The 144179-nt window shown below is 37.2% G+C and overlaps 3 protein-coding genes and 1 long non-coding RNA gene across 4 annotated transcripts; 2 read left to right on the plus strand and 2 right to left on the minus strand.

Moving 5' to 3' along the window:
* Window positions 1–10255: 10255 nt before the first annotated feature.
* On the plus strand, window positions 10256–24078 carry TRIM13 (tripartite motif containing 13). Its single transcript, XM_080798003.1, has 3 exons — window positions 10256–10476; window positions 11055–11162; window positions 22272–24078. The coding sequence occupies exon 3, from the start codon at window positions 22278–22280 to the stop codon at window positions 23499–23501; it is 1224 nt and encodes a 407-aa protein (XP_080654129.1). The 5' UTR covers window positions 10256–10476; window positions 11055–11162; window positions 22272–22277; the 3' UTR covers window positions 23502–24078.
* On the minus strand, window positions 21290–37674 carry LOC308339401. The gene is made up of 3 exons (XR_013966512.1): window positions 37476–37674; window positions 35005–35064; window positions 21290–22773 (listed from the first exon to the last, which is right to left on the minus strand). It is a non-coding gene; the product is annotated as an uncharacterized lncRNA (long non-coding RNA).
* Window positions 25092–29738, plus strand: KCNRG (potassium channel regulator). Its single transcript, XM_080798004.1, has 2 exons — window positions 25092–26441; window positions 28774–29738. Exons 1-2 carry the CDS (start codon window positions 25861–25863, stop codon window positions 29012–29014), a joined length of 822 nt encoding a protein of 273 aa, XP_080654130.1. The 5' UTR covers window positions 25092–25860; the 3' UTR covers window positions 29015–29738.
* A 15663-nt stretch (window positions 37675–53337) lies between the features above and the next one.
* On the minus strand, window positions 53338–83779 carry LOC308340227 (uncharacterized protein; the record flags this gene model as incomplete). The annotated part of the gene is made up of 8 exons (XM_080799387.1): window positions 53338–53842; window positions 54508–54722; window positions 57307–57390; window positions 69980–70050; window positions 77392–77486; window positions 82524–82610; window positions 83471–83602; window positions 83699–83779. The coding sequence occupies 5 exons, from the start codon at window positions 83777–83779 to the stop codon at window positions 70002–70004; spliced, it is 444 nt and encodes a 147-aa protein (XP_080655513.1). The 3' UTR covers window positions 53338–53842; window positions 54508–54722; window positions 57307–57390; window positions 69980–70001.
* Window positions 83780–144179: the final 60400 nt, after the last annotated feature.

Genomic DNA, 144179 nt, shown 5'->3' on the forward strand with positions numbered 1-144179 from the left:
ATGAAATAGGAACCGTCATTACCTCTGCTTTACACATGAGGAAACTGAGGGTCAGAGAGACTAAGTAATTTGTCTAGTGTTACATTGTTGGTGAATAGAAGATTCTGGATTCCAGTCCAGGCAAGGCCTCTCGAGAACATCCACTCTGACCTCCACTATAACCCCTTCCTGAGAAAGGTGGGCAGAGGGAGTGACAAAGTTCCTTCTCCAACTAGCACTTGACAGTATGTGTTACTATGATAGAATGTTTATATTTTAAAAAACAGATTCTTTTGTGTTTTGTGATACAGTTTGTACATAAGGGTTTTAGATATGCAAAGTAATACTATTTATTTTCACGGATATTCACATAGGTAGTAAAGGTATAAAGACATACATGGAGATAATGTAGGTACATAGCTATATATATATATTTAAAAGATTTTTATTTATTTATTTGACAGACAGAGATCATTAAGATGTCATTAAGATGTCATTATTGAGAGAACTGAGTGACACAATGGATCATTACTGCTATTTTTAAATGAATTAGTAATTTTATTTATTATTTGCAAAAAGTTTGAGAATCTCCGTTTTAATGGAGGTCTCCTCTAACCCCCAGTTGCTTTCCCTCTGTTCCCACCCCTCCACCACTGCACTTACCACTTGGTAGGTTATGTTTATAAAGTAGCATTTACTTAAAATGCTATTTCTCTTTTCCAGAAAACTTTGATAGGCCACCAAATTTTTTCCACACTTAAAAACTGAGATATGATTCATATACCATAATAACGCTCCCTTTTAAAGCATTAAAATTCAGTGGGTTTTAGTATATTCACAAGGTTGTGTGCAAACCGTCACCACTATCTAATTCCAGAATTATTTCATCATCCCCCAAAGGAACCCTGTGCAGTCACTCATCATTTTTTCCTCTCCCAGTCCCTGGCAATCAGTAACCAACCTTCCATTTTTATGATTTTGCTTATTCTGGACAATTCATCTGAATGGACTCCTACAACAGTTGGTCTCTTTGACAAACTCCTTTCACTTTTAGCATAATGTAATCAAGTTTCATCCATGTCGTAGCATGAATCCGTATCCTCCTTTATATGGCTGAATAATATTCCATCGAATAGGCATAGGACATTTTGCTTAGCCATCCATCAGTTCACAGACACATGGGTTATTTCTATTTTTGAGGGGAACTGTTCTGCATAATGTTGCTATAACATTCATGTGTATGTTATTGCTAGTACATATGCCTTCAGTTCTCTTAGGAATATATCTAGGAGTAGATATGTTGGATCATACAGTAACTCTGTTTAATTTCTAGAGAAACTGCCAAATTTTTTCCCAAAGCATAGACCAGCAGCTTTTAAAAGAACTTTTTTTTATGACTGTAAAGATAATACATTATATAACCATTAGAGAAACTTTGAAAAATGCAGGGAAGAATCAGGACAAAAATAAAAGTCATTCCCACTTTATACTACTTACGGACAATGATTGTTAACACTCTGATCACTTTTTTTTTTTAAGGTGATGTTTTCTTTTTTTTTTTTTTAAGATTTTATTTATTTATTTGACAGACAGAGATCACAAGTAGGCAGAGAGGCAAGCAGAGAGAGAGAGAGAGAGAGAGAGGAGGAAGCAGGCTCCCTGCTAAGCAGAGAGCCCGATGCGGGACTTGATCCTAGGACCCTGAGATCATGACCTGAGCTGAAGGCAGAGGCTTAACCCACTGAGCCACCCAGGCACCCCCTGTGATCACTTTTTACTATGTGCACACACACAATCTGCATTATGCTATACATACTTTTGAAATTTGCTTTTTCTCCACTTATAAAAGATATGCATTTTTTGAGTTGTTAAATGGTCTTCTAAAATATGATCTTAAAATGGCTACATATTATTATTTTTATGAATATACCAGGATTCATTTAATTCATATCCTTTTGGTGGATAATAACAATATTTCTAATTTTCCCCTGATCACTGTGTAACAAATATTCTTGGTGTATAAATTGCAGTGTTTATGATTATTTTCCTAGGATAAATTCCTAGAAATTGAATTAAGTATGTATAATTTTTGAATTTTTTTTATACAGATTACCAGGTTGTCATCTAAAAATGTTGTATCTACCTATGTTGGTTTCCAGCAGCAAACAAGATGGACTGTCTCCCTCATGCTGGCCTATTGGTCATTATGTTTTAAATCTCTGTTAATTTAATGAACTGAAAAGGGCTGCATCGATGCTTGCTTGGTATTTCTTTGATTATCATTGAGAATGAAATTTTTTTTCTCATGTCAATCAGTCATTTGTATTTCCTTTTTTAATGTCCTGTGTTTCATGTATTTGGCCTGTTTTTCTATCTCAGTGTTGCCTTGTTATTCAGTTGGAAGAGTTTGTTCTAATCGAGTGTCTTTTTCTTTTACAAATTTTTCTCTTCTTTACAAAAGTAATAGATGCTCAATGTAAAAATATAAGAGAATTGTAATAATATAAAACATAAACACTGAAAATCTCCAAAGTTATACCCTCAAATTGATAATTTGGTGTATGTTCCTCCAAATTTTCTTTCTATCCATATTCTACCAATTACATTTCTTCTCAAAATTGGAATCATACCTATTGTATTTAACTTGATTTTGACTTACTAAATCTTATACATATCCCATTGACAAATATACAGCTTTATTTTCTTTTTAAAAAATCATTTTATTTTTTAAAGATTTTGTTTATTATTTATCTGAGAGAGAGCCCACATGCACTTGTGGCCTGTGCACAAGCAGGGGGAGCAGCAGAGGGAGAAGCAGACTCCCCATTGAGCAGGGAGCCAGATCTGGGCTCAGTCCCAGGACCCTGGGAACATGACCTGAGCTGAAGGCAGCTGCTTAACAAACAGAGCCACTCAGGCTCCCCCAGCTTATCTTTTTTAATAGTTGTGTGCTATCATGACTATATTATGTTTTACACATGAATAGTTGTACATTTTTACTGAATTATATCATTAAGTCTTTTTTATGATGTATTGCTTAACTTTTATGTGTAGAAAGAAGGTTCTCAATTTTTTATGGGAATTCTCTGGACTGTTCAAGAAACTACCCTCTTTTTCAGAGACAAGCTATGCTGTGAAATTGTGAAGACTGTTGACCCATCTTGGAAGCTGTAGGAGGAGTCTGAAAAACTGCTTTGAAAATGAAGGGGGGAAAGACACTGTTTTGAGCAAATAAAATGGGTTAAAGTTCCTATTTTAAGTGAATAAATTTCAGAGTACATTACCTTTTTGGCTGGTCTCAACAGCTCATTTCTAGAAAGTTGAAATGCATCAACAGTCTTTGAAAGAGAGAATTCTTACTTCCCTGAAACATTCATAAAAAAAATTTATGATCACTGGGTTAGATGCTAGGAATGCCATGACGAGGGAGCATCGACACACACACACACACACAACACACACGGTCCCCGCTCTTAGAGTTTCCAGTCACATGGAGACAAACATTATTCAAATAATCATACAAGTTAATATATAAAAATGAACTGCAGTGTGTGCAATGGAAGAAGAGTAGAGGACAGAATTCAGAGGGATCTGCCCCAGGCCTGGAAGATTTTGGAAAGCTAACTTTGGATGTGTCAGCGGTGCAGGAGTTGGGGGACTAGGGTGGGGATGTGGGGTTTGGTGGCAGGGGGAGGGTACATTTCAGGGGGAGAAACCCTGAAGCCAGCTGGAAGGAGCTCAAGCCTTGGGCAACAGAGGGCTAACTCAACTGCCTACAGAGAAGAAAGACTGTGGGAGAGGAAGAAGCATGCTTCTGCTGAAGTATTTAAATTCAAACAGTTTTCGTCATCTACAAATGGTATGATGGGGGTGCCCCTGGCTGGCTCAGTCAGTAGAGCATGCAGCTCTTAATAGTGGGGTTGTAAGTTTGAGCCCCATGCTGGGTGTAGAGATTACTTAAAAATAAAATCTTTAAAAAAGAAAAATAAATGGTATGACTACAGGCTATCGGTTTGTGATCCCTGCTTTACAGGGAATGTGAGATCACTAAACGGTGACTGAATTCCTGAAAGAGTCCTGAAACAGCAGCGTCTTCAAAGAATTCCCGAATTTGAATGCTGGCTAGAAGACAATGACCCAGCACGTGTTCCTGAGTTGGGAAAGGAAAAGCCAGGAATGAACAAGACCTTACTAAAGTCCAGGAAAAGAAGGCCTTTTAAGGAGGACGCAGTTGAGTACTGCTAAGAGATCAAGGAAAATGAGGAACTGAAGTAGTGACTTCTGCAAAATGCCTAAACTGTGCTGATACTGTTTAAGAAGTCCCATGCATCTTCTGAATTCTGTCTTTTGCCTGATTGGGAGGGGGTGTAGCTGGGTTAGATCCAGCACAAGCTCCTAGAGACCCCACCTCATTCTAGCAACAATGAGCATGATGTAATAAACAAGATAAGTATAAGATAAACACATTTTTGACAAGGTATTTATTACCACATGCTTTAATATCAGAGAGACTCAAGTGGGATCACATCAAAAACCATGAAGCATGTATTTCTTGTGCAGTGCTGTAAAGATAGGTATCTAATAAATCCAGGTCTTTAGAAACAAACCTCTATGAAATGTACTATTGCCTTTATTTAACATAGACTGTTGAAGGTACAGGAATCAGCTACTGAAAACTGCAGAACCCCACCCCTGGTGTATCTTTATTTGTGGAAGAAGTATTCTGAAAAATGTCCCATAGAACAGGATGAAAGTCATTTTCTAAGTTGCAATTATAAGACTTTATTATCAAAACTGACATTTTCCAAAATAAAAACAGAGCACATAATGATTAATGAACTCAACAGAAAGATTCCAAAATAAAGTTTCTACAAATTTAATTCTCTTAAGCAACTGTAAATAGATAGTATATGTAGCTTTATCTGAATTAAAAATTCTCAAGGCTCTCACAAAGTTACTCTTCATCAAGAGTAAAATTCTACATGAATGGGAATTAAATTCAGAAAAAATTTAGTTAACATAATTGAATGTAATTAATCATTAAAATATTAAAACAGAGCAGTACATTTGAGTATATATATGTAGTGCTTTTTAAAGCTCTAGTGAGACACACTTTAAAATGTAGCTAAGCAATGTAGTAATAATGTATTAGTCATAAATATAGTAAATATTATAGAAAAATGAGTTATGGATATGATTGATGTATAAATAAATCGATATACATAAACACATATAATTTTCTCTTAAAGGATTTTAGGAAAATATGTGTCATAGTTAATTCTTTCTATATTGTATTTTATTTACAAGTTAAGAACTTAATGAATAATTATTTGGTATTAAATGGTTCAGTAGGACTTACCCATATATGCTGTCCTTTATATACATTATTGCATTTTTGAAAATCTATAATTTTCAATAACAAACTTCAGAAGTATTAAATTTCTTCTCCCTTAAATCTTGGATCCTGTAATCAGATTAATCTTCCTAAAATTCTTTCATCTTATTAGTGCCACATAAATAATTATTCAGTGGCTCCCATTTTCTACAGAATAAAGTTCAACTCTTTATTCTGGCATTCAAAATATTCCATGCTTTGACCTCAAACTTTATTTTCAAACCAGGCCATGCTCTTCACTGACTCAGTATTAGCAAAGCTCATTCCAACCCTGAGCTGTGTTCCTCACTTCAATGTTGCACTTTCTCATCTTCAAATCCTATGGTTGGTTGGTTTGCTTGCTTGTTTATTTATTTATTCAGTAGGCTCCACACTCCACGTGGGGCTTGAACTCACAACCCTGAAATCATGAGTCCCATGTTCTACTGACTGAGCCAGCCAGGTACCCCAAACCCTATGATCTTTAAATGTTCCATTTGACTCCCACTTCCCCTGTGGAAATTTCCCTAATGTTTCTGATGCCTTCCTCTAATCTTATCTTTAACACTCATGTTGGCTTTTAAATAGCCACTCTCATGTACTGTTACCAAACTAGTTCCTGTTTTTAAGACTTGTCTCTTCACCCAAATGGGAAATTCCTTGATTAGGGCCTTTGGTGCCTAGCACAATCCTGAGTATATAATTATAAGTACATGTTGGTATCATCTTAATTACTTCTGACATTTTATTCTTACAATTTTTCTTTCCATCTACAGAAACAGCACAACTAAAGGCCAAGTTTACTGCTGCTATAGTGTGTCATTCTCTTCAGAAGCCAACTGACTTTGCTATTTGCTCCATTTAATGCATGAACTTCACTGTGCAACTAAAATATATGGAATCTGAAATTTTCTTCAAACCAGGGGCTAACACCTTTAATTTCATCAAGTCTTAAGTAAGTTTCTGTCTTTTGTGATAAATATGTATTTACAGATAGATTTTTTCCTTTTATTTTTTTGAAGATTTTTTTAAAAAAATCATTTGCGAGAGATAGAGACAGACAGCACAAGCAAGGGGAGAGGAAGAGGAAGAGGGAGAAGCAGACTCCCTGCTGAGCTGGGAGCCTGACATGGAACTCAATACCAGGACCTGGAGATCATGACCTGAAGTGAACGAAGGCAGATGCTTAACCATCTGAGCCACCCAGGCTTTTTCCTTTTAATGGACTGTTTTGGACGTTCAATCAATTTCTCTGACATTATAGAGTATTTTTTTTTTTTAAAGATTTTATTTATTTATTTGACAGACAGATCACAAGCAGGCAGAGAGGCAGGCAGAGAGTCAGGCAGAGAGAGAAGGGAGGAAGCAGGCTCCCTGCTGAGCAGAGCGCCCGATGCGGGGCTGATCCCAGGACGCCGGGATCATGACCTGAGCTCCAGGACGCCGGGATCATGACCTGAGCCAAAGGCAGCGGCTTTAACCCACTGAGCCACCCAGGCGCCCCAGACATTATAGAGTTTTAAAATAACTGCCAAGTTTTCCTTCCACTGAGTGTGATGTTTTTTCCTTTTTCCTTTCCTTTCTCTAACTGAGCAAAGGGAAGGGGGTATAGAAGTGGTAGGATATATGCTTTTTAAAAGGCCACACTGGGCTGGGTGTAGAAAAGCATAAATTATGGTCCTAGCTTCCTCTACTGCACAGACAGTTTTGCTCTGCTTAAAATTGTTATGCTGGAGCTTCACATCTACAAATCCAAGGCAGCTGTAATCCCAAACCAGCAAGGTTCTCTTCCACTGTATAACTGTAGCGACCATTTATTAATCACCTCCTGTATGTCAGATACAATGTTGATTGCTTCATCTATCACATAATTATCATAATTAAGGGAATCGTGATTCTCATTTTACAGAAGAGAAAACTGAGGCTTAGAGATGTTAAGTAATTGAAACAACCAGTAAGTGGCCCAGGTGAAGTTTGGATGCAGAACGAATTCTAAAGTCTTTGCTGTTTTCACTACACCTTGCAATGTTGGTACCTTGTATTGCCAGGAATTCTACTTGGGGAATGTTGGGGCTTGTACTGATGACCTTGGTGGCTATTGGGAAGGACAGAATAATAATAAAATGTTTCAATGTGTTTGAGGAGGCTCACCAGCACTCCTCTCCTGCACACATTTGCTCCAGTATCATTTAGTTGTTCCCCACTCTGACAATTTACATTACAGTTTACACCAAATTTGGCACTGTCCCTTTTGTAATGGAATATCTGATCCCATGTCTTGGTAGGTGGAAAGAGAGCTGGCAGTTTTTACCTTTGTCAAGGCTCAAGACAAAAACAATAGGATGACATCAACACAGCAATATAAGAATATATATACATGTATTTCTTATGTATCTTAGAAATTCTCCCTGTAATAGACCACAGAAGACAAATAAGACTATGTACTCTTCTTGTTTTGACAGATGAATTCTAATCTTCCCCTGTTAGTTTACTTATTTGAAAAACAGTCAATAGAAGGAAATTCCAGTGTGACAAGAATTTTGACAATCCCTAAGTATTATCTCTAACGAAATTTAGATACATGGTGAACTTTCAGGAAGGATGTAGCCGTGGATGTAGGTTTCAATCGGGCTGTTACTCTTACTTTAGTTATACTGTATGTGGCAATTCCCACTGCTGTTTTATTAGGACCATGGGAGGAGAGAGGCTATTCTTCTATATTTTTCTACACTCGAGAGTTTACCATATAATGTTCTCTTGGTAACCTAAGAGTCTAAAGATTTCTATGCTGATTTAACCAATGTTTTACACTGAGTTGGGCAGAAGTTTATTAATAAGTATTTGCCACCAAACAGATCTAACTATATAAATATGTATTATATAATTACATTAAGGATACTTTGTGTTTTTGAGTCAATAACCTTTCACTCTCGCATCATTTTTACTATTAGGTATTTAAAATGCTTTTATAAATCAGATTTTTTTGGTTTGTTTAAAAAAATAATACTAATTTAGTAGGAGACTGGGATGCAGTTTTCAATGGCCTTGACAGTTATGGTGCTATAGAAAGAACCTATACCTGGAATCTAACTTTATAAAGAGTCTACGCTCTGCCTCTTGATTTTTATCTTGGACAAATCACTTCATTTATTTACTCATCTATAGGAAGGGGATCATAGTTCCCATCCCACAGTGTTTTTTTATGAAGACTATTTGGCATATAGGAACTGTTCTATAGAGGCAAAATTGGGTTTAAGGGACAGGAGCATGGCAAGGAACTTTACTAAGGGGGAACTGGGGAGGGGCTTTTTATGGAGTTTGAACTAAGCATTATTAGTCATAGAGCCCAAATACTATGTATGGTAGGCCTAGAATACCTCTCTCTGAAATTCTACTTTCAAAGACTAGACTTCCCTATTGGGGGTGAACTCAACCCCAGGGGCATGTTTTGTGATTTTTGTGCTTGTTGCCCTTTCCCCAAGACTGGAAATTTTGGAGAAGCCATTCCTTCGTCTTTGTATCCTCCTGGGAACCAAACAGATCATTAGTGTAAGTGCTTAATGTGCTCGATATTAGACAAAGTCCCCGTACAGAACAGTGAGTCAGATTAGCAACTGAATAACCATTAGCAGCATTTAATTTTAAGTTCTTCCTGTAAGGACCTATTTAGCCAGAGCGCTTCCATCCGGTTAAACAATAATTTTGTTGTTTAAAACTTAAACTGTCCCTGCCCCCCTTCCCCCAAGGAACTTACTTAAAAACAAGTCCCGGAAACCAGTCCCAGGTAACAAAGCCCAAATACAAGGGTGGGTCAGGCAAGGTGGAGACATCCGATCAGTGGGGGGGGCGCATACGGTCTCCCTAGTTATCAAGGAGTCTGGGCCCCGCCCTTTGGGCTCCTTTTGGGCGCCAATTCTGACCAAGGTAGGCTGGTTCAAATATCTACTAGGGTAAATTGTAATTCAATTGGTCACTTATGTGTGACCTAACATGACTACAGCTTTCTCTGTGTGTTACAATTTCATTGGCCACTTGTGCGTGGCCAGGCCCAACCACATGGCCTTTACCCTTAAAAGCTAGTCTGTGAAGCCGAGAGAGGTCGCCCTCTCTGTAAGAAGCGTGGCCCGAAATGCTCGGTTTGATTCTTGAAGCTTGGCGCGAAATAAAGCTTTGCTTGACCTTCACTTTGTATCAGTCTCGCTCCTTTAATCACGGACCCATTATTGGGGGACCTAACACTTCCTTCTCTCCAAAGCAAAGAACAGTGGTGTTTTTCCTAAAAGAAAATCTTAAATTGAATTGGGTCACTAGCGTTCAGCTTAAAGCCTCCAAAGAAATTAGGTGCAAGGTTGGGGAGGAGGAGAATTAACCTTATTTTGATTGTGCTCTGGTAGGAGCCCATAACTAGAGCCTGGGCGTTGGGTCCCAACAGGAATACCCATCCCACCCAACCCGAGTTGTGGGGTGTCAGGCAGACAGCTGTCTCCATCCCTCCAAGCCACTGTGGCTGGGTTTCTGGTCTTGAGAGATGCAGATGAAGTGGTGTGAAGGGTTGGGCTTTTTTTTTTGTTCCTAAAAATGCAACGAACAAAAAAAAAAGTACAACAATCCAAACCCAACCATCTTGTTGCGGGCCAGCTTTCTTCCCGGGTGGCGCCGCCTCTGGTCGCCCGCGCTCCGTCTGGCACAGCGCCCGCGTCTTAGCGAACGCCGTCAGCCGCCCAGCGGCCGGGCTCCGCCGGCTCCCGGTACCGCGCTCCGCGCTCCACGCCGCCCCTCTGCAAGGGAGAAAAGCGAGCAGCCCGGGACCCTCCCCTCTTCCAGCCGCACCGCGGATTGGTGACGGTTGTTGACACCGGAAGGACTCCTGCCTCACCTCACCCACTGCCCCTCCCCACCCCCACCCCCACCCGGGGGAAAGGCGAAACTCGGGAGACGGAACAAAGGCGAAGCCCGGCCGAGGAGGCGGGCCGAGGTGCCGGGAGAGGAGGGCGCTGGGGCGGGGCACGGCTTGCGCCGCGAGTCCATTTTGTAGCCGTGCCCAGCCGGTAACGCGTGCTCCCCGCGGGTGGAGGCCAGACGACCGCAGGGCTCCAGGCTGGGCCCCTCCCGCGGCCCCCGAGGTCCGAGATAAGTACCCGCCGGGTCCCTCTCAGGGAAGGGGGTGGGTGATCCTCGGGGCTGCTGCAAGGATGGGGACTTGCCCTGGCAGGACAGCGACCTGCGTGGGTGGGGGGGGGTTGGCGGAGAGCTCAGTTTGAGCTCCACTCCCAGCTGCACAGAGGAAGCCAGCTGGGCACTGGAACAAGGCGTGAATTGGAGCGTGCAGGGGGCGTCCTCTGGGCCGGTGCAGCGTGTCTGTCCTCCAGAAAACCTGCTTCGCTACCGATTATGCCCGGCTTCACGGCCAGAGCCTCGGAATCGCCTACGAAAGAAAAGGCGACCATGAATCCTAAATCGGAGCGTTCAGCCACTTTCTGGCACCGAGTCTGGGGAGGTTCCTGGCGTCGGGGGCGGGCGCCCTAACCGGGAAGCTCCTTAGTACTGCACAAAGATCTCCAGCCATGCTCCTGGCTTTTTCACCAGGTCCTACCTAGCACGCTGACTTTATTTGTGGCGGACGACTGAAAAAAATTGAGGGTCAAGACTAACGGTCCTGTGTAAATAAATGCATACTACTGTCTTTGTTCTTTCTTTGCAGTAGTCTCGTTTGATTGTCGATCAAAACGTGAGAAAAAAACCCAAACCTGATTGCTTTGTCCTGGGAAATAGTAACCCTGAGGAATACACCTGCTCGCAGGGGACAGAGGTAAACTACAATACTTCTCCGTACATTAAGAAACCAAAAAAGCACCAGTTTTTTTTAAGGCCGAGAACCATGCAAAATTCAACTAAGTGTAGAATATACGTGTTCCGTCCTCATGGGTGGTCTCTGTCCTTTTCATATTTTTTCAGAACTCAGAAGAATAGATTCAGTATTTGGAAAATTTTTATGTAGCAGTTATTTGACAAATATTACAGTACACAGATTTATAGTGAAAAGGAAAAGAGATGCCTCGGTAGCATTTTTTTTTTTAAGATTTTTTTTTTCCTTCTCCCATACCATGCTGCTAGGACTTGTACAAATACTGAGTTTTCTAACTCTAGAGACTTTTACACAATAGGTATTTTAAAAGCATAATTTCATTTACATAGCCACTCCTTCTGGTAGAACTTGATGGAGCTGTTGATTAACTGGTTATATTTCTGTCTTAACCAATGAGAAGAGACATTTCTTAAGGCTCTCTTTTTCTTAAAAACACCATCTTTTTTGCACTAGCTGAGATACTAAGCCTCCCTGGTAAGTCCTTACATAACACCAGGTTATTCTTTCCATTTTGTACATTTATGTACCTGGTCTTAACTTGTACCACAGCTATGTTCAGATATGCCCATTTCTGTGAAAGTGCTTTGTATGTGGTATCCTATATAATGCTTTACCTTTTCATGAAATTGTAGTTCAAGAGTCCAGTTCTCTTTCAGGACCTTTCTTGGTTAATATACTCATGCTCTAAAATAATACTTTAAATGTGAATTTACATTTTGTGTATTTGTTCACAACTGTAATCCATCCATCTTATATTTATATAGTTTAGCAATTTACAAAACTGGCACTCATTACTTAATCTTCTATGATGAGGATGAGGTCGATAATGTAAAAATCCTCATTCTATGGAGGCTAAAACTCCTGCTTTAAGTTAGATATTCAGAGAGAGGTTCAGTGCTCTATTTCCTCTACTAGAGAGCCTGTTACAGCCTAATTTGTAAAAATCATAAAATTTTCGAAGGGATTTAGAAAGCCATGATTAAACTTCTCCATTTTATGAATGAGAACACTGAATTTTTGATCCACTTTGTGGATCGTGCTAAAAGCCTAAGAATTGGGAAACTCAGGTCCTCTGCCTAGCTTGCTGTGTATAATTCGGAAAGCTCCATTTTTGGAGGCGGGGGCGGTTCAGTTTTTTCAGTTATAAAGTTAGGTCTTTTCTAGGTAGTCTCTAAGATACTTTTAGACCCAGTACTACTTTTTTTTTTTCTTTTAAGATTTTATTTATTTATTTGACAGATCACAAGTAGGCAGAGAGAGAGAGGAAGGGAAGCAGGCTCCCTGCTGAGCAGAGAGCCCGATGTGGGGCTCCATTCCAGGACCCTGGGACCATGACCTGAGCCGAAGGCAGAGGCTTTAACCCACTGGGCCACCCAGGCGCCCCTAGACCCAGTACTTCTATTTTATTCCTACTCCATAACTTTTATTACCATATATTCCCTATACATATTGGTAATCCTAAATACATATTAACTGCCTTAAACTGTTTTATATTTTAAATTTGGATAGGTATGGTAAAAATGTATGCCTTAGTCTTTTTTTTTTTTTTTTAACTAAACTATAAAAGTAGGTTCTGTTGTAAGATCAGGAACTGCATGGAGAAGCGGCGCACTCATACATCATTGGTTAGAGTTCATGAATTGGTATACCCATTCTTGAGAGAAACCTGGTAATCTTTTCAAGGTCCTTAAAATTCTTCTCATTGACACACCTAACAGTACACTTATAGGAACTGTCTAAGGAAATAATCAGAGCTGTAGACCTTTTCTGCAAGATGTTCATTTAAATGTTATAACCCAAAAAGACATATAGCCAGTAAGAGCATGTCCATAAGATGGACTATCACATTTTAGAAGAATATGTAACAATAGGGGAAATATATGTAATAAAGTGAAAAATGGTGGATACAAAATTGTGTGAAGCTACCAGTTTTGTTAAAATAGGTATGTGCACAAACACAACACACACAAGATTGGAAAAAATTAAAAAATAATAATGGTTATCCCTTGCTGATGTGATTATAGGTGATTTTTCCCCTGTATTTTCTGAATTTTCTATACTCACAAATTACTTTTATAGTTTAAGAAAAATATAAAAGTTGGTTGCTTGGATAACCTCTCTAACTTCAGTATGGTGTGTCAACTTTCTGTGTCCTTTTTATAAGGCATTTATCATACCTTTTACAGGAATAATCTTTGTAAATGTGCTGTACTTCTGAATTTAGGGCAGGAATTGAGTTTTGGCTTATATTTCGTCTTTTTAAATATCATTAGGTCATTGGATTATTCATTCTTGTTACTCAGCAAAGACACTGCCATCTTCATTACCTTGGCCTTGAACTCTGGATACTAAAATGGTACTGAAGAATAGAGTGCTATCCCCACTTCTCATAATAGTTAACCAAATACAGGCGTCCTCTGACATACAGAATCCATTAAGCCTTCTATAAAGCAATTGCCTATAAACTTTTAAAAAATAAATTCATTTCCATTATAGATCAAGACATACTACTAAGGAAGAGTTGAACTGCAAATTTGTTGTTGACAGTTTAAATTACTCTTTCCTGTGTCATTAGTGCCACAAGTATATTCTACTGCAATAGCCAGGTTCCCCATTGTAACTCCATTAGGAGCTTTTTTATCCACCCTGCATATTTGTGGTATTGAATATGAGTGAGGAGTGCCAACATAGCATATATAATATAGCCAACCTAAAAATTGCTAAAGTTTAGCATAATTGGCTTTCTCCTTGATATATTTCTGTAGCCCACATTTACTTTAGAATGAGATGTATACATAATTTTACACTGAGCAAAAGGACCTTTGTTTAAACTAATTACTTCAGGCATCTCAGAATAAGTTATTAGTTGATAAGTAGTGCTTATCAGTTATCTACAAAATGCCTCTTTTCCCTTCTACGGTATTATATATGATGTAAGTAACCTCAGTTATCTAGATAAATCCAGCTAGCTACCTACCAAATGCTAGACTTTGATAGTACTTCTGAAAGCTGGCATTAACCTGAAATACAGATTTAGATGATGAAGACTTTTTATTAGATACCAACAATAGTGATTGCCAAATTTATAGTTGTAAAATAAGAAGTTGTTTTAGGGGGCGCCTGGGTGGCTCAGTGGGTTAAAGCCTTTGCTTTCGGCTCAGGTCATGGTCCCAGGGTTCTGGGATCAAGCCCCGCATCGGGCTCTCTGCTCGGCGGGGAGCCTGCTTCCCTCTCTCTCTCTGCCTGCCTCTCTGCCTACTTGTGATCTCTGTCTGTCAAATAAATAAATAAAATCTTTAAAAAATAAAATAAAAATTAAAGAAGAAGTTGTTTAGGGGTAAAAATTTTCCATCTTAATTAAACTTGCTTGTATTTATTTAGGGGAAAAGGGACCAGACATTTCTGGTTTGACCTTTCCAGAAGTCATTAGTTCCAACTTAACTGGAACTCTTTAACAGGTAAAGATAAAGATCTGAATCTGTTTGGTACCAGAGTAGGAAAATAACTTAGTCTATATGTATGTTTTCCTCAAATTCAGACTTATTCAAATGGATTTCACCTGGTGATTTAATCAAATGGATTTCCAGTGCCCTAAAATGGGTGGGAGAGAATAGCCTTCAACTCTGTGTGGAAATCACACAGACTTCCGTGGGGGTTTTTTTGTTGCTAAATTTAAAAAATTTTAAAATAATCTCTACATCCAACGTGGGGCTCAAATTTATGATCCTGAGATCAAGGATGCATGCTCTACTGACTAAGCCAGCCAGGCATCCTCCTCCACATTTCTTGACAGTTGTACAGAGGTGGGATAGGGATATCTGATGGAGCTATTGTCCTAAAATCCTATTGATATAATGCTGTGGATTACGGAATAATAGCTGGGATAATTATCAAGAGACACAAGGCAAAGATAAAAGGGAAAGAAAGATAAGTAAGGTGAAGAGACAGGGGATAAGGAAAGAATAGGAGGAAATCAAGACTATACACCTTGACATGGGCAGTATGATGAGTTAAGGGAATAAACAAAGGAAAGAGTCAAGGCAAAATAGTGGTTCAGAAAAGAGAATGAAGAAAAGGAAAAAAAAACCTTTTTTTGAGTGGTCTGGACTAAGTAGTAAGGATAATGACCTGGTTTTTATGTTTCCGAGAATGTTATCATAGTCTAAAACGTTTAACTCTGTGAAATTACTGAATAGGTGGGTCTTCCAAGCTGATGGACCTTTTGTTCTAGCTTTATTTTGTCCTACTTAACAGGAATCCTAGAAATACCCTAGAAACTACTAATTCTAGGATAATGCCAGAAAACGGAAGTTTCTTATTGTCTTACATTGACACATAAGTAACTTTTATGTTGTGTTTGCAGGAGCTGCATAAGAATTAGACAGGCTATTTTAGACACTATATCTTCCATAATCCTTTTTTGAGATTCTTAAACTCACTTTATCCTGTTTTGATCATCTAAGTTATGGAACAGTCTCTAAAAGCCAAAATAAAGTATAATAACACATTGATACAGAACACTTAAATATTTTGTAAATAATTTTCATACATTATTGACTTTCAAAGCAGTTGTATAATGAGGAGAGAAACTGCAGTATGTCTATGTGGTTTGTCAAAGGCCACTGTCTATGATCAGATGAGTATGTCAGCCTCACAGGCCTGGATCGAGATTCTTTTAATACATTTTTTTATTTTATAAAAGAAAACAATACTGTAGGAGATCAAGCTCTTTAAAGCTTATCATACTTAGCTAATGCTTCTGAAGTTTTGCTTTTTAAGCTCAGTATGGTTTTCTTATAATTGGTCTCCCTTTTTAGTTTTTTCCTTAATTTTTTTGTGAAAATTTTCAAATATACAGAAAATTTTAAAAATACTACAATAAATATCCTTACATCCTTTATCTAGATTCAGTAACTTGACCCTAAGTTTCAAGAAAGCATTACTAGTGGATCTCATACTAGCAGAATACAGTACACTACTTGAAAATAAATTAATATGCTGAGAGGAAATGCTTAAAAAAAAAAAAGTGATCCTTTTATTCCAAGCATTGTTTCAGGAAAGATCGATGGCTCCCAGTTTAGTAGAGGTTTGCAAAATTTAGTTTTGTCTATGAGGTATGTTTCAATATTTGCTATGTAGTTTTTTTTTTTTTCTTTTTGATTTTTATTTAACACACAGACAGAGATCACAAGTAGGCAGAGAGGCAGGCAGAGAGAGAGGGGTAAGCAGGCTTCCCGCTCAGCAGAGAGCTGGATGTAGGGCTCTATCCCAGGACCCTGAGATCATGACCTGAGCCAAAGGTAGAGGCTTAACCCTCTGAGCCACCCAGGCGCCCCTGCTGTGTAGTTTCTTATTGGGTATCTACTTTGGAATTCCTGAATCCAGAGATGCCTCAAAGCAGGATGGAAATTTGATTTAAATCCTTAAGATACAGAGTATTATTAACTTTTCTTTTCATTCTCTAATGGGATTTGGAAGGAAATCATGGGTAATATTTTGAACAACTTTATATTCCTACTATTTAAATTCAATAGCTTAATAGGGAAGTTTCTTTGACTAGTTTTTTTATTAAAATTAACTTTGAGTGAACAAATGAGCACCTTTTGCATTATAGTCATTTTTTTTTTTAAAGATTTTATTTATTTGACAGACAGAGATCACAAGTAGGCAGAGAGGCAGGCAGAGAGAGAGAGGAGGAAGCAGACTCCCCGCTGAGCAGAGAGCTGATCCCAGGACCCTGGGATCATGACCTCACCTGGGATCATGACCTGAGCCGAAGGCAGAGGCTTAACCCTCTGAGCCACCAGGCACCCCGCATTATAGTCATTTTGAGTTGATCATTTAAAAGGAAGGGACTTCTAGGAGAGAGAAGTCTAATACACATATATAGGTTTTGCTTTTTATTTTAAGACTACTTCCCTTTTTTAAGTATTGACTTTTCCATTTTTAATATTCTGGTTATCATGTTTCAATTTTCATTTGTAGAGACTTGTTGCTATATACCCACTCAAGGTAGAAGAGTTATCATAGTCTACTTTGAGTGCAGATATCATGAATATTTGCCTAAAAATAAATCTGTGGTGGTGTTATACAATCATGCATTTGTCAAAACTCACAGAACTATATACCAAAGAGTGAATTTTATTGTATGTAAATTAAAAGTATATTTAAAAATACACATATGGCAGGAAAATGAGGTTGAAAATGAGAGGTGGTAGATAATTATGTATTTGCTACTTGGTTGGTATAAAACTTGGGAAATTTCTAATTAGTGAGTAAAATAGATTTCTGTGCTTCAAAATTTAGACTTTCTTGGTTTTCAGAAACACATTCAAAGGAAAAAAAGAATCTTGGAAATGTGTTTGCTATTGTACACAACTTGACAGTGCTTAAGTTGAAATTTTATTACTGGAGAGCAATAATTTTGTTTACATAGTTTCTTGACTTCTGTACTGGTAAAGAAAATTAGCTATAGAAAAGAGGGGATATGTACCTTAGTTCCTACAAAGGAGTATGTTTTATTGACTTCTCCAGATTTTTATATGTTAGCCACATTTAAAAAAAAATTTTTTTTAATTTTTGTTAACATATAATGTATTATTTGCCCCAGGGGTACAGGTCTGTGAATTGTCAGGCTTACGTATTTCATAGCACTCACCATAGCACATACCCTCCCCAATGTCCATAACCCAGCCACCGTCTCTATACCCGCAACGTTAGCCACACTTTAAGAAAATGATCTATAGGGGCGCCTGGGTGGCTAAGTGGGTTAAAGCCTCTGCTTTCGGCTCAGGTCATGATCCCAGGGGTCCTGCGATCGAGCCCCACATCGGGCTCTCTGCTCTGCGGAGAGCCTGCTTCCTCCTCTTTCTCCCTGCCTGCCTCTCTTGCCTACTTGTAATCTCTGTCTGTCAAATAAATAAATAAAATCTTAAAAAAAAAAAAGGATCTATAAGTTCCTTTATTGCAAAGTATACTCTTCACTTAGTGAGCCTAAAAACCTTATTAGTTATATATTTTCCTTTAAAACTTTTGAGGCAACAGGGCACCTGGGTGGCTCAGTGGGTTAAGCCTCTGCCTTCAGCTCAGGTCATGATCTCAGGGTCCTGGGATGGAGTCCCGCATCGGCCTCTGCTCAGCGGAGAGCCTGCTTCCTCCTCTCTCTCTCTCTCTGCCTGCCTCTCTGCCTACTTGTGATCTCTGTCAAATAAATAAATAAAATCTTTAGGGAAAAAAAAAAACTTTTGAGGCAACAAACTTTCTATGGTTTTTTGGATTTGGCTGTTTTAGTTTTCTCTAAAAGTTGGCTGTGGGAGTGGTCACATTAATTTCACAGAGAAAGTTTTTGAGTATAAAGAGAAGAAAAGAAAACGTTTAGCTTTAAAGTCAACAGAAATAAGAATCTTTAAATTATAAACCAAAATTTGTAAGCTGCATCACTAAAAATAGAACTGGATCCACCAGAATTTTGATGTAACTTTTATTTTTTAAAAAAGATTTGAGGGGTGCCTGGGCGGCTTAGTCGTTAAGTGCCTGCCTTCGGCTCGGGTCATGATCCTAGCGTCCTGGGATTGGGCTCCCTGCTCCGAGGGAAGCCTGCCTCTCCCTCTCCTGCTTCCCCTGCTTGAATTCCCTCTCACTGTCACTCTCTATCATATAAATAAAATAAAATAAAATAAAATAAAGATTTGAGAGAGAAAGAATGCTAGAGGAGGGGCAGAGGAGCAGAGGAAGAGGGAGACAAAAAGACTTCCTACTGAGCAAGGAGCCTCATAGGGGTCTTGATTGCAGGACTCTGAGATCATGATCTGAGCGGAAATCAAGGGTCAGTTGCTTAACCAACTGAATCCTTGATGCAGATTTTTAGAAAGGGGCTTTCTAAGTAGTTTTTTTTGCTCTTTTCCTCTGATTAATTTTCAGAGCTATAAGGTGATTATGGCTTTGGGATGACTGTTTACTAATAAATTTTCCTGTGTATGACATTTTCCTGTTTATTTTTTCATACTTGATTGCCTTAAAATTCTTTCTGGCCCCTATTACAGTATCTTTTTCAGTTTTCCTCAAAGTTTCTGTTTCCCTTGGGTGCCCGTTTTTTCCCCGCTGCATCCCAACCACTTGGTATTCTTTATTTTTTCCTCTTATTTATTTAATATGATTGTATAAAATTCTCTGGGAATATTAGCCTTGCAAGAATGAGTAAATTAGTTTACTTTATTGAATGCTGCCCCCTGTTACTTTCCTGTTTCTACTACCTTCTCCAAACTCTAGTTTTAGCATGGAATTCTTAGGTGAAAGAAGACAAAGAACAGTGGAGATGATAAAAATATAAAACAGAACTAAGGTAGCAGGATCAGCAAATGTTTTCTTTCTCTGTTCTAGAGTCAGAATTTTAAAAAATATTTTATTTATTTATTTGACAGAGAGAGAGAGTAAGCACAGGCACGGGCAGCAGCAGAGGGAGGAGGAGAAGCAGACTCTCCACTGAGCCGGGAGCCTGATGAGGGGCTTGATACAGGGTTCATTTCCAAGACCCTGGGATCATGACCTGAGCTGTAGGCAGATACTTAACAGACCCACCCAGGCATCCCCAGAGGCAGAATGTTTTATAACTGCTTCATAACTTCTCTTAGAACACTAACTCCATCCAGTCTGTATAGCCATTCTCCTCCCAATGCTTTTAAAAGGTTTTATGATTTCTTATGTCACAAAAGATTGTTCTGAAAAATAAGCTCATCACATATTTTTGCCTTTTGACATTACATTTGACAGAATAATCTTTGTTTTAATTCTGCATATAATTTTATTATTTACTATACATCTGTTTCTCAAAACTTAATGTAAAGCCCTAAACTAATTAATTATCCTCGCAAACTTAGCTAATCTTTTAAATACAATTTATCTTCTAGATTATAGCTCTGATTGTGACTTAAAATTACTGCTAAAATTTACTTACTTATTTTTCATTATAAGATGATCTGTAGATTATTAGACCCTCTTTTATTTATTAGTTTGGTGGTAATGTGACATAATTTGTCCTTTAGTAAGCTGAATGAGGACACAGCACTATATTTGGATTTAAAACGTTAGAGATAGAAGTTTTAAAACGTACATTTAAAAATAATAAATGAACTGAGAAGTGGTATCTAGATCAGGAATCTCAAATTTTTTTTTGTCTCTGGATGACTTTATACTCTTAAAAACTGAGAATCCATATATATAGATAAATAGATAGATATAGATAAACCTGTTACATGTTAACATAATTTGTGAAAAATAACATTTTCAAAAGTTGTGAGAAGAGTGGCATTGCTTTACATATTTGTAGATCTCTTTAATGAATTGTTATTAATAGATTATAACAAGTCTTTTATCTGTCCCTGCATTACACCTGTTAAAATAAGTTATTTTGGTTGAAATATACAAAGATCATATTTCCTTGCACAGATATATAGTTGGTGAAGGGAAGAATATTTTAATGGCCTTTTCTGATAATTGTGGATCTTTGATACTATACCAAAACTAAAAAGTGGTAGTTTCTTAAAAGTTGCAATATGAATCTGAAATCATATTATTGAAGGTGTTGGTCTTTTGATCTTTTGCCTAAGCATGATTTGTAACATGAATTGATGATCTGAACTAATTAGTTAATTGTGTTATGCAGATCTCCAAATGTTAACATTTTATTATACAGTAATGTCCCCCCTAAAAGAGTAAAAGCCCACACTTGTTAAATTTACCACTTAATTTCATTAGAAAATAATTAATGGGAAGTAAGCACTTACATGGCAAAATGTTTTCCAAAATTCTAATTTTCACTCAAAAACTTAACTTTTATCATTGGCCAGAAATATCATGTTTTCCTTGAAGTGAAGGGCTTATTTTGTTCATTTTTGAGAATATGTCTGCTTTACCTAAGTCTAAATAGCCAGTTTGTCATTCATTTTTCAAATAAAATTGTGTTCCATAAAAAAAAAGCAGCTGGTTCAGATTGCGACTCAATCATGAAAGTGCTTTTTCTCCAGACAATATCTGTTGGGTGCAGCAGAAATGCTTTGTTTACTTCCTTTTTTGTCACTGAAAATATTAAAAAAGGCATGTACACACTGATCAAGATTTAATAAAATAAGTAATTTTTGCTGCTTCATAAAGAACATTCTTAAATGAAGCTGGCTACTCCCACCCATACCATGGGTGTGTGGTAATGAAGAGTACAATAACTGGTAGTACAGTTTGGTACTGCCTTTTGCCTTGTTTGATTCCCGCTAAGCCTCCAGCAGTGTCTACTCACATTGCTTTTACAGTACAATTGTCAACATGGTGCCAAAAGCAAATATCATCTCAGTATTACTGTGAAAAAAAGTATTGACCTTCACAAATGACTTGAAAGAGTCTTAGGAACACTAGATTTCTGCTCACATTTTGAGAATTGATGCACATTAGACAGTTGTGGTGGTTTAAAAGAAAACTTCATTTAATTCTTTGAAGAATGAATTGCTACTCTCATGTTTTTAGTTACAATTTGAGTAATTATAATCTTGCCTCTGAAATAGAAAAATTTGCCAATTTTTAATAAAAGCCTGCACGAGATGCATGCTTGAATTTATATTTCTGTGCTTCTTTCTTTTAAATAGCATACCATTTTATAATTGTGGGCCCAGACTAAAGAGCTCATTCTATTCAGACACTGAGTAGCTTTGTTTCTGACAGCTAGTAGTCAGCTTTCTGTTTTAAAACAATCAGTTGGGTCCTGCTGGCTCAACTTGCAGTTGTCCTAGACCTAACCCTATCTCAGCCAAAGACTGTTGTTGGAAAGCCCACACAAAGGCCTTGTGTACAGGGAGTCCTGCTAATAAGGAGTGTGTTCTAGTCCCAGCAGATTAAATCTGCTTTGGTGTGCATTCCCTTCCCAAATTTCTCACTCATTGCCTTTGTTTGCCTGGTTATTTCTGTGAGAGATAATTTTTTAATGCTTCTGAAGATGGTTTCTTCTGAGTATTACATAGTCTGAGTGGAGGGGATTACTGGAGTAAAATGTTTCTTTCTCTGTGGTAGGATGTGATGGAGCTGCTTGAAGAAGATCTCACATGCCCAATTTGTTGCAGTCTGTTTGATGATCCTCGAGTTTTGCCTTGCTCACACAACTTTTGCAAAAAATGCTTAGAAGGGATCTTAGAGGGGACTGTGCGGAATTCCCTGTGGAGATCCTCTCCATTCAAGTGCCCTACATGCCGTAAGGAAACTTCAGCTACTGGAGTTAATAGCCTGCAGGTTAATTACTCCCTGAAGGGTATTGTGGAGAAGTATAACAAGATCAAGATCTCTCCCAAAATGCCAGTGTGCAAAGGACACTTAGGGCAGCCTCTCAACATTTTCTGCCTGACTGATATGCAGCTGATTTGTGGGATCTGTGCTACTCGTGGTGACCACACCAAGCATGTCTTCTGTTCTATTGAAGATGCTTATGCTCAGGAAAGAGATGCCTTTGAGTCCCTCTTCCAGAGCTTTGAGACCTGGCGTCGAGGAGATGCTCTTTCTCGCTTGGATACCCTGGAAACTAGCAAAAGGAAATCTCTACAGTTACTGACTAAAGATTCAGATAAAGTAAAGGAGTTTTTTGAGAAGTTACAACATACATTAGATCAAAAAAAGAATGAAATCCTGTCTGACTTTGAGACCATGAAACTTGCAGTTATGCAAGCCTATGACCCAGAGATCAACAAACTCAACACCATCTTGCAGGAACAACGAATGGCCTTTAACATTGCTGAGGCTTTCAAAGATGTGTCAGAACCCATCATATTTCTGCAACAAATGCAGGAGTTCAGAGAGAAAATAAAAGTGATCAAGGAGACTCCTTTACCTCCTTCTAATTTGCCCACAAGCCCTTTAATGAAGAACTTTGATACCAGTCAGTGGGAAGACATAAAATTAGTAGATGTGGATAAACTTTCTTTGCCTCAAGACACTGGCACATTCATTAGCAAGATTCCCTGGAGCTTTTATCAGTTATTTGTGGTAGTCATTCTGCTTAGCCTTCTTATTTTCTTTGGTCCCACTATATTCCTAGAAGGGTCTTTATTTGATGAATTTACAAGTTGGAAAGACCATCTCTCAAACTTCAGTTCCTATCTGACTAAATCAGCTGATTTTGTAGAAGAATCAATGTTTTACTGGGAACAGGTGATGGATGGGTTTTTCATTTTCAGTGAAAGATTTAAGAATTTTACTTTGGTGGTGCTGAACAATGTGGCAGAATTTGTGTGCAAATATAAACTATTATAAAATCTGTTGCAAGTGTATAGTTCTCTGTCTTTTGTTAGAAATTTGTTAAAGAGCTGAGTGGTAGTTCAGATTTGGTCAAGATTTCAGTCAGATATTTTCCTGCAAAAGTATTCCTTTCAAAAATAATGTCTTCTACTTGTTATTCATGTAGTATAAAGATAAATGTGAGATTTAATAGTAAGTCCTGAACCCTCTTTCCTTTTTAAATAGTGCTTTTGTAATACGCCTCCTACCCCCAGTATTGGTTGTGTTTATGCTATGGAAAAGAGGTGAAAGCAAATGATCTAATATTGTGTAAATGACGTAGTGTAACAGTGATTGTTCATTCAAGCATGTAATAAAGGCTATTCTTGTAAAGTAACTTTTTTGGAGACTGGACATTCTTTTAAAAAAGGAAAGAAGATATGGGTGAATTGGACTTCAAATTTTTCTAGATTTGAATTTCTAAATTTTACTTTTTTGTTAAAATGTAAATTTCAGGTGAACAAAAAGTGGCATTTTTCTTCTATTAAGTTTACATTTTTAGGAGGGTGGAGATTTCAGCTTGCCTTTTTCCTCCTTTGGTTTTGTGAATTTATCACCAAAGGAATTCAAAGGAAATGTTAGGTGCCTGTGCAAGCAAAGGTGTAGGTTAAAAAAAAGAAAAAAGAAAAAGCTTAACACATGGCAAGAACAGGAAATGGGAAAGTCTTTTTATTGGCAGCTAAGTGTTATGCTATTCCAAAGTATCATGGCAACTGTACAACCAAACCAATCCACCATTTAACATCTTTTCAAAGTGTAGTAAGATTAATTTGACAATAGATGAACAGTCTTTCAGCTATTATAAGGTACAAAGTAATCAGCTAAAAACGTATTTGTTAACTAACTAGGATTTAAATAAAAATTAAAAAAAATAGCAATACATACATATATACACTACTGGGGTAGAATTAAAATCCTAATGCTCACATGAGATAAAAATGTCCTACCTCCCACAGTTTTTTTTTTTTTTTTTTTCTTTTAATTTATTTGAGAGCGATAGAGCAAGAGCAAGGAGGAGAGGCAGAGGGAGAAGGAGACTCCGCTGAGTAGGAAGCCTGATGCAGGGCTCAATCCCAGGACCCTGGGATCATGATTTGAACTGAAGGCTGATGCTTAATGGACTGAGCCACCCAGGTGCCTCCTACCTCCCATAGATTAAAAATACTTCATGTACTCATCTTGCTTAGAAACCAGATGAAAACAAGAAGTGATCTTATCTTAGAACTGCTCTCTAGTCCCCTGTTTCTGTCATGGAACAAGATATTCCTTGGAAAGCCCAGAGTGTCTACCCTGTCCTTTAATTTGGTTGAAAGGAAGCAACTAAATTTAAAGTACAAAAGAATCCAGCAATGGGAATAAGAGTCAAATTAAGCTGCTAGTTGAGGTAATGGCTGCCTCACCCATAACTGATAATTCATGATTTAGCCACTAAATTGCTAAAGGGTTTATAAATACAATAATGTTTCTCTGTAAATCTTACTTCTGCCATGACAACTTATTATAGATAAGAGATCTGGGGAAAGGGGAATGCTTTTCTGCTCTCAGCATTTTTTTTTTTTTAAGATTTTTAAAATCTTTAAATATTTTTTAAAAGATTATTTGAGAGAGAGTGAGCAAGAGAGAAAGAGCATGAGCAGGGGAAGGGGCAGATGGAGGAGAGCCAGACTCCCCACTGAGCAGGAAGCCCAATGTGGGGCTCGATCCCAGGACCCTTGGATCATGACCTGAGCTGAAGGTAGACATTTAACCCACTGAGCCACCCAGGCATCCCTCCCAGTACTTTTTTTAAAATAGAGATTTACAATAGGTTTTCATGGATAACTTTTTTTAAAAGATTTTATTTATTTATTTGATAGAGATCACAAGTAGGCCGAGAGGCAGGCAGAGAGAGAGGAGGAAGCAGGCTCCCTGCCGAGCAGAGAGCCCAATGCCGGGCTTGATCCCAGGACCCTGGGATCATGACCTGAGCTGAAGGCAGAGGCTTCAACCCACTGAGCCACCCAGGTGCCCCCATGGATAATTTTTTTTTTAAATGGGATACAGGAAAGGGATCTACTTGACATCTATCCTTAGAAATATTAGCCGTTTTTCTTAATCCAGTTCCTCATCTGTTGCTTTTTCATTTTGTATACTGCAAGTTCCCAAGCAACTCAAATTTGCAAACACAGCTATGGATACACTATTTGCTTTAGAGTAGTTATGTGGGAATCTAGTTCTCTTTTGTTATTTTCCCCACCCATTCATTTCTTAATCATATATAACTAGCAACATTTATGGCTAGAGGTTGATTTGCAAGTTCCTAAGTCTGTAGCCTCTAGTTTGAAGCAAGAAAAGGATGAGTAGTCAGGAACTGGTCACTTTGAATGTGGGAGGGAAGATATTCACAACAAAGTTTTCTACCATAAAGCAGTTTCCTGCTTCTCGGTTGACACGAATGATAGATGGCAGAGACCAAGAATTTAAGATGATTGGTGGCCAGATTTTTGTGGACAGAGATGGTGTTCTATTTAGTTTCATCTTGGATTTTTTGAGAACTCACCAGCTTTTATTACCCACCGACTTTTCAGACCATCTTAGGCTTCAGAGAGAGGCTCTTTTCTATGAACTGGATCCTCTGGTTGATCTCTTAAACAAAGAACACCTGCTACAGCCAAGACCTGCTCTTGTGGAGGTGCATTTCCTAAGCCGAAACACTCAAGCTTTTTTCAGAGTGTTTGGCTCTTGCAGCAAAACAATTGAGATGCTAACTGGGAGGATTACAATGTTTATAGAGCAACCTTCAGCACTGACCTGGAGTAGTAAGTCCTTCCCTCCTCAGATGACCTTACTTCCACTGCCTCCACAAAGACCTTCTTACCATGACCTGGTTTTCCAGTGTGGCTCTGACAGCACTACTAATAACCAAACTGGAGTCAGGTATTTTGTACTTTGAAGTATCTCTCTTCTAATATCAGTTCCTGATGTTTCCCCCCAAAACTGCAAGTTTCTCATGGCTGAAACTTTTCTTGAAAAAAATTATTACTCAAATGTTTTGGAGGTAATAAGTAGAGTTGGGTAGAATGATCAATTATTGTCCAAACTGGGCTATTTTTCAGAGGGAAAGAGGGTATTGTTATTATGTAGGACAATAGGAATAAACCAAGACTGTCCAGGGAAAATTGGAACCACGGTCATTCAAGTTTTAAGAGGAGATAATTTTATAGATTATGTTCCATTGTTAGTGAATTTGGCTTAGGACTGAGACAATGCCTTTTTTCCCCCCAGAAGATTCTTTTAGTGGCTGGCATATAGGAAAGTCTCAGTAGTTTCTCTTGATTTCCTTACACTCTACATATATTTGTTCTTTTAGTCCTTATGATTTGACTACTGATTTCCCTCCATCTCACTTTACTTTTAAACACCATTATGGCAGATATATCCCATAGCAAATTTGGTATCCATTACATCTTTGGCACTCTGAGACAACTCAAAATATTGGGATAGGCTGTCAGTATGTTAAGGATAGTTGCTCCTGAGTCAATTATTCACTTTCTCCCCCTGTTGTTCTTGGCTGAACACTAAGGCTGATTTCTACTCTGCTGTCAGGGACACTTTTTTTTCTTCTTAAAAATGTCTTTATGCTGTCCCACCATTGTTTTAGTAACTGAAAGCTGGCTTTAATTTTCAGGAGGAAAAAAAGTAGTCTGCATATGGTCTTTATCATACTTTAAAAAAAAATTTTTTTTTTTGTGGGGGAGAAAAGGTACACATAGTTTAGGATATTTTCTTGACTTTCGCAGTTATCATCAGGAACTATCAATGTTTGCCTCTCCCACAACACACCCCTTTGTTCTACTTACCAACTGAAGAACACGGGCAATATGACAATTCTTCAGTTTCTACACTTAATAATTTCCTGCCCTCCCAAGAAAGGTTGAAATGTCACTTTGGGAAAAGGGAGCCAGTTAAATTAATAGGTTGATTGTGAAGAGAAATTAAGACTCTATCTTTATCTCAAAGTGGTTTTTTTTTGTTGTTGTTGTTGTTTAAAAGATTTTATTTATTTATTTGACAGAGAGAGAAAGAGATCACAAGAAGGCAGAGAGGTAGGCAGAGAGAGAGGGGGAAGTGGGCTCCCTGCTGAGCAGAAAGCCTGCCGCAGGGCTCAATCCCAGGACCCTGAGATCATGACCTGAGCGGAAAGCAGAGGCTTAACCCACTGATCCACCCAGGTGCCCCTCGAAGTCAAATAAACAAACGCTGAGAGGACTCAAAAGACATAAAAATAAACTGGATGGTATTTAAAAGGGTAATATAGCTATATCAACGTGGACATGTTATGTTGACATTATTATTATTATTTTTTAAAGATTTTTATTTATTTATCTGACAGAGATCACAAGTAGGCAGAGAGGCAGGCAGAGGGAGAGAGGAGGAAGCAGGTTCTCCGCTGAGCAGAGAGCCCAATGCGGGGCTCGATCCCAGGAGCCTGGGATCATGACCCGAGCCAAAGGCAGAGGCTTAACCCACTGAGCCACACAGGCGCCCCTTATGCTGACTTTATTAAAACTAACATACAGCCAATCTGAAAAGTTCAGGTTTTTTTCTTGAACTGTGCATATTGGTTCTATAGAATTTCCTAGGAAATAAAAAATTTTGTCATTTTTGACTCCAGAGGCCTTTTGACCCTGTGCTTTACTCTTTAACAATGGATAGTTACTGAGTAAAAATTGACAATAAAATATTGACATTTTAAATCTGCAGAATTGTACCTGAAAAATGCATTTGATAGAAATAAGTTACAAAAGTAAAAATCTGTAATGTCAGTGCTTATAATGGGTAGAATTAGATCTGGGGGGAAACTAAATGTATTAAAATATTCATTAAAATGATTGAATCAATTCATTTAATTAAGATGATTAAAACAACATTAAGTAAATTGAAATGAAAATTAGAAATAGTTAAATTATATTAAAAAGTTAAGCTAATTTGTTTGGACAAATTGCTCCAGAAAATAATTTCTGAATGAAAATTCATCAGTGTTGGTTATATTCCTAAATATGGATTTAAGTGACTTTGGAGATCACACGAAGGTCTCTATTTTCAGTATCCTGCAATTACTAATTTGGATTTATAAAGGAAGTCTCAAAAAAATCTGATCAAAAATGGTATGATGACTTTATTTGAGGTTTTAAATCAAGTTGGTATGTTTAATTTTGCTAGTTATTAAGGGAATGCTTTATAATCAAACATCTGTTGTGTGTCCTAGGTATGTTTCTATAAAACCAGATAACCGAAAATTGGCCAACGGAACTAATGTCCTCGGCTTACTAATCGACACTTTATTAATGGAAGGCTTCCACCTAGTCAGCACTAGAACATTATCCTCTGAAGACAAAAGTGAATGCTATATTTTCGAAAGGATAAAAAGGCCTGAAGCTCTCACCATGAACAAAACATTGAAATCAGAGACTACCATCATATCAGAGCAATCTCAGAAAAAGAAATGAAGTTCTCTGTTCTCTTTTAGAGTAAAGAGAAATTGCCATTTTCTTGTTTGGAAATTCCATATTTATGGCATGTGTGTTAGTCATATACGTACTCATCCTAACTTCTTGGTCTTATCTCCTAGTATGCCATCTCGGGCAACTATACCTCAATGGTGCTTATGCCATACTAACTGCTTGCTGCTCTCTAAATAACACTGTCCACTTGGTGCTTTGGCACATGTTCCTTCTACCTTTAATGCCCCTTTCCCTTTTTTTTCTTCATGAAAAGAAGCTCTCAAGAGTGGGTTCTGGAATCAGACTGCTTGATTTCAAATCTCAGCTTAATCAGTTACTTCCTATATGACTTGGGTAAATTATTTAAGCTCTCTCTGCTTCAGCTTCTTCATCTATCAAATGGGGATAATGTATCTCCTTATAGGATATATGAAAATAAAAGGAGATAATGCAAAGTACTCAACACACTGTCTGGCACATGGTAGACACTAAGTAACTGTTAGTGACAGCGATGATGATGATGATGATGAAGAAAATGAAGACTGGGGTCCCCTGGGTGGCTCAGCGGGTTAAGCCGCTGCCTTTGGCTCAGGTCATGATCCCAAGGTCCTGGGATCGAGTTCCGCATCGGGCTCCTTGCTCAGCGGGGAGCCTGCTTCTCTCTCTGCCTCTCCCGGCCACTCTGCCTGCTTGTGCGCGCTCTCTCTCTCTGACAAATAAATAAATAAAAATCTTTAAAAAAAAAAAAAGAAAATGAAGACTGGTGGCCTACTTTCAATTGTACCTCTTCTGTGAGGCCTTGTTTTCCTCTTTCCCAGGCATATTAATCAGACCTTTCCTCTGTACAGACTTATATGACATCATAAAAACAAACTTTTTTCACTTGAATGTGAGCTCAATCAACTCAATAGTTTTAACACTACTGTGTGTAAAGCACTATTAAACATTTGGTGAGAGGAATAAACTGTTACTAATTAGCACCTACATTTGGTGAAAAGCTTCTGAATAACCTCTCCTAATATTTAAAATATCCATATACCATGACTTAGTGATTCCTCTTGTAGGAATTCTTCATATATATATGTGTCATTTTGAACCCTAGGATAAACATCTAGAAAAGGAAACATTAACTCAAAGAGCACCAAACACACAGCAAGCTTAAAAACCTGCATGGCAGCAGCTGAGCACCTTTTTAAAAAGTACAATTAATTCGTTCAAAGACGTATGTTAAAAATATGTTAAAAATTTGTTAGATATCATAGTAGGTTTTCAGGATTAAAAAATGAGTAAGACAAAAATTCTTATCCTCAAAGAGCTCATATTCAAGAGAGAAAGTACATCATCATAATAGCAAAAGATAAGAAATAAACTCAGTTCATCAATGGGAATGGGTAAATTATGGTCCACACAATGAAATACTATGTAGCCTTAAAAAGAATAGGGCAACAGTTTACAAACTGAGGAAAGATTGTCAAATATCTGTAAGTGGAAAAAATGCAAGGTGCAGAATGATGTATAAAGGGGAAAATATATTTCCATTATATATGCGTGTGTGTGTGTGTGTGTGTGTGTGTGTGTGTGTGTGTAGTTTCCATTTGTGGAAACATTCTCATTTTCTTATACATGTATAGAGTTTTCAGCAAAGATATGGGTCACCTATGTAGAAGGGAACAGTGTTAGTGGGGTTTAGGTGTGGAAGGAAGACTTACTTTAACCAGATCATGAAGATGTATTATCTATTTAAAAAAAAGAAAGGAAGAAGATACACCTGAAACATGTATGTGTGTGTGGGGAAAGGAATTTTAGGGGGACTATAATGGCATAGTACGGCCCATTATCTTATATTGATACAAATGTTATCTATCTTTCCTGTGAAAACCCTCCACCTAGTAAAGAATTTGCATTCCTGAAATTTCTACCAATTATAGATTTGTGTACTAGATTGTAGAGAAGAAATACTTTTATAATTTCCTAACAGTATCTCAACAGGTTATGTATAATGTAGAAGTGAATACTTCAAGATTAGTAATTTCAAGGTTAGCAGTTGAAAATAATGACCCAAATAAGAGAAAAAGCCCCATGAATAAGTATTTTGTTTTTGGTGGCACCTATCCCCTCTTTTTGGCAAAAAAGTCAATTTAGTTGTTTTACTGTGTCATCTTAATTTTGGGGATGATGTGTTTGGTTTCCTTGCTAGCACCATATTCTAGGGTACAATATTTTTATTCTGGTAAGTTTCTGACATTTTGTGACTTAACTAGTTGGATACAGTTGGCATGTTTATATATACAACACTGTTTAATTCTGTATAGAGCTTTGCTGATAACAGCATTAAAAAACTGATAACTGGTTAAAAAATACTGAAACAAAAAATATTTTAAAAGGCTGGCAAGTAATAAGACAGGAAATGTTTAAACTACTGTTAGGGGATGCCTAGGTGGCTCAGTTGGTTAAGCATCTGCTTGCTTCTCTCTCTGCCTGCCGCTCCCCCTGCTCATGCTCTCTCTCACATTCTCTCTCTCTCAAATAAAGAAAGATCTTTTAAAAAATTACTGTTAATATGTTCTCAGTCATTCACATTTGCAGAAAACTACTCTGAATTGGGAAATAAAATATTCTTTTTAATATGCTAATAGAAACATACTACCTATGGAGACACAATATATATGATATTCATTCATTCATTCAGTAAATATTTATTGACACCTGTGTGCTAGATACTATTTTAGACATCGGAGATCCTACAGGGAACAAAACAACACCTTCCCTTCTAGACTTTTTTCACAAAAACAATTCATAACATTGATAATGGGTTTAATCAGAATAACAAGCATTATTATTAAGAATAATAAGCATTATTAACAACTTCTCAAAATTTATGAATTCACAATGCAGAGGTTTTTAGGAGATAGACTATTTCAATTAAAAAATATATTATTCATTAGGAAAAGTGTAGGAAAAATATATTATTCATTAGGAAAAGAATAGATTGAGTTTCTTATTTTGTTAAATATTTTAGAGATTATTGCATCTGGAGACACATCTGTCAAAATCATCTCAGTAAGCCTTTCGTGTTTATTCTAAAATAGAATGGGACACTGTCACTGGGATATCAAGATATGCAAAAAATAGTCTCATTTTAGAAAGGGAGGCAGGCAAATGCAGTATGAAGAAAACAGGGATATATTAGATGCACCATAGGTAAATTAAAAACTCTTGCCTCCTTTAGAAAAGAAAAAAACTTCAACATTTTCATACTGATACCACTTAACTCTTAACTTCTTGACTGAACTGACTTGTCAGTGTTATTTTAAATTATAAGAAAATAATGGCAGAAGCTTGTCTTGGGCAAATGATGCTGAAAACCTATCGAATCATACATCCTATCAATCCATCTCATATATAAACATGAATTATCACAATGATACAGTAAGGTCTGTCAGTCCTCAACAGGACCATTAGTAGTTGGGTCTACCCTATTCTCCTACTTCTGTTATGTTTATGTTAGCTTCTTTCCATCACCCATGGCTTTATTTTGGATAAGGCACTAAATAGCTTATTCTTGAACCTCAATAATTTTACCTTATAAGTGATTGGAAGATGTCCCTAAAAAGATTTTCTAAAAAGGAGATCTAATGTTGAAATTTACTCTTGAATTTAATATACAAGTCACAATTACAAAGAGTTCTTAGGTTACGGTAAAGTTGGAATTAATTTGGGGTGCTTCCAAAATATATCTGAAATCAGGAGCCTGAAATGACATAAAATGGTCAAAGGAAAGCAGCTAGAGCAATAATACATGCTTTAGGGAATCATACGATATTTCAAATTTATCTTCTATACTGCTTACAACTGACAAACTTCAGTTTTGCTTTGTAAGTTTTTGTATTGGTTCTCTATCACAAATAATAGAAATGGTCAACACCAGAAACCTTGCTGAGATAATGAAAGACTTGCTTAGAGCACTCTAAACCTCCCATATTCTACTTTATTTTTCCTCTGTGCTGGGGGAGTTGACCCCTTACCAGCAAGTTTAGCAATGCAGAAGAGCTACTATGAGAGAATTTTTTAAAAAATAAATTTAGGAAATTTTATCACCTTCCTGGAGCCAAAGAACTCATGAAAGAGAAATGTGATATCAAACTTAGTGTTTCAAACAAAGTTCAAGAAATAGAGTTGACATGAGAATACATTACTAAAAATACTTAAGATTTCTGGACTACCAATGACCTAGTAAAAGCCATAATTACTCACTAGCTTTGCCACAGAACTACACTTCAAGAATTATTAGGCCTTCTATCAGACCTATTAGAGGTGAAAATTTATGTAAAAATTTCACCAAAAAACTCATTATGTCATAAATATTAAGCTTAGGAAATGTCTTAATATTTACCTAAACTATGAGATAGATCCAACCACAAAGATCTTTTAATGGAAAGAAATTTAACACCTTACATGGTAAATGGGAAATAAGTATTAAGCATGGCACAGAGTAAAAGAGCAACAACATGCAGCAAAATAAATAGGATTTCGCTCCCCGAACTAAAATGTGCCTAAGATTTGTCTCATTACACAGAAATTTTAAGTAGGCAGCATTCTGTACCTTCACATTTCATACCAACACCTCAAATCCAGAAATCATTATATTATTTTTTTTTAAGATTTTATTTACTTATTTGAGAGAGAGAGAGTGAATGAGAGAGAGCACAAGCAGGGGGAGCAGCAGAAGGAAAGGGAGAAACAGGCTTCCTGAGCAGGGAGCCTGGTGAGGCTGGATCCCAGGACCCTGAGATCACAACCTGAGCCCAAGGCAGACACTTAACTGACTGAGCCACCCAGGTCCCCCAGAGATCATCATTTTAAAGTGGCTTTTTATTCTTAACATTTGAGTAAAACACACCCAAAACCAAGTGTTTCTATTTCATATTACTCTCCATTATTTCACACTCCAGCAAGAATCTGAATTTCTTTGGGTTCCCAAGTTGGAAGCCAAAGGAGAGGTCTGCTTACTCTCCTTGTAGTAAGACACCCCCAAGAAGTCTGGCTGCAATGTCTGAGCTTCCACGAATTCTTTTAAGATGAGGACTGGGATTGTGCTTTATACTGATCTTTATACTCCCCCACAATGCTGGACATTTAATGGTCTCAACTGAACTGGAAAATTTGGAACACTGTAGTCTCACTGAATAGGCACTTGGAAAAACAAGTATTATAGTAGATTCAAAGACGGATGACACTTTATGTAAAGAGTCTGATTCAAGCTAAAGACTTGATTCAAGCTAAAGACTACAGAAAAAAACCCCATAGTATTTTTCTATTAAAAGTTTATTTGGGTAGGATGTATGGGTGGCTCAGTAGATTAAGTATCTGCCTTCAACTCAGGTCATGATCTCAGGGTCCTGGGATCAAGCCCTATGGCTAGGTCCCCTGCTCAGCGGGGAGTCTGCTTCTCTCTCTTCATCTCCCTCTGCCCAACTTTTGCTTGTGCTCTCTCTCTCTCTCAAATAAATAAAATTTTATTTTTTTAAAAAGATTTTATTTATTTGACAGATACAGATCACAAGTAGGCAGAGAGGCAGGCAGAGAGAGAGAGAGGAGGAAGCAGGCTCCCTGCTGAGCAGAGAGCCCGATGTGGGGCTCGATCCCAGGACCCCGGAATCACGGCCCGAGCCAAAGGCAGAGGTCTTAACCCACTGAGCCACCCAGGCGCCCCTCAAATAAATAAAATCTTAAAAAAAAAAAAAAAGGTTTACTTGGGTAATAGCATACCCAATGAAATGAAAATACAGATGTATATAGAAATACTAACTAGCTGAAAGTTACACAAAATTACACATTTAATCAGAGTAGAACAGTCCAGGCAAAATTGGAACATACATAATTTGCTAATAAAAATGCAATGCTATAAGAATGCTTTGTAATTAAAGAAATGTTAAGGGAATATAAGTTCAGAATGAATGTTATATGACTATAATTGATATTAAATCTTGACTTACCTCCATAATTTAGGAGTCATAAAAAGAAGTCATCAGACCAGGCATATAAGTCAGATGTAACTAGGAAAGAAACAGAGAAAAAAAATGTTCCCAGTACTGTATAACCTGATTTGAAGTCCTAGGTTTATTGAACTTGAATTAATCAAATGATTCAAAGGTTGAGGTGAAATGGTCTAAAAGATGCTGATATATCCAGAAGACATATTACTGATTAACATTTTAGGGTTCCTTACATATCATTAAAATGGTATATATATTAAAAAATCAACTCAAGATGTAGAATAATGTGGAATTTCTGTCTGATGAAGGTGGCTGTTTTTCACAGCAAGTAGTAACTAGGTAAACAGAACAAGATACTTTGATACTCTAAGTAGAAATCCTACAACACATGGTTTAGCTCCTAGAAAAGCAAAATATTTGCTTTCAATTAAATTTTTTTCCCCTTTGGTCACTTTTAAATTTCTGGCTACAATTTACTGAATCCCTGTTGGATTTGTACTGGCTAACACCTTTTTTCAGAAGCAAACCTGATTTAGGGTGAGTAGAAGAAAGTCACAGCCTCTTAGAACCTTCATTTCTGCTTAACTGTGTTTCTTCCATCAAAAACAACTATTCGTATAAGGAATCTCAGTTATCGAAACCTATTTTTGGCCATCTTCTGGAATTTCTTATATCTCCTTTGAAATGCCAAAACTGCACATTTGGAAAACTTGTCTTCCTGGTTTTCAAATTTCTGTTTATTATTATAGCTCTTCAGCCAGAATGCCAGGTCTTTGTGCTTTACTGTTTCTTGAAACTGGAGACCAGCACATTTCCCACAATTCAATTACCTGTCTTTCCATTTGAGAAATTAAAGCCATGTCAATTTTATAAAGTTTTAACTGACTTAATTATTTGAACTTTAAGTTCTCAGTTTCATTCCCTCAATCTAATACTGGGAAAGATCTCTGTTTTATTAATAGACATGAAGGTAAGGTTTAAAAATATTAACACACATTAGTTATTAATTCTCATAACCAATTTAAGTGTAGGGATTTTCTTACAGGCATAAGCTTGGGATATGACAGTTTTAGGAAAAAGGAGAGTTGATTTTTGGAAATGTTTATTTAAGATTATATACCTAATCAAATAATTTCTTTATGTAAATTTATGTGTTACATATTTCTTTTTAAAAGAAAGGGATTGGGGTGCTTGGGTGGCTCAGTCAGTAGAGTGTTAGACTTTTGATTTTAGCTCAGGTCATGATCTCAGGGTTTTGAGATCAAGCTCTGAATGGGGCTCATGCTTGGTGCGGAGTCTTCTTGAGATTCTCTCTCTCTGCTGCTGCCCCCTGCTTGCACACTTGCACGCTCATGTGTGCTACTAAATCTTTTTTTAAAAAAATATTTTATTTATTTTTCATAGAAAGAGAGAGTACAAGCAGGGGGAGGGGCAGGCAGAGGGAGAAACAGGCTTCTTGCTCATCAGAGCGCCGGATATGGTGCTGGATCCCAGGACCCTGGGATCATGACCTAAGCCAAAGGCAGATGCTTAACCAATAGAGCCACCCAGGTGCCCCTAATAAATCTTTAAAAAGAAAAGAAAAGAAACGAAAAAATAAAAGAAAGGGATCTACTGTCCTTAATAGTTTCAGTTAGCTGGTCTACTCTTACCAGCTTTATGCAGATAACTGATAAATTTACCTTTCAAGGTTGACTTTTACATAGAATTCCCCTTCTTTATATTCAGTGATCTTTAATTAAAGGATTTCAAATGGAATGCCTGGGTATCATCTAAAATTCAGTATTACCAAAATGGGACACATGTATCTCACACTAGCTTCTCATAACTGTCCTCTTTCAGTGATACTGCTGTTGTCTTCCAGTATCAAAAACATACTTTTTGATATCATCCTTTTATCCAACTCATGATGATGTTCTACAAATTTTTTAAATATCTTAAATTTATTATTTCATCTTCATTCCCAGTGATATTACTCTGTTCAGGTTTTCTTTACTCCTAGATTACTACAACAGTTACACATGCCCAGTTTCTTTGCCACCGGAGTTTATATCTCAGAATCCTTCTCTATATATTATATAGTACTGCCATATTTAATTTCCAAAAATTCCATTACTTTGTCAACTTCCATTGTTTTGTTGGAAGAGGCCATTCTATGCTATATCAAGTCTGAAGTTCTCTAATTTTTTTTCTAGGCAAAGGCCCAATTATGTAGTTTTAACCCAGTTATCCAAATTCATGTAACCTTCATTTCAGGTATTAAGGCAAAGGTTCCAAGTTCCCATTTCAGGGAATATTGCACTTTCTTTTACCTTAAATTCTTATTCACAAACTAGGAAAGTCCACTATTTAACAGTTCAGTACATCTTAATTTATGGCATACAGGCCACAAATTATAAAATGAAGACAGTTTTTGAGTCAGTAGGGTGACTAATGGTCTAATTCTCCTGTGCTTCCTCAAATTTACTTACAGTTTTGTGATGAGAGATCATCTGGTGTGGCATTTATTGCCCTTTGCTAGAGTCAGCTGTTGTCAGGCACTATGCTGTACACGGACAATGTCTGTTTTCTGTTTTCAGTCTTAGTCCTTTCTCCACATGGTCTAGGTACACATGGAATAGTCAGTTCTCACCTTTGGAGGGGAGGCGGTGGTGGTATCAAAATACATGCCTAGAAAACAGGTCATAAAGCAAATCAATACAGAGGGGAAATTGCTTTGCCATATAAACCATTATTTAATTGCTGGTTGAAATTCTGGCTTTTGGTTAAATGTTAAATATAACAAGTCAACCACCCTCAAAGCTAAATCAAACTCAATAGCAACAACAGATCTTTCAAAAAAATGTAATTTACATACCGGTTTCTGAAAAAGACATAAATGTCATACAGATTTTATATAAAAGCTCTAAGGGTATATAAAATAAATCCTTATCACATTATAAATACGATTTAAATGTCCTAGCAGAAAACAAATGCTAAATATTTGAGCCACAGTTTCATCTTAGATTTTTTAAAAAAATATTTTGTTTATTCATTTGAGAGAAAAAGAGACAGAACACAAGCAGGGGGAGAGGCAGGGAAAGAGGAAAAAGCAGACTCCCCCCTGAGCAGGGAACCCAATGCAGGAATCAGTCCCAGGACCTTGGGATCATGACCCAAGCTCCAGGCAGACACTTAGCCATCTGAGCCAACCAGGCGCCCTAGTCTTAGATTTCTAAAAGCTTTCTCTGGGGTGCGCTTGGCCAACTCAGTTGGTAGAACACGAGACTCTTGATCCCAGGGTCTGAGTTCAAGCCCCATGATGGGTGTAGTAGCGCTTAAAAAAAAAAAAAAAAAAAAAAAGTTTTCATTGGTGTGGTGTGGTTAGTCTTTTACACAACTGTCCAAGAAAATTAGAAAACTTATTTCACTCAATAAGGTGGTTCCAGTAAGCAGAGGGATTCAGAAGGATATAATTTACTTTAAAGACACACTTCAAAGAATTGCAGCAGGTGCTCAATACATTTTTTTTATGATTATGGTAATGATGTTTCTTGAAAAGTATTTTTTAATGTAAGTACTTTTCATTCTGTCATCTCCCATCTCCTCAGAGACATACAAATAAAGGCCAACAGAAAACAGTTATACTATACTTCACTGACAAGCTTTAGATGATCAGTTAGATTACCAATGGCCCTCCAGAGGGATATTGAAATTTCAGGGGCCTTCTAACTGTTCATAAACCTACCCACAGGTTTCGGCTTTGATTAAAAAAAATTTTAAAGACAACATTTTAAGATAAATAAGACTTGAGGCATGAGTGTTAGTAGGTAGCACAGAATCAAAGGAGCTCTGTAAACATAGTAAAAGATGAAGAACTTTTTACATTACCAGGAAGGAGCCTAGGCATTTCTGTATTTATCCAGAATAAATTTGTCATAAAGATATTATTGCTGATTTTCAGCAACCAATTGCTACTCATCAAGCACCCACTATGTTAATTTTGCGGAGTATACAATACAGAGTTAAGATAATTCATGTCCATAAAGCACAATATATTAATTGTTCTAAGTCAGGTATATGAATGAGCACAAAAGAGAGAAAAGGCATTTCCAGCTGAGGAGGAAAAATGAACTGGGAAAATTTAATGCACAGAGTAGGTAGCCTGAGAAGATTTAGACAGGTGAAGATGAAGGAAATGACATTCTTAAGAGTAAACAACCTGAACTAAGGCTTAGTTGCAAATTAGAGAGGAATTTGGAAAAGGAGTATTTCTATTTGGCTTAACAGTACTTTGGTATTAATTCATAGTCATTCATAGCGTAGCTTAATTCGTAGCATTAATATTACTCTTATCTACAGCAAAAAATATCCCTGGTAATAAAATATTGGCTATGAAATCCTTTCCTCTCAAGATTTCTCACTTGATTTGCTGAGTAAAAATCCACAGACTCCGTAATATTTAGGGTACACTTGTCTAATTTAATTCTAGATTTCCTTCCAATTGTGTTTTTAACCCCCTTCAAGTCATCACATTTTCGCTCACAGGGTTGCAGGGAATTCAAATACTCTTTTCTTCTTCTATTAGAACTTAGGGCACCTTAGGCAAAAGAAAAGATTCTCAGGGGCACCTGGGCGGCTCAGTTGGTTAAGCATCTGCCTTTGGCTCGGGTCATGATCCCGGGGTCCTAGAATCGAGCTCCACATCAGGCTCCCTGCTCAGTGGAGAGCCTGCTTCTCCCTCTCCCTCTGTCTGCCGCTCTGCCTACTTGTGCTATCAAACATGGTTGCATTCATTTCCCTATCTATTCCCCAATACCAATCTGTTTTTGATGTAGTATGTGTTATTCTTTCCTACTTGATGATGCACTGACTCATGTTTCTTATACTTGAAGTCTCCGATTTCTTCATTTCACTGAATTACTTCTACCTATTCTTTAAGGCCAGGTCATCTCCCACCTAAGAAGTCTTCTTTGATGAGTCTAAGTCCACATTTTCTTTGAGCTTCTACTGAACTTCAAGTCTGCATGACAGAATTTACACTACACTATTTTCTAGTTGTTTCTTGTATGTTAATATATTATTTCCCTCTAGGCTATAAGTTCTTTATTGACAGTGACAATCTTTTTAGGACTATAGTGGGCATTGAATAGGCCCTTAAAAATTACTCAAAAAATGCAAACAAATTTAAAAAAATTAAAAAAAAATTTTAAAAAAATTTATTTATTTGTTAGAGAGAGAGAGCGAGCGAGCACAGGCAGAGAGAGTGGCAGGCAGAGGCAGATGGAGAAGCAGGCTCTCCGCCGAGCAAGGAGCCCGATGTGGGACTCGATCCCAGGACGCTGGGATCATGACCTGAGCCGAAGGCAGCCGCTTAACCAACTGAGCCACCCAGGCATCCCCAAATTTAAAAAAAATTTAAAATAAACACAGTGCCACATGTGGGGCTTGAACTCATGATTCCAAGATTAAGATTTGCATGCTGTACTGACTCAACCAGCTAGGCACCTCAACTTTTAAAAAATTTTAAAGTTGCATTTAGTAACTATTTTTGATGACTTAAAATTATATTTATTCTCATGCATAGAATTTGAGGCCTCAAATTACAACCAACTCAGATTTTCACACTATCCAAAAATAGATTTGCGTATTAATAAAACTGTCCTACTCTACCACATGTACATAACAATGATCAAAACCAGTGGCCATTCTTGTAATCTAATCCCTTCTGATCCAATTTCTGATAGTAGGAGAGATATACAAGTACATGGCCTTGCTTATAAGCAACAGATTATAACTGAAAGTTTTATAATTCAAATCCTTTAGAACGTACATCTTTATGTGTGTTGTCAAATCATGAATACAATATAGTAATGTTCAGCTTGAAAAAAAAGTGAAATTTTGCCTAGAGGAAATTGAAATTCTTCAAATCAACTCCTTAGTTAATCTGAATTAGTCTTTTGTACTATACCTCACAAAAAAAACTGTAATCAAATACCCTCTGGTATATATGGCTTAAAACACATTGAAGATAATTCTTAAAACTTCTATACCTGTTATTACAGAATATTTTATATGACTTGATGACTCCTTACTCATAAAATTTAACAATATTAAGATGATATACTGAAATAGTGTAACTTTTTATGTTTTAGAAAATATTCAAACAAAAGTTTAGGGTAATTGTAAACTTCAGTTAACTAAAACATCTAGTACTCCATATTGTCCTATTAATCCAATTTAATGCTTTATCTGGTAAACTTTAAAAATTTTATTATTATTTTTCATTTACAGTACAGCAAGTGCTTCTCCTTCTCTAAGTTCTAGGAGGGAATGTTTTTCTTTCTTTTATTTTTTTTTTTACTGTATCTCACAGTCAAGGTGTCAGTTTGACAAAGGATAGGAGAAAGAAATCTAACAACTTTTTCTACAATGGCAAAATTAAACATAATTTCCCTTAATTCCCAAAATTCTAAGGTGATATTAAACTTTCCACACAAATCTACAAGATTTAACTTTTTCCCTTTGCTTTTGTAATATGTCAATATAAAGAATTATTTGCAGAATGGGTATACTGGAGGCTGACTTTGTTTAGATTTTAAAAATATGGGACAAGACAGAACCAAATTCAATCTCTTACAATTTTAAATGGAGGATTGGAGAGAGATAGCAACTTACATAAGGTGACATAACTAACCCGTAGTACCACAGCCAATTTTTAATTTGAGTATGACCACACTTAACATCTCTTGGATAGGAACAGTTTAAACTTCTGTTTGCATTGTCAATCCTCTGCCAAATTGTCCAAGTTACCCAAATATTTCTTTAGCATAATATTCACAAATATGAATTTATTCTACTGCATTACAAACTTTTGCTCTGCTTCATTTCATGGTCTTCTAAACCAGTGGGCAACTTTAGCTTCTTTACATGCTGAACTGTTATATGAATAAAATGGCATCTCGATGACATTGAAGAGACTGGTATCAGAGGCAAGTGCCTTTGAACAAAGTGACTTGTTAAATGAATGAATAGCTATACATACATTACTAAATGAGAATGAACTGATGGAAGTTTTAGTGTCTAAGACCTTAAAGATAAGGACAAAATCATAGAAAATAACCCGCAGATTTGCATGTCTAGAATCCTCAAATTAATGTAACAAAAATTTTAATTTATATTACCTGATTTTCCACATTATTCCTAATTCTTATATGAATTCTTGAATGAATACCAATTCTAAGCTATTCTTTTAGGGATGCTTATATTATTTTCTATAGGAGCAAGTAACAGAACCAAAAGCATAGTCTAAAAAGAATTATTTAATCTAAAAAATTCATTTTACTATTTCCAGGAGACATTTCATCTTTTCAACTGTGAGAAATTAAATACAAAAATACTGACAACTAAAAGTAAAAACTTTGAAAGTACAGAGAAGGTTCTAAAGTTATAAGACGATTTGTTGATAAAAGAATTCTAAAAATTTTGACTTACCTTTAAAAACCCCCATGAGAAATAACTCAGAATTATGCAATATTAATTAAATGCTTACTAGATATCTACTATGTGAGATGAAATTTTCAGCTTAATTTTAATGTTGTTCTTACACGTGTAAGGAAATTTTGTAACTTGAAATAACATTAGATATCACAAATTGTAAAACTATACAGTCCATGTATGAATAAATTAAAATTACAAAAATGCAAACAGAATAATTTCATATAAAAAGATTATCATACTGAGACAGGAAATGAAACAAGATGAAAAGTACACTTAGCCAGAAAAAGTAGTTTCCAACCACTTTAGACCTCTCCATGGCTAATAATTACAGTAGTCTCCCTTGTCCTTGGTTTTGCTTTCCATGGTTTCAGTTATCTACTGTCAATCAGTCCAGAAGATGATCCCTCTTCTAATGAATCATCAGATCTACCATAGCCTAATGCTACATCACAATGCCTACGTCATTTACCTTACTTCATCTCATTACATAGGGATTTTATAATCTCACATCATCACAAAGGTGAGTACAATACAAGGTATTTTGAGACCACATTCACATAACTTTATTATAGCATATTGTTATAATACTTCATTTTATTAGTAGCTATTGTTATTAATCTTACTGTACCTTAGAAATTAAACTCTACCATGGACTGTGTGTGTGTGTGTGTGTGTATGAAAAACAGTATGTATAGGAAAAACATACTATATATAGGGTTCAGTACTATCTGTGGTTTTACACATCCACTGGGAGTCTTGGAACATATCCCCCATGAATAAGGTGGGACTACTATATGCAGGCCTGTATTGAAGACAAGATTATAAGATAATTTCATCATTCTTATGCTTCCTTTGTGCCATGTGTTGTATCTAGAACCTTGATATCAAAACCCTATTCTAACACAATATCTCAGGCTTTTACTTGTCTAAAAATGAGGATATTGTGTATTCTCTGGAAGTGAGCAGTTAATTTTAGAAAAGTTATTAAAAATAAAAATAAATTTTAGAGTAGCATATGTGTCAGGTAAATTATCAGGGAATTCATTCGTTAACTATAAAACACCCAAATATTTGACAAGGTAGGTCTAGTTTGGGAGGACTTAAGTATGAAGAGCAACAGAAACTACCATGTGAAATACATTCAATAGGCTATGTACACAGCAAGCAAGGTATTATGAGCTTTGGTAGTTTGGGAATATACTTGGGTTCCCCCAAACAAAGTAGAGGCCAGAAGCCAGATTTCCAAATACAGAGCGAAGCATCTGAATGTCATAGTTTCAGGTAGACAAGATTCAGAGGCTGGGTACTGTGGGGTTCAGGCAAGCAGGGTTTGGGAGATCAGCAAGAACACAAATCCAGTGCTAGGTAGAGTCACACCCAGATCTCAGGTAAAGATTCAGGTGAAAACATCTGTTTCTTGATGTGGTAGAGTTACAAAGAGCTGTTTTGGTTGGATTCTTACATACAAGCTTGTATCAATTCATTGGCTTAAGCAAGGCTGACTTGGATTTTGAAGCTGTCTTAAGCAACCAGCTATAGGGGCAATCACATATCAATGAAGTAGAAAAACAGTCATTAAATAATTTTAATACTTTTAAAGTACTTAATACTTAAAACTCTAAATCTTGAGATGGTAGAAAAGCTAACCAAAATTCTGACCTCCATAGCGCTTTCTTGTAAAATCTGAGAAAGAACATCTAAGAATCCATTTCAGCCTTCTAGGGACAATTTTTCTTAAGGCTTAACATCAGATATGTTGTCAAAATTTTTCTTGCCTGTTACCTAGGAGACAAAATCTGTTCTGTGAAATTCTTTATTCCTAACGAGTACATCATCGCAATGAGAAATAAAGAGCCCTTACACAGACTTTATTTCACACATAAAACTATATTACCTGACAAATACTATTTCATGTTTCTAACTTATCTTTTCCTTCTGATCCTTTAGTGAAATTGTGATACTCGTGATCTATAAATAGATTTGACCTAATTGAGTTTGGGAGAATTTCACTGAAAAGCAAGATCTAATGTCTAGCTGACTAGTGAGTTGCTTTGAGTAGCCGTATTTTTTTTTTTTTTTAAGATTTTATTCATTCACTTGACAGAGATCACAAGTAGACAGAGAGGCAGGCAGAGAGAGGGAGAAGCAGGCTCCCTGCTGAGCAGACAGCCTGATGTAGGGCTTGATCCCAGGACCCTGAGATCATGACCTGAGTCGAAGGCAGAGGCTTTAACCCACTGAGCGACCCAGGTGCCCCTGAGTAGCCATATTAATATTGGTATCAATGTATTATATAATAAGGAAAGGAACTAACATATTTAGTGCTATGTGAAGTCACCAATTTTATTTACACCAGTCATAAATGAGCAGAGTTAAGATATATAGTCTCTGGACTCAAGCATGTTAGGCTTTTAGCCCAACAACAGAGAAATAAGGAAATAATTACAGTATGGTGTAACATAATAATAAAACTATTATAATGATGATGGTACAGAAAAGGGAGTTACTAATTTTCTGTGCATGTACATGGACAGGCTGGGAGGAGGTTGCCCTTCTGAGGTAATACCCGAGAATGTTTCTAAATGCTAAGTAAGGATTTGCTGTACTGCCTGGAATTGCTCTGAGACAGAATGAAGTTTATTATTAAGCCCTTCCAGAAGTCCAATTCTTTAAATTGATAGGAAATAATAAGAAAATAGATGTGTGATAGCTTACAGGTAATCTCCAAAACAAGTCACAATTTATACTGTATAGTTTGAAGCCTTTTAGTTATAAAAGATCTGTTTTTCTTAGATTTTGATGAGCTTTCAGACACACTGTTTGGGATGACAATGATGTTTGATGCCTTAATGCCTTAAAAATAATACAACTAAGTATAACATATAGATTGTGTAGTCTTTACTCTGGACAGTTAGGTGGGAACAGTTTCTCAGGGGAGGACTACACGATTACACTAAAGCTGTCTGAATTCACGTATCTTCATGTATATTCATGGACCACAGAAACAAAAGGACATGGATACATAAGCACACCCCATGTCAAATATACCAAAATACACTTCTAAGAGTATGTTTCCTTTCAGTCGGACAGTAGTACCATAATGGAATATTTGAGAAGATAATTTGTGTTTGGTAGAATATTTCCACATACAAACCTATTTTTAAGGTATCAGTATTATTTTTAGCATTTTAGGGCTTAATATTTGTTAATTTTGTCTCCTCTGCCTCCTATTAGCTATGGGACACAGGCTGTAAATATAATTACTAAGGGAATGATACCTGCAATCAAACCACCTAAGCTTGAATAACTGACAGCCCCTGCCCCCTAACAAGTTATGTGGCTTTAGGCATACTATTTCCCTTCAAGTCAATTTCTTTACTTATAACACAGGGATAATGATATACCTCCCTCACCGGTTGGTTATGAGACTTAAGTGGGTTACAAAATGTAAAAGTTTCTGGCAAAGGACAACCACGCAGTTATTCCTACCACTAATAGCAGTACCTAAAGCTTGAGTGGTTTCTATATGCACTTAAAAAAAAAATCAATCCTAGAGGGTATTAAATAATTTGATAGATTTGGGTCATTTTCACTAAAACTACCAGAGGGGCAAATACACCTTAAAAACTGTGCCATGGCTGATGTTCATTATTGTATTTACAATTATCTCATATTCATAATCTCTTATCTTATTTGGAAGAGAACTAGAGTGGTTTGAAAAAGTACTTAACTTTAAGAACTAATAAGAAGCCTGCATTAAGAGATGTTGTAAGAATTATCTTCTTAGCCAAGCCATAACATTGTTGAATTGTGAGCCCAAAAATGATTTGGGCTCAAAAGAACTGGCAAAGATACTACAAAATTATTTCCTGCATATCTGATGCCAGAATCAACTAGACCACATTGGCAATTTCAGAGTGATATTGATCCTTCTGGGAATACTCCATCTAGTAAGTAACTGAGCACCTACTATGTGCCTGGCAAGAGGAAAAGCTCCAATTGAAGCTGGATTCCCCTATATTTAACTACAAAAAGGGAATCTCAAGAGTGTAATTCTAAGTCCAAGCTATGGCCTTTCAGTCTTATTAACATCCAAATACCATAGAATATAAACATCAAAGAATGTCCCCATTGACCCTATAAATTCTCTCAAACCAAAACTGTACAATTAAGAGTTTGTGTAGAATTGATTTGTTGGTTTTTCTAATTTTTTTAACTTTACTCTCCTTTGAAGTTTTAAGAGGAAAATGAAAACAATGACTTAGTTCTATACTGGATTTGTCCAATAGCCTTCAAAAAGTAATCCTTGAAAATAAATGCCAACTAAAAGCTTTTAGTATTTAAATATTATGTTCCAACTCCAGTATTTAATAAGTTAACATTTTCATTTATTTTATAGTTCTCAGACAAGTGACGTGTTTCTGGAAAACTTGATCTTGAACTTCTTAGAGCACTTTCCTTAGTGTTAGGTCGATTAAAAAAATGTTTTATCAATAAAAACTGTCCAAAAGCAAAACAAAAAAAAAATCCATGTTTCCCTGTAATTTCCTTTAGTCAAAAATTGTCCTATTAGTACAAATGCCCTTACATTTTAATGGCAAGGATTTATGATGATGTATTCATTGTCATTTCAAATAGTATCTTTAAATCTTACTAACTATCCCTACCATCCCCATTTCACTTTTGAGGCCCCTGGTAAAGCAGTTCACTTCCACAATGCACACATCCAAAGTCAGTAGATTTGTTTTAAGGAGATGTTTTTGCATCCCTGAAACTTGGTCTCCCTGCTTTTGCCCTCCAGTGCAAAACAAAATACACAAGCCTCAAGATTTGTTATGTCTTTTTTCAAGGAAGCTTCTCAATACCTTCAACCATTCCTTATGACATTTGAACACCCCATATTTTTCAATTCTCTGAATGCACTCTAGTCAGTTCACATCCATATTTTACAAGTCTTCTAATCAAGGGTTTGCGGAACTAGTGTGTATTAGCATAATAGGTTAACCTAAATAAATGAATTTTCAAGCTAGTTTTGAAATTTGTTCAAACTTTACCTAAATTCCAAATTACATCATCCAACCTGGCTATCCAGAAACCAAGAACATCTGGTATTATGGAAAATAAGAGTACATTAAGGGTGTCTGGGTGGCTCAGTCATTAAGCGTCTGCCTTTGGCTCAGGTCATAATCCTGTGGTCCTAGGATAGAGCCCCACATGGGGCTCCATGCTCAACGGGGAGCCTGTTTCTTCCTCTTCTGCTGTTCCCCCTACTTGTGTTGTCTCTGTCAAATAAATAAATAAAATCTCAAAAAAAAAAAAGAGTACATTAAAGGAATTTTTTTTTTTTTTTTTTGCGGTGGGGGGATTTAGTTTCAAAATGAATATAGGAAGCATAGTAAAACCACCATAAATGTTTCCTGAAGAGCATAACTGTGTAGCACTTTCTAAAATGAGTAAGTCATCACATTTAAAAAAAATTTTTTTCCCAAAGATTTTATTTATTTGACAGAGAGATCACAAGGTAGGCAGAGAGGAGGCAGAGAGAGAGGAGGAAGCAGGCTCCTTGCTGAGCAGAGAGCGCGATGTGGGGCTCAATCCCAGGACCCTGAGATCATGACCTGAGCTGAAGGCAGAGGCTTTAACCCACTGAGCCATCTAGGCGCCCCAAGTCATCACATTTTAAAGGTCCCAATTCCTTGAGTTTTAGAGTTAAATGTATCTAAGAATCACTAATTTAAAAGAATGGTACAGTAGTTTATTTATTATGGACCATAATAATGGCTTTACTTTTAGGCATTTTTCCTATTCTTCCAAAGGATACAATAAACCACTAATTTGACAAAAGTGGCACAACAGGGATCTGACTTGAAATCTGTACCATAAGCCTGTTTTGCTGACAAAAATCCCTCCCACATATGAAGATTTTTAGATTTCCAAAAAAATATTTTATTCTATTAGCCAAGTTGTTTTCAGGTTCTAAACCTTTCTAAATTACTACTGTACTTAAGAGTTTTAGTTAAGTTCTAAAATATTTGCATGTGAGAAAAATAAGTTGAGACATAACATTTTTGCTTACATTCTAACTGCGTCAAAGTAACGGAAAGGTCATACACTATGAATTCATAATTTGTGTCATATTTACATTTAGCCATGTTTTGAACTGAAATGTCCATAACAAATGCTTTTTGAATATCAAATACAAATTCCACAATTTCAGAATAGCTCAGTTTTTTGATAAATTTGATAGGGCAGTAGAGATGCAAAAGAAACAAACTCATAATTTAATATACCAGTCTTAGATTTCTCTTTGAGAAAATCTTGAGCTACTACACATACTTCAGTAGTTATTTTTCTTACTCTCCTGCTAAAAAAACTTCAATGACTTCCCTTGCCTCAGAATGCTTTCACATTATGGAAAGGTACCCTTGGGGCTGGCATGAAGGTGTGGTAGAGGAACCCACAGGGTCAATTAAGATGTACCTTCTCATTATGTTCAAGTTTACTAATATTGAGAAAAAAGTTACTAAATTTTTAAGCATTTTTACAGTAAAATATTACGGAAATTGCTATCCCTGGCATAGTTACGAATTGGATTAAGAAATAAAAATTCGCTAATCCAACTATGCAACTAGAAGGGAATAAGGTTAATAATAGTAGCTGCTACTAGATGGTAAAAATGTGATTTTTAAGTAGAATTTTTTGCCTTTTCCAAAGTTTCTATGCTTATGTATTACTTCCATGCTAGGAGAAATTAAGACAACTCTTTTAAATAGGAAAATTCTTTTCTTTTTTCTTATTAAAAAAATTTCTTTTCTTTTCTTATTTTTTTAAAGATTTTATTTATTCACTTGACAGATCACAGGCAGAGAGGCAGGCAGAGAGAGGAGGAAGCAGGCTCCCTGCCGAGCAGAGAGCCCAACTCGGGGCTTGATCCCAGGACCCTGGGATCATGACCTGAGCCGAAGGCAGAGGCCTTAACCCACTGAGCCACCCAGGCGCCCCCCAAAAAATTTTTTTTAAAGTAAGCTCTACACCTGAAGTGGGGCTTGAACTCATGACTCTAAGATCAAGTCACATGCTCTACTAAGCAAGCCAGGTGCCCCCAAACAGGAAAATTCTTAATTTTTAGATCTAAGTCAGTTTAATTGCTGTTAAATATTTATATCTAAGAAATAAACTGATTTTTCTTTACATAGTTCATTAATATGGTTTCAAAATTATAACAGATTATCTACTTCTTTTTTATACTTACCTTTTGAGGTTTTGGGGGCTGGAGAGTGGAGAAATGACAGCAAAACCACTCAACAAATTCTTGAATTCTTTTCAACACTCCTTTGAGAAAATACAGATTACTCTCCTACAGCTGATTTTAAAATTATCTGATTTTTGAAATTACCTGTTCTGTTCTTCCCTGATAGTTAATTCTTCATTATCACTTCTAAAGTTCCTGAACCCGGTAGGATTTCCATTCACAGATTTCCAAAGGGGATTGATTATGCATTGTAAGTCTGCTTCAAATAATTTTTATTTTTCAAGGATTTCTGTCTCCTTTTCAGAAAACAAACTTTCCTTTCCCTGAGTCACAAAATCATACATGCTTATTTGTAATCATGAAAATAAGATCCAACCCACCTTATCCTAATAAGATTTGTCTCACACCTGCAGTAAACCAGTATTAACAGTTTAGCAAATGTATTCTTTTGAGGACTCTGTTTATAATATCTGACATATCTTTACTTAATCATGAACAATTTTCTACCTGATTAAATATTTATTACATTATTTTAAATAGCTGTATAATATTTCACTCAGTATGTTAATCAGCCTTTTATTACTGGACACTTTAAAAACTTTCAAATTTTTAATATAAACAACACTATAACAAACACATGGATTACTTCTTAAAGGAGTATATTTATTAACTGCTTTTACAATATTAGAAAATTAAAATAGAGAATTTATTATTCTTTTAAATATGCTAAAATCCTAGAGATGTATGGTTGGTCCATACTCAATTATAGGTGAGAGAGAAAGAAAGAGAGGGAAGGGGGGATACAAAGGAGAGAGAGGGGGCCGAGGGGAGGGAGGGAGGGGAAGAGCTTTTCATACAATAGGAAAAAAAATCAACTATAACACTGATCAGCATAAAATTAGTATTTAAACTTTGGAACCTGAAACTTTCGCTGATGTTTTCAAGTTCTAGGCATCTTAGACCACTTGCTTTTTTTCATTCTGTTTATAAAATTTTAAATTTTTATTCATATGGCTAATACATTTAAAAGGTTAATATGTATTAACAAATGAGGCACAATTAATGAGGAAGTGTTCTGTCCCTTAGGTGTGTTATGTTAGAGAAAAAGGCTAAGAACTACAGATATAAATTGTTCATACCACAAGGAGGAGGGATAATGTCAAATGTTAAAGTAAGGAAACATTTACCACACACAAGAGGTCTAGCCCATTTTTAAGCATGTATAAGAATTAGCTGGGAGAGGGGCGCCTGAGTGGCTCAGTCGTTAGGAGTCTGCTTTCAGCTCGAGTCATGATCCCAGGGTCCTGGGATCAAGCCCTACACTGGGCTCCCTGCTCAGCAGGAAGCCTGCTTCTCCCTCTCCCTCTGCCTGCAGCTCCCCTTGCTTGTGCTCTCTAGCTCTCTGTCAAATGAATAAATAAAATCTTAAACAAACAAACAAACAAACAAAAGAATTAGTTGGGAGAGAGTTGTGGTGGGTGAAATGGCATAAATAAAGGCAAAGAGAAAAAATGGATGGATCAAGACTAGTTCACTTGAAGAAAAGTGGAAAAACTTAAAGCCAGGGCAAGATCATGAGGCAAACTGAGGAGTTTAAATTTTATCCTATAAGCAAAAGTAGTGTTTTAGGAAGATTAAATTAGTGGGATATATACCATAACGAATGAAGCAATTCCAGGCAAAGAACTCCTCAGATAAGATGTTACAGAATGGGTAAGAAATAATGAAATACTTAATTATAGCAGCAATTCCAGAAGGGAGGAGTCAAAGGTGGCAGTGATTATTTGGGTAAATGAAAACATGAGTAAGGTCACTGTCTCCTGGAGCCATTAGCATTGACAAGCTAAACTGATCAAGTGGTAAACTTCAAAGCCATGAAAGCACAATTTGTAAAAACCTGATCACCACACATGTACCTATTAACCAACTATTTAAACATTTTGTTTATATTCTAAATGGTGTTAGATGGAGGCTCTAATCTTGAGTCAGATTCATAAATAATGTTCTACCTACAAAGGTCAAGTAGGCTGAAGGCCATACCACTATCAAGGTTCTTTTGAGAAGTATGAAAAATTAAATCTGAAGAGCAAGCTAAAAGCTTAAACAGCCATAAAATCTAGCCCCTATAAACTCTTCCATCCCATGAGCTACGAGTATCCCTCTTGTATTTAATCATGGCCACCCAAACCTCCCTACTGTTCCTTGTACACAGCAAAAATCCTTCAGCCTCAAAATCTTTGTAGTTATTTCTTCTGCCTGAAAGGCTGTTTTCTCAGATACCTAATGGTCTGCTCCTTATCATTTTAAAAATCTTTGTCTTACTAAATATCATCTCTGTGAGGCATTTTCTGACCATAATATTTAAAAACATCTCTCTCCTTCTAAACACCTTTACTTCATCCTTTCCCCCTCCCTTGCATTATTTTTCTACATAGAACTTATCACCATTTGACATACCACATATAGTACCTATCCATTTTTTTGGTCTATTCTGTTACCTATGTCTCATTCTCAAGACTGTAAGCTCTATGAAATTTGTTTCATTCAGTGTGGATTCTCAGCATTTAAATAGAATTAATTTGTACCTCTCTATATAAACTGTTTCAAATCTATTTTTAATGCTCCCTGTCAAACACAGAATTTTCACACTGCCACAAAAGATATCCATGAAAGTATAAACAAATTAATATAAAAATCTACGTTAACTATTTTAAAATTTAAAAATTCTCTTAAGAAATGATGTACTTAAACTTTCTTGACTTAAACTACAGGACAACAAATATCTTTCTTCTTCATTGCTTGTTTCATACTAAAATGGCATTTTTAAATGATGACAGGGAAACCTAAAAAAACTATAATTTACTATCATATGCATTAAGTCCAAAAAAAGAAAAAAGTTTTAGTGGCACTATAAGAACTTATAAACCTGAAATGCTATAAGCATTCCCAAAGATTATAAAATGATGAAATGTGGAAATAAGCAAACTCTGGGGTGATTCAGAATTTCTACTACTTCCTAAAGATTCTTTAATAGAATAACCCATGGTAGGTGGTTAAATTATAAAACAAAGGGGCGCCTGGGTGGCTCAGTGGGTTAAAGCCTCTGCCTTCGGCTCAGGTCATGATCTCAGGGTCCTGGGATTGAGCCCCGCATCGGGCTCTCTGCTCAGCAGGGAGCCTGCTTCCCCCTCTCTCTCTGCCTGACTCTCTGCCTACTTGTGATCTCTGTCTGTCAAATAAATAAATAAAATCTTTAAAAAAATTATAAAACAAAGATATTAAAAAAATACCTTTAAATAATATGTTAGACAGAGTAACATTCTGTGTAAAAGTAGCTTAAAAAGTTCTTCTTTCTCAGAATAATTTCTTAAAATCTAACCCTACAGCATATGATAAATAGAAACAATAACACCATTTTCCATGTAGTTTATATTTCTTCAAAACACAAAAATTCAATCACAAGAATACAATAAATATCATATTATTCAAAGTTCTACAGAATTAATGGGGACCTATAATCATTAATATGCTAACTTAAGTATTTTACTCATAAAGACTTTGAATGAATTCCATGTATTAGTAATCAAGAAATAGACCCAAATAATAATTATAAATGTTGAATTTAATTTCAGTAATAATAAAGACAAAAAAAAAAGCAACTCACTTGTCACCATGCACAGTAACTTTAACATAAAAAGTTTAAACTTGTTTATTTTGTCAACATTTTCTTCATTGTATATAGCTCAAAAAAAAAAAAAGACATCAGAAATCTGTGAGATATATTTATAATCAAACAAAGCAAGAACATATACTCTCACATTTCTGGTGAGTTAGTTCTTCATTAAAGGGGCTCAAGTTATTAATAATAAAACATAAATTGCAAGAAATCCTTTTACAGAGGTAAGAAAAAACAATTTTGGCTGGAAATGATGATGGTCTCATTTCTTCTCCTAGATATGCAAATAATATGTCTAAATACTTACTAGAGCCAAATCTATCTCAAAAGTTTGGGACACTAATTTTTGTCCATTTTGTTAATACTCAATGAGAAAATAAACTTAGAATTAATTAAAACTTTTTCGATGAATAAGGGATAGTAATATCCACCTGCAAAAGGAAAAAAAATTGATTTAGAATGTCAACTTTGAAATAAATTATTAACTTAGAGATCACAGTTTAGGAAAGTTTAATCTTGCTAATCCAATTATGGCTAACCTGGGCATGTATCCATAATGATACTTAGTGGCTTATAAACATGTAATTCTGTAACAACCAAAAGGATATACAATTGATTAAAGAAAACCTTTGCAGTTGAGTATAGAATTTAGTCTAAGGCCAAATTTTCACACCTACCATGACATATCCATATGTGTGATCTTAAGAGATCTACATTTAAATATGGAATGTAAACTGACTTATTCAACTAATAAAATATTGTTCTTGCTACCTCCTGGATACTTGCCTGAATCCTCTGAGTTAGCTCCAAACTCAATCCATATTCCATGTAAGAGATTTTAGATGTTCAATATTGAAATTATATGGCATCAACTTAAAAGAAACTGAATGAAAAAAATGAGGATTTTTTTCCCAAAGAAGATGGAAAAAATGAATTTAATACACACCCAGTTACTTTTCTTTGTAAAATAACCAAATTAAGGTCATTAAAGGGTATAGCTTTTATTTTACTATTTGCACTTTATGTGCTCAAAATTATACAAGGATGGAAGTGTATTAACTCATACAAATAAAACTTCCCAGTTCCGCTGAATTACCTAAAATGTGTGCTTCATTAGGTACTGAAAGGCCATTTCCTCTTCTTTAGTAAGAGACTGGAAAGAAGCTGTATGCTGTTATGATAACAGTTTTTCTATAGTTTCTCACTTTGCCAATATTTCAATTTTTCTTTAATTCATTCTCAGGATTAAAACAAGAAAGTTTTCATTTAGTTGTAATAGCCCCAAATGTTCCTTCTTCACATCTGGAGGATCTAGATATAAAGATTCACCTAGTAAATGTAAAATCCAGGTTTTCTTTCTGTCATTTAGAAGGCAGGTAAGACTAAATATAATTTTCTAAAATTAAGTCAAAATATACTTAGGAAAATAAAAACAGAAAAAGGAAATCTAATTCCTGAGTTCTGGAAAATACTGGACAAACTTCGTAATTTATTCAAATAAATATTTCTAAGCATTTAGATATTAAATCCTGGAATACTTTCAGTGGAATTAAAAATTATCATTTGTTTGTTACAGTCTTTCATAAAATAGATAAAATGAAATAAAGAAAACAGGTTAAAAGCTTGATGATGATTTTTCAAAGCACCAAGGCAATACTTATTTCCATGTAAATGCTGGCATTTAATTCTAGCTACCACATATATGGTATGCTGCTTCCTTATTTGGGGTAAAAAAATTTTGCAGGAGAAAAGCTGTTCTTAAAAATGAATGCTTTATCTTATATACTTTCTTTACCTTCAAGTTAGAATTTAAACAGAAGATCCTCAAATACAATTCCTTAAATTACATCTGAAATACTTTTAGAGTTTCTAAGAGAGACAATAATTGGAAATGATTCATTAAGAACTGCTTTCATTTTATAGATTTTCTGCTTGGTTACAGTTGAAAAGGTTAGGATACTCCTTGTAGAAAAGAAGACCAGAAGTGTGTATATTACATAAACACTGCTGTCTTATCCTGAACATTAATTTTTAGTTTAATGACTTAGTAAAACTTAATAAAGTAACAAAGTAAGAAAAAGAAGGTAAAGAAAATATTTTCCTGGGGCGCTTGGGTGGCTCAGTTGATTAAGCGGCTGGCTGCCTCTGGCTCAGGTCATGATCTCAGGGTCCTGGGACACAGCCCTGCATATGCTCCTTCAGTGTGGAGTCTGCTTCTCCCTTTCCCTCTGATCCTCCTCCCTGCTTGTACTCTCTCTTTCAAATAAATAAAATCTTAAGAAACAAAAAAAAAAAGAAGAAAACATTTTCCTTCAAATCTTAAGTTAAAAATTTTGACTGTTCCCATCTATAAAATACCTATATAATAATTTTTACTTTTCTCTGAAGTTTAATATTGGATATAAAAAAACAAATAAGGACTTCATATTTTCGACTTGTCAAAAATCTTCAGCCTAAGAATTCAGAAAAACATTTAATAAAAAGGAGGAAAAAATATCATAGTATAAAGTTAGAAGGCATAGGATTAAGATCATAATCTGTCATATGGGGTAAATTACTTAATTTGAGTTTCTGTTTCCTGAGCTACCCAACAAATAGGCTGGTCATCTGTAAGGTCTTTCCTAACTTTGAAGTTATGATTAGGAGCATTTTAAGACCTGGGATTTCAGGAATTTAATTTACGTGTTTTGATAGCTCCCCCTTCCTTTACAAGGAAATATTTAGAAACATTACTAAAAACTGTCTTCAAAGTTCTGTTCAGAATGTATATTTTATAATGTACACTTATCTGTGAGATAAGCAAATATCTTAAATTTCATATCACTAGAGAAACAAAGGGAAAACTAATATTTAAGTAAAAACTTCAGTATTTACATTGAATATAAATGTGCATTAAAGTAAATTTGATTCTGTATAAGCTCTTTCAATAAACTCTTGATGGCATTCAACACAATTATTAAGTTTCAATTATATTACTTTATTTTAGTCTATTTTTAAAAAGATTTTATTTCATTTTTAAAAATGTTTATATGTAATTTCTACACCCAACATGGGGCTCGAACTATTGACTCTGAGATCAAGAGTTGCATGTTCCTCTGATTGAGCCAGCCAGGTGCCCCACAATTATATATTACTTTAATACACATAGAATACACAAGAAAAGTTAGCACTTATTTTTATAGAACCATTCTAAATATAGCAAGATTATCAATAATAGTGAAAATACATTATCAAAACTGAAGATATATCAGCAATATCAATACATATTAAGACATATTAAACTGTAAAACATTAGATTGTAGAGTATGGCCAACCTTACTTCAGCAGCACAGTTAATACTGGAGATAATTTTAGAATCTTAACGCCAATATTTACGTGCTGCTAAGGCACTGCTGACATCACTATCATAAGAGCCATGAATAAAAAGAAATATATTTTCTTCAGAAGATCAGACCCTTGTATTTTTGAGGCAGCACAATATGGCCTGCACCTTTTCAAAATCCACAAACCATTATGTGCTGCTACTTTACTCCAAGGTTTTTGTTTTTTTAAATACACAATAGCACCTAAAGATACAAAAAATTTTTTTCTTTTAGAAGAGAATACATTAAGAAACCTATGTTTAAAGATTAAAACTGACAAAGAGCTTCAGAATAGCATAATAAAATTTATTTCTACATTAAATGTTTAAGAAAAGCATACTGTGTGCCAAGTACACTGTTATAGGTTAGGAACACAAAGATGTGTAATATACGGAAATGAAAAGCATTTTTCATCTTTTGTCAACTTAATAGGCCAATACTATTAAATATTTAAATTTTTGAAAGTTATAATATATAGAAGTTATTTTTTCCTTTTATAAATACAAAGTGAATTAATAAAATTTCGTCTTTACCTTCGTAAAAGCGTTAATTTACAGACAGCATTGCATCCCTTGCAGTACACCTTTCAAAAGACCTCTTCATCAAGAAGGTTAAGACTTCATGTCAAGGGAAAAATAAGAAATGACACACAAACGCTCAGTTTCAATAAACTTAAGTGCATGACTTAATATACTTTTATTTATATCTATCTAATCCATTTTGAGCCAGAGTGCATGCATGACTGTGAGTAGGGGTGGTGGTGGGTGAGAGGCACAGGCAGACAAGAGAATCTTAATTGGGATCCATGCTGAGCATGGAGCCCACAGGGTTCCATCTCATGACCATGAGATCATGACCTGAGCCAAAATCAAGAGTTGGATGCTTAACCAACTGAGCCACCCAGGTACCCCCAAATACATTTTTAAAGGAAAAGCCTGCTTAAGATCTTAAGATTCTATCTCTCCCTCTCCCCAATACCAATCTCCTCCCGCAAAGATAATTCCAGATTATGAAGCCTTGGAAAGATGAGTTAACTTTGTATTCAGAGATGAGAAATAAACTGGAATCTTGTGGCTCTAAATCTTCCTATATCCTACCTGCCTCCTCTCTTCACTAGGCAAGGAAATATACTCCTAAACAGTTTCTACTTACTCAGATGTAGGAAATGCAATTACTTCTCTAAAAGAGACTATAAAACTACCATCATTCTAGTTCAAGCCTTGACAACCTTTGCTCCAGTTTTCTCACCATTAAAATGGCCATGCTAAAGCCATGGTATAGAGGAATGGAATAAGGAGATGTACAGTGAAATGTACATCTTCTCATATCTAATTGTTTACAAAAGCACAACTGTCCTATACTCTACATTTTTTGTGAGCATCTTCCCATTAAATATACGTAGCTAATCTCCCGAGCAACCTCTATTTCATATACTACTCTGCTCTATTACTGTCTCAAATTTCTTTCTTTTTTTTTTTTAAAGATTTTATTTGAGTGAGAGAGAGAGAGAGAGAGAGCACACGCATGGGTTGGGGGAGGATGAGAGAAGAAGTAGACCCTGCAATGAGCACAGAGCCTGATGCAGGACTCAATCCTGGGACTCTAGGATCATGATCTGAGCTGAAGGCAGTTGCTTAACCAACTGAACCACCCAGACACCCCTGTCTCAAATTTCTGCACATTTTTTTAGTATGTAATCAAAATAAATCTGTTTGGAATGACTTTGAGAAATACACAATATATACTTGCATTTATCAATTATGGAACACTTCTTCAGGCTTTCTCTCCCATAAACCCACTTTCCAAACAAAAAATACAAACATGCCTTTTTCAAATATACAAAATTTATATACGTACATTTTTTAATTTAATAAGTATCTTACTGAACACCTACTATGTGCCAGGCACTGTCCCAGTCGTTACACTAGTTAGATTAAAATAGGCACAATCCCTTCTCAGAAAGAATTTAAAATCATTTAAATTATAAGATACAAAATCATTAAACAACTATTCAAGACTATATATTGTTCTTGCTGCCCACAGTATATGTATACATTAACTCATGCATACATATACATGATAATAATAATTAATGCACGAAAATTTCAAAATCAAGAAGAAATCCACTGGTCATTCTTCAATCTTCTTTCTTTTCTTTTTTGCTAAGTCTATATATTTTAAACAAAGTCAAAGGTGACAACCTTGAAAGAAATAAATGTGAATATTGCAAAATGAAAGTCACTTTCATAAATTTTTTTAAACGTCACAGTAAGAATATCGTTTTTTTTTTTAAAAATTGTGGCTGTAATACACACAAATTTTACCATTTTATACAATTGTGTGGCATGAAGCCCAGTTACACTGTTGTGTAACTATCACCACATTCCAACTCAGAACCTTTTCATCTACACCAACTGAAACTGTACCCACTGAACACTGTCCATGCCTTCATCCCCTCAGCCCCTGGACACCACAATTCTACTTTCTGTCTTGATGAACTTGCCTACTTTAGGTACTTTATATGAATGGAATCATAAAGTATTTATTTTTTTGAGTCTGGCTTATTTTACTTAAGTTAACCTTTTCAAGGTTCATCAGTGCTGTTGCATATATCAGACTTTCCTTTTTATACCTGAGTAGCGTTCAATTGTGTATATATACATTTTGTTTGTCCATTTATCTGTCTATGGACATTTAAGTTGCTTTGCTCTTTTGGCTATTATGATTAACTTGCTGTTATAAACATGGTACACAAATATCTATTTTGAATCCTGCTTTCAATTCTTTTGGGTCTAAATCCCAGGATTACATGGCATTTAATTCTATTTTTAATTTTTTTTAAAAGATTTTATTTTTATTTATTTGATAGACAGAGATTACAAGTAGTCAGAGAGGCAGGCAGGGAGAGAGGAGGAAGCAGGCTCCCTGCTGAGCAGAGAGCCTGATGTGGGGCTCGATCCCAGGACCCTGAGATCATGACATGAGCCGAAGGCAGAGGCTTTAACCCACTGAGCCACCCAGGCGCCCCTCTATTTTTAATTTTTTAAAAAACTGCCACACTGTCTTCCATAGCAGGCTCTATCACTTTACACCACCATAGGAAATGCAAGAGTTCCAATTTCTCCACATCCTTGCTAACATTTTTCCTTTCTTTTCAAAAATAACAGCCATCCTTATGGATGTGAAGTAGTATCTTTGTGTGGTTTTGATTTTTTATTTCCCTAACGAGTAGTCTTTTGAGCATCTTCTGTTTATTGGTCATCTGTACATCTTCCTTAGTGAAATGTCTATTCAAGTCCTATGCTCATTTTTTAACTGGGTTGTTTGGTTTTGCTGTTGTTGTTGAATTATAAAAGTTCTTTATGTATTCTGGATATAAGTTACCTATCAGATATATGATCTTCAAGCATTCTCTTCCATTCTCTAGGCTGCCTTTTCACTGTTGATAGTGTCTTTGATGCACAAAAGTTTTAAGTTTTGATCGAGTCCAATTTACCTTTTTGTTGTTGCTGCCTGTGGTGTACTATTCAAGAAATTGCTACCAAGTCCAATGTCATCAGGTTTTCCCTATAGTTTTCTTCTAAGAGTTCTAGTTTTAGTTTTTACATTTAAGTCTTTGATCCATTTTAATTTTTGCGTATGGTATAAGGTATTATTTTACATGTTGATATCCAGTCCTTTTCCCATTGAATTTTTTTTTTTAAAGTAAGCTGTGCCAAATGTGGAACTTAAACTCGTACCCCTGAGATCAAGAGTCACATGTTCTACCAACTGAACCAGCTGAACGGTCTTGGCACACATATTAAAAATCATTTCATCATGTATGTGAGGGTTTATTTCTAAGGCCCTCTAGTCTATTCCATTGGTCTATATGTCTGTCTTTATGCTAGTACCATACTGTTTGATTACCAGGACCTTGCATGAACTTTTGAAATCAGAAGTGAGATCTCCAAATCTGTTTTTTCAACATTGTTTTGGCCATTTGTTGTCCGTTGAGAGATTCTGTATACATTTTAGAGCAGTTTTTCTATTTCTACAAAAATGTCATTGGGATTTTGACAGGGATTGCATTGAATCTGTAGATCACTTTGGATAATACTGTCATTTTTTTTTTTTAAGATTTTATTTATTTATTTATTTGACAGAGATTGCAAGTAGGCAGGGAGGCAGGCAGAGAGAGAGGAGGAAGTAGGCTCCCTGCTGAGCAGAGAGCCCGATAATACTGTCATCTTAATAATACCAAGACTCCCAAAACATGAACACAGGATGTTTTTCTATTTGTGTCTTAAATTTTTAAAAAATTATTTATTTTTTTGTGTGTCTTAAATTTTTTTTTAGTAATGTTTTGTAGTTTGCAGTGTAGAAGCCTTTCACCATCTTGGTTAATTTTATTCCTAAGCATTTTATTCTTTTTGATGTTATTATAAATGTAATTGTTTTAATTTAGTTTTTGGATTGTTCACTTTTAATGCAAAGAAATGTCACTGATTTTTGAGTGTTGATTTTGTATCCTGCAACCTCACTGAATTTGCTTTATTAGTTATAACTTTTTGGGGTGGGGGGAACCAAGGGTTTTCTACGTATAAGATGATGTCACCTGTGACCAAAAATAATTTTGCTTTATAAATATTTTATACCTAAAATTGGTTCAGAAGCTGTTTGGCAACCTTGGTATATTCATTTTTTCGTTCTTCTAGAAAACCATCAGACAGATGTCTCTTCTCTCCCTTCAAATTTCCATAATTTCTCTCCTTTCATCCTCATTTTCACCCAGGAAACAGAAGGTATTAAAAGAGAATTTTTGTCAATTTCTACTACATCTACTAACCTACATATATATATGCATATGTATATGTATATGTGTGTATATATATATGCTGATATATATATATGCTGATATAACTCTTCCTTATCTGTATAATGGATAAGCAATCACTGTTCTTAAGATATAAACCTTCTCTTATATATTTTATCCTCTCTTGCTCACTTAAGGATATTCCTTTAACACTCTCCCCTGCATCTTTAGTTTTTCTACTGGATCATTCTTATCACTAAAAAAAACACTATAATTTCTCTCATCTTAATATCATCTCTTAGAGGTTACTGCAATTTTATCACTGATGTTTTAATAAATACCCTCAGGGGAAGATATTTTCCTATTTTTATTTCTATTTTTAACTGAGATAATAAAAAAAAAGAACTGCTTTCTATTTGAAAGCCTGAAAGATTTAAGCTATTAGCAAAAGTATCTTTCACACTCAAGAAAAATACGGAAATTCTTGATTTAAATGTATGAATAAATTGAGTAATTCCAGTAGAGTAGTTCCAGCCAGATAAATCTCCCTTTACTTGTGTTTAACAACAAAACAATAATCTCCCAGTCTGGTAAGTTTTGAGTCTTCCTTTTCACTTATAATGACCTTCTAAAGTAGGTTTTAGATTATGCTTTCAAGGAGATTTTTTTTAAGATTTTATTTATTTCAGAGAGAGAGGGAGGGAGGGAATGAGCAAGGGGGGAGGAGTAGAGGAAGAGGAAGAAGCAGAATCCCCACTGAGCAGGGAACCAGATGTGGAACTCAATCCCAGGACCCTGGGATCATGACCTGAGCCAAAGGCAGATGCTTAACTGACTTGAGCCACCCAGGCGCCACAAGAAGGGGTTATTTTAAATTATAAATTTCTTTGAATCTACAGAGGGCTTCATCACATGATAGGGATATTCAGATATTAATACATGCCATGAAAATATTTTTGCTCTTTTGTTTAGACATACCCACTATGTATTAGTACAATGCATTGGGTTTTTCAAATACTTAACTTCACTTTTTATCTGGTTTCAAGACTATTTGTAATAATCACTTTCTTCAAGTATGCTTCAAATTCTGCAACATAAACCTCTAAGGAGCTGGCTACATAGTCCCTGGGTCACAGAATGACTATACTTGCTCAGGCCAATGGAATACTAACTCACAGTATGAAATGTTGATACTATACCTGGAGAAAATTTAAAATTAGTCATGCTGTAATATCTTCAAGAATAGGCCTAAGTTATGGGGTTTAACTAAACTGTGTGACAATTTTATTTAATATAAAATTAAGTTAATCTTTATTATTTAATTTTATATTTTATTTTATTAATAAAAATCTAATTAATTATTAATTAATTATTAATTTAGTAATAAAATTAAGAAACTGAAAATTTGGGGAGTTTTGGTGGCTCAGTTGCTTAATACAGACAGATAAACAAACACCCAAAATATTAAGGTTTGTGTAATTAGGACCTATCCAGTATTTCCTACTTCTTTCCAATTGGAACCCTCTACCACTCCAGTTAAAAAGTCTCTTTTAAGAGACATGACAACACAATACAGTATGTGGACCTCTCTGAAATAATCAGGAATTTCAAGAGAAACTAAATGTTACTACAGTAAAGGATTATTATTCATTTTATTATTATAAGTATGGGTGGCTATACATTTAGGAAAAAGATTCCTATAAGTTAGAGAAGCATAGAAAGTATTTATAAGTGGACAAAAACTGATCAGGCATGTGCTGTGGCCACCAGGTAAATAGCAAGTGGAATAAAATTACTTATATCATGCTTTTAATAAATTGTTTTCAGTTCTTTATTCTCCTAAACTATATATTCCCACCTGATCCCTGAATCTTCACTGAAGCTGCTGCTGGAGGCTAAAATACTCACTAATCCCCTTTCTATTTATTCCTACTTTGAGGACAACTTAAGTGTATTCTCTCTAGTGCATTCTTACGTCAACCTTTCTGGCTGATACTGAATTGCCCATTTATAAGAACTTCTGAATAGAGAAAATTATTCTCAATTCTGAGAACTGTGTTGAGCAAATAACTGGCTTAATTATTTTATATCTATCATCCATTCAAACTATTCAAACTGGACTACCTATGTACCTACCAATGCTTCCTGGTATGGTCCACACCATTTTTCTACTTTTATCTCTTAGTCCACTACAAACATTACAGTGCCTCCATTCCTTAAACTGTGCTTTCCATTTTGCTGGCTAAAAGAAAAGCCACATTCCTTAACTAGATATGGGAATAGCCTTATAGGCTAGATGCAGAACCAAACAAAGAGCTATTAAAAAAAAATTAGAGAACAGTACCATTCAGTTCTTGTCCTTTACCTTTATCAAAGTCTTAGTTCCAAGCGTGGTGGTTTATATTCTGGCTTGTAGGCTTTTAATTATCTTTATTAGCTTTTGATATATATCAACTTTTCATTTTTATGATCTTCTAAGAAAAAAACAGTCATTTTGAAAGGTTAGACAATAAATATGTTTAGCTTAAGAAGTTCAACTTGAAGATGAATCTGAGTACACAGAAATCTTTAAATACCTTAGTTTTCATATTAGGTAAAAAATTTAATAAAAATTTAAATTTGATATGCATTAATGGTTTTCACCCCTCATCTCCTTGTAAATGATTTGTCACTCCAATTTTGATTCCATTAACATTTTTGTTTAGGCATATCTACTTTCTATCTTAATGCTGCTGTAATTTTAGTTAATCTAGTTTACATAAGGCAATACTGCACTTAACAAAAACATAAAAAATTCTAGGTATCTCTCCTAGGCTCTAAAATCATCCTGAGTGCAAAAGAATTTGATAGTAAATTTCTGCATTTCCAATTTTATCAATATAATAAACAGCAGAAATACTTTACTGAGGCAGCAAAGATACAGAACAATGAATCTGAATCTGGGAGACCCAAGATGGAATCCTGGCTTTACCCTTCACGAATCCTTATCTTCAGTAAGTTATTTAAATACATGGAACCTTGAGTTTCCTTTTTGTAAAATGGGTTAGTAATGCCCGGTTCATAGCCATGTTAAAACTGTACAAATTTAAACTTTTATGAACACATCTAGTAGTGAACAGGTATTTAATAAATGACTGCTGAATCTAACTTCATAGGTTTTGCAACATACTTTGGACAAACAGGGTTTCAGTGGACTGTGACTGAACATGAACCAAGTGCTGATGACAAAGAGAAAGTTAGTGGAATCAGGCAGGGTGCACTAACAGATCTTATACATAAGAGAAATACTGTATTGTGTACCTCAAACCACACAGAGAACACTCAGTTCTGTATGCAATATTTTTGAAGGAACACTGACAAAACGTAGTGGATCCAAAAGTGGAATATGCAGGATACTAGTGATCTAGAATTCATACTATGAGAACCGGTGGAAAGACTTAGGTATGCTCAGCCTAGATAAAAGACAGAAAAACTATTTTTAGAAGACCTATCTAGGGCCAAAGGATGAAATTATATACTGAACTGAAATCTCTCTTATGAGAATTTTATTTTTTATCAATTATTACAACTGACATAATTTATACCATTAAGGAAAAAAGCTTATCTATTAATGGTTCTAATTCTAAAACTCTGAGGATTAAAATAAAATGACTATAGATCAATTAAAAAATTGACTTTTAGGGGCTCCTAGGTGGCTCAGTCAGCTAAGCAGCCTGAGATCTGGTTACAACTCAGGTCATGATCTCAGGGTTGTGAGATCAAGCCCTGTGTGGGCCTCTGTGCTTAGTGGGGAGTCTGCTTAAGATGCTCTTCCTCTCCCTTTCCTTCTGCCCCTCTGTGTGCTCTCTCTCTCAAGTAAACAAATAAAATAAAAAAAAACTGACTTTCAGAAAATTTCAAGCTGTCTTATTAAGGATTTGGAGGACAATCTGCATTTAAGTTCTGACAATAGGGCATTAACTATAAGGGGCATAAAGAAATAACTTGAGGAAAAAATTAAATGAAAATGAAACCGAAAAAAAATTTAAGTAATTTTTTAAAATTTAATTTAATTTTTAAATAAATTTTAAGAAATTTATTTATTGGATCAGGAAGACTGAAACTAACAGTCTAGACTAAAAAGTCAGGTGTGACTACTGACAACCTGACATGTATCTGTTTCAATTCTGCATTCAACTTATTCCTGTTTCATACAGAAATCACTTTGAAAACTCAATTTCAGGCAAAAAGATAGTGTCAAAGGGCAAGACTGCATTGAATAGTCTAGGACTGTTAACCTATAGTATGTATGTTTAACTTGAAATCCCTATTACAGCAGAATTTATCATATGTGTATGTTTATTTCCTATTTTAATTAAGGCCTGTGCTATTAAATTTTGCCTTGTTTTCATTTTCTTAAGAAAACATCAAAAGTAACTTTATAAATGAGAAATTCCCTCTTAATATTCTTTGAATCATCCATCTTGAACTGAGAAGTTGCTCAGGAAGGGTAAATAATGACTCCAACTCCTTTCTGTAATTTCGGCACTGAAACTCAAATTTTATGTCTACCACTTTGTTGACAGCAGAAACAGCCTTGCATAGACAAAAGATCAGATTTCATTAATTTAAATTACTCTGTTGAACACATATATGTCAAACATTTAAGATCTTAAAGACAGGAACAATTGACATTTAATTAAACATTATCTAATTCTCAAAAAGAGCAGTTATTTGTCCAATGACTGAAAAATGGTTGTAGCACATTGTAAATTTTCTCTATGTTCATAAACCTTAGAACTTACCCTTGTAAGAGCTTAGACTTGATATATTTAACTAAATTAATATCAAATGATATTTGCAAACCTTCTTTACTACCAAATGCTGACAATATCTAGCACCCTTATAAATTTTTTGATTGTAAACAATGCTTACCACTAATCGAAGTGCCAAAAGAGCAATCTGTTCTTTTTTTTAATCTCTTTTGGCACAAATCTTTCTCCTAGAAACATTCACATTATAAAATTATTCAATTAAGATTTCCTCGTGAGTGTCACAGGTAGACAGCAATTTGTAGAAGAGTAAATTTCAATCACAAATATGTAAAAATAAACTATTCAGCTATATTTAGTAACTCATACCAAAAGCATTACATTTTCATTGAAAATACAACAGAATTTATATCAGTTGCAATATTACTTACTTACTGCCCTACTAACATTCTGATTTTATTTGCAGTACCTTTTGTCAGCCCCACATTTACATTTTTTTTTTTTAAAGATTTTACCTACTTATTTGTGAGAGAGAACATGGAGGAGGGGGGAAGGGAATTAGAGTCTTTGCTGAACAGGAAAGCTGGGCGGGGCGGGGGTGGGGGTGGCAGTGGGTTGTACTCTGGAGCCCTTGATCCCAGGACTCTGGGATCATGACTGAGCTGAAGGCAGATGCTTAACTGACTCAGCCACCTAAGTCTTCCTACATTATTTGTAATTCAAGAAATGACAACTTTTTTCTAATATGGTATAATTACATGCCATTGCTATTCTCTTGCTAACTTTGATAACATTTCTAAAAACTTACCTACTCAGTCCAATGTGAGAAATAATTTTTGTCATTTATATTTATATTAGATTAGTTCTTTATAGCAGGAAAATAATCAGTCTCCTGAATTACAACCTAACTTGTTTCCATGACCTTTTTAAAAATTTTTTTATAGGATGAACAATGAATGAATTTTCTGCTTTATCTTCTGTTTCTTATTTAAAAAGTCAGTGTCTTGGGACGCCTGGGTGGCTCAGTTGGTTAAGCGGCTGCCTTCGGCTCAGGTCAAGATCCCAGGGACCTGGGATCAAGTCCCACATCGGGCTTCTTGCTCGGCAGGGAGCCTGCTTCGCCCTCTGCCTCTGCCTGCCACTCTGTCTGCCTGTGCTCGCTTGCTCTCTCTGACTAATAAATAAATAAAATCTTTAAAAAAAAAAAAAAAAGTCAGTGTCTTAAAATTTCTGCTGTTATAGATTAGAAAGAAGCAATGATCTTAACTGCTGACAGTGCACCTAAAGGTGTTATTTCATTTAGCACCAAATGACATACCTAGTTATTTTAAATTTATACAACAGAAATATGTAATTTAAGCATATGTACCCAAAACTGCAATGTAAAAAAACAAAATACTGCTCAAAAAAGAAAAAGTGGGAAATTAAGGAAAGAAATATGATTATTTCTGAATGTTTTATGTTAAGCAATAAATATAAAAATGAACCGAAAACAGTATGTAAAAATGAACCGAAAACACTGCTATTATTTAATTCTGACAGCATTAGATATAATGAAACACCAATATTCTATAAATTCTGGAATATCCACATTCCACAAGTGGGGAATAGTTTAAAAAATACCCCTTTCTTAACGAAAGAATGGCATTAAACAAACATAAGAGAATGAAAGATGAGGGGATATACCCACATAATCATATAGAATTACTGACTACTGTCACTATGTACCCATTTTTCTAGGCACTGTTTAATTGGAAAAATCACCATTTTAATAACTAAGATTAAAGAGAACTCCACACATACTACCTAGAACAACCAGAAAACATTCCAATTATAAAATATAGCAAATGACCTATCTTTAAAAGATGCTGGACAATATGCAAGAAAGGCTATTTGCTTAGAAATTTATAAAGAAGATGAAATAAGATTAGGAATGTGACGTTATCTATGCTTATAAATCTGCTAGAAGTTAAATGATACCGATTACTTTTTGAAAAGTTGACTGTTCTCCAGTATATACAGTTGGGAGTTCAATACCAATCAAAAAGATTTCTTTTTCTAAGATTTAAACTAAAGTAAAACTGAGCTGGCTTCCAAGGGACCAATTAAGGAACTTATGCCTAAGCTATATAGGATTCTTTGGGGATTTGTAAATGTTTCCATTCTAGTTTTCCAGAGACAAAAATATAAAAAGGAAAAAATTGGAGAAAGAAGTGACCTGTGGTATTTGGCTACTACCCTTCCAACTGGCTCATTAATAAAGGTTTTCAATATTTAATTGATTTCTACCCTAAAAACTACTTACTGAGTTCAATGGCTGATCTTCTTTGATCATAAGGTCACTCCTCAACACATATACATTATTTACCAAGTCACTAATATAATGGTATTAGATGAGATAAGAGAAGAATCTGATGCTAGTTTTCACCTCAATGGGGCGATCCCTCAACACCAAGGACAGAAAACAGATGCACGTGAGTTCTTTTATTTAGAGATATAGAATTAGCTCAAGGAAGAGATAGAAATGAATCTTTTTGGTAACTGATTACCAGGAAAATTGTTATCTTGTACAGTTACCAAGACCTTGATTTTAGAGTTTTTCTAGGGGTATGACATTGATTTCAGCTAACCTGTCAGAATTTTTGCCTTAGAATTTTTAAGTTTCTCGGGGCACCTGCGTAGCTCAGTTGGTGGTTAAGCATCTGCCTTCTGCTCAGGTCATGATCTCAGGGTCCAGGATCAAGCCCCAACAGGGCTCCTTGCTCAGTGGGGAGTCTGCTTCTCTCTCCTTCTGCTCCTCCCTCTGCTCATGCTCACTCTTTCTCACTCTCTGATAAATGAAAGCCTAAAAAAAAAAAGAATCTGTTTCTCAAAACTTAAATCAATCAGGGTAAAAACATTTCTTATTCTCAGAAAGGTGTGCACATCCATATATCAAAGGAAGGAAAAGTGACTGTCTTCCTATTTTTCCTACCTTCTGAAGTTTAAAAGTTAAATTTTAAGTATCTCATAAAAAAGTCTGCAGTGCAATCTAGTGAAATGCAAAAATAAATGAAAAAACTATTTCTCAAGTGAAGAGAATATTTCTAATTTATAAAACCATTAAATAATTGTTAGTAAACCTTATTCATGATAATAAAAAAGATAATTAGTCATATATAAAGTCCTTTGAAAGAAAAGTGTTTAAGATTGTGATTCTCAATGAGAATCACAGAGATTCAGAGATGATAGGGCCTGGCTGTAAAATACTTCTCAAAATTGAAACTCACCCAAAGCATGACATTATTCTTGCTCTAAATTGGGTTAAATCAATACCAAACTTCAATGTGTAGGGGGTAAGGGGAAATCAGAAAGTTGTCAATCTAGGGGTGCCTCGGTGGCACAGTTGATTAAGTGTCCCACTCTTGATTTCGGCTCAGGTAATGATCTAAGGGTCATGAGGTCGAGTCTTGCATCAGACTGAGCACATGGGGCCTGTTTAAGATTCTCTCTCTCCCTCTGCACTTGCCCCCCTAACACTTGCTCTAAAAAAAAAAAAAAAGTCAATCTAGGCTAGTAGGAAAAAAATTCAGAAATAAAGCAAAACCTATAACCAAAGACTAACTTTTTATAAAAATGGTTGAGGTTAATACTAAATATTAATTGAGAGTTAATACTTACAAACAAGATAAGAACTGCTGGGCTAAGTAGGGGACTGTTTTATTATGATCTTCATTTTATCAATATTAAACCTAGGAAAAAAATAAGAGTGAAGACTTTAAAAATTTGATTACATTATGAAAGTTAGAAAATTTTCAACTGGGGTTGACAATCATGATTTTCTGATCCTTATACAGCACAATCACAGATTATAAACACCCAGCAGCAGCGTTTGTATATTTTAGTCCAGAGTGTTATCATTAGTTTCTTAATTTCTCTTCTCTATTACTATTACCTTCTCAAAGTTTAAAAGTCAAATATGTAAATGCAACTAAAACTCATACTTCGATGTCTAACTTGGAGCAAACTGAGCTTCTAGAGGACATCATACAATTGCAGATATTTTAAGATAAATTCAAGATCACACCTCAAGACTGACCAGTCTTTCTCTCAGGCATATACATACACACATGTACACAATTGCAAAATCTAAAAATCCATATATTGCCCAAGAATTCTACTGTGATACAGTATAAATACAGAGCTTAACTTGGGGTTTCAAATGCTTAAAGACATGTTGGAAAATAATGTTATGATCTATAGCCATAGCAATAGAAAATACTATTATGAAATTACATGAAAAACGCAGGAGTAGTGATAAGAAAAATTGTTTCCAAGGTTGTTCTTTATTTATAAGAGCAGGAAGTATTAAAAGCCAGTATGCAAAGAAAGGAAACATTACAGCTTATCTTTAAAATTGAAAAAAACTAAAAATATACTAATTTAAACTGGCTAGAATGTTTACTTTCTCTGGGCCATGACTGTAACTTGTAGTTCTTACACCAATTAATGCTTAAGCACTTACTACAAGATACAGAAAGAATAAGTAAAATGAACTCATCTATGCTTTTAATGGAGAATTCTAAGTACACATCTTATTGTAGAATATCTTCACCAAAATAAAGACAGCACATTTTTTGGATATATTTGAAAAAATATCTCAAATCCACAGAAAAATCAAGCCAATACCAAAATGAATCCCTACATTCTACCCGTGGCCTGCTCACTGAATTCTAATATACTGCTATGCTTATTTTGTTTTATGTGTCTTTTTTTTAAGAAAAAAAGACAATACATATAGTTGAGTCCTTTCTGTACCATACCCTGATCCCATTATCTTTCCTAACATAAAATCACAATCTTGAATTTGGAATTTATTTCCTATGCATGCTTTTATGCTACTACTATTGTAAATTCAAGTACTTAAAACATGTATCATTGTTTTCAAGGTTTATTAAAATGTAATATCATATACACACATTCTATAAATGTTATACATATCCTTTTATAGTTTGTTTTTCCTGAAGACATTCATTCATGATCATACACAGAGCTCACTTTAATAGCAGTATAATAAACAGTTCATCATATGACTATGCCACAATTCACCATTCTCCTGTTGCTTAATGTTTACAGTGCTTTTGATTTTTTTCTATTAAAAATAAAAGTAATAAGACTTTGCCATACATGTCTCAGTTTATCTAGAACATCCATGAAATGGAATTGTTGGGTTCAAGCCTATGTATACTCAATTTTACTAAGATATTGTCAGATGCTCCCACAAGGAGCATATGACAAGTTCATTTTCTCCAAGATCTCGAAGTACATTTAAGAAAAAGAGCCACTATCTAGAGGAATATTTTCAAAATTCTTAAGTGATCAAATCCTTCTGTTTTTATCAAGTGTAGGTCTAACATAGGTATACTAAATGTTTTAAACAAAAGAGACTAAAATTTGCCCTAAGGTACCTGCACAAAAATAAAGCTTTCATAATAGAGATTTTCCTCATATGACTGAGGAAATACCAAGACTTCATCTAGAACTACTGTGGTAGAAATGATAAGATTCAGCATTAGTTACTAAGCTTAGATCCACAATGACCAAAGAGGGTAGGGGGAGCAGAAAATATAAATGGTTAATTATTGTGAAGAATCCTCCCCCATTTCATTTTGGGCAATGCTCCTCACATGTGGTGCTTCTAAAAAAACTCACTTGGAGCTTGTAAAAAATACAAATTCCCGAGTCCTGGGGCTCCAGAGAATCTGATTCAGCGGGTCTGATAAAATGCTTTGTTCTTCTAAGTTATTCTGGTCCATAGACACTTTAGTAATTCATAGTAAAAACAAGGTGTTTTAAATATAAAGGAATTTGTAACTCACTTTTTAATTAAGAGAGGTAGCTAATTAAAATGTTATCTGTTAAATTACATCAACATAAATTACATCAAACATCCTGGTAATAGCAAAAAAAAAAAAAAGTTATGGTTGAATATGTTTGACACTTCATGTTAGACCAGGTTTTAGGCTCATTTATTATTTCAGGTAAGCACATATTACAACAAAGCTTGTTTTGATAGTATTAGGAGAAAATTCATATTCTGAGTTTACTGTTATTGGAAATGGAAAACATTAAGAGTGGAGTGATTAGTTGTGATTTTAATGAAGGTAACCAAGAAAAAACAATGATTACCTTTTTAAAAGAATGCTACTGCAAATGTCAAGACTTTAAACTGGGACATTAGGTTTATACACTAAAAATGTCATTTGTAGTTTTCCACGTAGAATGCTACAAATAAAATTGGAACTTTAATAGCAATTTAATATTCACTTCCCTGTAACTACGACCTATTGTAATTTTATTCAGGTACAAGATGAGAAAAATGCACAGATATTTAAGTTATGTAAATATGTGCAAATTCAAATTGTAAAAATAAAAAACCCTATTTATATTACAAAGCCATATTTCCAAAAGATTTAGAATAATCTTTATTTCCAGATATGAAGTTCAGATATACAACATTTTAATAGAAAATGTGAAGACTTACTGAGTTTCCAGCTGTGGCCTGCTCTGTGTTTAGTTAAATTAAACACTAAGCAGTATGGGGTATTCTTTTTTAGTTATAGTGAAATCAACAAGAATTTGGCCTTGTTTAGACTAGGCTACAAAACAAAGATAATATGGGCCCAGAATATGGCTCCAAAGTGAAAGAAACACTCCTGTGTGGCCATAGTCAACTTTTCTTTCCTTAATATAACACCTAACTTGTGCTATCCAGTAACCAATAATTTTTTTTCAATCTACCAGCTTAAAAGTGAAAAACACGAAACACACCAAACATACTTCCAGAAACAAGATGATTTTCCATTCAAACAGATGGAATTAAGTGATAAAAATTAAATGAACTAAACCACACAGTACATAATAGAAAATAATGTAAGTCTACGAGCTATAAGCAGAAAACTAAGTTTTCTTTATGCAGCTTGGAAGAAAGTAACTTTTTGTCAAAGAATATATTCATTATACTATACATGGGTTATAGTGACAGTTGGGCCCTTCCTACCTGGTCTGTAAAAGCTCCTGCAGGCTCCTTTGGCCACCATTATTGCATATTGATGCTATTCTATACAACAGCTGACAAGCAGTAGCAATCTCCCAGCCCCTGTTCCCAGCTGTAAGGGACAAGAACAAGGGCTGTGGTGATACTTGTTTATTCATTGTTGTTGCTGCTGCTACTGAAGCAGCAAGCTAAGAAAAGCATATGCAACTGACACAGAAGACAAAAATGATTCTAGTCCAACCTACCTAACAGGTCAGCTTTCATCATTTTATGATAAAATTGCTTAAAGAGAAATTTTTTCTTTAAAAATTAGGACAGGAAGAGAAGAAAAGACAAAATGAATGTTCTGATCAGAAAGGGAACCTATAATGTATCTAAGGAAAAAAATTAATGACACTCGTAATGTTCTTCAGCTCCTAGTTTAGATTTAACTCAATTATCAACATTCTCAGAAGAGTTTTAACAAGGTTTGGCATGAATTCATAAATCTGTATTATCTTTCCTATCCACTCTACTGGAAAATAAGTACCTAAACTTTAATCAAGAAATGAAATTATATTTTGCTTATAAAAAGTTCCAGGCTTCCAAGTTCCACATATCTAATCATCACCATATGTTTGACATCAGATCCTATTAACAAAGAAGTAAGATTTTAGTCCATAAATATTTTTTAACAAAAACTCCAACTATTAAAAAAAATTCCTACTTGTAATTTATTTACTTTAAATGTGTACTACAAAGCTAAAAACTGAGTATAAGTACATAAGATCAGTGATTAGTAACAGAGAAATATTTATTCTGTCAAATTATCTTTAAATTTAAATGTGATGTTAATCATGGGTTTATAACTTCAATTTTAAATGCAATCTTTATCCTTTAATACCTTAGGCAATTTTTGATTTTGAAAAATATTTAAGAAGTCAGAAAAATTAGGAATCTATAAATTATTTTTAAAATGCTAGAATTGGCTGATAAGTCTAAATAAGATTTAGTCAAGAAGGCTAGATTTGGGATTTTTTAAAATAAAAGTATCAAATACAGTAATATTGAAAATTCAGATCAAAATATTTTGGGAAAAAGGGGAACATATTTTTTTTTATAAAAATTGCAAAAGCAGTTGCTCTGCTTAGCAGCAGTCCAAAAACAAATAATGCTAATAAAAATAAAAGAAATAATTCTGAGGATCACAAGATAACAAAAGTACTAAATATTTTTATTATGAAAGCCATAGAGTGGAAAAAATTGACAGCAAATATCAAAAAAGGATTTTTAAAAATTAAGACATTTACAAAACAGTAATAAATTAATAAACTATTAACTAGCAGATTAATCAGTCTCAGGAACTATATTTGAAACATGCTACAAGTTTCTCTTCCAAGTGACTCTCATCATGAAACAAGAAAGTAAAACTAAGTCAAATCATATATGTTAATGAAATACCAAGTGCGATTTGGGGTGCTAAGGACTGAAATTCTACTTCAAAATATTTAATGAAAAATTTAAATCATCTCGTTAATTAAATAACACAGTTTGAAGATGCTTAGAAAATAAAATTCTGAAAAGAAAAAATAGATTAAGTATACATTTTATTTGTTGGTCAGAAAATAACCCAAAATATACACAAAATTGCTTCAAACATTTAAAAAAAATTTAAGAAAGTTAATTGTCTATTCTTTAATGATTCTCAGCAACATTAGAAAATCTCAAGGAAGCTGTTACAGCTGAGAAATTGCAAATATGTTGTCCTTATAAACTAGAATTATACATCAATGACAAATAATGAGTAACTTCAAGTCCCTTCACATGTAGACATGTTAAATTACTTCTGTTCTAGTTTATCCAAAATATTCTTTCCCCCCAAGAGTAACTATTTCAACAAAACAGGAACACTGACAGTATAACTATATTTTAGGAACAATTAAGAATTTTTTCTTGAGAAAATGAATGTCATTTAACCCAGAAAGTGCATTTAACCAAAAATATAAATGCTGCACAAAAAAGAAGTCTATCAGTGGAAAAAAAAATAACATAGTAAATCCTTTCCTCCAAATTGTGACATAATAAACTACTTATCAAGGCTTAGCTAGATATAATCAGGTTTGCAAACTTAAAACACTCAAAATCCTTAGAAAATGTCCTTTAAGGGGTAAAGGCTAGCCAATCACGCATAGCAGTAAAAGCCTTTATTAACCTGTCTCCTAAAATAACATATAGTACTAATTGGGTTAAAGTTTCTTACTCTGTGAGAGCTGACCAAATACAAGAAAACTATTAGTATTTGCATCAAGTCTCTTAGATGTTAAATTATTTAGGAAGCTAAAAATCTGGAAGTTTATAAGCCAATATATAGCTACAGAGGGATGATTTTATGATGTTAAATATTTGTGTTCAAACAGTAAGTTTTGACAATTTCGAAGATCTCAAATCATAAACACTCTAAATCAGAAAGAACTCTGTGGATTTGTCTTTATTTAAAATATGAATTCAAAAGCTATGTTTATTCCTCCCTTTAATAGTAGGCTGTGTGTAAAAGATATCTGGATTGAAAGTGATAAACTGAATCTAGTTTTTTTTTTTCAGACACTCAGAAACCGTATTTTTCACTTTTCATCTTAATGTTGTCTAATCTGAAAATCACTGGTTAAATCAGAGGGGGGGAAGTTGTATTCAATTTGATCCTATTCAAACTAAGCTGCTTTTTCATAACATTCTCAAGTCTAAGTTATAAAGACATTCTATACCTTATATTTATCTCGAACAATATAGTGACACTTTACAGTATAATGACATCAATACCTGAATGTCACCCTTACATTAAACTGATTTCTATTAAATTTTAACATTTTACGTAAGATTAACTGTTAGTGGATTCATACTCCTGGATTATCTAATATCTAATAACAAATATCAAATATTAGTTTTTAATATTTTGGTATATATCTCAATGTTCTAACACACATTGGAGAATTTGTTTGGAAAAAACTGAACATTGTTTAAAGATACAAGTAGTTCTATGACCACAATTACACTTCGCTCTTAAGACTAAATTACATTTTTCTTATGAAAATAAATCTTTATCTCCCATATCTAATATATATAAAGTAAATATTTTTAGGTGAAAAAAAATTTAAAGAAAAAATTGTAGTATGCTCTATTTTAGAAGACCTCACTTTAGCAAATAGTTTTTTTAAAAAATTATGGTTAGTACTTTATCATGAGACTAATATTTTTAACATGGAAAAATTAATCAATACTTAATAATATTGTTCAATAAATTCATTTATATTATACTAGATCACTATTTAGCAATCAAAACTTTTATTAGGTAAGTATCTGAAACTTTCAACTAAAACTATAAAAATGAAAATAAATATACTAGAAAAGTGGCTCTTCTGATAAAGTATTGTGGAGGTAAAATTAAGTTACTGGAAGTTTTGGCAGTTTACATTTTTAGAGTTGCAATTTTTCATATTAATAATTTAATTATTTTACTCAGAGTATTTATGAGTAAGATAGTAGTTTCTGCTTAAGAAAGTGGGTTTTTCAGTTTCAACCAAAATGCCACTTTTGGTTAGGATGGTATTTGGAATACTCTAAATTCTCTTAAAATAGTCTAATCTTATCTAATCTTACAGGCTTTACCTATCACTATACCTGCCAAAGAGTTGAGCACCAAATTCTATTTGATTTAAACCTCCAATTTTGAGACGGAAAGTCCTATTTAATTCATATATATATATATATATATATATATATATATAACCTTAAGAAAAAAGAAAAATCACTCTATGTACTTATTTTTAGAATAACTTCAACTGGAATTGGACCTAATAAAACATAATGAGAATATCAATTATATTAAAAAATGTGGAGTTTTAATAAGCAAGAGAAGTCCACTTGGGCCACTTCACAGATTTCTATTAATAAATCTTTATTGATTTTAGATCATTTAAAAAAGTTCTAGCTTTACTAACTGTCCAGTCCAATTATATTGCAAAGATATAAAATAGTACCCTTTTAAAATTCATTAGTATACCTTAATCTCCTATCATGTTCCAATGCATTATGTGAGTGTTCAATCAAAGAAGTTAGGTTGTTCTCCAGAATTGGCTCTCTCCTAAAGGTCAAAACCTGCAATAAAAATGTCATGTATTATAGCATGAAGACACTCAACAGATTTCCGCCTCCTGAAGTTCCACAATTGATTCCTGAACACTGAGGTAAAATCTTCAAAATGACCCCAATCTTGCCTGTGTTCAAAGAAAACCTAACTTGAAAATAATGTTTTTTAAGTAGAAATAACTTGATTAGAAACACCTGTGATATGCCTTATCATCTGAAGCCTCTTCAAGCAAATCAGATTAATATGTTTCTGCTTTCATTTCTCTTCAGGGCATTCATTTTCAAAGTTGTGCGTGTGTCTGTGTGTCTGTGTGTGTGTGTGTGTAGGTAGGTACTGGAGGACTGTTAAAGGGGACTCCATAAAAAATATATCAGAAATATAGTTTGTGCTTCCAAAACTCATAAAATCCATAGTTAAAAAAACTACTTAAAGGATAGATTTTTAACTACCTTTCTCCCCAAATCATTGAACATTTTAATGATGACAGAAATTACCATTATTAAGTTTAAGTTTAGTCTTTTGCCTTGCCTGTGTGAACAAATTATACTGATATTTCTGAATATTTTAAGACATTACGGTTCTAACAGAACAAAATTTACAATTAAATTTTTAAGCAAAATATTTACTAGTAAAAGTGGATGGCTATTGGGCCAATGGTTTTTTAATATTTCCAAATAAATGTGGTGTAATCAAATGTATACAAGAAGCTTCTTCATTTGTTCCACCTGAATCTTAATGATTTAGCGGTAATCAACCATCTAAAAATATAAAGTTTAGTTAAATTACCAAAGGCTTTTAACATACTATATGTTAAACATAATGGTCAGAGCTTTCTACTTTTATTTAAGGATAGCTTAGGAAAAGAAATGAAAACCAAAAAAAACCTTTATTCCTCTGCTGCCAAATAGCTGACTGTTTAATGACAAAAACCACACAAATGTAACTGACAAATACCAATTCAAATACCATGACACTTTTAAAAATTAAAATCACTTCCACACAGTCTTCCTCAAAAGACACAAAGTTTTCTGTATTTGAGCACTCTGAAAATTAAGGTATTATAACTTTAAAAATCACACAAAAATAGTAGAAACCAGTATGTACTCCATGCCAAATGTTAAGTTTTTAAATAGCAGGGAAACAGCAAATACAAGATAATAACGAACAAAAGACGTTTGAATGTAAGACAAATATTAAACCAAATGTGTGTAAGAAAAAAAGATGTAAAAAACCCCCCTGAAATAGTATAACTCAATGCCAAATCTATTACAAAATACAGTTTATTATTTATACTTAGAACCCAGGGCAAAGTCTTTTCAGTGCAAAGATTTTTTAGTGAAATAAGACGGGAATAAACCAAAGTATACTAAACTTCTCATAATTTGATAAAAAATGTTAAGAATAGAACTCATATATACATAATTTCAATTCCAGTATTTGAAACTTGTCTTTCTAAAAGGAGATCCTAAAAGGAGACAAAGAGGAGAAAAAAAGGCAAAAGAAAATCATTTCCCTATAAGAAAGCAATATTTATAGGAAGGCTTTACAATTATTTGTATATGCAAACAGACAAATATACAAACATGTATTAGTAATGTGATATTCTAAAATTGATGTTACTCTTATAATATTAAGACAATCACAACTTTAAAGTTCTGATACTGTGACTTGTAAAAATTTAAAGCAAAAATGGCTTAATCTAATTTTTGACACTTATTTGAAAGAAAGTGTTGGTTATTACTGATTTCCTTTGGTCTTAAAGAGATTTGGGGCTACCAAATTTCAGCAAGTCATAGTCTGAGCCTAATTACATGCCAGAATTAGTTGTCTGGCCACAGTGTTTCTAAGTTTGCTGAGTAAAAATTAATAATAAGAAGAAATAAAACTACATGTAAATGAATAGTATGACAATTTTAAGTGTTTTCTAGTTCTAAGACCAAATAACCTGTTTCTTCCAAAAAAGGGTTAAAAAAAATCACTGTGGCAATTATTAAGCTTCACTAAACAAAAGGAAAAAAAAGGCAAGAGCAAATTTAAGACCATTAATTTTTTGAAATGAGATAAATTTTTATAGAATAAAATTTCAAAATTGTGTGTCTGATTCTTTTTAATTGGAGAAAACTTATGTATCATGTAGAAGAGATATCTAATACAGTCTCTGGGCATTTATTTTTTCTTTTAGTAAACCAAATTAACTGACCAATATCAGTATTTCTGGATGAAGTACACTGTGACATTTTGAATAGTAACTGCATACCCATAAACAGAAATGTATATTTATACACGTTTTCACAAAACAAAAACCAGACAAAAATGTAGTACACAAAGCATGATAAAACAGGGAATCCAGAATACGAAAGCTATTTTGAAATTTTCATCCTTAGTTCCAGTTCTTGATAACGTTAAAAGTGATATTAATTTGATCAGAAAAAAATGTGGTGTTACATGTAAACACCTGAGGCTGCATTTTGTAAATGTACAACTAAGACAAATTAACAGCATTAAAACAAAGCCTAAAATTGCACTTTTATTTGGAGTTTTAAAAATACTATGAAAGGCAAACAAATGAAAATCAGTGCTACCCGGAAGACAAACACCTCACCTTCTCTAGTTCCCTCTCCCACACATTATATAAACTTAGCTTTTAAAAAGAGAAGAGCTACTGCAGCAACACCTTTTCCCATCATTATTTTCCAGTGATAATATATGACTTTTCTAGTCCTCACAGTAGAAAATGAATTAGAATTATCAATTTCCATATAGTAATATGGATAATACACATAACAATAAAAAAATACATCTGTTGGCTCTCATACCTACATGCCCACAAATCTAAAAACCCAAATCTTCCTCTTATCTAGCATCACAAGGGAAAATATCTTGAACGCTGTGGATTTTATTTAGGTGCTAGTGCATTCTCAAGCTTTAAGTGTAGTATTTTAAATAAAGGAATCCTTCACTTCTTTTAAAAATGGCTTATTAAACAAAACAATTCTTCACCATCACCCCTCAAAACAAAAAAAATCCCATAAACCAAAGCACTAAAAAAGTAGGGTTAAAATTAACCAGGCTGGTGGAATTTAAAGTCTTACCCCACCCCACCCTCAGAACTCTGCAAGTCACATAATAATATGAATGAAAATTAAAACACAAAACCCCAAATAAAAGTAAAAAAGCAAAACCTACTAGATCTGGTATCACAGGTAAAATTACATTTACAATAGAAATGGGGTCTCCTACAACTTCATTAAGTCAAATTTTATAGAAAGGATAATTAGCACCTTTCATGAAATTTTCATGAGATGATTCAAAATAAACAGCTTTGAAAAAAGGTATTGAACAAAGATTCTGTAATTGCAATTCCTGTTATAAAGGCAATACACAATAGTATGATTTACAAACTCAGCTATTCCACTCAATATAAATTATATTTATAGCCCTACAGAGATGTATAAAAGTCGTGGGATCTTTTCATTTGAGTATTTTCTAACAATGCACATTTGACCTAATGTGAAACCATAAACTGTAAGTTTCGAAATTTCAACCGCTATTCATAAAAGAACATTGATTTCTATTAAATTCAAAAAAATCTTTAAAAAAGCATCTGCAGCTATTTTGTTTATCACTAAGTTTACCGATTTTCTTTGAAAACCACACCCGCCTTTTATCAAGATGCAATTAAACGGAATGACAAGCTTGGTAATAAATAGAAATATATTGACGGCTGTCTCAAGCAACATTAAACAAAAATCAACTGAAAACCAACCAAGTAAGACACAACACACCCACACTGTTGTATGCAATATATTTCTTCACAGTGAATTTATCAAAGGAATGAAATCATACATAGGCACCTGTGCATACTTACCTGTTGTACTGTTTAAAGTATGCAAGATAAATTTCTTATAAATAAAGTTTTAAGTCCACAGCAATGGCTGAATTAGCAAAATCCATGTATTTTAAGTTAGATGTGAAAAAAATTTAAATACATCCAATTTTTACGCAGAATGTGGAGAAGCTCATTCCTAAGAAAATTAAAGTTTCTTTTCATCAAAATAAAAGAAACTATTCTCCCGTAATCTCCATTGAATATGTAGCTTAAGTTGAAAAATTTCTGTCAAAGAAATAAAAAACCTAGATCGTACAGTCAGTTTTTAATCAAAAGAGAACGGGGGCAAATACGTTAAAGTCTTGCAATTTCAGCCAGCAGAATTAAAAATTTTAAGAAAACAGACTCCTCAGTTTTACTTTTAATATACATTTCAGAACCATTCGAAAGTCCTTTATGGAAGAAAAAAAAATTAAACTCCAGCTCACCCCCCCCCCAACTCCCCGTCTTAACGTTTCCTATTTCCGTGTTCTCTAAAAGTATAATTTTTCGGAAAGTCGAGAATTGTAATCTAGTGTTCAACATTCAAACCCCCCAGTCCCGCTCTCTTCCAGCCAATCAGGGGGGTGACAAGTCCGGTGTTTTGGGAACTCCGTTAGATACAATTTGAAAAACATCACATTGCGCTCTCCTATTCTCCTCGGGGATAGATTCTAAATGAGGGCGGGTCCTCTAGTCTTTACAGAAATAAGAACTCAATCAATCGTTACATCAATTCCAGGAGGAAAAACTCTTCAGGCAGGTGGTCCTAAAGAATGTAAGACTGCGGGTTCCCAGAAAGCGTTATTCCTCTTTGCGAACAATTGAACTGCTGCTGCAAAACCCATCTCCTGCATATTCGCAACCCAGAGCCGCGCGCCCCACACGCAAAACACCACACCAGCAAAGGGTTAATCAGTGGCGCCTTCAGAGCAGAAAAAAGACTCAAAACCTAATATATCTTTAATGAGGAATTTTTGCAAAGGCCATTATTTATAAAGTACTACTTAAAGTTAAAGCCGTCACTGGCCCAAATCATTCAAGAGTTGTCGACTAAGAATTGGTAGAAACTACGAGGATAAAAAAAACCACTAAAGGGAAAGACAAATAACAGCCCTCTTCCCTCCGCCTCAGAGTCAAGAGAGTTCCCGAGAAAAGGTGGGGATTGCAAAATTACCGTTAAGTTGTCCGGGCTAAGACTTTTCGGGAGGAAAACATCAATAGTTTCACAGATTGCATTTATCCTTGCGACATGTTTCAAAGACTGGAGAAGGAAAAAGTCTTCTAAGAAAAGTGCAACTGGGTGAAGGAAATTGCAAGCTCGAAGCCCTGTCTCCCCCCGCCCCCGAAAAAACCAACACCGTGAGAGCAAATGACAAAAATCCCGAGCAAAAAGCGAAAGCCCAGCATCTTTCCTAGGAGCCCGCTAAAACCTCAAAAGTCTGCCTCCGCCCTATCTTACCCAAATTGGAAAAGCCAGACACCGTCACGGTTACCCCTGTCCGGACCCAGGAGCGCAGAGCCGGAGGGCTACATTGTGAAACTCACATTCCTAGGGCACCTCACGCTTTAGAGTCAAGCACAATATACAGTGCTGGGTCCCGCAGAAGGTAGGTCCGCACGACGGACTGGAGGCACCCGCCACTCTGGGTTCTTAATTTTCTGCCGACCTTAAGTTTCATGTCACGAGAACGCGGCAGTCAGCGCGGGCCGGGAAAACAGCGGTAAAAGACGGCTCGGTTCGGCAAATGGGGGAGGGGACGCTCGTTCCCCTTCTCCTGTCAAGGGTCCGCGGCCTGCGGAACCCCGCCGCGCCCCGGGCCTGGCCCCGGGCGGGGGGTCCGGCTGACAGATCCGCTGGGCGGCGGCTGCTCCGCTGCAGCCCGTCCGCGTCCCGCTCAAACTGCAACTCCCCTCCCCCACGCCCCCGTCTCTCCGCGCTCCCGCCACATTCCGCCCGCCGCCGCCCACTCCCAGACACCCAATTACCCCCAACCCATCTCCTCGCATTTTTAGCAATTAAAATGAGGGCGGACCCAGTGCCCACTCCCTGCACCCCCCAATGCCTGATGGTCCCACCACTGCCACCTCCCAGGTCCCGCTATTACTTCTTCAGGTTCTTACCGTCTGCGGCAACCCTGGCGAAGCCCCACGGACTGCCCTTTGGTCGAAGTAATTTTTGGCGATTTTTTTAGTGATTTTTCGGCGGAGTCCTAGTAGCGCTATAATCTCGGACAGGTTATCCCGTCTCTCCCGCTAGATTGATGAGATCAGGCATCACTCGAAAATGGCGCCGAAAGCGCTGAGGCTCCTCATTCAAATTCGTTAGAGCCAACCCCGCCGCCCCGGGGCATGCCGGGAACGCGGGCTGCCTCCACAGCTGTCAATACCGCCTCCAAACCCTTCTCCGGCTTTCCCTACACTTCTGCTCATGCGCAAACTCCTACCCCAATATCCGCGCCTTGAACATGCGCAGAATCGTTGCTGTTAGCCGCTCTCACTTCTTTTCCTCAGTCTCACTCCTCCGGCCTCCTTTCTTGCGCGTGCGTGCAACTCCTTTGCTCAGCCGCGGACGTGGAGGAACCGTGCGGCTGTGGGCCGCAGGTCCATAGATGACATGTCAGTCGGTAGGTATTTATTCTACTGTTCGAGGAAAACAAATAAGGGTGCAGCTTAGACGAAAAGAAACACGTTTTATTGCCAGTGTCTAAACTTCTAACAACGGAATTGTGTATGGATACACGTGTACTTAAAATAGCCCGGTCTGTGTGTAGAGCACTTGCTGTATGTCAACGCTTTACGGGAGTTATTGCACCTAAGCCTCAGAACAACTTTATGAGGTAGGTACAGTTATTATTATCGGTTTGCAGACCAGGAAAGCAAGGCTCAGAAACTTCTAAGTAGTTTGCCTTAGGAGACACAGGTAGCAAGCACGTGGATGAACCCCATCTGTCAGATTCTGGAACTTGGGCCACTTTGTATCCCGCTGTGCCATGCAACCTGAGCTCACACAGGCGTGGTTTCCCCTGCTCAACAACTGCGTGTGTGTGTGTGTGTGTGTGTGTGTGTGAGAGAGAGAGAGAGAGAGAGAGAGAGACGTTTGCGGTGTATGCGTGCGCGCGCGTCCGGCGTTCAGGATTATTTAAGTATGTTGGAGCTCTATTTCCCGGTTCCAGGCTGCCTGTTGAGACGGTGCTTTCATCCCGTCCAGTTCCTCTTACAGCCTCACTTGTTTTTAAACGTTTTGCTCTGTTTTGGGTGAATGGGCAGTCTTTGGCCATCACTTTGTGTGTGTGAGTGTGTGTGTGTGTATTTTAAGGGTGGTAAAAGGAACTGAAACTATCAAAGACGGGGTTCCACTGTGCGACACATTAATAAAATAATAGTAGATAGATATCACGTACTGGCCGTATTCTGGCTGGGCACGGTGGTAAATAAATGCTTTACGGACTGATCCTGTTTGCTGCTCACAACAGCCCCATTAAGAAGGTATTATCGTCATTTTACACATGAGGACACCCGAGACTCAGATTAAGAAATTTGGCCCTAAATCTTATAACTAGTAAGTACAAGCAGAAGACCTAGGCAAATTACACCTTCAAAAGCTGGACGCTAAGACAGGACAATAAATGATAATAAAATAGTATTTTAACACCTTCCTTAAAAACCTCTTTGAATCATTCATATGCTTGGGAGCGTTATCCAACCCGCCACCAGGCTAGTTAAGATGAAAATGAAAACAATACCACTGCCATTGATTCTAAATTATGACATTTTAAGTTTATTTTTGGTTACTTTTTTCCTGATCCCAAGTTAAAATACATTTTCTAAAGAATCCAACAATTTGAAATCTGGGTTCTTGCTACATTTTTTTCCAGTTTTTGTTGCAAAACTTGTGATGAACCTTAACTGTAGGAGTATACAAAAACATATTATGAGGGTTAAAGAAGACTATGGATATTCAAAGTGACATACTAAGAAGGAAGGAAATGGGAGAAGGCTAGCATAATTTGCATTACTGAGGTAGAATTAGAAAAGAAATGGATTTTAGTAATTTGAGATCATCAAGAAGTAACATTGCAGAGTAATGTTTGTCTTACATCTCTATAGTACTTTTGTGCATTGGTTTGGTGTGTAGACTCTGGAACCAAACTGCCTGGATTTGGAACTCAGCTCTGTTACTAACTAGCTTTGTGACCCTATGTGAGTTACTTTTTCTCACTTTGATCTTTTGAAAAGGAGTAACCATCTCATGAAGTTGTTGTAAGGAAGTTAATGAGCTAATATATAGTAAAGGCATTTGAACAGTGTTTGGTATATTGGTAAATGTTATTGTGCGTCATTAACACTGATCTTTTAAAATAGCTTCTTGTGTTTTAAAAAGTTTTAAGTTGGGGCGCCTGGGTGGCTCAGTGGGTTAAAGCCTCTGCCTTCGGCTCAGGTCATGATCCCAGGGTCCTGGGATGGAGCCCCACGTCAGGCTCTCTGCTCAGCAGGGAGCCTGCTTCGCCTCCTTCTCTCTCTGCCTGCCTCTCTGCCTGCTTGTGATCTCTGTCTGTCAAATAAATAAATAAAAATCTTAAAAAAAATAAAAAAAAGTTTTAAGTTAGCGCCATTAGGAGTTAAGCTATTGTTTTCAAAAGTCCCTTAAAGGGGCTCCTGGGTGGCTCAGTCCTTAAGCGTCTGCCTTTGCCTCAGGGTCCTGGGATCAGCAGGAATCCTGCTTCTCCCTCTCCCACCCCCCTGCCTGTGTTCCCTCTCTTGCTGGGCCTCTCTCTGTTAAATAAATAAATAAAATCTTTCTTTAAAAAAACAAAAACAAAGAACAAAAGTCCCTTAAAATGACAAATCAGCCTGACAAATTATTTTTGCCAAATATGAGTAATGGTTTCTGCCAGATGAGTAAGAATGTTAATTTGTCTTATCATTTCATAAGAGTATCATACGGAAATGGAATAGTTTTGCTTTTTCTAATTATTAAAATTAAGGGGGGAGGGGAAAATCAGACCAGTCTAAAATATAAAGTAAAATATAAAGTAAAAACTGTCCAAATTTCTATCATCCAGAGATAAATACATATTCTTTGTCCCTTAAAAACGTATCTGTGGTGAGAATTGGCTAGAGGTAGTCTGGAATAAGTGGTATATTTGAGGAACTTATTTGCACGATTGTACTTGAATTAAATGAACTGGTAAATTTTTGATCTAGCCCCCTTTTAGATATATTCTGTCAGGAGAATTCTAAAGTGATGATGTTGTTGGTAAGTAATATTTACTGAGTTCCTACTACGTGTCAGCTAAGCATATATATGCATTTTCCCTTGAATTCAACCTCATAATAACACTTGAGGTTGGTGTAATCATCTCCATTTTGCAGACTAAAGTTTATATGGTGGTTACTTTGAGAAGATTTAAGCCCTGTTTTGTTTAAAATACTATTCAATAAACCAAAAACCCTTCATAAATCATCTCAATTCACCAAAATGGGAGAAAACAAAATCAAGTAACATGGTTCCCATGCCTGAACAAAAAGTCCAGTTGGAAAAAATGTTTTGAAAACCCAGTTTATGTTTGACCACAAGGGGGTGCAAATAATTGAGCTGAATTTTAAAGGGAAAAAAAGTGCTTTTTACTTCAAATTATCAAATTCACAGGTAAAAACTAGTAAGAATACCTCCTCCAAACTTTAATACTCCACATAGTTATGTACTTAATGAATAAGTCAGTTATTTAGGTACTCAATTAGGGCAGAAGTTTTCACCTTTCTCATCTTCAACATGGTGAAGAGTTCATCAGCCCTACCCCCACTCCTTACCACATTTGTGTCTCTGCATACTCTACTTGTCATAACAATAGAACTGAAGTCATAATTTAAAATCTGAGGTTTTACCTGGAGACTGGAATGCAATCACCAGCTAATGAATGGTAAATATGGGTAGTGTGGAGAACAGAGGTTTTGTAATTTCAATGCTTTCTTTCCTTCCTGCTGTTTCTAATGAGTAAGCTACAACTGATGAAATGTTGGCTTCAACATATTAACTTATTTAGATAAAACTGTGAAAGCTAAAGGTATGTTCATCTTTTACAAAAGAATGAAGACTCTTGAAGGAAACATTTTGAATAGTAACTTGAAAACTTAGTATACACTGGAGAATGTTTTAAAGACAGTTTGTTTGGGCACCTGGGTGGCTCAGTGGGTTAAGCCTCTGCCTTTGGCTCTGGTCATGATCCCAGGGTCCTGGGATCAAGCCCCACATTGGTCAGGCTCCCTGCTAGGTGAGGAGCCTGCTCCCCCCACGCCCCCACCCCCGCCTGCCTCTCTGCCTACTTGTGTTCTCTTTGTCAAATAAATAAATAAAATCTTAAAAAAAAAAAAGTTTGCTTTGATGGGTTTTAAAGTAACTTTTATTTTCTTATTGGTCTTGTTTCTCCAAGGTGGACTTAATTCTTAAAAAACCTTTTGACTTAGAAATAATTTAAAATTGGCTTGGTTGGTTAAGAGTCCCATTCATGATTTTGGCTAGGGTGATGATCTCATGGATCCTGGGATCCAATGGGGAGTCTACTTGAGATTCTCTCCCTTTGCCCCTCCCTCCACACTTGCACATGCTCTCTCTCTCTCAAATAAATAAATCTTTAAAAAAGGAAATAACTTAAAATTTATCAAAAAATGCAAAAATTAAGATAGTTCAAAGAACTTCCTTATCATTTGCTTGCTCTTGTGTAAGGTCTCTCTCTTACCACATACATGTATACTTCCGTACATTTTTTTCTGAACCATTTGAGGTTAAGTTACATACATTTTGGCCTGTCACCCATGAATATTTAAGAGTATTTCCTACCAATTAGGGTTAGGGTTAGGGTTAAATTTACATTGAAATAATACTTCAGTCTACCACCATATTCCTGTTTCGTGGCTTGATCCTTACTAGCATTTCCCCCTCCAGTATAGGAGTCAGTCTGGGGTCAGGTAATACATTTAGATGTCATGACTCTTTAGCTTCCTTTATTTTGGCACATTTCCAGCCTTTATCTTTTATGACCTTGACATTTTTAAAGAATATAGCTTTTTACTCCATTGGACTTTTTCTTTTTTTTTTTTTTTTTTTAAGATTTATTTATTTGCGGGGGGGGAGTGTCTCAGTGGGAGGAGGGGCAGAGGGAGAGGGAGAGAAGCAGACTCCCACTGAGCATGGAGCCCAAGGCTGATGATCTTAAAACCCTGAGATCATGACCTGAGCTGGATTAACTGTGGGAGCCACCTGGGCACGCCTCCACCACTCTTTTTAATAAAATGTTCCTTATTTTGTTTTTGTCTGATGTTTCCTCATGATTAAAGTGGGGTTATATATACTCTCAACTGGAGTAATGCACAGGTGATATTGTGTCCTGTGTAGCGTATCACTTCTGGAAGCACATGATCCATCTGTCCCTACTTGGTGATACTACTTTGATCACCTGGTCCATATGCGGCCTGAATTTTCCATTGTATAGTTACTAGTTTGGTTTTTTTTTTTTCTTCCTGGTATTAAAAAAACAAATTGTGGGGAAAGATTTGAAGATACATCCTGCTCATCATCAAAATCCCCGTTTAAATTTAGCATCAATTATTGCTGATATAATTTTGCCATAATGATTGCAAAATGATTCAACAAATCTAATACTCTCTCCACATCTACCAAGTAGTCCACAGCATTCCACTGTGAACAAAGAACCCTTTCTTCTCTGTTTATTATCTGCATTAACTTATGAATTCCTGTTTTTCCATTGTGTATTTGTTTTTGTTTTCTTGAGTTCTAGATATAATTTTGTACACTTGTTTATTTATTTATTTTAAAGATTTTATTTGTTTGACAGAGAGAGACAGCGAGAGAGGTAATACAAGCAGGTGGAGTGGGAGAGGGAGAAGCAGGTTCCTGCAGAGCAGGGAGCCTGATGTGGGGCTCAATCCCAGGACCCTGGGATCATGACCTGAGCCGAAGGCAGATGCCCAATGACTGAGCCACGCTGGCGCCCCTGTACACTTTTTTAAAATCAATCATTTGAAGGTAAGTTGTTATGTCATGACCTTTCATCTCTAAATATTTAAGTCTGTATTTAATTATTTTGGTATTTAAATTGTCCCAGATTAAGCTAGTGGGAGCACTTTTAGTTTGGGTACTGTGTCTTTGTGATATGCCTACATCTTTTCTTTTCTTTTTTTTTTTTGAGCACTTCCTTATTTTCTGGTATAATAAGATGTTCCATGTTCATCTTGTCCTTACTCTGCGCCAGCCCTGGAATTAGCCTTTTCTCTAAGGAGTCCTGTTTCCTGTTAGTACAGAATGGTATTAGAGACCAAGGATAGGTATGCTCATGCTAATGAAGTGTTTCTGCTTCTTGGATCTTTCATATGACTGCACTAAGAAATATATACATACATACAGAATATTTATATATACAAACAAAAATGTACATACAAACAAATGTGCATACACTTACATACATATATTAATGATATGGGCTTCATTTTACATTATCTTCATTATAATTATAACTGAGAAGATGCCATAGCAACATTTATAAAGTTCTTAATAAAGGCAACAAGATCACAATCCACACAAACCATTCATACAATTTTCACTGTGTCAATGTCTATACATATAAATTTTAAAGGGTCATAGTGTGAAATCAGTTTTATCTTTTTCCACTTAACATGTTGTTAGCATCTGTGAGTTACCATATCATTTTATAATCTTCATTCTAAATTGCTCGGCTACATGTCACTCAGCAGATTCTACCATTCTTCTATTGCTGGACATTTAGGTTGTTTCCAATATTCTGCTATTAAAAATAATTCTGAAGTGAACATTTTTATGCATATACCTTTTCTAACTGACTTTCTTATTTATTTGCTTATTTATTGGAAGATTTCCCAGAGGTGGGAATACCAGTTCCCACAGGTAGGTATGTTTTGATGGGTTTGATATGTTTTGGCAAACACATTTAATCAAACAATTACCAAAGCCCAAACCAGGGTTGGATATATAGAGATGAAAAATATGTAGTCCCTGCTGGGAAGAAACTGAAAGTCTAATGGAAGATAGATAAATTCCCTAAAAATGACAATTAAAGAAATAATAGACAAAGAGCATTTAAACCAGATTAGGAATAAGTGGCTCAGAAAAGCTTTTCAGGAATAGAGCTATATCTTTTTTTTTTTTTTTAAAGATTTTATTTATTTGACAGACAGAGAGGGATCACAAGTAGGCAGAGAGGCAGGCAGGCAGAGAGGGAGAAGTAGGCTCCCCGCCAAGCAGAGAGCCTGATGTAGGGCTCGTTCCCAGGACCCTGAGATCATGAACTGAGCCGAAGGCAGAGGCTTAACCCACTGAGCCACCCAGGCACCCCAGTAGAGCTGTATCTTGAGAGATATCTTAATGGAACCTAAAGGGACTAAGGTTATTCGAGTGTGAAAGAGAGTAGAAATAGGCCATAGAAAGCATTTTAAATATAATCATTGGATTGTAAGAAAACAGAAGTCAGCAAGAACCTGCATGTTCAAGAAAATTCAGGTAGTTTATATGATTTGTTGCTACATGACTTTGGAGGAGTTGAGGAGGTTTAGCCTAATCAAGTGGATAGAGGTAACCATGAAGGGTCTTGGATGTCACCTTTATAAAATGCACTTGAAAAATCTCAAACCAGTGAGTAAGATACTGGATGCTGGAGGAATGCTGGGGTGGCTCAGTTGGTTAAACGTCTGCCTTCGGCTCTGCTCATGTTCCCAGGGTGCTGGGATCAAGTCCTGCATTTGGCTCCTTGCTCAGCAGGGAGCCTGCTTCTCCCTCAGCCTGTCACTCACCTTGCTTGTGCTCTCTCTCTCTGTGACAAATAAATAAGTAAGATCTTAGCAACAAAAACAGCAACAACAAAAAAACCACCCAAAAATCCAAGGATACTGAAGAACAGATGAAAAAATGTGAGAGTAATGGTTGAGTCCTTCAGAGGCTATTGTAGTTATCCACGCTAGCAATAAAGAGTGCTTGAACTAAAGAAGTAGAAATGGGAGTGAAATCAAGTACAAAGGGATTGAATTTACTCAGTATTAATATGTAGGTATTTCCAGGTAACTAGTACAAAGTGTCAGGTATTGTTCAAGGTACTGAGCATATTAGTCATGGCTCCTCCTGTTGTGGTATAGTCTCATGAGAGAAACAATGTTTAAGTTAATAGTTTTACAGATTACAACTGTGATAAGTACTGTACCAGAAGAACACAGATGCATTGAAAGCATATACTATGGAGACCTAACACTGGAGGTTTAACTAAGGCCTTCCTAAGGTGGAACAGTGAAGCTGAGACTTAGGAATTAGCTAGGCCAAAAAGAAAGGAAGACCATTCTAAGCAAAGGAAGAGTGTATGTTAACATCCTGAGCAGGAAGGACTGGTAAATTCAATGCCCATGTGGCTAGAGCGGAGTAAGTAAGGATGGAAAAAGTTGGAAGGTAAGACTACAGAAAAGGTTTAGGAGGCTTTGTTTATGGAGAAGAGAGGAGGAGATATGTCACAGGACTCCTAGGTTTCTGGTGTGGGCAACTGAGTGGCAATGGATGCCATTTCCTGAGATACAGAAACTAGAACAGGTTTGATACATTGGTTTTGAGATGCCTGGTGGGTTAAGTACATCCTCCCATCCTTACTTACAGATAACTAGATAGCAGGATTGGATTTTGATTTAGAAGTCTGGAATTTAGGAGAAAGTTCTGGTTTGCATGTTGTCTATAGATTTACTAGTTGACCAATTGTAGATGGTCATTTAAACTATGGGCTTGGATGAGGTCACGGAGGTATGTGGAGTGATAAAGAGGTTCAACACAGAATCTCAGAGAACATTGTCTGGTAGCTATACAAAAAATAAATACACAGGAAAAAATTCACTATTAATACAAAAGATACATAACAAACTGAAAAATATTTTTTAACTTATAAAGCAGATAATGGGTTAATATACTCAGTGTACAAAGAGATAAGTCTATAAGAAAAATAGAACAATTAATAAATACACAGTTAACAAAAGAAGGAAAACAAATACATTAAAAATTAATGAATATTTGAAAAAGCAAAACCTGAAAGTGAAAGTAATTTTAAGTTCTCACCATCTATCTCATTTTTATCGATTTACTTTTTTTTTTTTTTAAGATTTTATTTATTTGACAGAGAGAGATCACACATAGGCAGAGAGGCAAGCAGAGAGAGAGAGAGAGAAGGAAGCAGGCTCCCGGCGGAGCAGAGAGCCCAATGCGGGACTCGATCCCAGGACCCTGAGATCATGACCTGAGCTGAAGGCAGAGGCTTAACCCACCGAGCCAACCAGGTGCCCCTCGATTTACTTTTTAAAATCAGTAATTGAGGACCCTGTTAAGAGACTGGAGGATGTTAAAAAAAAAGAGAGAGACTGGAGGGTGTTGATGGACTGATGGATCACATAATTCTTTTTTTTTTTTTTTTAAAGATTTTATTTATTTATTTGACAGACAGAGATCACAAGTATGCAGAGAGGCAGGCAGAGAGAGAGGAGGAAGCAGGCTCCCTGCCGAGCAGAGAGCCCGATGCGGGGCTCGATCCCAGGACCCTGGGATCACGACCTGAGCTGAAGGCAGAGGCTTTAACCCACTGAGCCACCCAGGCGCCCCTCACATAATTCTTATAAATCTATTTTTTAAAGTATTTGTTTCTCTCGTTCATAAAAAATTAGATCCCAGTTGTTAGCATGACTTTAGTTGTAGAACTTGAGAGATATGGAAAATCCAGCTGGATGATCTTAAGGTATCCAGAGATATGCAAAATGAACTAAGTAGTGATGAAAATTAGCTACAATCTTAGTGGTACATGGAAGAATTAAGTTATGTGTAATTTGAATCTGGGTTATATGTCTGTAAGATCATCTCTTTTGGGGGGCTCTGATAATTAACTTCAGTGCTGGGCATGGTAACTCTAACTTGCTTAAGTTGGCATTTTTTACCAGGAAGTCAGAGTTTTAGCCCCAAGAAGATACAAATTAAATGTAGAATGATTTAGCAAATCAGGCATATCCTATTATAGCTTAGGCAGGAATGATCTATATACTTTAAGTTCTTGTAACGTTTAAGAAAGTTAGGCAAATATCAATTTATTTCAATTAAAAAATAGTATTATGAGTGAGTATTATGGAAGCAGTCAGAACAGATTCATACATAGCATTTTCAACTCTGATTTAAGGTTAGAGAAGTATAAGGGGTTTTCTCCCCATATGAAGAACAGTTTTACTTCTGTAGTCTTGAGCACAGATTACAAGGTTGATCTAAAATTCAATTACAGTTAATAATGGTTAATATTTATTGAAGAAGTATGAGTTCCCCTCACTCTCTTTACCAATAAAGATACCTGGAAAAGGATAAACCCACTGATTGCAGTTATCTACTTTCTAAAGAATTCGTGTGAACATGCTGTCTTTAGATGAAATATTGAATACAATGTTTTGGAATGTTGTTTTTAAAAATAATAGGTTTGGAGTCATAGAATCTTAGTAGTTAAAACATGTCCTTTGTAACTGCTACCCATTTTCAAAGTACCCCATGCAGCTACTGAGAATAAATTCATTCCCATCTATGTGTAATAACCTTTTAAATATGACCACTATTGGGGCACCTGGCTGGCTCAGTTGGAAGAGTACAAGACTCTTGATCTCAGGGTTGTGAGTTCTACATGTTAGGTGTAGAGATTACTAAAAAAATAAAGAAGCTTAAAAACATAAATATGGGGGCGCCTGGGTGGCTCAGTCATTAAGCCTCTGCCTTCCGCTCAGGTCTTGATCCCAGAGTCCTGGGATTGATCCCCGCATTGGGCTCCCTGCTCAGTGGGAGGCCTGCATCTCCCTTGCCCATTCCCCCTGCTTGTGTTCCCTCTCTCGCTGTGTTTCTCTCTGTCAAATAAATAAATAAAATCTTTTAATAAATAAATAAATAAATAAGATCACTATTATCTTCAACCATGAAGGCAACTGAATCCCTGCCCCCCAAACATCTTTAGTGGCTCTATGATTTTAAACCCTTCACCATCTTGGCTTTCTTCTGGTTATGCTCCAGTTTAATAGGGTCCCTCTCAAAAAGTGACACACCCAGAACAGTAAATCATATACCATATATGGTCTGAAATATACCAAGTATTAGTTAACTTTTTGTCCTAGCCATTAAAACGTTTGTATTTGGGGAACAGTTTAATCTAAGATAATAAAAAGGACTGGTAAATAATAGAAATGGATCTCTATTGATCCTTTATCAAAACAAAATTGAAGGGTTTTAATATAATAAACTTTACATTGAGTAAAAACTTTTAAAAGTTGTAACTCATGACCTTCTCAGAGACTTTGTTGACTTAGGGCAAGCCTGTCCTGAAAGTTGAGGACAATGAACCAGGAATCTATTACCATTCATTTCTTATTTATTTTTAGTAAACAGAAGTAAAATTGAGACCCTCTGGTCTCTAGGAGATACAACTATGTGTGATGAGTTGTCAATGTGTGATGAGTTCTCTATGACAGTTGAACTTCATGCTATATTTCAATTCTTCATGTGTAAAAAATTATTTCCTCCATGTAGCACAAATCTATAGGGAAATGAGAATAAAATGTAACACATTCTTTTCTGACATAGAAATGCTTATGTGTTTAAAGCAAATTAACTTTTTAAGGCAGCTCTGAAGAAGTAATTTATTTTAAATAGGTGAACAGTTTACAGCTCTTGTGGGAACACTTTTTCCTCACTTTTCTTCATCATAGGATTAGGCCCTATGTTTTTAATTTAAGTCCTTTAATTTTTGCTGTTAACATTTAATTTACTTGATGACCCTATTCTGTTAACTGTTGATCCACTGATCCCAGGATGGTATATACAATACATATACATAATTTTAAGGAAACTCTTAAAGAAAAATAAGTGGTTTGAAGTATCATACATACTAATTTTTTCCCCTTTTGGGAGAATATATTTTATAAGCATAGGGTTTTCTTTAACAATTAGATATTTATGCTATTAGCGAAATAACCAAAAGCTCATGTGACTTAACTGTAATATTTTTAATAAACTGCAAAACTACTAATATATTATGGTGGATACAAAACTTTTCCTGACAAGAAATTCTTTTTTTTTTTTTTTTAAGATTTTATTTATTTATTTGACAGACAGAGATCACAAGTAGGCAGAGAGGCAGGCAGAGAGAAAGGAGGGGAAGCAGGCTCTCCGCTGAGCAGAGAGCCCAATGTAGGACTCGATCCCAGGACTCTGGGATCATGACCTGAGCTGAAGGCAGTGGCTTTAACCCACTGAGCCACCCAGATGCCCCCTGACAAGAAATTCTTTTAGCATATGACCAAACCTAATAATCCTTCCATTGACCTTTATTTATAAACATATTTCCTTTAAAAGGAAAGGAATGTAAAATTGAAAGTTCCTAAAATTTAATCCTTTAGATATAAAAAATGTTCGTTAATACAGTTGTTAATTATGATAAAGTTCAAAGCTTCTTATAAATCACTTGATGTAAAAATACTTCTATTTGCCCTTGACCCTAGACCTGTGGACTGACTTTTGAACATCCCCCCAGTTATAAAATACATGGGCATTAAAGAATATTGAAAAAAATCAGGAATGCTTTGGGAGGCATTGTTTCCGAAGGCCCCTTAACAATATCCCATTTTACTCTCTTTTCCCAACTGACAAAGAAAGACTCTGTCTTTTGTTTCTTGGTATTATTGAATTTTATTCATTTAGCATTATTATATATTATACTTGGTTTTTCTTCTTCGGGAAAATTGCAGTTTTTATCTTGTGGAATAGATGGTTCCATCTTCCAGGCATCAGAAAGCAAAGTGGAAAAGATTTGGGGAGGCAGTGGGACCCCTCTGTTCTACCTGTGCCACACTAACTTTACTACAAGGGTGGCTATGGGGGTGCATTCCCTTTCATAATTTTGGAAGCATGGATAGGTTGAGTGCTGTTTAAAACAGTAGAATAGGATATGAAAGGAAGCTCCGTTTATAGGGAAAACTCACTTTGTTAGTTTATCTAATTCCTAATGTGATATATATTTATAGGTATGTGTGTGGTGTATGTTTTAAATAAATTCTGGTGAACTAACAAGGTATAAAGTTATATCTTGTTATATAAACTTAATATGAATCCTACTATTTAACTTTTAATATGCAGTTAATGATTATTATGGTTACCTTTAAGTGTGCCATGTTTACCTTATTCAAAAGTGAACAGATAGTAAAGCAGTAACTGCTGTGTGATAAAAACTTAGGCATGGGGTTATAAACAAGGTTTCTGATCTCTGGGAATAGTGGAGGCTATTTATGCTTCTGTGTAAGCCTTTATGGTTTGCTAATATGGTAACATGGTTGTAATTTCTTAATTTAAATATTAGGGGAAATGTAAAATGTGCTCTATTATTATCACATATTATATATAATAATTATTATTACTTAAGTAAATGGAAGTAGTTTCACATGGTTTTACAGTCATGGGGGCAAATAATAAGATTTTGGACTAGAGTAGTAATGGATGGGATAGAGATAAGGAAGAATCTAGAATGACTTTCTAGTTCCTATCTTGGTTGTAGAGTACAATAGGGGTAAAATTAACCAGGACAGAGGCAAATGGAGAAGAACAGGGATTTTGGCTTATGAGTATGTGTGTATAAGGATGTGGAATAGAAAACTGGGAAAGGGGAAGGAGATGAGAAAATCAATGAAGACATATTGAATATGGAATATTGTCACTGGGATATCCATATAGAGAAGTTCAGTAGGGAGCTCAGCATTTGCATTTGAGGCTTAGGAAAAAGGTTGGAGCTTGAAGCAGATAATACTAAAAAGGTAGTAGTTGAAATTTTTGGGGAACTGGATGCTGTTGCTCATAGAAACTGAATATAGTGAGAGGAAATGAAAACCAACATTAGTAAATGGGCAAAGTAACAGAAGGCAGAAAAAAAAATTTTAAGAGTAAATCACAGAAGGGTGGAAGGGAGCACCAACAGAGCTCAGTGTTCTAGAAGCCAATGGGAGAGAGGACTCAGGAAAAAAGGAGTCAGGAGGATCAGAAGATACAGATAGGTCAAGTAAATTGAAAAAGATAATGGGATTTGGCAATTTTGTCATTGTAATGTTTGCCAGAATATTTTCATTGTGTTGATGATGGCAGAATTCTGTGTTGGGTTGAAGAGTATTTTATTCATTTTTAAAAAGATCTTATTTATTTATTTATTTATTTGCCTGCAAGAGAGTGTACAAGCAGGAGAAGCAGCAGGCAAGAAGGGAGAAGCGGGCTCCCTGGCAGGGAGCCCAATGACCGACTCGATCCCAGGATCCTGGGATCCTGTGAGCCAAAGGCAGACGCTTAACCAACTGAGCCACCCAGGCATCCTGAAAAGTACTTTAAATTGAGAAAAGTTGCAACAGACTTATATTATTTCAAGGCTTTTTATTTCTTCTTCAAAACAGGAATAACAGATCACTATAGAGAATAGTTTGTAGAATGGAGGAGGAGATTCTCCAGTGAAGAGAGTTTATGATTTATAAAATGTGGGTAGAGACAGCAGAAGAGGAAGAAAAGAGATTAAAGAGAAGAGGGATAAAGGTAAAGAAAGATCTGTAGGAGATGAGGGAATGTGGGATCAAGGTAGCAGTAAAGAAATTGACCTGGAAAAAGAGATAGGATACTACTCCCTGAGATTAAAAGAAAGGAAGTAAAGATAGTTACATGTATAACTGTAAATGTGGAACAAGAAGGTTAGGAGGTTCATAGCTTACAGTTTTGACTTTTTTTTTTTCTAATAAAGAAGATGTTAAAGAAAAGGTCATAGGTGAAGTAGCACGTTTGAATTGTAGTAAAGTGGAATAAAATATATGCTCTAAGGAATGGGAGAGGGAATTAGCCAGGGGGCAAAGTTATTATCAAGAGAGACTAATGTACCTGGGAAACTAAGCTAGACAGGAAAAGATATGAAGCCATGCTGAAGATCGTGGTTTGACAAAAAGAAAAGGGAATAGTTTAGGAATAGAGGCTAAAATAAGATAAGAAAGCAGGTGTTAAGGGAATAAGGGAGTGAAAAAATTGGAACAATAAGTGATTGTGGTCTGAGATCAATAGTATTGAAGTCTAAGGCTGTTGAATAATTTCCTAGTGATCAAAGGTTGAGAGTATGGGTCTGGGTATGGATCACTGAAGTAATTGTAAGCTGGTGGAGTCAGAGTTCGAGGTTGTTGGATGGGTTGTCCATGTGGACACTGAAGTGGCACATGATGGCAGGAAATGGAGATACTGGAAGTCGGGTGCCAAAGTCCTCTATAAGTAAGGGAGGGAATGACTGGGCAATTAAGTAATGAGAATGAAAAAGAGGAATAATAAATTTCCAAGATTGCTGAATATGCCCTTTTTTGCCCTCACAAATCAAGAGTCATGAGGACAAGGACTTGCCTTATTTAATACTGCAAATGTTGATTAATGGATAGACAAATGATGACCTCTTCATTTTGAATAAGTATTCATATTGAATTAGTATTTTTGGAAACTTTGGGTGTTTGTTGTTATATGCAGTTGCTACTAAAGAATATATAACAAGATGAACAAGATGTAGAAACAAATTAATAATCCAAACCCAGAAATAATCACTGTTAACTCCCTTTTATTACATTTCCATACCTGTTTGTTGTTCATCCTAGTAATAAATATTCAGCTACAATATCCTTTAATGGCTGAGTAGGTATTCCATATAGAATAAGTATATACCATAATTTAAGCAGTTTCTTTTTGGGGGGACATTATATATATGTTTTTCTGTTCGTAAATGGGACAATCTAATAACTACATTTTTGCTTTTTTTCCTTAGGATGCAGACTTACAAGTGGATTTTCCAGTAGGATCTTATAGCCAGCCTATTTTTCTTGTTTTTGGCTAATTTCTAACAGGCTCATTAATGTATATTCCTATTCTATCCTGCATGGGAATCAGAAAACTGGACAGTGTTGTAGGTACTTAATGATGTAGGCATGCTGATAGCCACAAAGTGAGAATTGGTAAGTTAAGCCTTTTACAAGAATAATGATGGGTATTTAAAAAACTTGGAATTAAGTGTAGTTTTCATGAGCGCAATAAGAAATGATTCATAACCTGAATAATAGGATATAGTGGTCAATTCATAAATGCATATTATAATTAAATAAAAAAACTCTATGAATAACCTACATTTGTTGACAGCATCCAATTTTAGGGGAGGTTTTAGTAAATCATGAATAATCATCACGTTCATGGCTTCTTGAACTTTTTCACAAAAGTGTGGTTTTTACTATAGAAAAGTAAAAAAAGTGCCCTAGAAGCTTGATCCCAAACTAGGATCTTCTGAAGTTTCTTGTTTTGTCTGAAATTTAATATAAATGTTGCATTATATATAATAGTCTTATGTTTAGTATAAATACAATACTTAAACATTTTTTCAAAATCCCTGAGTAAAATTAATATCTAAGAAGATGCCTCATGTTTTATTCAGTAGCTTTTAGCACCCTGGCATACTATAAGTTTCCTTTGTCTCAAACTGGACTTCTAGAGCAAAGTTCTAGGCTATTTGATGGTTGTACAATATGCTCCTTTTCAGTGTTCTCTTTTACACTTCTGCCCAGGCTATTTATAGTAGTGTATGGTAGGGAGTAGATTAATTGATGATTACTTACTTTGAACCTGAAAGTGTTTCAAAGACTCTGAAATGAAAATTTAATATCATTGCCAATAGACTGCACTACAAAAAATGTTAAAGACAGTAATCCAGACGGAAGGGAAATGATATCAGATGGAAATACAGATCTACATAAAGGAATGATGAACACTGGAAAAGGTAACTGCAGGGTAAATGTTTAAGCTCTTTTTACATTTAATTCTCTTTTAAGCTAATCAACTGTTTAAACAAAAATAATAGCAATGTATTATGGGGTTTACAACATGCATTAGTAAATATATGCCAACAATAGCATGAAGACCAGGAGGAGAAAAATAGAAATAAGATATTATAAGTTTCTTTTATTATACCTTAAGTGGCATAAATTCACTTGAAAGCAGACTGCGATAACTATGTAGACTATAAACCCTAAAGCAACCGGTAGAATAATAAAACAACTGTTATAGGTAATAAGCCAACAGAGGAGAAAAGAATGGAATAATAAAGTAATCCAAAAGAAGGCAGAAAAAGAAAAAAAGGAACAACAGAGGGAACACAGAACAAATGAACAAATAGAAAATAGCAAGATCAGACACTTAAATCTAATTATATCAATAATCACATTAAATGTAAATGACCTAAAAAACCCTAATCAAAGGGTAGAGACTGTCAAATCGGCTAGAAAGCAAGACTCAACACACTTTAAGAATGTTAAGAATGGGGACGCCTGGGTGGCTCAGTTGGTTAAGCAGCTGCCTTCGGCTCAGGTCATGATCTCAGGGTCCTGGGATCGAGTCCCACATCGGGCTCCTTGCTCAGCAGGGAGCCTGCTTCTCTCTCTGCCTCTGCCTGCCTCTCTGTCTCCCTGTGCTCACTCTCTCTGACAAATAAATAAATAAAATCTTTAAAAAAAAAAAAAAGAATGTTAAGAATGAAAGGGTGGAAAAAGATATACCATGCTGATGCTGACATTAGTCAAAAGAAACTAGTGGGGCTGTATTAACATAACAGAAACAAAGTAAGATTTCAGAGCAAAGAATATTACCAGGGTAAAAGAAGGTCATTTCATAAATAAAGGAATCAGTTAATCAGGAGGATATAACAATCCTAAATGTTTATGCCCCCCAAAAAAAGAGGTCCAAAATATGTAGAGCAAGATCTGATAGAACTGTAAGGAGAAACAGACACATCTATAATTATAGTCAGAGATTTTAATACTCCTTCTTCAGTAGTTGCTAGGACAAGTTGAAACATAGCAAGGATATAGTAAACTCGACACTATCCACCAGTATTACCCAACTTTCATAACATCCCACTAACAGTAGAATACACTTTCTCTTTAAAGAGTACATGTAACTTTTACCCAGAGGGACCATATTCTTGGCCGGGGTTAGCAAACTATTGATTATGGGGCCAAATCTAGCCTGGTTTTGTACGGCCTATGAACTAAAGATGGTTTTTGCATTTTGAGAGGTTTCTTAAAAGAAAAAAAGGAAAAAAATATGTGACAGGAGAAACTGTATGTGACCCACAAAGCTTAAAATATTTACTGACTGACCCTTTAAAGAAGAAGTTTGCCAGTCTCTGTTTTAGACTATAAAATATGTCTCAATACATTTTAGAGGATTTAAGTCATGAGAAGTATGTCCTCTGACCACAGTGGAATTAAATTAGAAATCAATAACAGAAACCTAACTGGAAAATCCCTGAATATCTGTAAACAAAATCACATGCTTCTACATAACCCACTGATGAAAGAAGAAATCCAAAGTGAAATTACAAAGTATTTTGATCTGAGGGAAAATAAAAATACAATATATCAGAATTTACATAAACGAAATGCCTATGTTAAAAAATACAGAAGGTCTTAAAGCAATGACCTCAACTTCCACCTTAAGGAATTAGAACAGAAAAGCAAATTAAACACAACCAAAAGAAATGCAATAAAGGTCAAAGTGGAAAAATCAATGAAATAGAAAGCAAAGATCAATTGAGAATATGTTATCAAAACCTGGTTGTTTGGGATGAGCAGAATTGATAAACCTTTAGCCAGACTGGTTAGGGAAAAAAAAAAAAGAGAGAGAGAGAGAAGAAACTTATCAGGAAGATCAATATCAGAAATGAGAGAGGTGACATCATTACAAATTCTACAGATATTTCAAGGATAATAAGGGAATATTATGAACAACTTTAGGCAAAAATTTTAACAACTCAGATGAAATGACCAAGTTCCTTGGAAGACAGAAATTACCAAAGCTGACTCAAGAAGAAATAGATAAACTGAATGGTCACATATCCATTTCCAAAAAACTGAATTTTTATTTATTTTTTATTTTTAAGATTTTATTTATCCATTTATAAGACAGAGAAAGAGAGTGAGAACAAGCAGGGGGAGTGGAAGAGGGAGAAGCAGGCTCCCTGCTGAGCAAGGACCCTGATGCAGGGCTTGATCCCAGGACCCTGAGATATGACTTGAGCCGAAGGCAGACGCCTAATCAATGGAGCCATCCAGGTGCCCCAGCAAAAAGTTGAATTTTTAGTTTAAAACATTCCCATATAGAGAAGTTCTGGTCCACAGGATTTAACTGGTGAATCCTTCCAACATTTAGAGAAAAAAATACCAATCACACAAACTCTTCCAGAAAAGTGAAGAGAGGAATACTTTCAAGTTTGTTCTTTGAGGCCAAGAAAACTCAGGCCACTTTCCCTTATGAACACAGATGTAAAAAAATTCTAGACAAAATTTTATCAGATCAAATCCAACTATATATAAAAGATAATGTTATTTATTGGGTGCTATTTATCCCAAGAATACAGGACTGGTTTAACATTCAAAAATTAATCATTGTAGGGGCACCTGGGTGGCTCAGTGGGTTAAGCCTCTGCCTTCGGCTCAGGTCATGATCTCAGGGTCCTGAGATCGAGCCCTGCATTGGTCTCTCTGCTCAGCAGGAAGCCTGCTTCCCCCTTCTCTCTGCCTGTCTCTCTGCCTACTTGTGATCTCTATCTGTCAAATAAATAAATAAAATCTTAAAAAAAAAGCAGACTCTTCTTTAAAAAAATTAATCATTGTAACTCACCAAATTAATCTAAAAAAGAAAAACTGGTCATCTCAATAGATGCAGAAAAAACATCTGACAAAATCTGATATCCATTCCCTATTTAAAAACTCAGCAAACTAGGAATGGAAGGGTACTTCAACCAGAAAAAGTACATCTACAGAAACCTACAGATAGTCTCATACCTACTGGTAAAAGACTTCGTGCTTGCCCCCCAAGATCAGGAACAACACAATGATGTCTGCTCTTACCACTTTGTTTTTTAAGATTTCTTTCATCCATTCATCCATCTAGAGTGTAAGTGGCATGAGGGGCATAGGGAGAGGGAGAATCCCAAGCAGACTTCATGCTGAGCACAGAGCTCAACACTAGGCTGGATCCCGTAACTCTGAGATCATGACCTGAGTTGAAATCAAGACTTGGACAGTAAATTGAGTCACCCGGGTGCCCATGCTCTTACTGCTTTTATTCAACATTGTAGGTTCTGCCAGTGTAGTCAGGCAAGAAAAGAAAAAAATACATTCAGATTGGAAAGGAAGAAATAAAACTGACATAATTATCCATCTGTTCCACTTGGTGGAATCTACAAAAAGCTAGTAGAACTAACAGGTGAATGTAGCAAAACAGTAGGATACAAGATCAATATACAATAATCATCTATATTTCTATGTTCTAGCAACAAACAACAGAAAATGCAGCGCTTACAATAGCATAAAAATGTGAAATATTTAGGAATAAATCTGATAAAAGGCATGAAAGATCTGTATACTAAAAACAGCATAGTGTTGAGAGGAAGTAAAGACAACCTAAATAACCAAGAGATTTACCTGGCTCAATGCATTCATATTATTAACATGCCAGCTCTCCTTAAATTGATTTATAGGTTCAACACAAACCCAAATCCCAGTAAGTTTAAAAAAAAAAAAAAAAAAGAAAGATAAGCTGATTCTAAAATCATATAGAAATGTGAAGACCTGTAATAGCCAGAATAATTAACTTTGACAAGAAGGACAAAATTGGAGGGCTGATATTACCTGATTTCAAGACTTACTAAATATCGATAGTAATCAAAACAGTGGTATTAATTAAGAATAGACAAATAGGGGCACCTGAGTGGCTCAGTCTGTTAAGCGTCTGCCTTCTGCTAAGGTCACGATCATGATCCCGGAGTCCCGGGATTAAGCCACATGTTGGGCTCCCTGCTCAGTGGGAAGTCTACTTCTCTTGTCCCTCACCCTGCTCTTGTGCTCTTTCTCTCACTCTCTTTCAAGTAAATAAATAAAATCTTTAAAAATGTATATATAAAAAAGAACAGATAAATAGATTGATGGAACAGAATATAGAGTCTGGACATAGACCCACATATATAAAGATAACAGATTTTTGACAAAGTGCAAAGATAATTCAGTGAAGGAAGAATAATTCTGTTGTTTTTTTTTTTAAATACATTGTACTTGGAAGAACTGGATATCCACCTATAAAAATAGGAATTTGATTTATAAATGAATGTACAAAAATGTACTCAAAATTGATCACAGACTTAAACGTAAAACCTGACATTACTATTAAACTTCTAGAGAAAATGTAAGAAAATTTTGTGATATAAAATTCTAGAAAATGCAAACAGATCTATTGGGACAAAGGGCAGACAGACCATTGGTTGCCTGGAGAGAGAAGTGCCAGGGGAGGATTATAAAATGGCAGGGGAAATTCTTAGGGTTGATAGATATATTCACTTCTTATTCTGGTGGTGGTTTGACAGGGATATACATGTTAACATTTATCAATTGTATACTCAATCAATTCTATACATGTTTAAAGTTATCAGTTATACCTTAGCTTAATACACTGAAAAATGTATCTAGAAAATAAAGGAGGGGTGCCTGGCTAGCTCAATCAGTAGAACATGTGACTCTTGATTTTGGGGAGTAAGTTTGAGCTCCATATTGGGTATAGAGATGACTGAAAAATAAAATCTTAGAAAAGAAAGGAAAATAATTTGTTGAAATATAGAAAGGAATTAACATTTATTAGAAATATACCAAGGGGCAAGAACTAGGTAGGTACTTTAAAGTAAGAATTACAGTATATGCAAATATATCATTTCCTATGTGCCAAGCTCTGTTACATGTACTTTAAATATTTTAAGGTGTTAAATCCTTGCAACTCTTTGAGGTATGGGGACTTCTATTACCCTCATTTTACAGATGAGGAAAAGGAGGTATTAAGTCACAATTTCTGCACAACGGAGCTGAGATTTGAACCTGGGAAGTCTCTTCTTTTGATAGATCTTTATGACATCCATTTGGCTACAGAGTTTTAGTTTCAGGTTACAAAATGAAAGAATTATGACCCACAAAGGCAGTAACTTTTTCTGGATCACAGAATTTATAAGTAATGTCAAGATTTAAACTCAGATTTGTTCTACTCCAAAATATACACTCTTCTATACTAGATTGCTTCCATTTAGTGGTTCAGTAGCAAGACTGATGGTATAATACTACAGATAACTAAGATCTCAGACTATGTGATCCACTTCTTCCATATCCCTTCTACCACTTAGTAGAGCTGTCTGGCACGTTTGTTGACTATAGATTAGACTATGTCTTACACTGATAAGCAAGTAAGAGCTCAAAAATTATTTGTTGCTTTGTCTTGACAATTCTCTTTTCAGTATTCATAGTATAGCTGTGTCTGTTGAAACTAAGAAACTGAATCTGTGACTTTGGAGGATTTTTTCAGGCTAATATTAAAGCCAGTAATTTATCTATGCGCTTCTATAAGTAGAATTAAATAGATGTGTTCCTATATCCCTAAAATTGAACAGGAGGATTTTTTTGTTTTTAACTTCTCCATGAAATCTTCCTTTCCTGTGAGTGCGTGTGTGTTAGATTATGGTTACTAATCTGGGAGATATGGTTTGATATGTGGTCCAAGTGGCACCCAAGAAGATTTTCTTGGTTAAAGTCATGAGAGTAAACAAGAACACAGAAACATTTCTAAATTGCCAAAACAAAAATAAAGGGGGAAAAAAAGTATTCCATTATACTGAATGAATTCAACAGACATAAAACTTTTATAATAAAAATGTTTTTAGGTGAATTTTGGGGGCAAAGGATATTAAGAAAAGTGACATTGGAATCAAGACACATCTGAACTCAAATCCTAGCTCTGCCCACTTACCAGCTATGTTACGTTGCAGATATAACTTGGGCTTCAGTTTTGCCTATCTGTGAAATGGGTTAGTAATATTTAACTGAGTTGTGAATGTTAATTAAATGAGATAGTAAATATTGGAGTACTTAACATAGTATAAAACATATAGAAAGTACTCTACTAAATGTTCCACTGCTAGCTACTATGAAGGTACTTCTACATAAATATAGAAATCTAAAGCCAGTTTAGATAATGATGAAATGCTGAACTTATTTTCATGTAATCTATGTACAGAAAATACCAAATAGATTCTAAAAACTGTTAGTTCAGGGAGTATCAAGCTTGATCCTTTCCTATTTAAAGAAACATGTAGCCTAGTGCATTTTATAATTGAATCTTCTTTAAAGGTGAATTTCTATTTATGTGGTTCCATAACCGAGATTTGCTTTGGGGATGGAAATTCATGTTCACTCTGACAGTTTTATATAAGACAAACTCCATATTTAACAGCTAACTAGTTTGAATGACTTATGCTGATGTAAATTTTATTATTTTTATAATTTATAATATAATTATATAACTTATAATAATAGTAATTATTATATATAATATAATTATAATATATAATATATAAATATATAAAAATAAACTATAATAATTATAATAAAATTGTATAATTTATAATAATATTAATTTTATAAATTAAATTTTAGAAAAAAATCTATATTTTTTAAGCCATAGCCTTCATAGGAAAGTATACAGTCAAAGAAAAGTTGCAGATATTTGTTTTGCTTGTTGTATCTTAAGGCACATAATTCATATGAATTGGCTAGGAGGACATTCAGTTAAAAATCAAAACTTCCAGGGGTGCTTGGGTGGATCAATTGGTTAAGTGTCGACTCTTGATTTTGTCTTAGGTCATAATCTTGGAGTCCTGAGATGGAGCCCGCCATCAGGCTCCCTACTCAGCTGGAGTCTGCTTTAAATTCTCTCTCTCCCTCTCCCTCCCCACCCCTGCCACTCCCACCCCCACTCTCTTGTGTGTGTGCACTCTCTTGCTCAGATAATAAATCTTTAACAAAAAAAAAATCCAGAACTTCCAGTGAGATAATAAAAAAAAAATAAGCCTTTCAATTTTAGTCATTTGTTTTGTTATTCTCACTTACTAAGGGGTCAGTCAAAATGAAGAGATGATGTTTAATAAAAGACAGCTTTGTCTGACCTGAAGGAAAGAGTTCCAAAGCTAGATTACCTTCTTTGAAATTGATACCTCACCTTACAAAGTTCATACATATCCATTTGATCTTCTTCATTGTGTTTCCTTATTAGTCCATGGAGTTTCAATCAGTTTCTATATGGTGCCAACTTACACGTGTACATCAATAGGTCCAGTAGCTTATCAAGAAAGTCTGAGTCCTCTATATTCTGGTGACATCTCATTTAGATCTGACATTAAGTTCATTTTTTTCCTTCAAGCTATTTCTTTCAAATTTCTTGGCTATTCTTATTGACAACACAAATTTTCAGACCTTCAAACTTAAAATCTTACATTCATTTCCTTATTTTCTTATCCTCCCATAGGTAAACAGGGGTTAAACTTGTTACTTGTTATAGTTGTTCTTTATTGTGTGCTTCAGATATGTCTCTTTTCATTTTTAAAACTGCCCATATAACCCACGCTCTTACTTGTCAAGTTTGTATTCTAGGCTCTTATATTGCATTGCATTACAGCCTCTTGGTATTCTCCCTAGCCCTCATCTTGTCTTATCCTTTTCCCACCATCCTACAGAAAACACAAAATACTTTTCTTCACGCACTCTATAAAGAAGTATTGCTAGGTGAATAAGGAACACCTGATTGACTAGAAAAAGGGAATTTAAATGGAATCTCCTTTCCTTTCAGTGATTCTACCTTGAAGGAAAGAAGAAGAGCAGAACCTTCAGGAATTGAATCACAGGACTTCCTAGAAAGGGACTGATAATATATAATAGCCATTGGAAAGATAAAAGGAGACATAAAATTCAACTTTTGCCACCCATTCTTTCCCTTTTTGCCTTCCACATACTTTAGTTGGGAATCTTTATATGTGCAGCATATATTTTGTGTTATCCTCGTTATTACAAAGTTATCTAAGAGGCTAGGTGAGCTGACTGACAGTCGGGGAAAAAAAGGCAGTCTATTCTGACTGCAGTGACCAAAGGAGTTCAATTCAGACCAAACATCTTATTCCCATTTAGAAGGTCTTCTACTACAAGTCCATTACCAGTTCTTTTCCTTTCTCTTTCATTTCTCTCTACTGTCATATTTGTGTTTTATGTTCCTATCAAATTATCAAAGCCTCCTGGGCAATGAAATATCTATTCCTGCTCTGCAATAGTTTTTGTGTATTGCCTTATCTCTAGTGCCTTGAACAGTGTCTAGCACATGGCACATAGTGAACACTCAATAAATCTTTGACGAATGAATGGTTCTTTTCTCTCTGGCAAAATCCATCCCTACTTCAAAAAATCTTCAGAAAATATGCCTATTCCAGTAAACTTCTATCCATTATCAGTCTAGTTTTAAATCACTTCATTTTCCACTTCCCTTTAGCAATTACTTATAGTTTGTATTTGATTAAGATACTCTTATTATGTTGCTTTTTAAACACTCCCAAATCCTTTTTATATATGTTGTATTTTCAAAAAATACCTCAAATTCTTGGGGCACATGGGTGGTTCAGTCAGTTGAGCAGTCAACTCTTGATTTTGGCTTAGGTCATGATTTCAGGGTCCTGAGATTGAACCCAACATCATGCTCTGTGCTCAGCAGGGAGTCTGCTTGAGATTCTCTCCCTCTCCCTTTGCCTTCCCTGCCCTACCGCTTGCACTCAAATGCAGCCTCTCTCTAAAATAAATAAATCTTAAAAAAAAAAAACCCTCAAATTTTGTATATTATATATGCTGCTTAACAGTGCCTCAGGTGCTGTGGAAAGCTAGATACTCAATAGATGGGCAGGCTACCTCCTTTTAAGACATTCTTGGATCACTGTGATCTGCTTTGAAAGGGAGTTTAGATACTAGATAGGTTCTATTTTTTGGTATTTCACTCCTGTATTATGTGACTTTCAGTAAAATCATTCCTTCAGTGCTCAATTTAAGGAGAAATTAAGGAACCATTTCCTACAGAAAAAACATTTTAAAGTTATAGAAGTATCTATATGCTGGTACATTTCTCTAGAAATATTTAATGTAATTTAAAAGTTCTAGACTGGTCAGTTTGAATCTCTTCTGCCTTTTTTTGTTTGTTTGTTATGGAACGCTTCATGAATTTGCCTGTCATCCTTGCACAGGGGCCATGCTAATGTTCTCTGTATTGTTCCAGCTTTAGTACATGTGCTGCTAAAGCGAGCACTGCATCTCTTCTTGTCATTTCCACAGAGATGTCCATGCAGCAAAGAAACTGAAATAGTATTATGTAGAAAATATCACCAATCCTAAAAAGACCCCTAATTTCTTCAGAGAGGAAACAGAGATATCCTGAGTTTTGCAGTACTTAATCTACTCCTTAGTTGTCTCATGAAGGAATTAATGCAGTAGAACACATTCAAGGAACTACTGAGGTGTCAGAATAAGAATACACAAAGTCTAAGACTATTTTCTATAATGCATTTTTGAATAGATTAAGAGTCATGCACTCTCCGCTTCTTTCTCCATCTACACTGTCTTCTGGCACTAAAGTTGGGCAGCCTATATAACAAAGCAGTTTCTGAGGATGCCAAACTAATAGTTTCTGAGTCACTCCCATTTCTTTCTCTGTGAAAGTCTACAATACATGGGTTACTCTATATATTTCCCCCAAACCCCAAAGTGTTAGGTTGCCAAAGAAAACTTCTCAAATAATATTACTATTTGCCTTCATGTAATCATTTTAAGTACATACAAAATCAGACATTAACATGAAAATATCAAGCCACAGAATTGAGTTTTAGTTTTACTGACATTTATATATCACACTTCCTGTTTATGATTTCAGAAGTGCAGCCATGCAGTGCTTCTATTAAAAATTGAGTGACTGAGAACAGTTTGAGGATTACAATGACAACTTACCCAAGGGCGGGGGGACACTAAACTTACTACTGCCTTCATTGGTGGAATTGCTATCTTTGCTGAATATTTTTCAAACATAATTTACTAATAGTGTAGTTAGAAAGGGGAACTTGGTAGTCTTGTGTCCTTGAAACACACACACACGCACACACATATACAATGTATGTAATGCTTGAAAAAATTTGCTTTTTTTCCTCCTTTTCAGATGTCAATTAACAGTTGGTTATTGTTATGCATTAATTAACAGTCCCACCTGAAGGAGGGAAAAGGTGGAGGTGAATGCAATTCTTAAATAAAAGCCTCTTTATTTATTTGTTCTATCTGAAGCATAATAATATGAGTTTATTTTTTGGTGTCCACTTCAGATTTTGTGTGGGGGTGTGTGTGTGTGGAGAGAGAAAGAGAGAGCACCCAAGTGAGCAATAACTCTTAGTCAGACATCCAAATCCATGTTCTCCTTTCTTTTTGGCCACATAGATAAACTTATTCCCACCTCCCTTGCAGGCAGGTGTGGGCATGTGACCAAGTTAGAGCCAGTGGAATAAGAATGGCAGTTATATGCACTACTTTTGAGTCTCCTAAAAACTCTTCAAATGGACTGGAATAGACAAGACCCTGCAGGAGACCTTGGAAGTCTGGTACTGAAAGCCTAGGTAATAGAACACCTTGGAAACTAAGTACTGAACTTCTTGTTTATTTTAGCAAGAAACTTGATTATAGCAAATATAATTTGAGCTATTATACCTTCTGGGATTGATCTGTATGGCAATTAGCTTACCCTAATTAATTTAATATACAAAACTTGTATTTGCAGTGTCCCTATGATGCACAACTCCATTGGGCACTATTTACATTGTAATGTATATAAATGGCATTCAGGATTAAGAAGCTACAGGTATGTATACATATGGATATACTTAAATCTTTATCCCAGGAGTTATGCAACAATGTAGTTCTGCCAAACTAACTCCAGCTACCCTCCTGGTTTTTATTGCACACAAGCATCAATTTGTATAATTTTGTATCTGTGCTAACAAACTGAGGTGGAATGCATCATCCAACAAGAATCTTAAGGGGAAAGTGTATATTTAGGATACAAATCAGAATTTCTTTTTAGATTTGTTCATCTGTTAGCTACCTACTGTACTTATAACCTAATACTCTTTGGTATGCATTAGGCTGAAAGAGAGTGTTAGGATCCCTCATCTGCCTTCACCCACTCCAAGCTTACTGCCGTGAGTAATAAAAATTTTCTGGGTTTTGCTTTCCTCATCTGTAAGATGAGAGTTGGATTATGTGACCTCAAAGATCCCATCACTAAAATTCTGCTATAATGTCATTGATATAATGTCAGTTGACATAATTGATATGTCAATAGCTATGGAGCTATTGGTAGAAATAATTGTTAATGTGAGTGTTCCTTTGGATTCCAAATTGATTCTATAGAGGTCCTTAATAGTATCTTGGAAGTTTTTAAAAATTTTTTAAAATTTTTTAAGATTTTACTTATTTATTTGACACAGAGAGAGAAATCACAAGTAGGCAGAGAGGCAGGCAGGGGTGGGGAGGAAGCAGGCTTCCCACTGAGCAGAGAGCCTCATGCGGGACTCAATCCCAGAACCCTGAGATCATGATCTGAGCTGAGGGCAGAAGCTTAACCCACTGAACCACCCAGGTGCCCCTCCTGGAAGTTTTTTTTTAAAAAAGGTATTTAAGGGACGCCTGGGTGGCTCAGTTGGTTAAGCAGCTGCCTTCGGCTCAGGTCATGATCCCAGCGTCCTGGGATTGAGTCCCACATTGGGCTCCTTGCTCAGCAGGGAGCCTGCTTCTCCCTCTGCCTCTGCCTGCCTCTCAGTCTGCCTGTGCTCACTCTCTCTGACAAATAAATAAATAAAATCTTTAAAAAAAAAAAAAAAGTATTTAACTTGCACCAATTCATACATAATGAAAGAGGCACAAGAGAGGTTCCATTCTTTTCCTAAATAAAAACTACTAAGTTGAAAAGGTGTCTAACTCATATTTTTTAGGGTAATTTTAAAGTGGGTGTCACCTCTCTGATTTCTGTGCTCATGCGTGGAAAAGTACCAGTGCTAATGCAGAATGTGGTATCTATTGAAATAATATATCATATTGAAAAAAAGTAAAAAATTAAATAGAGTATATAGTTGTTCACTGAATTTAGTAGTTAAAACCTTAAATTTTATTTCTCCTAATCGTATATTTATGCTCCAATGTTTCAATGTAGCAATAGCTAATATAGCAAGTTCAGGATTATGGCAAAATCACCGAAGTCATAGTTACCTTTGTCATAATTAACACACTAAATCACATTTTTGGTATAGCTAACAGAAGTGAATCTTTGCTAATTTGTCTGCAGTTGGGGTTTTAATCTCATGGATTTCAACTTTGGTTAAAGCTAAACTATACATCATCCAGACGTGATGCAGGCATGGACTTGGCTTTACTTCACATTCTTTTACTGCAGGAAGCTGCGGAAATATGGACCTTACTCTGGGATGATGCTGTTTTAGAAAGGAGAAAGGACAGGCTCTATAACATTGTCCAAAGTGGAGTTCTTATATTAATAGAAAGCCATGTAGAGGCTAGAGTAGCTAAGAAGGAATCACAGTGATTTTTTTTTTCCAAACAAAAGAAATAAAACAAAAGAGAAAGCCTATAGTAGTATTTTGAGTACTAGTAGACAAGTATAGATTCTAAGATATCCTTTACAATACTGCAGAAATTGGGGGAAAAAAATCTTTAGAATAGGGGCAAGGATAAGTACATTTTGGTATATCCATATATTGGAATGCTGTGCAGATGTGAAAAGCATGTTGTAAAAATATTCAATAACATGAAAAAATGGTCATTAAAAACTATAAATCCTTTATCCCTATTAAACAGGATTCAATCTTATTCCTTTTCATCCTCAATATAAATAGGAGCATAATGAAAGAGATGTTTAACAGAAAGATGCATAGACAGTGAATTTTAAAACCTAAAGTGATTTTTAGAGTTCATTTAGACAAAATCCATCATCTTGCAAAGGAAACTGATACTCTGGAAAATGAAATGTCTCACCTAAGGTTTCAATCCCTTTAGCACTGCCAGTTGCTGTAACTGAGGTTTTCTTAACTCCCCATATTTGGAATGTTTTACTTTCTACTACAACATGCTACATCAGAGACTGAGTCAGACACAGTAGAGAGAGTAATGAAGGGAAGGCCAAAGCCTAGATATCCTAGTCTATCCTTTCTTTTGGAGGGGGAGTAGAGAGCAGAAGGGGATGATAATGACCATTCATAAAAGACTGTAGAGGTATCTATATAGAGAGATATCTGTATTTCCTAATATAGGAAATTAGGATTCTAATTAGGAAATTAGGAATTTAGGATTCTAAATCTTTAACTTTTTTTTTTTAAGATTTTATTTATTTGACAGAGAGAGACACAGCAAGAGAGGGAACACAAGCAGGGGGAGTGGGAGAGGGAGAAGCAGGCTTCCTGCTGAGCAGGGAGCCAGGTACTGGGCTTGATCCCAGGACTCTGGGATCATGACCTGAGCTGAAGGCCTACGCTTAATACAACTTGAAAAACTCTTGGTGTGGAACCCAAATCATTTCTTTGTCTCATGTAATACTGGTAGTGGAAGTGCCTAGATTACAGTTTAGGACTATTCATTTTTTTCATCTGCTTTTGTCTGCCTCTTCCACTAGAATATATCTTCCAGAAGGACAGGCCTATATCTTTTTTCTGTTGACTCCAGTGCCCAGCAAGTGTTTGACACACAGATCAGTAAGTATTTGGTGAGTGAATGAATCATAGCTACTAAGAAGCAGTAATCCTGTATTAACTTAGACTAGATTTCTTCTGGACAGTTTCTCAAGTTTTGCAGTTCCATCACCAGTCTAAATTAATTTTAGAATTAGATGAACCTGCTTTGTTCATATGCTCTGTATTTCAGCCTAGAACTGTTTAAACTGTTAACTGTTTAAAGTTAAAGTTAACTGTTAAAAACAGAACTGTTTTATAGTATTAGTTTAGGCATTCTTAAAACTCTTGTGCCAAATCTGCAGTTTGGAAATAACCTTGGCCTGCAATTTTATTTAGATTTCCATCCACAGATGAATGTGTACATCTGTACCATGAGTTAGTGATGTACATGTGAGATTAAACTGATGATGAGTCGGGAGGCAACACTGTTAGGTGAGCATATCTGAAAATAGGAAAAGAGAGATGATGATACCTTAGGCTGAAATAAGTATATCTTTAAACTTACATCCTCAAAGTAAGTGTAAGTTTTGAACCTGACAAAAACAAGTAAATATTTTGAAGAGTGGGTTTTTCCTTAAAGGTAAGATATTAAAATCAAAACCAAAACACTGAACCCAAACTCAAATATTAGTCTCAATTTTAAAAGGTAAATTTTTCTCCTTAGACTTATTTTCGGTATAAAAGGTGTAGAAAATTAGAAGATTTTTTTATAGCAAAATTTTTACCAGATGAAGAATCTTAGAAAATATTGGCCTTTTAAGCTCATTTCTAGGAATTTGTCCTAACTTAGGAAATAACCTGAAATGCTAAAACAGACTTAAGCATAAAAAAGTTCATAGTAGCATTACTTATAAGAAACTAAGGAAAACAGCTTAAATAAGCTGGAAATACTACTCAAATACATAATGTTATGCAGCCATTGAAAATGTTTTTGAGGACTTTTAAATACCTTGAGGAAACATTTCTGGTATATTGTTATGAAAAAAGGCAGTGTACTCAAGTAGTTTAAATCTCTTAAGCTTAAAAAACTACGTGGAAATATGTCAACCTCAATAGTCAGTTGATTGTAAATAAAAGAACTACTGGTTATGGAGTATCCAAAACACATACTGATATATCTCCTATAAGTTGTAAAATTATAATGGTTTAATATAGTTTAGTAATGATTTTAACATAGTAACTTCTCAATATGTTTATGGATGATGAAGATGGTTAGAGTAAGGGCACCTCAATTAATTTCATCTGTCAGTTAGGTAGCACCTCTCCCATCAAGGGTTTAATGATATATTACAATGTCAAAAAGCTGTCCCTAAAATTCCTCTTAGTTTGTGTGGTGCACTTTTGCAAACTATTATTTTGTACTTCAAAAAGAAGGGTCTCTTATGTGCTAATTTATTAAAAACACAAAAGAGAGAAAAATTTGTTCTTACCTTGTTTATTTTGGTCAGCTGTGAGCTTCAGGTAAGATTCTGTGATCTGACGTCACTAGCAAAAAGGGTTCTTGTGGAAATAACTAGCAGTAGTACTTACCTTGTAGGCTTGTGGTAAGTGTTAGAGGTCATGTATGTAAAGTTCCTAGCATGCACTGCACACAGGCATTCGGTAAATGGTGGCTCTTATAATACTATATAATACTACTGTGACATCTTATTGTTATATTCCTATATATAGGGTGAGCTGAAAAAATATGAAAGTGCAATCTATTTAAAAACATTCTAGACTTCCAGATAAAGATGGGGAATAAAGGCAGGCCACAAAGTCTTCCTCTCCAAATATCTTACAATATAGGAAAAGCAAACAACAGTAAAAATTCCTTTAAAAACAAAAAATGTCTATAACCTAAGCCAGTGAAGACCAAAATAATACTATTATTTCAAAACCAATACATTTGGAATACCAAGAAATGAAATATGCCTGGAAATCAAATTCTCAGCAAAAGGGAAGACTATCAATCCCAACACATTATCCTAGTCAATTCATTCTTCTATTCTAGGTGGTTACACCTCATCTCTTCTACTAAATCTCTCATATTTCCCCCCTCTTTGCCCCCAAACTCTTGTTTTACTGTTAAATAGAAGCAGTCACAAGAAAAACTCATCTTTCTTACACCCTGTTTATCAACCTCTCTTCTTCTGTACTTAATGCTGTTTTCCTTTATGAAGGATCAACTATCTCTTCTCTTAAATAAGGCATACCCCCTAGCTGTGTCCCCATTCTATGTTATCTTGTAAACTCAAGGATTGTGTTCCTGTGATTATTTCCTCCATTTCCTGCATCCTCATTTTCTCTCTCTTTACTGGATTATTCTAATCAGTAAACATACTATAATGTTTCCCATTCTAAATACACCATCACCACCTTTCCCCCTCTACTTACTGAGTGAGCCCATTTTTCTACTCCCCTTTATATAAAACTTTTTAAAGACTGTGCTTGCAGTTTCCACTTCCTCACTTTACATCATCCCCTCAGTCCATTTCAATTAGGATTACTGTTTCCACAGTCCCACCTAAACTGGGCTTATTGAAATCACCGATTAACTTCTTGCCATATCATTTTCTTCTTCTCAAATGTTTGGGACTGCAGGCATATTCCTCACTCCTTTTTTCCTTCTCTATCAACATTTATTTTCCCTTGGGTCATCTCATCAAGTTTTTTTTTTTTTCCTTTTTTAATGTTGCAGATGTTCTAAAATTTGTATTCTATACCTCATATCTCTGTCGAACTCTGAACTTATGCCCAACTGCCAACCTAGGAACTAACTGCACTCAGATGTCCAGCAAGGACTTCAAAGTTAACACATTCAAAACCAATCTCTTAATTTTCTTTTCCCCCTCAATTTACTTCTGTTCAGGTCAATAAATGACATTAATTTCATCCCTTTGCTCAAGACAAAAATCTAGAAGTCATCCTTAATTCCTTTCTGTGCCAGTTACTAAGCTGTTATCTCTTAATTATAAACCCTTCCACACTCATAACCTTTTGTCCTGATAGGATGGGATTCTGCAAACTACATTTCTATTCTGGCAGCTGAATCCTTGCTGCATTCTGTTAATAAGGTGTATTAGAGAAAGACTGAAAGTCAAGAAGAGAGGGGAAGAGAACTCTCTCCTTGTTATCTTTCTGCACATGTCAGGGATGTCCCAATTATGGACCTTCACCCTCACAGTGGCAGTCAGCTCCAAATTTCAAATATTCCCCTTTCCTAGAACCAGCTCCAGCATACCCAACATACCCTGTCAGAGGTATCAGCAGCAAATGGGCAGCAACCTGTCTTCTGAGGCCAGGGTTCCAGCTCTGCTGAGTCTCCCCTTCTAACTTCTGGGTTCTAAAAACTCCAGGCCTTCCTTGTGTTTATCAAGTTTTAGGTGTAGTGGCTGCTTCTTGAAGTTACTGTCTTATTTTAGTGCTCCCTTTTTGCATTTTCAGTTCTACAGCACCTATCTGACCATTCTTTATACTTGGTTATTGCTATTGAAATACTTAGGGGCAACCTGAATTACTCCTCTGAAGCATACATCATCTCCCCCCTTCTCATTACACTTAGAACAAAATTCAGTCGCTCACAACCCTTTTTGTGATCTGATCTATGCATTCTCTAGTCTCATCTGTCACCACTTTTTGGTTACTCATTTGGCTCTAATGATTCTGTCTTGAACACACCACTTTCCCGCTACAAGACCTTTGTATTTACTCTTTTCTGCATCTGGATTGCCCAGGTCTTTCCCTGGCTTCATTCAGATCTCTTCTCAGGTGTCATTTTACACAGAGAGAGGCCTGCTCTCATGTTCCATCTAAAATGCACAATTCCTTCCCCCATTCTTCCACTTTCTTTCGTGGGGTTCTTCATATTACTACCTGACATTGTTACAAGTTTATTTATTTCTCCCTCCCCCATCGTTAACTAAAAGCTTCATCAAGGCAGAAATATCTTATTTACCACTGGTGCTGGTACTCAATAAATTCCAGGTGACAAATGAATGTAATAAATTGCAGTGAATGTAGGAGAAAAGTAGACCAAAGTAATTGCAAAGAAAATCATGTAAGTGAGACAAAGATAACACAATAAACCTGATTCATCTTCCTGAGTATATAATACAACAAATGAATCAGAAAAAGCACATAAAGATGTAACAGAAGAGAATTTCCACAAAACAACGGAAGAACTGAACCTGCAGAAAAATAATGGACACATAATATTCAGTAACTGAGGCATATCCTGGTTAAGCTACTAACCATAAAGAATGAAGGAAAACCTTCTCAGACCTCCAGGCAGAAAACTAAATAACTTATCAAGAGGGAGGAAATCATGCTGGCCTAGACTTCCTCTAAGCAATATTCAAAGCCAGAAAACAAAGGAAAAACGTCTGTACAGTTTTGAGGCAAAGCCAGCATGACCCCAAACTATTACATTTAAGTAAGTGTCATTTAAGAACTGATGAAAAAGGCAAACACAGCATCCATGGATCCATGTAGAAAAAAGCAAAAAACAAAAAACTAGTGAAGAGCAGATAACTGATCAATCAAAATTAATAACTAGGATATTGAGAATCAAGCCATGTTGTGAGCACTGCATAAAGATACAGATCAAGACCAAGTGATCAAAGAAATTAGAATTATAAATCAGAAATAAACATTAAAACCTTGATTTTGTAAAAATGATGATGTAAAAATACATTTTTCATGGCAAAGTCTGTTAACATTTCTAAATTTGAAACATAGATTAAAAAAAAAAGTCTCCAAACTCCTATTTAAATTTCAGGTATTTTAGAAAATAAGATCTCTTGTGGTAAAGAAACATTTTCCTAAGAGTTCAGCAATTCCTTCAGTTATCTTACCACTACCAAATTAAAATAATTTTAAATTTAATACTTTTTAACTTAAGTGTAATGTACACATTCTGATCTTAAATAAGATTATCTTATTTGTATGAATGCACAGAAATGCCTACCATGATGTTCATTTAAAACTGACGGTAAGATCTAGGATCTGAGATTTTAAAACGTTCCTGTAACTTTCTATATTGTTTAAAATATTTGTAAGTGAACATGTATTACTTTTATGAGCATTTGTTATTTTTATAAAAACACTATTATACACAACAATGTGAATATACTTAGTACTACTGAACTGTACTTTTAAAAATGGCTAAGATGGTAAATTTTACGCTATGTGTTTTTTACTACAATTTAAAATAAAAAATTTTAAACATACTGTTATAAAATAGGTCCAGCCATTATAGTTTTACAGATAGATTTTGACTATGCTAAATTTTTCTTAAATCAATTTTACCACCAAAGGTTACCTCTCAGGTTATGCCATTCACAGAATATTCTCCACTTGCCTATACTTTATCTAATTTAATTTTAGAAAGAGATTATTCACTGGTAGACATTGTTACAAGTATACAAAATGAAAAAAGTACTTACAAAGAATAACTTAAATGATGTTACTTTATGAAATATCCTAGTTTAAGAATGTAAATATACGTCAGTTGACGTACATATTTAGGAGGAGATCTGTGAATTTTAGTGGTTTTTTTTCTGATTGTTAAGATAATTTGTGCTCATTTTTTAAAAAGGATTTATTTTATTTACTTATTTATTTGACAGACAGATCACAAGTAGGCAGAGAGGCAGGCAGAGATGGGGGGGGGGGGAAGCAGGCTCCCTGCTGAGCAGAGAGCCCTATGTGGGGCTCAATCCCAGGACCCTGAGATCATGACCCGAGCTGAAGGCAGAGGCTTTAACCCACTGAGCCACCCAGGCGCCCCTTTTTTAAAAGGTTTTATTTATTTGACAGATAGCTAGCACAAGCAGGGGGAGCAGCAAGGCAGAGGGAGAGGGAGAATCAGGCTCCCTGATGCAGGGAGCAGGGATGTAGGGAGCCTGATGCAGGGTTCAGTGTGGAGCACGATCCCATGACTGAGTCACCCAGGCACCCAATTTGGCTCATTTTAAAAAAGAAAAAGCAAAAATTATCATAACCACATATAACACACTTTGATGTATTTTTCCCCATCCTTTGTCTATGCATATAAATAGGTGCATTTTCAAATAAATGAGGAGAAATAGTTTTATAACCTAAAAAATTTAACTGTGCATTAAATTACTATTAATATTTTTCTGTAGCATTAAGTACTTTTAGATATCACATAATATTCCATTTGATTGATGTACCATGGCTCATTTAACCACTGCTCTACTGTTGAATATTCAGGTTGTTTCCTCTGTATAGATACTGTAGTGAGTAAATATATAAATCTTGACTTTGGGGGCACTTGAGTGGCTCAGTGGGTTAAAGCCTCTGCCTTCGGCTCAGGTCATGGTCTCAGGATCCTGGGATCAAGCCCCATATGGGGCTCTCTGCTCAGCAGGGAGCCTGCTTCCCCCTCTCATCTCTGCCTGCCTCTCTGCCTGCTTGTGATCTCTGTCTGTCAAATAAATACATGAAATCTTTAAAAAAAAAAATCTTGACTTCGTATTTTTTTCTTTAGGATTGGTTCCTGGAAGTAGAACTACTGTATCAAAGATTTGGACATTTTTAAGACCCCAGAAAGGTAATACAGTATTAAATGTGATTATAAATGTGAACACATTCTTAGCAACACTAGCTATTAACACTTATTTTCAATCTTTGTCAATCTGATGGGGAGACCCCTTGTGTAATTTAATTTGATAAAACTGTATTTTTGCACGTATACTCATATTAATAACTTTACTACCTCAAGGACTTAATATTCTTTGTCTTCTCTATGATGCTTACTCAGCTGGTGAAGAAATGTATTTTTTATTGACTTTGGCAGTATTTCTTTTAAAATAAATTATAGTTTGAACACATACAAAGGTGAAGAAAAATAGCATAAGGAAGAATCCAAATTATTTTACTTAGTAAAAAAAGGTAAGATTGTGTATCATTCTTTTTTTTTTTTAAGATTTATTTATTTATTTGACAGAGAGAGAGAGATCACAAGTAGGCAGAGAGGCAGGCAGAGAGAGAGGGGGAAGCAGGCTCCCCGCTGAGCAGAGAGCCTGATGAGGGGCTCAGTCCCAGGACCCTGAGATCATGACCTGAGCCGAAGGCAGAAGGTTAACCCACTGAGCCACCCAGGTGCCCCAAGATTGTATATCATTCTTAATGTTGTGGTAAATAGAGCATTATTACAATAAGCTAGCAATATCATATTTTATTTATTGAATTTCTTTATTGAAATCATACTGAATTTATTGTTTAATGTGCCATTTTCGTTATAGCACTTTCTAAAATGTTTTCTAAATGCTTATTAGTTAATAAGGTTAAGAAAAACATTCACTAGGTAACTACTTTGAAATAATTGCCTCAACTCTGCTTTCATTCCCAGTGCCTAGAAACAGACTTGTCTACTTTAATTTTCTTTCATGTTATCATTACTATGAAGTCATTCTATAGATAGGGTAATAAGCATTCTGGCATGTAGAAAAATAGCATCTGTGAAACTATATGGCACAGTTTGGTTGGGGTTGTTCCTCCCTCAGAACTTCATTATGTAATTTAAAAGTGTTTACTTAAGCTCCTTTGGGCTGCCTCCATGGTAGCTATGAAGTCACAGAATTAGGAACAGTTTAGGGCCTGATAACAAAGTCTATTAGTTTAATGTGAATGCTCTGTCAAGTTTTTTTTTTTTTTTTAATCATTGCTGTATAAGAACCTTTAAAAACAAAGACATGCTTAATTCATTTTGTTTTTTAAAACATATGCTTTTTCAAAAATCATTAAGAAATACTCAAAACAAAGGGTTCATAAATGTGAGTTTGCTCATCTTTTAGGTGTACTTATTTTTTAAACTTGTATTCCATACTATGGATTCACAGTATGATTTTGACTCAATATAATTATAAATGATTATGCAAAATGACCAAAATGTGTAGAGGTATTAGCCTTTAGGAAAGTACGAATTATTAAAATTCTATTTCTAAGCCAAGAAAGCACTATTTCTAAGTCATAAATGAAATCTTTCTAAGAGAACACAGAAGATGTGTAAATTATAATAATACCAGTTTTAGGAGAATTTAAAAAGATATTAGGTTATAAGAAAAGATTGTTTTATTGTGATTACTCAAAGAAAGGTAGTATTTTCAGCTCCTAAGAGAACTCTTAAGCCTTTTTACCAACGAAATAACTATGTGTACTGGTTTTAAAGAAAACTAATGCAATGTGCACTGTAAACATGGAAGAAGAGTCATTTAAATTTTGTATTTTAATAATCAAGTGGTATATCATCTTCAAGGCAACATACAAATTCTTATAAAATACCTAAAATCTCAACTATTCCTTTTAGAATCACCGAGTTTTATGAATAAACAAGTCTAAGTCAAGATCCTGACTTATATAGCTCTTTTAAAGAAGTGTCATTTTAATTATGTAACGTGAAATTTGTTATAAAATTATTTATTGGAATAGTCCCCTTATAGCATATTGCTTTTTAACTCTGAGAAGTAAAGACATGTCATTGATGGCCTTCCCAATGATCTGGTGAGGTACAAAGTCAGGGATAATTCAGGGAAGGAACAGAAAAAACTTTTAGGACCTAATTATCTTTAAGGTATAGCCACTGTGGGGATCCTACTTGGTTTGGGAGAGAGGGGGTATCTGTGTATAGGAGACATGACCTGGAGTGGGGAGAATGGTCAGGAGAGAGAAGAAGAAGGAAAGATAGACAAACTGCCTACTTGGATTGGTTTAGAATTAGCTTTGCTGTAACAATGGAATGTTTGGGTTTTTGTATCTCATTCTGATATCAAAAGAGGATGTTTGGTTTCTTATGTTTAAACATTTTTAATATACAGTATTTTGTTTGTAAATCTATTTATCTGAAGTTAATAGGTATGGTGATTTTAAACACATTGCAAATTCTTTGACACTCCTTCCATTAAAAGAGGAGTGTAATTCCCCTCTCTAGAATATGTATGGCATTAGTGATTTTTCTCTGTAACGAACAGAATGTGATGGATATGATGCTGCATGATTTCTAAGATTATGTCATAGAAGGTGATACAGCTTTACCTGGCTCTCAGTCTTTGGACACTTGGAACCCAGCAAGCCTGTTGTAAGAAAGCCCAAACCTTAAGGAGAGGTTTTTGTGAAGGTGTTCTGACCTGATAGTCCCAGCTAAGGTCCCAGTCATCAGTGCGTACTAATCACTAGATATGTTAAGTGAACAAGCCTTTGGATGATACCAGCTTCCAGCCTATGGGCTGCTCCAGAGGAGGCCAAGTGGATTAGAAACAAGCTATCCCTGCAGAGCCCCACCTAGATTGCATATTCAAGTAAAGTAATGAATAGGTTCTGGGGTGGTTTGTTAATGTACTTCAGTTCCTGTTTGCAGGGACTATTCTAGCTCAGGTTAGGTGTAACAAGTAGGAAGGAGATGGAGGAAGCAAAAGAAAATGCTTTCCCTCCACTTTCCTCGTTTTCTTAGCCAGACTGGGACCTTAGCACCTACTAATATTAACTATTGGTGATTAAGTATGGTTTTGAAGTGCCATCAGGAGCCAAAAAAATACCATAATGGGGACCTATCTAAACTTCTTTTCCTCGGAGGCTTCGGCTCTGAGCAGGGAAAAGAGAAAGCTTGAGTCTATTTCCCCTTTTCTTCTCCCCTAGGTATTCCTAGTTTCAAAAAAGAGGGGAAAACAAGATTTAATCATCTCCTGCCCTCATGTCTTCTGAATTCAAATCTTTGGAAAGGTGCTCCCCCTACTCCCCTAAAAGAATACAGACTTTTCAATCTCATGAAGGGACCAAACCTGCAACATATTTTCATTCCTTATCAAGGAGGCAGGATTTACTGACCAAAGTTACACACTAAGGACACCATTCTGGCTTTAGTTACTCATCAGTGTCCTTGAAAGGTTCCTCTGGCTCCCCTTCCCCTAAATGTGGGCATTCCCCAGGGTTCTCTTCTCAGACCTCTTCTCACTTTTCATACTTTGTGGTTCATCTTATACATTCCCATGACTTTAGTTACCACCTACATTTTATTGACTCCAGAGAGCCAGACTTTACTTCGGATGCTCCTGGGCCAGTTTTCTGATAGCTCAAATTCCACAGAACAGAAGAGAGTTGGTTCTTCCTCCTGGATCTAAGGCCACTCATCCCAATCCGTGCACTAGACCAGAAACCTGGGGACCTCCTGCCCTTGTTCATAAAACCAATCAGTTTTCCATTCCACCAGTTCATTTTAATTACTTTTCTTGATTCCCTCTTCTCTCTATCCCCCCTGTCATTAGGTACACAGCGGTGGTCCCAATCCATTCTTACTTGGAATACAGGTTGTTTTACATTCCATCATGGACCCCAGCCAATGTCATCTTTTTAGAGACCTGTAATCTTTTCACACCTGACCATGCATTCTTATTAAAAAATCCTTTCTTGGTTTTCCCTTTCCTATAGGTTTAATCCTGAGGCCCATTAGTCCTTTACTCACAACCCCCCTGAAAATGTATGTAATACTGTAGTATAGATCTGTAGGCACATTTTTCTGGAGAAAGGCCACATTGCTTCCTATAGGTTCTCAAAAGGGTATCTGTCTACAAAAAGGTTAAAAACGTGTACCTCTCAGGATAAAGTTCAGACTCTGGCCTTTTGTCCAGGTTCCTTTCTCACACGTCTTTACTCCCTTCTTGTGCTGTACTTCTCTCTCTGTGGTTCCAGGCCTTTATACATTCTGCTTTGCTTTCTCAGCTTAGGAATCCCCTTCATTTCCTAGCTAGCCTAACTGACCATCCAGAAGACCACATTCTTTCTTTCAAGACACACCTCAGATCACGCTACCTAGAGAAAACTGTGCGGCCTAGCAATTGCTCTTTTTTAGCATTTACCCTCTGGATTTCAGAACTTGAGTGGGGGCAGTTGGGGGGAGGGATGGGAGAAAAGAAAAAAAAACAAACCATAAAGCCTATAAAACAAGCAAGGACTGATAATCGTTTCTGCAGCACTTGTACACTGTAAAACTCTAGGCTGCAATATACATTTTTACAGTACTCTAGGAAGAAATTGGATGGTAAACGTGTAATTTATATTTGTTGGCAGTTTTGATGATAAATACCACACACAACTTCCTGTTACAGAATATTGTATAGGAATTTTCAGCATCATCCAATTTTCCTTTACTTTATGCCTAGCCACTGCAGTGTTAGGTATTATTTAAGAAATCCTGTAAAAATGCAGTTCTGATATTTTGTAACCTGCTAGGAGGGCTCCTAGTTCACGCAGCACCAGAAGAGTCTACCATCACGACGTGTTCCTAAACTTGTCCATCTACCCTGGAATATGTTCCAACTTTTTGAGAGAAAACGTGTTCTGACTAGTATACTCGTGAGACCTTACAGCATAGGCTCTAACAGTCAAATCTTTTCTTTAAAAAAAAAAAAAAAGTTGTTTTTTAAAATTGTTTCTAACAGAGCTCTTTGCCCTCCTCCGGTGGACGGATTTGAGTGAAGTGTATTGCCCTGCTAGTAACGCATCAACTTATAAATAGCGCTTACCGCGCTGAGTCACCAAAACCCTGAGCTTCCCCAAATAGCTTGTAACGACTGCTGGAATCGCGTCCCCTGGAACGGTGACCGACTCCTACCACACACCCGCAGGACTGTAGGCCCACGCGACTGAGCGGGTCCCCAACCACTGGGCGCCCCGTGAACGCGGGCAAGGCTGCCAAATTCCCAACCCGGAGTCGAAAGTGTGGAACCTCGGGCGCTCGGACGGCGCTCTCGGGACGCAGCGGGACTTGGCCTTGACTGCTCCGGGGCCGCCCCGCCCCCTCCGGAGCTGGGAGCCGCGGGGGGCCGGCACCAGCCTCCGCCCAGCGCCGGCGGCTCACACAATGGGACGCGTCGGGAGGGGGTGGCCACGGCTCCCACTCCGGTCCAGGCCCGGGACTCTGGATGCTGGGGAAGCAGCCAGGGGCTAGGGCAGTGAGGAAAACCCCTGTCCACCCTCCGCCCACTCCCACGCTTCGAAATGGCTGCAGCCGCAGTTAACTGGAGGCTGGAGAAGAAGAGATGGGGGAGGGAGCGGAAGTGCCACCCCCTGCAGTCAGGGGATGGTGACGTCACCCCCTACAGTTAACCTGTAGCGGGGGCGTCTGTCCATCACGTGACCCAGCCCCCCCTCCCCGCCAAATCCCGCGCGCGCCTCCCTCCCCCAGCTCCGACTCCCACCTCTCCCCCGCCCCTTCTCCCCAACTTTCGCCCTCCCTGCTCCAGCACTGCTGTCAACAGCGCCAGCTCCGCCCCCTCCCCCGCGCCCTGAGTAACCGCCACGGCGGCGCGGCGGGCGCTAGCGCACAGGTCCCGGGCTCCCGAGTGAGAGCTTGCTCCCTGACCCCACCTTGCCCCCCTAGTTCCTGGCACTCTGGGTGCGTGGGCACCGGAGCCAGGGTGCGCAGCGGCGTGTGGCGACAGCTCCTCTGCTCAGCCCTCCCACAGCAGCCGCAGGACGAGGCGGAGACGCCAGGTCCGAGCTCGGAGGGGGCGAGGCGCGCTCGGCGGCCTCCTGGACCTGGCATTTCTCCGCCGGGGGGTCGGCCCCCGGGCGGGAGCGGCAACCGGGAGCCAGCCTTCGACCCGCGCCTCCTCAGCGCTCCCGCCTCCGCTCTCCTTGCTGCTTGGGCGGCTCACGCTAGTCCTGCCTGTCTTCGTCTCCCGCCGCGACAGGGGCACCGGCCGTACAACGAGGGGCCAGGCGCTGACCGCCTTCTTAAGCCCCCTCGGCCACCCTGCCGTGGACTGCTGGGTTTGCAGATTTGGTGGCTGTCACTGCTTCGCCTTGTTCTATTTTTTCCCCTCAATTCCCTTCTAAAAGTAGAGGCTTGGGGGAGGGAAAAGAAAACCCAGTGTAGAAAGGGGCGGTACGAACTGACCTGTCAACGGCGGAGAAGGAAGACCCCGGTTCGGGGCGAACTCTCGAGCCCGCGCAGGGACCGGAGCCCTGGGTTCGCGCAGAGCGGTGCGGCGGCAGCTGTGCCTCAGCCAGGTGTCCCCCCTCGGCGGGGCCCGCGCTACCGCGCCCGCCCCCTCCCCTGGCGCCGCGCTCCCCGCCCCGTCGCCAGGGACCAGGGAACCCCCCAGCTCGATTTTTTGTGCAGTTTCAGCAAAGCTCCGAGGAAGTTGGTCCTTTTGTTCCACTATTTATAGATTGCGTCAACATTGCGAAAAGGAGAAGGCGGAGCGGTGGCCCCTCCCCCTCCCTCCGCCGGCTCCTGGGAGAGAAAAGCCCCAGCACACGACCTAAGTACACAGCGAGCCAGCCGCCCGCCCGCCCCCGGCCTCCTGCTCGCCTCTTCCCCCTCCTCTTAGCCCGGGCCAGAGCGCTGCCAACCCCGTCACGTGCCCGCCCGGGAAAACCAGCTCCCCGGGGCTCCGCGCCGCCCGCCAGGCTCCGTGGCGGCCGCGGCTGCTCCGCTCAGCTGTGCGCCCACCTCGTGGGGTCCAGCTGAAGCCCGAGCGTCGCGCACAGCGTGGGCACCCGCGTCTTAGCCACCCAGAGGGGACCCCTGGTCCGCGGCTCGAGGGTGTGCTCACAAACGTCCGGCGTTTCCGCCCTTCACAAGCACCCCTCCCTCTCCCCCCGCCCCCCCCAACCCCCCTTGCTTTGGGAGCGCCACCGCCCTGGTCGCGAAGTGTGCGCGCGTTCGGGCCTCGCCTCGGAGTCAGGGGCCTGACTTGTCCCTCGCCCAGCCGCGTCCCCAGGCGTTGGGATGCCCGCCCCCACCTTCCCCGGCACGATAGGTTGAGGGCGGGGGATTGAGACTTGCGGAGCTGGCTCGCCGCGGCTCTCAAGCTGGTCCGCAGAGCGCGGGAAGCGCGGTGCGGCCGTTTCAGGACGCGCGGAGACGCACTCTCTACTCCGCAGGTGCAACGAGGCATTGAGCGAGTTCACTTACCGCTTCCCGGACAACTAGGGACCGACCAGTTTGCAGACCTAAGCTGCAGTCGGTGGGGGAATATGGTTTTTAAGTAGGCACTGGAAGTTAGGTATGTGACACAAACATTGGAACTTTCCTTCAAAACCTGATGTAATGATAGGCCCCGCCATATCCCCGAAATGAAACTGAACTCCCTGCCGGCCTAAAGCCTCTGTTTCTGAGCTCGATGTAAACAAGGAGGGCGGTAAATATGAGAAGGCCTTAGAACAATACCAAGTGCAAGTAGCTAGTTTGTAGTTTACCTTCTCACATTATGGCCTTTTCCCTAACTTATTTATTTAGATAGCGATTTAACTTTCCTGAATCGGAGTAAAATATTTTAGCCCATCAGATCACGGATGGAGGAAAGCCCAGGCTGAGCTGGGACGAGTGCAGGAAATGCGTTGGACCTTTCCGGGCAGCTGGACAGTGTGGTAAACAGCGTGGAAGGGTTACGTTATTTTCTGTGGAGTTTGGAGAGACTGTACACGTGCGCTCAGACTCGTTCTGGCTCAAGTGCAGACCAGGGGAGTGGGGGCGAGACCTCTGTCCCGGCCCGCGCCCGCGAGCTACGCTTCCTGGCGGTGCACTATTGCTTGTCCAAACCTAGGAGCGCTTTCGCGCGGGCCACACGGGACAACAATAAGTGTGCCTCTATTTGACCGTTCCTGGTTTGGGCCTTGTTTGTTTGTTTTAAGGGGGAGAACTTGGGATATGGGTCCATCAATTTAGCAACGTGCGCTTGGCTCGCCATAAAGAGAGGTGAGAAGAAATAAAGCAAACCTGTACAGTAGCTGCTGGATTTGCAAAGCGCAGAGCTCAGCAGACCCGCTGCAAATTGGACGACGTGTAGGTCCCTTGACACCTGACGGGTCTTCGAGTCTGGTGGGGGAACTCACTCTTAATGTTATGGCTTTCGTGCCTCCTCTCTCTTCCGAGTTAGTGAAAGGTCCAGGCCACCCCTCTTCCTGCCTTTCTACTCTGCCTTGTCTTCTGTATTTGAAAAAGACAGCATGCCTATGAAGGCGAATTCGTTTCCGCGCCAATTTTGTTGCATCCATACCTATAAACCACGTTTCTTTGCAGGAAGAAAATAAGCGAGGGCCTCCTGGTCCTTGCCACCCCTGTAAATGACAGGGGTGTCCAGGCCGGAGCCTTAGCCTTCCTTCCCCCTTCGCGTTTCAGGCCAAACCGCGGTGTCCCCGCCACTTTGTCTGGACACGTGCCTTTCACCCCCACTTTGTTCTTCCGCAGTCTTTTCAGCTGCGGAGAGGAGGGAGCGAAAGTAAAACGAAAGCACCCGGGCGCATCCGTCGCAGCGGCTTCCCTGGGTTTCCCTGAGAGCGGCCGCGGGAGGCCAAGGTCTGGGGTAGGAAAGGCGAGGGTGGGCGCCAGAGTTGTGCGGAAACCCGGTCGGGGGTGGTCTCCGGAGGGCGTCCGGGGGCTGCCATGAGCCCTAGCGCTCTTTCTTCCCCTGGGAGAAGCGCATGTTACTCCAGAAGGGAAAGTTTGGCCTGGGTCTGGAGTTGAAATTCGAGACTGATTAGGGCTGTGCGGAGGGGACGCGGAGGCCAAGGAGTGTGGCGCTGAGGCGAGCGTTGGCCCCTGGAGGCGGATCCCGGGGAGAGGCCTGGGCTAGCGAGTGCGCACAGAGGCCGCAGAGGCCCACAGAATTGTTGGTCCACTGACGTTGGTAAACACCCAGACTCCCCGCAAATACCAGAGTTCTGCGTGGTGAAAAGATTTCAGGAAACTTTGGTGACATCCTCTGCTCCCGCCCTCCTCCCTGGCGGTAGTCACCGCGGGGACAAAGGCGGCCTGCGCAGATTTGGATGAGGCGCGGCCCGTGTGGGCGGCCTTACCCGCCGCAGACTTTTTCAGTTAAGGGGAGGCTTGAGAATATCTTCACAAGGTGAAGGTAATCCCCCACAACCCTCTCTCAGGGTTGGTAGCCGGTCCCAAATTAAGTCCTCGCTTCCCCATCCATCCGCGCAGTGAACCAATACTGGAAGACTGGCCTGCTAGAGGCTTGCTCTGTCACTCCGGTACTTACGTGTAATGCCAAACGGCAGAAAAGCACCACCTTACCCTAATAAACCACTAACTTTATTCTATTTAATGGTGCATTTGTTGTAGCAATATCTGTGAGTTCTGGGAAGTGTTAAAAAATCATTTGATCCTAAATGAGTCGAATGTGGAAACAGTTTTCTGTGCGAGGATTTGGGTCTGTGCTTTCTCTCACTGGCACCTAGTGCACGGTACAGCCCACCACTGTTACATCTCTAGCTGTTCAGAGGCGCTTTCGCATCGCGCTTTTTCGCTCTTTAGAGAGACTTGGAATTGTGTATTTGTTTGCGTCTTTTAGATCCCGCATTGCTGGTTATTCATTTCACCAACGTGACTTTAAAACAGCTGTAATTTTTAAAGATGCAAAACTGAGTTCGCTTGGGCGAGCCTCGGGAAGGCAGTTTTGGTTTCCTGCTAGTGTTTTGCTGGTAACAGGCAGTACTCAATCCCAGACTAGCAGTTCGTTTTTTGTTCCTTCATTTTTCACCACAAGTGCAAATACCAGAAAGTTCTAACTGTAAAAAAAGACGGCCTACTCCACCCAAATTTCTTTATACAATGTTGAGAAGCGAGCTACAGGTGAAATAGACCCTTAGGTTTATCCACCCTTAGGCTACCCTTTTGTAAAGAGCCATCTATTTCTTTAAAAAAATATTCATCAGAAGCTGTTTTTGACTCAGCAGACTGATAAAAATGTCTTTCACCATGTTCGCCCTTTGGCTTCATACCTGGCCACTGTTCTCACTTTCTTGCAAGTTTTTTCCTCTTGTAACTTATTGTTGTGAAACAGAGGTTCCATCAGGTTATCTTGCTTACCTGGGCATCTGTAATTATGAAGTTGGTCTATTCTACACCCCTACTTAAATAAAAAGTACATGCACGGCTTTGAAAGCCCTAGTTATCTTTATTCCGCCACCCTCCTTTTTTTTTTTTTTTTTTTTTAAATCTCCTCACACCCAACTAATACATTTCCTGCTCTAGGTTGAAACTGCAGCACCTAAAACGTTATCAGCCCGGGCAGTCCCCTGAGCCATCGAAAGCCCAACCTTGCCTACTCCACTGGAACCCGCAGCAGAAACCTCGATTTGGAGTCCAGTTTGGAAACAAATCTGTGCTTTTCGCGGTGAAATGGGAACTTGCCCAAGCGATGCATCTGGCTTTAGATTTTATGGGAAATATGATCTGGAAAAGGGAACGCCTGCTTCAGGCGTGGCAACATGCCCCGTGCGGATCCCTGGGGGCTCCTCTTCAGCAAACAGTGCGCGGGGCCTCGACCCGCAGAGCCTCAGCCAACCTCTGGGCGCCCTGGTTTGGGTTAACCCCACACTAGGGCTCTCCCTTCCTGGCTTCGCCTGGGGTCGCTCTCGGCGGCTGACGAAGCTTTTAGACTACAGGAGAAAGCTTGAGGGTGAGATCAGATGTCCTTAAAGGGGCTGGGAAAAGGGAGAGGCTGGCTCTTCGCAGCTAGTGCCAAAGAACTCGGACACCCCGCGCTGCACGCGAGGCGAAGAAGACCGTCCTGGGGGAGCACAAGTGTTCCCCGGACTTTGCCAAAGTTTCGAGAATCCAGAAGTGGCATGTCCCCCACCTCAGCCCCCCACTGGTTCATTTCATAATCCCCTCCCTTCAGGTTGCGTTAGGCGGGGACCCAGGCGAAGTGGGGGTAGGGTGGGAGGTGGGGTTGGGGTGAGGTGTGGAGGTTGAGCATTCTCTTTTTAGCGCTCCCTCGACTGCGGAAACCTGTAAGGGGTTAAATGGCGCGGCGGGGTGGGCGTGGGGAGTGGTGCCTGTGTTCGGGCCCCGACGGGCGGGAGAAGCGGGGTGGGAGTGTGGGATCCCGGAAAGGGCCGGGAAAGCGGGGACCAAGGAGGGGGGTGTGAGGGGAGGGTTTCTGCAATTGGGGGCTGGTTTCAGGGAAGATGCGGGCGGTAATGGGGATGGGCCCGGTAGCCGAAGAGCCAAACACTGGTTAGTGCACGTCTTGGCCCCTCTGGACAGCATTATGTCAGGAGACCTCTCTGGCATGGAGCTCTGACCCGCGGAGAAGATACTCCCCCCTCGGGCTCTCTCCGCGAGCGGGGCTGGGCTGGCTCAGGGAGGCTGGCTGTGCGCCGCGCCGAGCCCGGGGCGCTGAGGTCGACCAGTAGCCTTCGGAGCGGGCGGCGGCCCTTCTCCAGTCTACGTGGAAAAACTCATCTGAAAGAGCAACCCCTCGGCAAGCAGCCGTTTAGTCCCGGTAAAGTAGACAGAAAGGGACTCAGGGAATGGGGGAAGTTCAGTTTAGAACTTCCCACAGTTTCCAAGTTTGTCAGGCGACTGGGAATCTTGATAGCTCTTGAAGAGCTGCGCCCATTTCCCCTTCCAGAAGAAAACTAAAGGAGTTTTCCTCCAAAGGAAGGCTGAAGTGCAGGTCCCACGTGGGACCCGAGCAGCTCCGCCAGCTGACCTAGGGCTCGGTTCTCCCAGCGCGCGGGGGAGCGTCCGTACTGAGCAGCCCCGGGCGGGAAGCGCGCGACTCCCGGCGCGCTCTGCGCTGGGCCGCTTTGCGGCCCGGGCGTTACAGCAGGAAACGCTTCGTCCCGTTTTCTGTCTCCCAGTCAAAACATTTGGCTGATTCTCGAAATAACTTTTTTGATAGTCCGGAAAAGAAACACGACAGATAGACTCACCATCAGGCTTGCGTCAGAGAACCATTTTCCCTGGACTACAGTGAGATTGGTTTTTTCATTAGTTGCAGGAACTGAATTTTTGATGATTTACCTGCCTGCTGGAGCTCCTAGGTCAATCCTCCTCCTCTCCTTTCCCACTTCATCTGATTGTCAACTCCTTTCTCATTTTTTTTTTTTAAACTCAGTTACGCGGTACCCATTGTAACACATGTAGCCGCTAGTCTAACTCAGCCTTTATCAATGGTCAATACAAGCCACAGTGTTTGCATAACCCTCACAAAATGGGTGATGTTTTCGGTTCCTTTGATCCACGGCGACGGAGGTTTTGCTTTGCATGTTCTTTCCTTTCCTTTCTTCTCTTTCCTTTCTAATTTCTTTCTTTGCTTTTTTGGCTCATCACGTTCAGTGATGGTGCTCTACTCCCATTTACAAGTTCCCTCTCCTCTCAAATAGTTCGGGATTTCTTTTTCTTTTTGCTCACAGGGACCTAAAGAGGAGAAATTCAGCGTTTGCTGACGCACCACTTTTTTTTTTTTCTGGTCAGTATTAACACTAAACGATGTAATCTGTTAAACAAAACAGTCTTTAATATTAAACATGGATCTCTCCATTAACCTTGGCAATTATGTCACTTCGAAGAAGGAAGTAATAAAAACGAAAATTCTTGCGAATAAAATATAATTATGGAAGCTATCCATTTGAGGTCTGGATGCAGAAGGAAGTTTCCGTCTTTTTAAAAAGATCTCTTATTTGTAAACAATGATTAATATGAAATAAAATGGGTAAAACTAGCCCGAACAGGGTGTGTGCACATAGTGGGTACTCAATTAATATTTAATCTCCTCCTTTCCCTTTCTTCTCCCCATCAGTGGAAATTTTGGCAGGAGGTACAGATTCCCAGTGGCTAAGGAAATTATGCTCAAACTTCGCTTCTGGTTCATGTAATCTCCACTCACTTAAAAAATACCTCACAAAATTTATCCAGGGAGCTTTAATAGCTTATTAAAACTTAATGGAAATAGCTAGACAAAATAAAAAGTATGGTGATTACATACATATAAATCCGAAACACACTAAATTATTTCAAACTTTTCAGTGGCTGTAATAGGTAACCATTACCATTTTATTTTCGTTTACCGACTTCTACAGTAAAAACGAAAATTGTGGGCTCCTGCTCACTTCTAGCGTTTCTGCTAGAGCAGCCTTCGCCCACAAACTCCTCTTTCTCGACTTCGTATTTTTCACAATGCAAATTTTATCTGGACCCTGTTCAGTTATCCACATTTGAGACTTGTACTCAATTTTTTTTCTTTTAAAAAAATAAAATGAGAAAACAGGGAGAGAGGTTGTAGCGCTCAGGGGTGGAGAAAACCCACCTGCCCGCTCCTCCTCCCTTGGTTGCGCAGTCGCTGGAGGTCTGAGAGAGTAGCAGGGAGAAAGACCTGTGCAGATCTTTCGCAGGTACCTGGTCCAGATGTGTCTTCTTTGGGGCCCATTCGCCGGGAGTAAACAGTTACGTTGGCAACTTTGCGCCGCTCTTTAAGAGAACTCCCGCACGTTCGCGTCCGCTTACAGGTTTTCCTGTCTCAAATGATTAAGTATTTAAAACACGTTCCCCACACGCTTTCTCCTTCTAAATGTCGAGGCCAGTCACGGCGGGTGACCTTGGTCTCAGCCCCCTTCCTGGAGGCTGCCTCTCCCTGTGAGCTGGCGACAGTGGCACCTAATGAGTACTTGGCTCCCACAGACGTGAGTGCGTGAGCACGGTGCGTGCATCTCGAACGCTATTCCCAGGTTCAAAGCGCCGTACGTGAGGAAAACTTGGGGCGCTAATATCTTCTCTTTGGACAAGCACCTTTGAGGAATCTGTGGAGAGGGCGAGGGGGCGCCGTGGTGGCTTTGGGACAGACTTTACTTTTGAGATCCATTTAGCTCGTTCTGGAGAACTACACCATACATGAGCATATAAAAATTTCTCCCCGCCCTCCACTCCAGTGGTCGGCAAGTCCCGGGTGCGAGTGCAACTGCTCCAGAGTCTCGCACCGGGTTCCCGCGCGCGCAGAGCCGAAGGCGGGGCGCCGAGGTCAGAGTCAGGTCAGAGCCGCAGATCTAGGTCAGAAGTGAGGGGAAAAAAATCCAGGTTCAGCCGGGAGCTGTTGTCTGGGGCTCAGCCCAGCCCCTTCAAAATCCTTCTCAGCGCAAAAGTAGTGGATTACGATATTTTGAGCAAACTGGACGCCACACCTGAAGGGCCCGCAGAATCGCTTGCCTTTCGTGCGGGTCCTGGCATCAGTGCGACCAGAGCATGTTATTATTTTTGCAAATTGAGACCTGAAGTGAGCCCCCTTCCTCCACCCCACCCCCGCGGCCCGGGAGCCACCACAGGGCTTTCCGATCTGGAAGTCCAGGGGTCCGGGCAGGCCCAGCACCAAACCCCGCTGTCTGCGGCGGGGCAGCGGGGACGGCGTCGCGCATCGAGTGGCGGGCACTGGGGAGCGGCGGCCGCGGGAAGCCCATGCGGGTCTGGCTCGGCAGCGAAGGCGGAGGCGCTTCCAGCCTCTGCCTGGAGCGAGGGGCACGCAGGGGGAACCACTTCGCGAGCTTCGTGGCGCAGGCAAGTGTGGCGGGGATGGAATACGGGGTGGGAACGAAGTCTGTTCTCATCAGGGATCTTGCGGTCTCAGCCGTCCACAGAGGCGCTCGAGGTGAACGGTCGAAGGACCCCGGTAGCTCTGAGCAGCAACGGTGGGCCTCGCTGCAGCGACCAGGAGTCTCTCCCGGTCGAGGTGGTGCAGCGGCCTTCGCCTTATGGATGCCGCACATAGCCTGAGCACAGGTCTTACAGCTGGGCCCGGCCAAACTCTCAGAGTGGGCCTGTGCAGATGGCCTGATGGCGGGGAACTCTCAGGCATTGGCCTAGACGCCGAGAATTCACAAGGGTATTTCCAGGCCCCACGGACCTCTGCTGTAGCTCAAAATCAGGTTTCTTCTTTTACCAAAAAAGAACTACACAGTTTTACCAAATCTGCAATCAATGAACTCAAGGCTGACTGTTTTCTTAGGATCCTGTAGGTATGTTTGCATGTAGAAGTGAATTTTGGGACTTTTTTCCCTCAAGTGAGGTGGTCGCACAGACAAAAGGTGGGTTACAGGCCTGGGAAGGATTCATCCCCTGTTCATGTATGTGTCTCCTTCTTGGGACATTGTGTGTTCTCCACACTCCTAGGCTTGCTAGGGGAGGTCCTGTACTGAGCTGAGGAGGTGGGCTTCCTTGCAGGACTAGTCCGACATGCAAATGAGAGGTCTTTTCCCACAGACTTGGCAGGGACAGCAGGAGGGCGTGAAAATGACCAGAAGATAGGACCTGAGTGTGTGTGGAAGACTTGGGGTGGTTTTCTCCCTACAAAAAAGGAGGCCTGGGGTTGCCTTGCCTAAAAGACAAGGTGGATACGCCCAGTCTAAAGGTGAATAGGTCAAGGCAGAAGCTTCCAGAGACTATGCTAGTGTCAGAAATCTGTATGTTCCTGCCTAAGTTTCTTATACTGCGCTTTAATATTCTTTGCATTTGTCTTCCGTTTTCTCTTCAGTCAAGTGTTTTTGAAAATCTTGCAAAAGGAAGTCACTCACTTAACAGATCTTTATTGAGAGCCTACTGTGCGTTGGGCACAGGAATGGGATAGAGAACAAGATAGTTTGTGTCCTTGCAGAGCTTACTTTCTAATTTTCTTTATGGGGGAGAACCCAACCTGCTCCCCCCTCCCCCAGGCAATTAGAATATGCTGTGAAAAGGGATACATGGACACATCCATGGCGAAGTGAACATAGTTATCTGGGCCTATTTACAACAACATCCCTGGAATATAGTGGTCAGAGGACTGGGTGGGGAAGTAGAGAGACAGACTCAGGTGGTTAGCCTGGATCCAAGAGAAGAGTTTAAAGGGTAGACAGTGCATCATGGGGCCTTCAGGGTGGTGGGTGGCCCAGAAAATAAAGCTGAGAAGCCTGTGATGCTGCAGTAGATCAGATGCCCACTAGGCTTTCCTTCTGGCACTAAGAAGGATTCACTTCATTTTATTCAGGGAGTTGGTATTTCCATTTCAGGACCCACTGAGGCACATATAAATAAATAAAACACATCTACCCTTGTTATACGTAGGTGACTGACCCTTCAGACCTTAAAAAGAAGAAAACTAAAAACTCATTTTAAGAGAATCATCTAGCTGAAAATATGGCCATTAGAGAATTGTATTTGAGACTAAACCTTAGACGCTGAAGACACTGTCCTGTCCTCCTGGAGTTTGAAATCCAGTGGAAAATATGGAGAAATAAATACAAGTTGTTCAATGTCCTGGAATATAAAGGGCAGCAGACAAGGCAGGCTTTATACTCTGGAGACCAGGTCATGGGGGTGGGGCATTTAGTTCAGGGTAGCTCAGGGAAGTCCCTCCGGGAAATCCCAGAGAACATTCCTAGGAAAAAGAAAGCTTTTGGGGGTTGACACAGCCCTTTTCCTCTCTGGAAATGTTGGGAGTCTTCACAACATTTGTGAGTCTTAGGCATGCTATCAGCTAATAACTCCATTTCAGAGAGACAAAAGAAAGGTCTTGCAACTAATTAGACTTAAAAATAAAGTGTTAGGTTGATGTAACATTTATTAAGTACGAAAATACCTAGACTGGTACCTTTAACTAGAGCTACTGAATTCCTTCGTTGTGTTGTCAGTAGGGGCAAAAGGGAACAATTCATTGAGCACCTGCTGTGTGACATAGATGGTTCATACCTATTGCCTTTTCTAACTGTGATAAAAGCTCCATGAAGTAGGTATTTTTATTTCAGTTTTATAGATTAGGAAACGGAGGCTCAGTGTGTTTATGCAAGGTCACTTTGCAAATAAATAGCAGAGCTGTCTGACTCCAAGTCTGTGTTCTTTTCATTCTTCTTACAGTCTGTTCCCAACCAGAAGGTGATGATCCTAAAAAAGAATATCATAGTAAGAGGATTCACATTTAGACTTTAAATCCTTCTGGAAAACATAGGGTTGAGCAAAGTTATAGTATCCCTATAAATTATATTTTAGAGTTGCCAATATTAAAATTAAGGTGATTGCAATAATCAGAACACCAGGAATGCTTTTATACAAGTTGAATTCACACAATGTGATTAATTTCTCTGTACCATCCTTTGCTTGTTAGAAAAATTTCAGAATAAAGACATGCTTGGGGTGCCTGGGTGGCTCAGTGGGTTAAGCCTCTGCCTTCAGCTCAGGTCGTGATCTCAGGGTCCTGGGATTGAGCCTGCATCAGGCTCTCTGCTCAGCAGGGAGCCTGCTTCCCCACCTCTCTCTGCCTGCCTCTCTGCCTACTTGTGATCTCTGTCTGTCAAATAAATAAATAAAATCTTTAAAAAAAAAACACTAAAAAAAAAGACATGCTTATATGTTAGTTTTGTTTATTATACAGAGAAACATGTGTGTATAGCCTTACATTTAAGTGAAAATTCCCTTTTTGATTTTCTTTTTTTTTTTTTTTTGGTTTACATTAACATTTATTTATTTATTTATTTTAAATTTCTTTTCAGTGTAACAGTATTCATTGTTTGTGCACCACACCCAGTTCTCCATGCAATACATGCCCTCCCCAATACCCGCCACCTAGTTCCCCCAACCTCCCACCCCCCACCCCTTCAAAACCCTCAGGTTGTTTTTCAGTGTCCATAGTCTCTCATGGTTCTCCCCCTTTTTGATTTTCTAACCTGCAGTCTCTAGGTCACTTTCCTTGGGGTTTGACTGAAGAGACTTGTCATTAGTATGCAGATCATCGGAGGTTTGTGATTGGGGGAGATTATGGTAATACTACAATTTTATAGGCTGATAACATTTGATAGGTAAAAGGACAAGGTTTTTTTTTTTTTTAATCCTAGGATTATATTAGTCATTCAATCAATTCAATAAATATCTGTTAAATCCGTATTACTTCCCAGGTACAGTGCTGTATACTGAGTATATAACATTGATCAAGACAAACTGAATCCTTGCTGTGGACAGTGTATCAGGAAGGAAGGAAAACAATGTTTGCTATGTGCTAAACACTGTCCGAGACTCACTTAATCTTTCAGACAGGGCTGCTGTCTGTCCCTGTATATATAGTACATACACAAAAAAGGGAGGCTCAGAAAGTTGAAATATAACTTGTTCAAATTCACACTAGTGAATGGCAGAGCTCCATTTCAAACTCAGCAATACAGACTGTGTTTTTTCATTACCCCACTATGCATCCTTCATTATGCAGATACTAAAAATTCTAAGTACTTGCTAGTCATTTTATTGCTCCTTGTCCTGTTTCCTCAACTAAAACAGATAATTATTCTTACCCTGTTTACCTCATGGAGCACTGTTAAAACCCAAAAGCAATTGTTTAGCTTAATTTAATATCACAGGATAAAAAGCATATGAACTCTAATGACAGGTTTATTTTAGCAATCTATTGATGAAAAAGAACTTGTAGTCCAGTGGGATCTGATTTTGATGAATTATTATTGTTCTTTGTTTTAGTAATTAATTCAGTGCCTAATACTTATTGGATGTAGAAGAATTGTACTGAGCTGGTAGATACAGAGATTAAGAGAAGTTCCTTGTCCAAAAGGAGCTTCAGGTCTAGTGGGTAAAAGAGACATATAAACAGGTAAATTATGAAAATGTGCTGTAACAGATGCCTGAGGTCTGTTGAGATCCAACAGCATTCTGAGGCTCCCTTGCCCAGGCTAGACTTTTGCTTCCTGAAACATTGTTTCTCAAGCTAGGAAACACTTGAGCAGCTTGTTAAAAACAAAATCATTCCTCCCTTTTGTATAGTCAGATTTTCTGGAGGTGGGGCCTTACTTTTATTTTATTTTACTTTAAAAAAGTTTTTTTTTTTTTTTTTTTAAATTGGGGTGCCTGGTTGGCCCCATCGGTTAAGTGTCTGACTGTTCATTTCAGCTCAGGTCATGATCTCAGGGTTGTGAGATTGAGCCCCCTATTGAGCTCCATGCTCTGGGCATGGAGCCTGCTTAAGATTCTCTCTCCCTCTGCCTCTCCTTGCCTAATGCCCGACGTGGGGCTTGAACTCACTACCCCAAGATCAAGAGTCACATGCTCTACTGACTGAGCCAGCCAGGTGCCCCCATTACTCTCCATTGGAAACAAATTTTCCAACAGTTCTTATGAAGTCTGCTTAGGTCAGCATTTGGGAAAATATGTAGACCACTTGATTACAGTCAAGTGGCCTAAAGAAAAACAGTCCCCAGCCCCCTGACACTGTGGGCAGGGATGAGGTTATACTCTACCAGTGGAAGTTAAGAATCCAAACCCACTTAGAGAATGTGTGTGCCAAGGGGTGGGAAAGGTTGACGGGAAGTCTTCAAAGCAGATATAGGTGATGTAAAATATAACACATTAAGTGGGAGAGCATTTTGGTGAATAGTTTCCCCCATGGCTCATTTAAGACTATTAGGGGACGCCACGCAGCCGTAGAGCAGCCAGTTTGACGCATATAGCCTGACCTCCAGAACGGTTGTAGTGAGGCGGACTCTTGCCATGGAAGGACACAGGTTCTTGCTCCTCACACTAGAGCTTTTACTTTTCTTCTGCAATGACATCCTGGCTATTTATGTTTAGTATTTGACAGGAAATGCACCACTCTCCTAGTTTTGGGAAGGAGGAGAGGGTATTTAAGGTTTGGGAGTAGATATTTTCCAGCATTTATCATTAAAAGTCTATCTCAGTATTCTGTGTTTCTTAAAACACAGCAAAGTCTGAGGAAGGCTGATTAGCGGGCTCTGTGGCTGTGGCTCTTAATGCCTACAGGACATTTTTGAGTATTTCCTTCTTGATTTCAGACCTCATTCTCAGGCCTCAATGAGACGTTACCCTAGAAGCACCTCTGCCACCGTGACCACCACCCTGGCCGGGATGAGTCTTTCTTTGGCTGTACATTTGCTTTGGGGACTTTTTTAGAAGATAAATTTATTTGTGTGGAGGCTGTAACTAGTCACTTGACCACATTTGTGATGTGAGTTACATTAGAATAAAAATGTAGAAGGGTGGTACATTGTCTAAATTGCAGCACTAGTGGTTGTGGATATTAGCATGAAGAGCTACAAAAACTCTCTCTTCTAGTCCCTCTCAGTTCAATCCAGATTTAACATTTTTTTTTTCATGATCTGTATACTGTGTGTGTGTATATGTGTGTGTGTTATTTTGGAAAATTTAAATAAGTGTTCCATATGTTGTTATGGTATACTGTTACAACCAAGTGTTAACATACACACACGTACACACACACACACACACACACACACACACTTTATCTGTTTAGGGAAAGTATGCTGACTTTTTCTTTCTTTGCTCACAAAATTGAAAAATTGGCAGAATCTTTAATTTGTAACTTGGCAGTATTGCAATTTACAGGCAAGAAAGGCAAGCCAAATTCGGTGAAAATTGTTTGAGAATTTCTTTTGAGTCTTAGTGAAAATCACATAGCTGAGTGTGCACATTCGGACATTTCCTTCTTGATTTTTAACCACATTTATTGGTACTGCCAGAAGTAGTTAAAGCTTCCCAGTGCAGGCATGTGATGTCCAGAGGAAGGTGTGGGGATTTATGGTCACCCTACCCGTGCTATTAATGTTAAAAGGACTGTTGGTTTAATTATTTTGAAATTGTGATTGGGGAAATATGAAATGGGATTTTTACCCGAGCTTCATAAATCCATCTTAATCATGAATTATATAAACACAGATTTGGGAGGTTGGGAGGTCAAAACAGACGTGTTTTCAGGCCTGAGCTTTTTCTGTGGATTTCTGGAACATTCATGGTGCCCAAGACACAATGGGACCCTGACAAGTTTGAGGCTTTCTCTTTTGAATGCTGGGGGCCTTGAAATTGTCTTCACAATGAAGGAGGATTCATGAAATAATGAAAAGCCATTTCCTTTTTTAAAATGTTCAGACAGCAGGACAAACATCTGAGAATTTGTTTAAATACTCTGGTTCCCTGAACTATCCATTTCCTTAACATATATTTTACTTATTTTTCTAAGGGAGATAAATTTCTACTTAGTGTTTTCTTCAGTTCAGTTGTGTTAGGCTCCTCATTTTAGCATTTAGGCTCCTAGGGCTTAAGGACGTAGGGCAAGGCCCTATCATGGGGGCTTTGATCTGGGGCGGGGCAGGATGTTGTCAGGTGCCAAGGGCAAAGTGATTTTTGTGTGTGGAAGAAGTTTCTTTACATTAGAGTTTCACGTCTTATAAATTAAATAAAGAAAGAAATGGCTAAAAAGGACAAATGTATCTTACAAAGAATAATCAAGCAATAGCACTCAATACCAGAGTTAAGCAAAACTGTCATTTCCCCCCCTTCTTTTCAAAACAGCTTCCCTTTCCAATTTCAGAAGTCATGAGACTTCTTCTTTTGCCTTTCTTTCCCTCGCTCTGCAGTGTCTCAGATGGTGAAAGAGTATGCGTGGGGGAGGGAGGTGGTGGTAGGGCAGTGGTCAGAATATTTAGGAAGCTTGAATGAGAGAAACCAGGTTGATTTCTGAACTTAGAACATAGTTTATGTCTATTTAGGGCTGTGAGATCTGGACTGATGTAAAAATTTGGACATGCTTAAAAAATCAATATGTAATATCAGATGATGAGACAGTGCAGTGTTTAGAGCTTCCTGGATTGTCGGTGTAGCTCTGTCTCTGTTTCTGTTTTACTTGTCATACTTGTAGTAAGTAGAACAGGTGTGGTTTTAAATGTTCAGGACTGGACTATTTTTCTTCCCCACAAACTGGACTGTGTTATCATATGTGGCTTGTCAGTATACAGGCAATTAAAATATGAGAAAAATATGAGATATATTGGTTAGTATGACTACACTAAATAGAATTTAATCTAGTTGATTTATTTGGTAGGCATTTTAGGATATCACAGTTACTACTGTGACCTTCAGTGGGTTATAAACAGAAGTTGTTACTATGTGGCATTAGACACAAATCCGTGGAGATTTGGCTTAAAAGATACAAGTTTAGTGGTATAACTTGGCCGTTGCCTATTTGAATATCTGCTGCCACTTTGAATGTTATTCATTTGTCCTCATCTCATAAAAAAATGTTGTATAACATATTTTTAAAAATCCTAGCTGTGTGAACTGGCTAGTTTATTTATTTATTTCTAAAAAGTTAACAGTAGTTAATTGCGATTTGTGTGTCATTTCTTTTTCTCCATTGCTTTAATTTCTGCTTGCTTAAATAAATGAAGGAATATTATGGAATTTGCCTCCCCCACTTCAAATTTAGGGATATTGTGAAATGAAACACTGGCATTTGACTGTGGAAAGGTATATATTTGTACCCTATTATCTGGATTCTCTCCTCAGTGTCTCCTTCTGGTTCAGATAGGATTATCAACTTTATATCCAGGTCTGGTGAAATAAACACTGACGAAGAAAGGTCTCTCAGCCCCCCATTTTCTGAAATGTCACATTGCCTGACATGAATGCACACACACCACACTCTGGTAACCTGTGAATATCAGTGAATGTATTTGCATAGTTCCCAACTAAGAGAGGATCCCCTGTGAGAAAAAGATAGGTCTAAGCCCCTTGAATTTGAGGATGTGTTGCTCCAAGAAGTAGTTCATTGTTGAGATCCAGAATTACATGTTTGGCATTATGAAACACAGAGCCACAGCAAGGTTTCCATTACCAAGGGTGAAAGTGCCCAATACTCTGTTCAAAAATACCCATAACTTTCCTTTATCTGATTAATGAGAGAACTGAGAGTTATGGATGTTTTTGTTTGTTTGTTTTTTTTTTTTTTTGGTGTGTATGTGTGTGTATATGTGTAGAGGGTGCAGAGAGAGAGAGCTAGGCAGTGTGAGAACAGTTTTGGGGGTCTACTTCCGCTATGAACAGCTCAAGTTTCTCATCTGACGTTGGTAGTCTTTGACAATCACTTAGCACAGTACTTGTTTCATAATAAATGCTCTGCTTCATAGCTGCAATAGAAATTGATCCCTTTGTCATGTCACCTCCCTCCTAACCCCATCTGGTCTTTCATCCTTGGGTTTGGGTCACAACCTTTGGGGAAGAGTGAAAAAAAAAAACCAAACAAACCCAGTGATCTAGATTCTAATTAATTAGGGTCTACTTTCCCCCCTACTTTTTAGATGGAATTGTGCCTGTAGACATTTTGTGAGAAGGATGCATTTCTTAATGAATGACTCTACTTCAAGCTTTTTTGGATCCAGGAAGGAACATAAAAAAAAAAAAAATTAACTGCAAGGGGCACAACCGAAAGTATAAGATTCATACTCAAGCCAAAAATTTT

This window comes from Martes martes, assembly GCF_963455335.1.
Source record: "Martes martes genome assembly, chromosome: 3".
NCBI lineage: Eukaryota > Metazoa > Chordata > Mammalia > Carnivora > Mustelidae > Martes > Martes martes.

Excerpts from the sequence above, each read along its gene's own strand:
- KCNRG (XM_080798004.1), top strand. The coding sequence starts at position 25,861 with ATGAGTAGTCAGGAACTGGTCACTTTGAATGTGGGAGGGAAGATATTC. Across the intron at positions 26,442-28,773 it reads AATAACCAAACTGGAGTCAG|GTATGTTTCTATAAAACCAG; the intron begins GTATTTTGTACT and ends TGTGTGTCCTAG.
- TRIM13 (XM_080798003.1), top strand. The coding sequence starts at position 22,278 with ATGGAGCTGCTTGAAGAAGATCTCACATGCCCAATTTGTTGCAGTCTG.